This window comes from Glycine soja, chromosome 19, assembly GCF_004193775.1.
Source record: "Glycine soja cultivar W05 chromosome 19, ASM419377v2, whole genome shotgun sequence".
Classification (NCBI taxonomy): domain Eukaryota; kingdom Viridiplantae; phylum Streptophyta; class Magnoliopsida; order Fabales; family Fabaceae; genus Glycine; species Glycine soja.
In genome coordinates, this window is record NC_041020.1 from 30,123,369 (window position 1) to 30,267,547 (window position 144,179).

Below are 144,179 nucleotides of genomic sequence, written 5' to 3' on the forward strand. Positions count from 1 at the left end.
CTGCACTCCACATTGCCACAATAGGGAAAATTCACACTGATCTTGTTAAGCTCCTGATGACTGCTCCATCAATAAATGTGAATGTGAGTGATGCTAATGGCATGACCCCACTTGATTACCTTAAGCAAAATCCCAACCCAGCAGCATCAAATGTGCTAATTAGAAAATTGATTGCTGCTGGTGGAATGTTCCATCATCACAGTTCAAGAAAAGCCATAGCCTCACACATGAAAATGCATAGTATTGGAGGCAGTCCTGGAACATCATTCAGAATCTCAGACACTCAGATATTTTTGTACACAGGAGTTGAGAATGCATCAGATGCAAGCACTGATCAGGGAAGTGCAGGAATGAGTTCAACTTCATCAGAACACACTGCATATGACTCAGCAGCAGAGAACAGACCCTCAACAACAAGCAAAAGGCCTTCAGTGGCCGCCGGATTGAAACGAGTCCTTCAGTGGCCACTGGTGAAGGACAAGAAATCTGAGGGTATCAGGAAATCAATCGATGAGGGTTCATTGGACTCATGCAGGAAATGGGACATCAGTGATGAAATTCCAACCCCACTTAGACAAAAATTCTTTAGGCATTCAGCACTTCCTAACAACAAAAGGAACCTTTCTGTGAGGAGTTACCAGTCAAGTCCAAATGCTAAGAAGAGATTTGCTTCAGGACTGGTACATGTAAAGGTTTCAAGAAGATCAAGCTCTAGTTCCTTTTCCATATCCTCATTTTCATCACCTAGATCAATAGATAATAAGCAAAAGGGTTTTTGTGTTGACAATGATGTTGCTGGACCATCTTGCTCAAGTCATAAAAATGATAAATCAACAAATTCAGGGAAGAGAGCTTCTGTTAGCAAAAAGCTAAGGGGCCATTATTTCTGTTTCTCCAAAGCCTCAGTGGACAAGGAGCAAGAAAGCCACTGTTACAAGGATCATGATGTTTTTGTGAGTGGCTTAATTGGATGAATACTTTCTTATTTCTGAACAGGCAGGCTATTGTCAAATACAGAAGAGGAAAAGGTGCCGCATCAATGCAAAACTACACTGTAGGGATTTGAGGGCGTCTAGTGCATTCATTGTTTGCAAGTTTTTTTAGATAGTAAGTGATGAATTAAGATTTGTTCACCCTCAAATCTACTTGTTAATTGAAGATTCCCTTGTTAAAACGTGCTTCTTATCATCATATTGGCATCAAATCAGCGAAGTTTGATGTGTACAGTTAGAATTAGTATTGCACAAGTACTATGTATATTTTGTATGTTTTTGGGAATAAGGTGAACTGAAGGTTACGCACTATATAATCTTAGCCTATGATAGTGACTACTGATCACATCACGTGAATGAACGAGACACAAGGTGATTAAAAGGAAATTAGGCCTTATTTTAATAGTTAAGTATTCCCTTCATTTTCTTTTATAAAAACAATTTTTTTAAATATATGTAAATCTCAACAGCTTTTACTTTTATTTAAGAAAAAAAGTTTGTTTTATAATTAGAATTTACACAATTTAATAAAGTTTATTAATTTTCTTAATAAGCATAATATTATTTTTTTTATATTTATAAATGAGAATATACAGAGTAATATTTTAGCTTATATATTGTATAAGATAAATATTGAAATTTTAAAAAATGAATATTTGACTAAAATGAAATTTTCGTTGTCCTATTTTTTAAATATATGATTTTAGGTGACATTTGGTTTGAGTGTTCATTTTTGTTTTCATTTTCTAAAAATAAGTTTCATTTTTAAATTTTTAAGATTTAGAAAATATGTACTTTAAGGTACCACCACATTTTCAGTTCTTCTGAAAAGATTGAAAACATGGATTTGTTGTTTTCAGTTTTGTACCTATTTTTGATAATATTTTCTAAGAAAATATTTTCTAAATTTTAAACAAATGTAATTTTGCTCTTATTTTCTGTTTCTTTGAAAATAAAAATAAAAAATGCTCAAATCAAGCGCGGTTTATTTTTTGTTTTCATTTTCAAATTTTCAAGATTTATAAAACATGTATCAAGAAGAAAGTACTTTAAGATGCTACCGTGTTTTCACTTCTTCATAGAATGTTAGAAACATTGATGTGTTATTTTCAGTTTTCGACATGCTTTTGAAAATATTTCACTAGAAAATGTTTTCTAAATTTTGAGAAAACATTTTCATTCTTGTTTTCTATTTTCTTTAAAAATGAAAACAAAAAGCGCTCAAACCAAGTCCTACCTTAGTCTTCCATTTTTTAATTGAGACATTTTGTCCCTCACTTCTAAAAATTCAGGATTTTAGCTCCCTCTTTTTTTTTTATTGAGACATTTTGTCCTCCACTTTTAAAAAATTCATGATTTTAGTCCTCGTGCCTAATTTTAAACATTGACTATGTACTTTTTAAAATTCTTTTTATATAAATTAAGTTTATCAACAATTAAATAATTAAAAAAATTGTCATGTGGCTAATAAACAGACACATATCAATCAATGTTAATGGTGTAGACAATCAACATTTGAAATTAGTCACATGGACTAAAATTATGATTTTTTAAAAGTGAGAGACAAAATGTCTTAATTAAAAAATACAAGGACTAAAATTGTAGATTTAAGAAAACATGGAGACAAAAATTACATTTTAACCTAAATATTTTTAATTTTTTAATTATCATGTTATAGGTATAAAATATCTACTAATACAATTTTATTTTGATTGAGAAACTTATGAAGATCAATGAAAACTAAAAGTCATGAAAATTTGTAGTATTAAGATTGACAACAATTAAAATAGAATTATTATGAAAGTGAGTGGACAAAAGTAAAAGTACATAAAAATTTTCCTTTAAAAGGTAAATGATGACAAGTAATCTAAAATGTTGAAGGGGCAAAAATGTGTCATTAAATACTGTTTATATGACAATATTATAATTCATGCTTCATAGTTTATATATTAACTTGTCGACAATGGTTCCCGATAAGACATCGACCTCTAAGTGGTGAAAAATAATTTTCATGTTGACCACAACGAAGAACATGTATGCGCTAGTAATTAACAATGTTAAGTTTTCCTAATAAGAAACTAATGTGGTGGAAAAGGCATATTTCAAAAGTCACAGAAGGAGACACTAGGCAATCTTGTTTGTTCCACGAAGCTGGAAGTGTGTTATTTTCAAAGCCATAAACAAAACAATATGAAAATGTGCGTTACATAGGTTACAAAAGTAAGTGGAAGATTTGGTGACATCATGTGGACATGTACTTAAAATGAAATGAATTAACCATTAACCTCATCAACTATTGTCTTATTGGGACATAGACTCTCAAAATGCCTTCTCGTGCAAAATTATTTCCAATCCGAAAAATTATCTCTATGCCACTAGTGCTGCGTAGCGCAATCAATAATTATGACAAAACAAAGATTTGTTAATTCAATGTTAACAAACTTTTTCATCACTTTGGTGTAATAATAAAGCACCATTTTGTAACTACATAATGATATGTCATAATTTTTGGTTAATAAAATTTCCAGAAACATGGCTTTTAATTTGCTGGATAAAATATATGACTAATGCATGTACCTGCGTAACTAACCTTGTGTCTAACTTCGGGTTAAAAATATATGCACACACACGTGCTTTATCGATGGACAGTTTCATGTCAACAGTTGGCTTAAACACACATGGCATCCCCAACATTAATGAAACAATGGTTAGGCAATGTGCAATTGTTTGTACACGTATCCTTAAAATGATTGTTTGTTAATATTATTTTACAGAGGCATCATAAAATGTAAAGTTCACCAATGACTGACCTTTGGAAGTAATTCCGCATTTCCCCTGTTTGTAGTTGCATTTGGCCTTGGTTTTTCATGAACACCACTTGCCCTAATATTCCTCACTTCGTCAGGGTTGGCATTGATTTTAAATTTAGGCACACCAAACATATATGGTTGACAATCAATCTTCGGCTTCTTTAACGTCCTTCCAACTGACTACCAACATTGTAAGTCAGCTTCCGAGGTGGCAATGTTGTTTCAGAGGGTATTTTTCCTTGCATTTTCAAGTCACATTCATTTCATTAATAAATTAATTGTGGCCTATACATGACCGTTTCAACTTGGTGATAATGTCAAATATTGTGTATGTTACTAGCCTTGGACTGAATCCCCCTGTTGTAGTTGCTCATGAAAGATTTGTCCTTACAAAATTCATCAGAAGTTGTGTTATTGCCGGCTGCTTCCCAAAGGTTGTTTGGTGTTGGGGGTCTAATGACCCAAAGGTTATTGACTTGTGCCCTTATAGATTCAACTTTTCCAAGTTTGTGAGGCCTAGAAATTGTATAACAATGCAATTAATGTCTATTTTAGTAAAAAAAATGAGCAAAAAGAGGCAGATATATTAAACAAAAACAATTAAAATTATTTGGTGGCCATCATAGTAAACATCCCCAACTTCTGTCTACTTTTGGGAAATTTTGTGAAATGGTTCAATATTAGTGTTCAGATTTCAATTACATGTGGTGATTTACATAAAAATTAGTTTTTGTTCAAATAAAGTGTTTGCACCCATAAATAAAAAATAACCTTGAGTCGTCAGTTGCAATGTTGGAATCCATTGTCATCCGTGGTTGTAGTAAGGGATTTGGTTCAGAACCAGGAAAGCGTCTCCATTTTTGTTTGTGTGATGTTCAAATACATGGTGCGACTGCACATGCAATTACAGTAATTTTCATTAAAAAAGTGTCAATATTAAAAATGTATTATTGATCTCAATTTTGGAAAAAATTTGTGAGGCAAGACATGTTAATTACATGCATTAAGTCGTATCAATTTTAAATTATTTTCTTATGCTTATACTTGACTTTATAGTCGTAAGGCCGATTTTTGGTTATTAATTTTTTTTGGTTTTACAACTTTGAAATCGTGGTTTAAAAACGTTGTTATTTTTGTGTCCATATAATCCCAAAAATGTGAAAATAATTTTATCAGTTGTAACTTAAATAATGTTATTTTTTTTCAATTTTGTTATACTAATTTAAAAGTTTTCAATTTTGTTATGTAAACAAAGTGAATAAAGTGCAAAATATAAAAACAAAATGTTGGTCAAATATAAACAATAATTACCATGCGATACAAAGTACAAAAACCAAACACAAATTAAATATTGTAATATTGTTAAAATTAAGTTCACACATTTATACATAAGTGAATATAATTTACTATCAACAAAAAACGTTCAAAAAATTAAGTGTGGTTCTTGAAAAACTATATTTTTCTATTCTTTGTATATAATTATATAAAGTTTTTTTACCATTTTAAAAAACTGTAGGTTTCAGTGAAAATGAGACTTGTTTGCTGATTTGCGATGTAAGAATTTTTTTTTAATAATAATATATGATTGAGTACATTAATGCCCAAACAAGTAATTAATGAGATGTTTTCCAAAAAAAATTAAAAACACTTCCATATGAAAATGATATTGACGTGACACAGCAGGGTTGGACGAAAATAGTGTAGGAAGCAGGCTAGTGTAGGACGGCAATGACTTTTTTAAATTTCGACTTATCAGGCAAGGTGGACAACTCATAGTATCACATTTTCCACTGCAAATGAACATCACCATTTCAACATTATAATTTGCAATCAATGGAAAATAAAAAGTTAACCCTCAATAAATTCATCCTCCTTAATCTTTTTTTTGTTTGGGGATGATTCTAAAGCCCCGTGTTTTGCCAATAATATCGAAGGACATAAATAATTTACGCCTACTTTACAGGGCCATTGTACCAAAATTGAAATGAAAAGTACAAAAAATTTATAAACGACAATATGTGTGATCAACTGATACTTGCCACATGGATATTTTTAATGGATCATAACATGCATTATTTACGAAATTGATATTTTTAATTTATGAAAGGAAATTAAAAATATGTAGAATCAAATGATGAAAAATAAAATTCAAAACACATGTAGTTCATTCATCATTTCCGCACAATACCATTGAAAGAAGATGACAACAAGGACACTAAACGGAAGGTTCGCTGGTATACTTGGCCTTGTATGCATCCTTCACCACGTCCAACTGCATTTTTTGTTGTATGTTGGCATCAATCAAGGCATGCAGTTTAGTCTCTAAATTCTAAACATTCTAAAAGTTGAAGTCCCTTATTTGTTTTCATGTGCACTTACACAGTTGTTGGGCCAACAAGACAACAACATCTTCCCTGGTAGCATAGTCATGTCTTCCATAGTTACTAATGCCTAATGTCCCAATTTGTACAAACGCACAATATCTTCGAAACTACACACTATTTATGGTCTGCACTTCATGCAACATAAATTTTGACTATCCCACATTAAGGATGATACAAAGTTTGTTCAAAACTTTTTGCGTGCTCTCTTGCATAATGAATTCCACTGAACAAGTGTCCACAATCGTATTCTTAGGAACCTTGTATGTAAATAAAGTAAAACAATCACATACTTTAGCACGTCACGACTAACAATGAAATGATTATTAAACATAAAAAATGAAAAAGATGAAAATTGTTGTAACCATTCCCTTCTCTGTTATCGGAGACCCCAACATTTGTGTGTAGGTGGGATCCTACGATCCCAGGGTCCGATCCATGATGAATACAAAAATCGCATAAGCATGTTTTGCTTCATCATATGAACTATAAGACTTGTGACAACTTCTGCAAAAATGGTTGACCTACTCATAAGCTTCATTCCAGGTGAAATAGATTCCTGGTTTTTGACCTACAAAGATGACATGAACTTTTTTGTCTCCATTGCTTGACATACCTGCTAATGAGAACTGAATGGAAAACGTTGTTCGACTTATGGCATGAACACGCCAATGTTGAAGGACCCAACAGACTGCAATATGTGTTGAGGTTAGGCGGAACATTAGATGTTGTGTTCATTGGTAGGTACAGATGCAGGTAATATTGTACACTTTAGGGTTTTTATAAACCTTCCAATATTTTTTAACTTTTCACTATTCCCGCTCATTTTGAAAAATGTGGCATATTATATTTTAAAAATCTAGTCAACAGCGATGCATTAAAATATGGAATAACGTGGAATACTTATAGTGCATATGTGGAACAAATTGGACGCTAGTCGAATATGGATAATGTTTTGTAATAAATAGTATTTAAAAATTATCAACAAAAATATTATAATAAAATAAAATAAATTAAAATTAGTTCACTCCGAATTGGTTTGTCCTTAATGTATTCATTAATACAATTGGTCTGTATTTTTATATTAGGTTTAATAATTTAACATTATTTTACAAAATATGTGCATGTTCACAAAAAAGTTGAGCTTTTTATAGTATTTTGAATTATGTACAAAATAACGTTTTTTTAATGCGTAAAGAAAATGCAAGTCCAATAAGCAAACAAATGACAAGGTTAGGGTAGTTATTAATTATCCGGCATTATGCATGTTGTTCCATTGGGCCTTCCAATGTGCACACACATTATGTCAACGAACTTAAATAAAATATCATGTAGATTAAAATTCAACCATAATCCAAAAATTAAAATTACATGCAATAGTCAACATTAAAAAACATTCATAGACATCACATAATGCAACATGATAAACATTAACAAATATCATTGATAACAACCTTCAAATAATCTTCTCCATCGACTTTCATGAATGCAACATGATCATTTTGTCTTAATGGGAATTGTCGGACCAAACGATGCCATTCGTGGCCTAGTTGAAATTGGTTTGGTATAGTGTTGTCATTGCAGTATACAAACCAATCTTCTATCATCCCTTGAGATAACTTAACATGGATTTTGGTTCTACATTCTAATACCAATTAGGTCCACAATATGGCGTGACACAAACTGCAATGATCGATGTTTGTCAACAACCCTAAAAATTAAAAGGACATGATACAAATATTGAAATATGTATACATTTGGTAATTGCTTACCATATGTTCAACAACTATTATCATCTCATAACTGATTGTCGACCCCCATAGAATTTCATAGGTCCTTTCATTTGCATTGCTTGTGTCATCATCGTCCACATCTGTGGTTAGAATGAATGTGAAGCAACTATTTCCTGTATAAGTTAGATGCATGACAACCATTTCAAGTACATCACAGAATAGATAACAAATTCAGTAAACTTCAATCTGCATAATTGTATTTGTTTCATAATTATAAATAACATAACATATTAATAAATGTTGATGATGACAAATATTTTAATTATTCTATCATAACTATGGAAATTTCGTGGTTTCCATCCATCACTACAAAAAAAAAACACAATAAATCATTGGTCACAATTCCTTTCATAGGCTATTAGTAGTAAACAAGCATGAAAAATGTTCAAAAATATTAAATTAATGCAAATATGACACAGGGTATGAAAGTAATATAATACTAAATGAATTAAATGTTGAAATTTTATACCACACTATACCTACAAATGGAATGACTACCAACTTGGTTATAATCATAACAAAAAAATGTGATTGTCCCCTATGTCCAAATGAAGCCCCACATAATTTATAGGAACACAAACTATATAGGAAGACGTGAATCTGTCATCATCTTCTTACGGATGATTAGGCCTTCGGTTGTTTAACTTTTTCAGATAATTAGAAGGTATATGTAATTTCAATTGCAACAAACGTTATTTTTTTTAAGAAATTCAAATCCAAACCTTATCTTTATTTAATACACTAGTTAGTTGCCCATGCATACGCATAGGGCACTCTGCTATTTTTTTGTTGCTTAGATTAAAAAGTAAAATACTCCAAAAAGCATAAAATTCATTTGTATTTTTTTCAAACTAATTTTTGGTGAATAAAAGAAGTTGGATCCTCTCCATTTCTACTACAAAGGCTAAGATCATTATTATATTATTAATTCAATCCCAGCGCTCCTACAAATAATAATAAGAATAATAAATCAGAAAAAAAGATAGATAAAATAAAAAAAAATTTTTCCAAGCATTGCCTCTGTTTCCCATTTTTAATTGTGTTCTATTTTTTGTTGTGGTTAAGAAATATGTTTATTTTTTTTGAAACACAACGCCCACTTCGTCCCTCAAGCTGCACCCCAACCAAAGTTGTTATTTGAAATTAGAAATAACTTCTTTTAAGAATTCCTATAATAATGAAACAAAATAATCGAGAAATAAAACGCAAATAATAGAGTCCAGAAATTAACATTTGGATATTTAGCACAATTGAGCTAATGGGTTTGTATAGCAATAGTTTGTTTATCTTAGACCAAACCAAGAAACTTTAAACCATTATTATCTGAAATATAGTAATTACAAAACATACCGAAAATAAGGACAAAAGTCTATTTTTGATGGACTATAAGGTTGAGATGTTATACACAAATTCCAATAGCAAAAAAGAAACACGATGTAAAAAAAAAGAACCATATATTAATAATATTAATATAGGATGTACATTTTGAAGTTTTCGACAGTAAAATGTATATAAATAATAAATAATATTATAGTTTAATTGCTTTTTTTTTCAAATTATCGATCAATTTGTTTCAATTTAATGTATTTATCTAAATTACTTATGTTTAAAAACACAATTATCTATTTATTTTAAGCAATAAATTTTATCTTCTTATAAAAAGTGTTTTTTGTTAAAAAAAATAAAAATAAAAACACTCATAATGTATGTTACCATAATCTTAATATAGAAATTTTATTCCGGTGAATCTAAAGATATTAACAGAATGATTTTCAATAAAAAATATTATGATGCACTTAATTTTAATATTTTATCATAACATGTATGTTTTTTGTTTGAAATATTACAATGTATTGACTAATAAGGAAAACTGATTTGAACTGGACACGTGTGACATTATCATATGATGATTTTCCTTCTTTCCATGCAACTTCTTTTTTTGACACTTCTTTTTTTTTTATAATTTTTTTTCTTTTCCCGCAGTGGCCTTTCACGTGCTTGAAGTTGGTTGGTTTTTTTATTTAACTACGCCATAGCAAAAGTATAAAATCACCCTTCACGTGAGGGGAACACGAGACCTCTCTTGCACTCCATCTTCAGCAACCACTATTACAGTAGCAACTTTCTACATCGGTTAAATGGTGCCTTCTACATCGGTTTACGACCGTCGTCGTAGACCGCATTGTAAAAAGGGGTAGCTATTCTACGATGGTCTCGCAAATCGTCTTAGAATGTGTATATTTCTAAGACAGTCACGCCAGAAGGACTGATGTAGAAAGCATTTCATTCTACGGCGGTCGCGCGCGACGACTGATGTAGAATGCTTTTAGTTCTAAGGCGATCACTTGTCTAGGATCGATGTAGAAAACTTTTAATTCTACGATGGTTTTCCCAGAATCGATGTAGAATGTGTTTTTTTTTGTTATTTTTGTTGTTGGATATATTTTTTTTTTCTATTCACAAACTTCAAACGTCGAAATTGAAGGAATAAACACACATGACAATATGAAATTAAATAAACTTTATGCAATCAATATCAATTATTCAAATCTTTTACCCACAATATTTAAATCTAAAACTTTACTTAAAAGATTCAATTTTAGTTTCACTAAGCATATTTAACCTTTAATTATTATATTATCTCATAAGCAAGAACAGTCTACATTTATGATTCAAAGACGGTGAACGTTTATCTTTGAAATTAACGACGTTGTAGAGGCTGAAACTTTCGACGACGATTGTAAAAGGACCGTCTTAGAAACACGTCATAAAGCAAGTCGTTGCTTAGCAAACAACGACGTAGAAAACACTAGTTTCTACATTGGTCAAACACTAATCGTCATCGTAGAAACAAGTGATTTCTAAGTCGCGCTTACGCCAACAACGACGTAGAAAATAATGGTTTCTACATCGGTGCTTGTGTAAGCACTGACTTAGAAATCACTTGTTTCTTCGACAGCGGTTAGTCTACGACTGATGTAGAAACCAGTATTTTCTACGTCGTTGTTGGCGTAAGCAACGACTTAGAATGGGCGTACGCAAACATCGGTGCTAACGCCAGCATCGACGTAGAAATGTTAATATTAATTTATTTATATATAAATTTAATATTACAAATTTATAATTAAAAATAATTATTTATATTTATAAATAATTTTCAATAAGTATTTAAAATGTTGCTTAATTAGATTAATAATTAATAATAAACATAATAATATAATATTAAATTAACTAAAACCTATGTATAAGCTAAAAATTTAAAAATTATTATTGTCAAGTAATTATGATAAATAATGATAATTATCAATAAGTTATTAAAATGTAAGTTAATTACATTAACCATAATATAACCTGAAAAATATTAAATTAATAAAATTTTACCTGAAAATTCAAAAATTATTTGACTATATAATTTTTTACTAATTATCATAAGTACATATAATTTTTTTACTATATATCATGGTTTTAGTGAATTTAATATTATATAATTAACCAACATAATGATAAATAATGATTATCAATAAAGTAATTATTAATAAGTTTTTCATATGTAACTTAATTAGAAAATTAATTCAATATAAACATAATTATATAATATGAAATTAACTAAAACCTTAATCATAGCTGAAAAATTAAAAATTATTATTTTCAACTAATTATGATAAGTACATATAATTGTTTTTACTATATATTGTGGTTTTAGTTAATTTAATATTATATAATTAAGCATCATATAAATAAATTAATATTTTGAAAATAAGTACATATGAAGCAAGCAGAACTCACAATAGGAAAACAAGTCAAGATCTTGAACAATCACGAGTCCACCTACTCCCCCTGCATGACCAAGTCTATTATCTAGACCAACTTCAGGGAATAAAGCACCTTGAACAATGTCCTTCACCTTTTGTCTGTAACATGGAAGAAAATAAATCTTCTTATGATTAGTAAGGATACTATTGAAGATAATATGATAAAATTATTAATTTAATACAATGCTAACGGGACATACTCATGTAGGAAACTATGGAGAAAGGCAAAGCATATAAAGCAACAAACCAAACATGGAGGAAGAAATACACTTCTCATTTACAACAAGTGCATTAAGGACACAAAACATTGTTATGGAATAAAATCGTTATTCTTGGGTGATTATTGTTAGAAAATATGATACATATATTCTATATTTATGTAAATATCCTATTTTGATTATGTAATTAATCTTGTGCATATTCTGTCTAGATTCTTAGCTAATCAGTGCCCTACTTTCTAGGCTAATTATGCTATTGTATATTGTATATATTCTCACGTTACTAATGAGAAAAGGCACAGATTCAAACTCTTTCATGGTATCAGTTTAGTTTCGATCCTAAAATCCCTAACAACCACCTCTCTTCCCCCCTTTTTTATTCTCCTTCCACTGCAATTCTCAATGGCCGATCAACCCAAATTCCATCCTGCTTTGACTATCACCAATGTTAAGTCCCTCATTCCCATAAACGTTGGATGCGGAACATGGCATGTATCATTCTTGGGCGGCTTTATTCAAGGTCCTTGTTAGGGTTCATGATTTACATCACCACATCATCTCTCCTACGGAGGCACATGATGTAGCTGCCTATGCCGCATCCAAAGTCGCAGACCCTGCTCTATGGAAGCGTCTCGATGCCGCGGTGCTTCAATGGATATACGAGACTATATCCACCGATCTCCTTCACGCTATCTTGCTCAAGGACAACACAGCTCTAGGGGCATGGGCTCGTCTCGAATCTATGTTTCAGGACAACAAGGCTTCTCGGGCTACTCATCTTGAAGAGGAACTTGTGGACCTTAATTTCGAGAATTTTTCGTCGATTGATAGCTATTGTAATCACATCAAGTCGTTGGCTGATCAACTTGCTGATGTTGATGCCCCTCTCATCAACAGCAGATTGGTTCTCAAACTCACGACAGGACTACCTGAGGCCTTTGTCGGGACGGTAGATATCATCCAAAATCAAGAACCATTACCCTCATTTGCGAGTTGCCAATCTCGACTCCAGCTTGCGGAGTGGACCATTAAAAACTACTTGGCAAAGGAAGGCAACTTTGGCAACCGCTCTCAAGCCGCTCTCCTTATGAGCACCGACAACCACCACGACACAGACAACAACACCTCTGCATCCTCTACTTCATCCCATCAGAGTTCCAAAGGAAATAAGCAAAAGAAGTCCAACTCCAAGGTTTCTGGGAAAAGTTGTAATAGCAATGGGCAAGTGGCCCCACAACAATATGGACTCATGCCATTTAATTGGCAGCAACAGCCATGGGCCGCCTGGCCTCCTTGGTTGGCTCAATGGCCAAACCCGCCTCCATGCCCATATCCTGCTTCCTCCTGGGCACTGAAAAATGCTGCAGCTCCTACTGTTGGGCCACGCCAATCTGGGCCAGGGATCTTGGGTTCGCGTCCATAGGCATACAATGCCATAGCACCATCCACTAGCTACACACCTACGAACATTGAAGCAGCAATGTATGCTCTATCTTTTTCTCAGCCGGATGAGAATTTCTATATGGACACTGGCGCTACATCTCACATGTCTACGGACCAAGGTATTTTTTCTTCTTATTTCAATTTGAGCATTAAAAATAATAACATTCTTGTGGGTATTGGACATCTAGTTCCAATTGTTGGTCACGGTAGTACTACGTTGCCATCCCCTTACCCTCCCTTTTCACTTGAACAATGTCTTACATGCTCCTAAATTGATTAAAAATTTAATATCTATCTGTAAATTCACCACTGATAATTCGGTTTCCGTTGCATTTGATCCCCTTGGTTTTTCTGTGAATGACTTACAGACGAGAGCCAGACTAATGAGATGTGACAGTACCGGTGACCTTTATCCTCTCTTCTCAAACACTCAAGCCACTCCTCCAGTCAATAATTCAGTGTTTACCACTATTTCATCCGATCTTTGGCATACTCGCCTAGGCCATCTTGGTGATGCTATTCTTAGATCCCTTAATAGCAAAAATTTTATTAATTATGATAAGGCTTGTAAAACCTTTTTTTCCTCATGTCCTCTCGGGAAACATTCTAAGTTACCGTTTTCTGATTCTTTGTCGCACACCGCTTCTCCTTTTGATATAATTCATAGTGATCTTTGGACTTCGCCTGTCATGAGTTCTTCTGGCCATTTTTATTATGTTCTATTTCTTGATGATTACAGTAAATTTTTGTGGACTTATCCTATTGCAAAGAAATCCCAAGTTAAACACTTGTTCAAATCTTTTCGTAGTCTAATTCATACGCAATTTACCCGTGGTATTAAGACTTTTCGATGTGACAATGGCGCGGAATATATTAATGGCACTTTACAAGAGTTTTTTGATCAACATGGCATGCTTTTTCTTCTATCTTGCCCCCATACTTCCCCTCAAAATGGAAAAGTTGAACGCCACATAAAATCAATAAACAATATCATACGGACCTTACTTGCTCATGCTTCTTTGCCTCTTTCTTTTTGGCATCATGCATTAGAAATAACCACATATCTCCTAAACATTCTCCCAACCAAGGTCCTAGGATTTATGTCTCCCACTCAAATTCTATATCAATGTGATCCAATATACTCGAAATTACGTGTCTTCGGTTGCCTATGTTTTCCTTTCTTCCCGTCCACTTTTATTCACAAATTGTAAGAAAGGTCCACTCCTTGTGTCTATCTTGGTCCCGCCCCAAATCATAGAGGTTCAAAATGCTATGACATGTCAAGTAAAAAAATTATTATTTGTCATCATGTGAAATTTGTTGAAACTGAATTCCCTTTCTCTAAACTTCACTCCCCTCACAAAGATGACTATACTTTTCTGAATTTTAATCCCATTTTTCATCACTTGCAACACCAAAGAAATACTCCTCCAAGTTTGGCACACCAAGCTGACCCTACTTCCCATCCTAGGCTTGTGGCGTCAACAGACCCACCTCAGCCCACTCACTCCTCTACTTCCGGTACTGTCACATTGCACGCTCTTGACCAGCAACCTGGTTCGCCCCCTTCTTTCCCTATGCGAACTGAGCCAGTCCACCAGCAAGCCCATCATCCCTCCCTAGATCGGCCTACAACCATTCCCACACCGTTGCCAAGTCCTACCCCTCATCCCATGACAACTCGAGCTAAAAATGGGATCTACAAACCGAATTTGAAATATTTTTCTAATTTTTATGCCATGACTACCACTACTATATCTCCCTTACCCAAAGATCCAGCTAGTGCTATTCGTGACCCGAATTGGAAAAATGCAATGTTAGATGAATTTAATGCTCTTGTTGCTAATAAAACATGGGAATTTGTACCTAGGCCACTAGATGTGAATGTAATCAGGTCTATGTGGATTTTTCGCCATAAACGAAAATCTGATGGTTCTTTTGAGCGGCATAAAGCCCGTCTTGTAGGTGATGGGAAAACACAGTAGCCGGGTGTTGATTGTGATGAGACCTTTAGTCCGGTTGTCAAACTGGCTACTATTCATACTATCCTTAGCATTGTTGTTTCTAAATCTTGGCATATTCACCAGTTAGATGTCAAGAATGCTTTCTTACATGGCTATCTCAATGAGACACTTTATATGCATCAGCCCATGGGTTTCCGCGACAAAGGTCACCCGAATCATGTGTGTTTACTAAAGAAATCTCTCAATGGCCTTAAACAGGCTCCGCGGGCCTGGTATCAACGTTTTGCAGATTTTGTTGCAACCATTGGTTTTTTTCACAGTAAATCTGATCACTCATTATTTATTTACAGTCAGGGCTTGGATATGGCATATATTTTGATATATGTTGATGATATTATTCTTACAGCTTCATTAGATCAATTGAGAAAACATTGTATGGCTCTCTTGGGTGCCGAGTTTGCTATGAAGGATCTAGGTCCTCTAAGCTTCTTTTTGGGGATTGCTCTGTCTCGTGATGCTAATGGTATGTTCTTATCTCAGAAATAGTACGCCACAGAGATCATTGAGAGAACTGGTATGGCTATTTGCAGCTGTTGTCCCACTCCTGTTGACACCAAACCAAAACTTAGTGCATCGAAGGATTCACCTTATGAGGATCCTACGAAGTACCGCAGTTTAGCTGGTGCCTTACAATATCTTACCTTTACTAGACCTGACATCTCTTATGTAGTTCAACAAATCTGCCTTCACATGCATGATCCCAGGAACGAGCATATGAGTGCTCTTAAGCGTATTTTGCGCTATTTGTAGGGTACTTTGTCTTATGGTCTACACTTGTATAAATCTTCTTTCAACAAGCTCATTTCTTATATTGATGCTGACTGAGGAGGATGCCCGGAAACTAGACGTTCTACTTTTGGCTATTGTGTTTTTCTAGGTGACAACTTGATATCATGCTTGTCCAAAAGACAACCAACTTTGTCACGTTCCAGTGCTGAAGCTGAATATCGAGGAGTAGCTAATGTTGTTTCTGATTCTTGTTGGATCTGAAATTTATTACTTGAACTAGATTATCCTATTCCTAAAGCTACTCTGGTTTATTGTGACAATGTGAATGCCATTTATTTATCAGGAAATCTGGTACAACATCAACGTACCAAGCATATTGATATGGACATTCATTTTGTCAGGGAAAAGGTCGCTAAAGGCGATGTACGAGTTCTACATGTTCCTTCCTGTTATCAGATCGTCGACATTTTTACCAAGGGCCTACCTCGTATTTTGTTTAAAGATTTTCAAGCCAGTCTAAGCGTTCGTGAACCTCCCATTTCGACTGCGGGGGTGTGTTAGAATATATGATACATATATTCTATATTTATGTATATCTCTTATTTTGATTATGTAATTAATCTTGTGCATATTCTGTCCAGATTCTTAGCTAATCAATGTCCTACTTTCTAGGCTAATTATGCTTTTGTATATTGTATATATTCTCACGTTACTAATGAGAAAAGGCACGGATTCAAACTCTTTCAATTATGTAATGCATAAAAAAATTGAAACAGTATTCCAAAACATTCCATCTCTCCTATAAATGTGTATCAGTGTATGCATACTTAGATAACTCTAATATACAATGTCAGTGGATAATAAAGGCCAACAACAACAGGGAGAAAGAAGAAGTGCAAAAGGTGAGCACAAGATAGACACTGAAAATGCATCTAGCAACTACATCCATAGGATTCAAGATACCTTTTTGACCAAATATTAGTCCTTCAAAACACATGGACATATGAATAGTTTCCATGAAAAGCATGCTCAGACTAGTACTTGGCACATTGTCATGATTCATGAATGAAATAAATAATTATCTCTTTGGTAAGCATTCATGATCCAAACCTGTAAGCAGATTGAAGTAGTGAAGGCATGACAAAATATATATCAATGTTATCTTATGATCCAAACCTGTAAGCATTCATTTAATGAATCCAACATGGTTGCACAAATCTCTGTGTTAGGTTCGTGCAAGTAAATAGAAATGGGAAAATCTCAGCAAAAAAATGCCAAGGGCAAGTCGGGCAACATTCACCATAAATATCACCTAGAGTAATCTTCGTCCTCGATCAAACTCATGCCAGAACTGGGTATCCTAAACCAACAAAAAAGAACATGTTGCACTAACAAAGGGTTGCTTTGGTTTTTATAAATATTCAGAACACAAACTATTTTCAAGACAAGGGATTAAAGTTGAGACCTTTCATCATCAGAGTCCTCAATATCATTGTCTGAATCTACTGATGTAATGGTTACATCGGGCTTATGTGCAACACATTGAAGTAGGGGAGGCATGACAAACTCCATGTAAGGAAGAAAATCTTGTCTCAGACATTTGCAGAGTCTAGCCCATAACCTATTGTTGTTGGATCATCTGTCTCCATTTGAGATACTTGAAGGGACATAAGAACTTCCATAACCTATTGAAGAACCATCACACATAGAATATTAAAATTAGACGAGACATAACTGTTCGTGGCCGGCAAGTGTACCAGATTGCACAAGTAGTATAAAATGGTAAGAACCAAGTATCGAACTCTCGGGGAACTTGTGTTATCTGGCAAGCTATTTCGATAAATAGGCGTCTGGTATGAAAATATGATTGTGGTTATGAACAGGTATTTAAACTATCTAGGCAAAAAGAAAGAAAATCACGCAAGAGAAATACTGTGTAAAAACAAGTAGAGAAAGTGTTGGTCTTCCTCATAGGTTCCTGATGCTAAAAAGGATGTTCTCTATCTAACAATGTTCATGCGTTCCTATGTTGTCTCCTGGACTGCTAGACCCCGATTCCTCATGATAACCTAGCCTAGTCCTGATCAAGCCTCATCCGCAGATTCCTCTTGTAAGACTAAACTCAACCAAGACTGCATTAAGACACACATACACAACTAAGTTCTTGTACCTCGATCCCTCGTGATAGCACAACAACTTAGTCCCATACTATTAAGGACTTTAAAATCAAACCAATTCCCACTGTTGAATAACCCTAACAAAGCATGCATCTACGTGATCAAGGTAAAATCACATTGGAATGAAAAGCAGATAGCACAGAGAACACACAAAACATCATTACATAGATAAAAATATATTTACATCAGGTACCTACAGGGAAGATCCAACAGAGGATTTAGCTTTCCATAGTCTGGAAACCTCCTTTACAACAAAGAGAAGAACAAGATGAAAGACTACAAAAACACAAGTGGTGAAGATGTCTCCTTCACCTCTAGGATCTCACAATCACTCACAAACTCATCTCAAGCTCTCATAATGGCTTTCGCTTTGAACTCGCGTCTCTATAGATCTTCACACAAAAAAATCTCTCAGAACTCTTTGGAACTTGGATCTTTCTCTCTCTAGAACTTCCTAAACATGCAAAAGCTTCAAGCCAAGGCTAGACTCTCGTGCATGGAGAGGCTTCTTCAAGAAAAATGCCAAACTCCTTTTGCAAATCTGATTTCAGGCTTAAATAGGTGGTCTTGTTCGTGCTCATGCCCTTAGCGCATGTTAGTGATTTTTGGCTTAGCGCGCTTCTCTCGCTTAGCGTATGAGCTGAAGCGGTGCGCTTGATGACCTGGAGTGGTGCGCTCAACGAACCTGATAGCTCATCTTCTTCTGGATTCTTCCTCGCGCTTAGCCACTGAGTGTCGCGCTTAGCGAATGCTCGTTAAGCCGGCATATTGGCTTAGCGAGAAAGTGAAAATAACACTTTTGCCAATTTTCCTAATTAACCTGAAATTGAGAGAAATTGATTATTAAACACATAAAACAAAAGTATAAATTATATATTACCTATATTTAACATAAAGTACTTATAATATTATAAAACAACTATAAATTGGAGAAGTTTGATACAATATACACAAGTTTTATACACAAAAGTTAGTCATTTTCATCGACTAACAATAACTAACTAGAGAGAAAGAAAAAAGTGCTTAACAGAGATGCCAGGGTAGACAACTTCTTATCTTCCCGTTCTAGACCGACTATTTTTCCAAATGATGATTAAGTGGCATAAAAAGAGAATATATAAGACAGACATGCATTCTTGTTTGACAAAGTATAAAAATAAACAAGAAACACCTACCTGGTTAGCATTAGCCATAAACTTCTCCTTACCAACAGCCATTCCAACTAAACTTATACACTCCATGGAGGCAGCACGAAGCATATGGTTAGACTTGTCGATTGCATTAACCAATATAGCTTTCAAATATGGCATCATAACATCATATTATTTTTGGAAGTGTTCCTAAGAAAGAACATAATAGCATTATTCTTGAGAATAACACTTTATTAAATATAGCTGAAGAAGTACAAGTAGTTTGCTAACTATTCCATCCAAGTATGGCATTAAGATATGAGGTGTGCAGTTCTCACTAAAGTTGAGAACTACTGAAGCAGCATGTGCCTGTGTAGACAACATTTTGAAAATAATTACAATAGAAAGCTTATTTAATTTAAATAGCATGACTTCAATCATAAATCATAATGACTACAAAGAATAAAAGAAAAATGATATAGATCATAAATCATATTTTTATGAAGTCTGTATGACAATGCTTCGCATTTATATAATAAAGTAACATTGCAGTTACTGTTTGCGTTGTATTTTAAATAATTAATGTGTTTAATGACATACAAAACTCATTAAAAGAATCTCAAAAATTTCATTTCAAACTTCCATTTCAAATCATGAGCAAAAATCCATGTTCAAGAATTAAGAATATCACTTCAATAAAAGTGCAGCTAACCTGCACACGAGGGTTCTGAAAATCATCCATGGCACCAGCTAGTGCTGGCAACACTCCTTGATGATATTTAACTTGCAAATCAGGACCCAAATCAGTAGACAACTGCTCAATTGCATTAATATCTGCCCACCTTACACGGGGGTGTTGGTCAGGGAAGGAAGTCAGGACCATAGCCACCACTTGCTCCAAATTCTTTATCATGACCTGCACCAATTAAAAGTAGGTAAAAATCAAAATCACAAGTGGCATACAAAAGTTATTGCCGAACAAGAAATAATCAATCAAAATTAAACCAACTATAACTAACAAAAATATTCTAACTGTAATTTACTTATATAAAAAGCAAAACATGCCACAAGAAAAGTAGACATCTCCAATGAACACATTACCTTTAAGCAGCCCTCAGCTATTTGAGCAAGTGCAATAAGTGCAACATGGCGTTTCTGCCATTCGGGAGCAACCAAGTAAGCAGGCAACTGTTCAGACCCAACAGGAACAATGGTGTTTCCACCCAAAGATATAGAGAGCCTATCCAAGCACTTTTGTCCCACACTATAATTACTGGTTTCGCCAACATCCTCATCCTTAGTCTCAGCACTGTGCCACGCAGGATCATCCTCCATATCAAGCTAACAAAGATGGATGGAACTTTAGCATCTCATACTCCACAAGAGTTACCTCTACTAGGAAGCAGGCCAATGACTCAAGCTGTTCCATGTTGAGGAATAGAGGAAACAAAGTTAGTAATTATGACATTGTTGGTTTTCATTAAAAAAAAAAGACCGAAATATTTGGCAGAAAAATGAGTACTGACCTTTCTGTCTGCTTGAGCTGCCTTTAGGAACCTTTTCATAAAAACATATGCCGTTGGCACTGACATGTTAAACTGCAATGTGTTCAACATCAACTTCTCCTGCAGGGTTTACAATGAATTTAAGTTAGTTTAATGAGACAATTGTCATATTCAAAGCAAGGATGGGTTGTTCCATGTCAATAAATTCCATGGTGATGTCCTCCATGCCGGTGCCTATGGTTCTGCCCATGTGGCATTGTCTGGGTGACTACTTCAGGACCAGATGAGAATAATCCCTGAAAGTGTATATGACATTTCAGATGACACTCAGTCATAAAAAAAACCTTAAACAAACGATAAAACAAATATACCCATCAATGTCATTGTCCTCTATTGTTGCCTCCTGCTCCACACCGCATGGTTCCAAACACCTGCAAAGATGAGCCCCCGTTCCACAAAAAACACATATGCTACTGACACAAATACCGATTGCAAATACAACGCGTATTGTGAACTGTTTTGGTGCATACCAAAATGAAATGAACACATTTGTATTTCTTTTGGAAGATAATAATCATTACAGTAGCATAACTTTTTATAAAACTTAAAACAAACACATAAAAAAAAAGTTGATGTCTGCATCTCATTAAATTAAAGCTTTTTACATTGTATGACTTTAAGTTTTAAAAAATAGGCTGCCCATTTTTGACGTAATGCTGTCATCGTGTCGGTGTCTAGTGCCGTGCCATCACCGAACCACTACACATTGTGAAAAACAAACAATTAATCATTTCCATTATTGTGAAGAAATAACATATCACCATTTGCTTTCAATGTTTTCGGAATAGAAAATTTACCATACTCCAATCATTCTTCAACCCTGCGCCAATTATGTTTCACATCCAATGCATCACATAATACCCATACTCATATCCTCCGCGTTGAACGTGACTCTACATTCAATGGAAAAAAAAATCAATGTTTGTATTAACATGTTTAATAACATTTTAATTTGCAAACTTTGTTTGAAGTTGGACTAACCTTGACTTCAATCCACTGGGGTGTAGTTTGATGAACTTTTCCGTCAGTAGTGGTGTTTAATGTCTTAAATGCACTGCATTGGAAGATTAATATGATATAAATATAACGCTCACAGTTTATGCATCGATGTTTCAAAATATATTGAACGACTTAATATATTTTAGCCTCTAACTTGTTAATTGCAGTTTTTATATGAAAATCAGGCCTTTTACGCAACGAACAAAACCAGACCACCACATTGTGTGTAGGACACAAAACAATCAGCTGCCAATGGGCCCTGCAATTAACACAACAGGAAGTGTATCATTAACACAAACCTTCGTTACAACATAGGCTAAATATATTTTACTTACTGATTCAAATAAGCTCCTAAGTACACCTGTCGGTGCGATTCCTTAAGCCATTTTTCAATATATTCTTCACATTGCCTATGTCTGTCCTTTGCATTGTGTATTGATTGAGGCTCAAGGAATCCATACAACGATCGATGACCCAAGCTATCACTCCACTCATCCATATACCTAATTTGCACATTTGGTAAAAGAAGTTAACATGAGGTATATGGCAAAGCAATATGAATTTAATGGTCACAAATGAATTTTACTTACAAGTTCCACAACTGAAGTATGGCTATGTTCAAGCATTTGTCACCTGTTGTTATTTCATTGACATAAGCAAATGCTAAGAACAAGAATGAATCTACATGAGGAATCCCAAATTTACTAACATCCCACACAAACTGAACAGGCTTGTCATAAATGTCAACCAGGCTCTTAATCAACTCACACAAGGAGTTATCTACAGCAACATCATTCACCCCTTGAGCAACTTTAGGGACTTCATTTGGAGTAATGGCTAGATCCTATATGATGAAAACATAAATTAATTACAATCATGTTAAAAAGTAATTTATTTACATGTGAAAAGGTATTAATTTGGAAAACATAAAGGATACTACCTCATTTGATACCAGTTTGACAAGAGGTGTTGGCCATGCATTGAATGTGTGAAGGGCCTGCCTGAGATACTTAATTGCGGATGTCAGAAACGGGACATCAGCTTCACCGTTAATAACTTTTTCAACACTAACCCTTACGACATCATCTGCATACAAGACACAATGTATGGTAGAGGCTCCATCAAATATTTTTGCCAACGCCACCAACTGTGTAGAATGTTGACATTGGACATACAACCCCATAGTCGGTGTCACATGAGCAACATGTTCTTCCCCAGATCGATTGACACCAGTTTCAACATTGCTCTCCTTTGTGCTCACGCGTGCACCTAACACATTTATATCCGTGTGATTAGGTGTTGAGACCTTCGATCCCTTTTGCGACATCTCAATAATGATGGCGTCTTTCAACTCCTTTTTCCATGCCTCTAGACTTCGCTTCTTTTCTTCTTCAATCTCATTCCTGACTTCTTCCCTAATGCTTCCTATTATTTCAGCCATCTGTTCTTGGCTGATGGAGACGGAAGAGGTATTGGAGGCACGTGATGTCCTCCCATAGTATTGAGTAATTGTGACCCCAGACCCCGCTGCATGAACACGACCTCCATGATCTAATCACCCTATGGTCGTGTTAAGTATGTCGTCACGATCATGGGGGACAAACGAAGCCTGTGAAATTTTTTCTTCCTACGAGTCCTACATGGTTCACAAATAATCAATTAAGCCAAAATACTATATATTATTGTAATTAAAATAGAACTAGCAACTCACAATTTTATCATATATTTCTTTTGCAGCCTTAGATGTCATCTGCCTATATGGCTTAGTGTGTGCCATCTTCCACTTAACATGTCTTTGAATGGGAGATAGGGGGTCATCAATTAGTGGTGGATTCTTAGTCATCATTGCGTCATGTTGCCTTTTCATTGTTTTCTCGTCTAACAGCTTCTTCTCAAGCAAATCATATCGGCCATGTGAAAGTATATGGGGATAGTCATTGTATTTTTGGATTTCCTGCATCTTCTTCCTGATTCCCTGTCGTGTACCATGTAGAAGTGGAAGGAAACAAATTAAATTGCCATTATAATGAAAAATAGTCATTAAAATTCAAAAACATTAACATCTAACCTACCAGTTAGGGGTCTTGTGGGTTATCGCAAATTCTCCCATGTTTGTGGATCTAGCCCATAATTGACTGAAGGATCTTCTTTCTATTGCCCCTCAAAATTACTATAGACAAATTTTTTGGTGAGGGATGATTTAAACTACCTCTATCTACTGGCCACACTGGACATCACCTTTTTCTTTGCATTTAGGGCTTCTAGGATATCAAATTTCTCCTATAGAACAATTAATTTAGTAAAAAAATGCATAATTTGAAACATTTATATATTAAACACCATAAAAATAAAATACCAGTTGACCATGCTGACACTTATCAAAATGTCATCCTATACTAACTCCTTTAGCCAGTCTGGTACATCTTTCCAATTGTTATGTGCAATTGGTATTTTTTCTAGAGCTACCACCCCTAGATAGTTGTGAAATTTCTCTTTATGTGGGCCTGATCCTCGACCAGTTGTAGTATCAACGTTCACAGTTGGTCTAGGCTTATCCAACGTTCTTAAAGTCAACCTTCTTAGCCTTGCCGATCATCTAGTATTCCTAGACATCGCCTTTGATTGCACATTTGACTGCGGAGGGGATGTTGGTGGTGTTCCCATGACCCTATGAAAATAAAACAAATATGTTGACAACAATCACAAAATGAAGGCATATACTTAGGTAAATGGAAATATGAACATTCATAAATTTCAAAATGTAAGAGGAATGACCTTTTTACATTATTTTCATAGGGTTCAGTTAAGTCACATTGTTTTCCCATAGTCCTTCATCATGATCAATATGATTTGCGTGCACATCATCAACGTAGTGTGACTCATTGATAGAAGGCATTTTTGTCGAAAAAGGTGGTGTGTCACAAATGTCAAGTGTGCAATCATCATGTGACTCACTTAAACTACTTGGTCTTCCTTGAAGAACCACTGACTATCTTGAATTACAAGGATCTTGGACGTAAAACACATGCCTTGCTTGTTGGGCCATAATGAAAGGTTCGTCCATATAAGCCACCTTATTTAGGTCTACTAAGGTAAATCCGAATTCGTCTTGACGAACATCGGTATTGTCATTGACCTACTTACACTTAAACACAATAACTCTAAATTCACTGTAGTCAAGCTCTCAAATTTCTTGAATAACTCCAAAGTAAGGCATGGATGCTCGAATCAAACTGTTGTCTGATGCACTACAAAAGTGATTGAAGTCAGCATCAACAATCACACCATTGTTTTGCATTGAGTTTTTGTCATCTTGGCACTTGGTGTAGAAGGAATAGTTGTTGATATCATACCCTTTCCAAGTCACTACATTCAAGTTTGGCCCAACAACTAACAATCTTAATCTTTTTGAAGCACCGTCATTAGCAAATATTGTTTCTCTGAACCAATTAATGAAATATCTATTATGATCTTGCAAAACCCTCATCATGTTCTTTTTTGGGTTCATTTCAGTGAGTTTTTTTTTGTGATCATTTATGTATGGAATAACCTTTGTTGTATTGTTTAATACATATAGATGTGCTTGTGAAACCTCCTGCTGAGTCATTGTCACAACATTGAATCCTCGTGTACCCTTACCCACCGATGTCAAATCATGACGAGTTTCAGGAAGGCCCAAGGGTTTACCATCTTCAATGTACTGCGAGCAGAACTCGATACACTCTTCAACAACATACCTTTCGACAATTGAAGCTTCTGGTCGGTGTTGATTCTTCGTATGCCCCTTTAACACTTTCATGTAATGCGCAATTGGGTACATCCACCGTAAAAAAATAGGACCACACATTCGGATCTCCCGCACTAGATGAACAATTAAATGAACCATGATGTCGAAAAATGATGGTGGAAAATACATCTCTATTTGACAAAGGACAATCGCAGCCTCGTTCTCCAATTCATCTAATCTTGCTGGGTCAATGACTTTGCTACAGATAGCATTAAAAACAAAGCAGAGACATGTTATGGCAACTCAGACTTTCTCAGGCAAGATTCCCCGAATCGCTACAGGCAATAGTTGTTGCATTAATACATGACAATCATGACATTTCAAGCCAACCAATTTCAAATCATTGACGGACACAAAACTCTTGATATTTGAAGAGTATCCTTGTGGGACTTTTAGCATACGCAAACAATGACAAAAACTCCTCTTCTCGTTTGTTGACATTGTGTGACATGTTGGGGGTAGATACGTTCACGAACATTGTGAGATTGGATGCAATTGCTTTCATACAACCATTTCAACCAAGTCCTGACGACACTTCAAACCATCCTTTGTTTTGCCTTTAATGTTAAGAAGGGTGCCAATTAAACCATCACAAACATTTTTCTCCACGTGCATGACGTCTATACAATGTCTGACATGAAGATCAAACCAGTATGGAAGATCAAAGAATATGGACCTTTTCTTCCATATGTTTGTCTCAGTTGGAGATTTTTTTGTGTCTTTCCAAAGATAGTTACGATGTCGTTGACGCGATCATAAACTTCTTTGCCATCTAATGGTTTCAGAGCACTTTCATTTTCCTGACATCCATTAAATGCTTTCTTCAATTGTCGATATGGATGATACTGTTTCAGAAATCTTCGGTGCCTTGTGTACACTGTCTTCTTTCCATGTTTTAGTTGCAAGAAGCTAGTATTTTTCTCACATATAGGACATGCGTGATGACCTTTCACACTATAATCACTTAAATTTCCATATGCTGGACAATCATTAATGGTACAGAAAACCATTGCACGCAACCTAAACATCTGCTGCACATTACCATCCCACACATCAACCCCGTCTTCCCACAATGTTGTCAACTTTTTGATCAATGGAGTCAGATACACGCCAATATCATTCCCAGGCTGTCTTGGACTTGCTATCATCATGCAAAGCATTATGTATTTTCTCTTCATGCACAACCAAGGAAGCAGGTTGTAAATCATGAGCAAAACAGGCCATGAATTGTGACTGGTGCTTAAGTTACCAAATGGATTCATTCCATCCGAAGCAAGGCCAAGCCTTAGATTTCTTGGGTCATTCCCAAAATTAGGATACAAACAATCAAATTCCTTCCATTGTGGACTATCAGTCGGATGTCGAAGCAATCCATCACTTTTTCTCCCGTCTGCATGCCACGCCAAGTTTTTTGCATCGTGTCCATTACCAAAAAATCGCTTAAACCTTGGTATTATTGGAAGATACCAACATACCTTTGCTGGCCAACTCTTGTTTGCGGTTGCATCATCACTACATCCGTCATTATTGACCTTGTAGCGTGATGCACCACAAGTAGGGCAATTACGCAATTCTGCAAAGTCATTTCTATACAAAATGCAATCATTTGGACATGCATGGATTTTCTGGTACTCCATTCCCACTGGACATAAAATCTTCTTTGCCTCATATTGATTCTTCGGCAACGTGTTATCTTTAGGAAACAATTTTTTCAATAGAACAAGCAACTCAGTGAAGCTTTTGTCACTCCATCCAAATCGTGCCTTCAAGTTGACCAAAGCTAATACCGCTGACAACCTTGTGAAATCTATGCACCCAACATAGAAAGGCATCTTCAAATCATTTTCTATTTTCTCATACAAAGGTGCATGTGCTTGTTGGAATCTGTCTTGCCCCAGATCGCGAATCATGTCTTTTATACGATATCCCATGTCTACATTGATTTACTGAGTGTGAGAGACTGATGGCTAGTTTGAAAATTCCCCATGCCATATCCATTTTGTGTAAGTTGGAATGATCCCATGACATATAAGATGTGATCTCATTTCATTTATTGACTGGTGTCTCCCATTAATTCCCACATTTGACACATGGACAGAAAAATTTACCACGCAAAGATGGTGCATTCAGTTCAGTAAATTGGAGGAATTGTTCAACGCCGTTCTCATACTCATCACTGATGCATGATGCTTGCATCCAACTTCGATCCATGTTCTCCTTTTGCTGTAAGACTTTATCAAGTCATGTAACATGCATGTAAACTCACTTTTTTCATTAAAGGTGTGACCCTATCCCATTCAAGAAGACTTTTTTGTATAGTAGATTGAATACTACATGTTAATTGTCTTTTATAAATTTGTTAAAATTTTGGCAGTATTTCGTCTAAGTCCCCAAGTACACGAGATGAAAGCGGTGACATGTCTTCGTCCACCACATTCAAATATGCAGTCGGAGAACAAAGTGAAATGAAGTATACCGAAATTTTAACAAATTTAAGAAAAAACAATTAACATATACGTATTAATCTACTATACAAAATGAGTCTTCTCAAATTGTCAAAACGGATAATTCAAGATTCCATACAACGATTAATGCAAACTTTTCCGTATTAATTATTGTATAGAATCTCAAACGGAAAACTAAGGTTCACTCACAATGCACATAATTGGTTATATAACACAAAATTGATAGGTAAATAATCATGTAATTATCATTCGTGTGAGTCAAACAAATACATACCTGAGAAATACGGTCAACAACAACAGCTACAAGTGGGATCAGAGCAGTGGCAAACCAAAGACGACAGTGTACAGTCAACTCCGATGCTTGTGAAACAAGAAATTACTTCATAACTTGAAGTCTCAACCTACTACCTACAACCAAAGAAAACATTGTAATATATTCAAAGACATTCTTAGTAACTTAAATTAGCATTCTAGAGACTACTATCTAGAACAATGATTAAACAGTGTATAAGGGTTTTTTTACTTTTTATAGAGAATACTTAGAAAAAAGAAAATAAGAGTGGACTTGGCATTTGCTAGTGGTTATCACTTAACTAAAATTGAGGTAATATTTAGCAGTTAAGCCTCATCCTTCTTGTTCGCAAGTGAAAAAAAACACAAAATGGTTTTTTTAGATGAAATAAAAAATCATTCTATTCTACTGTAAACTCATTTCTTTTGTGACTCACGTCTAAAATCAGACTTGACACTTTGATACTTTGGATTTTGTTCAGATTTAGACAAAACAAAGTCTGAACTTATTCTCGTCCTCCAATTCAAATTTTCTTTATACATTACTTGCTGTACTCTTGATGTTCCAATACAACCTAAAGACTATTAAGTTTAACAAGTAGCATTTCTTTAGTAGTAGAAATAACAATTGTAGTTTCTACACAGTTGCATGCCCAGTAAAAGAATAGGAACCATGGCTGGTTAAAACTTTGTGATGAAAAACAAGTTTTATATTTTTTTTTTATGACCTAAAAATCATTTTAATTTTTTTATAACCTAAAATTCAATTTTATTAAAAAGATGCTTCGGGTGATCACAAGCTGTAACCACCCACAGCAACACAGAGGACGTACAGCACATGAAATACAAAAAAAAAAAAAAAAAAAAAAACAAGGATCAATGGATAAGCCTCCTATCCAAACTGTCCAAGTCCTCGACGATTCTACTGACCCTGCCATTAAGTTAAACAATTGTCCTGCCATTATGTTCCCTAAGGACAGGATTCTATGGACCCAAGTCCACTTCATAAGCATAGAAGTTCATCACAAAATACTGTCTCAAGCACAAACAGCTTGATACAGGATATTGACAGAATAAAAAATACAGGATGAACTTCTGCGATCTCAGTATCAGCTGGGAGCAATGATGGACAGTTTCAAGCACATGGGAATCAGCTTGTTGTCATAGTAGTGCTTACATTTGATCAAAATTAAAAAATAAAATCCCCAAATTTTATTTCATGCTTCCTACTCCTTTGAAAATAAAAAATGGCAACATTAATTCATGACTTTCACGCAATTGCCATATTTGACACATTAATTAAATGTCTTTTGTAGCACATGAATGATAAATTGTATCCTAGACTTAAAAATGGCAGCGATGGTTCCTTAAAAAAATAACAGTGATGTGTGAGGGGCTATAATTAATAATTAATGAATCAATGTGGGAGATGGACGGAACCCTCCCATGTCCCTGGACACTGAGAAAGCCACGACTGTAGCATTCAGACACAATCAACGTGACACGCTCTACCACCACTGATACATCTCCGTCGTAGCCCCACTTCCCCTTTCTCTTTTTCTCTCTATTTAATAACTTGCTATGCAAATTGAAGCCTTTGCTCCTATGCGAGCAAGCACCAAGCACAACGAGGCTCACATAAATAAATCAACTCAAACATGCACACACACACCCTACTACCACCATCACAGTTGTATATACTCAAATTAAGAGGTAGCAGTTTTTCAAAAACTGGCTAACTAGTTTAATTTGTTGCTTTGCCTGCATTGTAGTAACCATATACATAGAGTGGTGGATATATAGATATATATAGCGTAAAAATTGCACACCTCAGAGATATGGTAAGGGCTCGTTGTTGTGAGAAAGTGGGATTGAAAAAGGGAAGGTGGACAACGGAGGAGGAAGAAATTTTGACCAAGTACATTATGGCCAATGGAGAAGGTTCGTGGAGATCATTGCCGAAAAATACAGGTACTTACCAAAGTAATTAATATATACCATTATTATTATTATTATTATGTACACATTTTGCTTAGCTGGGTACTATTACTACTACCTTTTTGTTGACTGTGAATAAAATTTCTCGTACAAGGTCTAATTTTGTGCCATTGATTGGCTTTCTCTCTAGTTTACTGGCATTTTCAATTTTTGCTTCTGAAGGATTGTTGAGATGCGGGAACAGTTGCAGGCTAAGGTGGATTAACTATTTAAGAGCTGATCTCAAAAGAGGAACCTTTTCTGTTGAGGAGGAAAGTACGATTCTGAAGTTGCATGCTTCGTTTGGCAGCAGGTTGAGAAGAATTTGAAGCAGCTTCAGAAGCTGTGGAAAGAAATGAAGACAAGAAGGGTAGCACTGGATAAGGTGAGTTATACTACCATCATTGGTGCTTATAGTAAAGCAGGTTAGTTTGAAACCTGTGTCAAGCTTTTCAATGAGTATAGGATGAATGAGGGGCTTATTGATAGGGCCATGGCAGGTATAATGGTTGGTGTATTCTCTAAAGATGTCGGGTTGCAAATTTAGGCAAGGTGGATCAAAGAGAGATTTTTTGTGAGATAGTGTTGTTTCAATTTTGCAAACAGTGGCCAAATGTGAAGCTGAAATATTCGAAACCGGTGAGTTATTTGACGCTTGCTTCTTCAGGCACTTTGAGGTGTACAAAAAGATCTATCATATATATCATGTGTAGGTTTTGGTGATGAAAGGTTGTTGCTTGTACAATTTTTAGCTTTATACCCTTTCTATTGTATGCTTCCAAAATCAGATTGTACTCAAGAAACCTCTTTTTAATTATGACTTCCATAATCAAAGTAAAAGGCCATTAGTAGCAGCACAAGATGAAACTGTGCTACTTTTTTCTTTTTTCTCCACCTATAGAGGAGTAACCAAATAACACAAGTTATAGACCTTCACACCATCTTATTCATGATGCAGGTAAAACCACAGGCTAGGTGCAAATACTAAATACTACATAGCATGATATCCCATGAGTATAGGATTAAAATCAGACTATATATTTACATCAACTTAATAGTGAATTTGTTAGAGTAAGGGAACTACAGTGATAAAATGTACCTGTCCTGGAGATGGAGATACAGTCAGGAGGAACCTCCCCTATAGTTGTTCCAATACCCCAGATAGCCTCCAGTTGAACACAAGGCAAAATGCTGCAAAGTGGAACCTGTCATTTCAATAAAAAAATCACATATATTTAGAAACTGATAAAAATTTATTCAAAACTTGAAGAATGTAATCAAGAAAAATATCAACATTGAGTGACACGCATTAAAAAACCAAGTTTTGACTGCCTCTTAACATGTCTCAGTAATTTTAACTATTTTTTGGAACAAAGAGGGAATGTAATAGAAACTGGTAGTATATTAAAGGAAATAAGTCAACTTCTAGGAGATCAACTCCTTTAAAGCATATAAGTATCATTGAAGCCCAGAAAAAGAAAAAAAAGGAGAAAATAGGAATAACAATGCAAAAAAAGAAAATAACAACCACAGCTGCAACAAGCAAGCTCTGTCCCCTGGGCAAATGCTTGACCAAAAGGCTACCTTGCAGTCTATGTTGGAGACAAAATGAGGCGGTTTGTTATCCCCATATGATACTTGAAGCAACCTTCCTTTTCAAGATTTGTTGAATCAAGTGGAGGAAGAATTCGGGTAGGACCATCCAATGGGTGGTCTCACAATACCGTGCAGGGAGGATGAGTTCCTAACAGTTACCTCTCACTTGAATAACCTATAAATCGTGTTAATGGAGACACAGATAGATTACAATCAGAAATTAGTACATAAGGCATTTTCTTTTATTGTGAGAATTTTGTATTTTGTACAGAACTTGAAACCTGTTTCCTGAATGAGAATTAATGCAACACAGGACATTGTTTAATTACTTTTTGCCTTTGTCAAATCTCGATATGGTTTAACATATAACACACAATATCATTACCAAATTTAACTTACTATGGTATTGCCATGGAGTTATTACTACCATGGTATTGCCCCAAAATTCACAACAAAAATAGAAAGAGATTGCAAATTTTGGTGGACAAAAATTAAGAACTCCAATCCACTCAGTTTCAACGTATGCTTCTTGCATGGTATGGCCATTGTTTTAGTTTATCTAATAGACAAAAGTTATGGAAAATACATTGGTTCCTTCACTTCTTCCCATATAGGGTTTGTGATTACGAGTGATACTATTTTTGAATCGTAAAACAGAAAACTTTTGTCACAGGAGTAAGCCATGTCTATTCAAAGAAGAAAATAAACCTTCACATTAAGTCCAATTTTATTTTGCACCTGCTTTGGCAGGGAAGGTGCATCGTGTGTTTAGGTCCTTGCAGCTCAAATTTTTAATTTGATATGTATAATAATTATTAGAATACATTTTGTTTCTCCCAAATAATTTTATCTGTCCTTGGTCCAATGGAAAATACTTCTGCTATATTTACGTATACCTTCTTAGAAATCATTTGTGTTCTATTACTAATTTGAAATTTATCAGAAGAAATTCTCATCTTTTAACAGAATTTAACTTGGCCCATACAGAGAGGAGTGAAGGTTGAAAATAATTAATCAACATAAAGTATAGAGAAGCTCGATCCTTGTGTTGTTGAGAATTTTAAATTTTGAACTCTTTATGATGTGAATGATTTAAGAGAAGTCTTGAGAATTTTAAATTTTGAACTCTTTATGATGTGAATGATTTGTGTTGGTCCTTAATGCTTTCAGCCATGAATATATATAGGTGAAAGGATATGCTTGAAACCATTAATTGGGTACTTAAATTATTTTTGAATGTGGGACATCAGATAGGAGTCATGAGACCAAATGAGAGACATGGCATATGGGGTGTTGTCTTAGACAACTTTGTTAAGAATCAACGTAACAAGTTATTGTAGATAACACGAGTCCCACCTTCTGGATCTATGAAAAAGAAAGTGTAATATGATCTTGTTGACCTTGGATTATTTAGGGTGGTGGGGGTCATGCCAGAAACTTCATTTAATTTATACAAATTTCATGCGATCACTACTAAAAAAAGAACACATACATATATCTCCTAAATTGCACATAGACATTTTTTTTTTTTAAAAAAAGAACAAGTTACAGGTACAATTTTTTTGGCAAGAATCGAAGAAAGTGAGTGAGAGAAAAGAATCTTCATCTTTATGCATGTTGCGTAGAGAATGTTTAATCACATTGTAACATACCTTGAATATCATATTGGAATACAGAAATAATGAACAATAACTATATATATATATATATATATATATATAAACCTGATGGCAATCTCTCGTTGTTGGGAAACAAGTGTTGCTAGCTGATTGAAAATGTTGCTAAGCTAATGAATAGTGAACTCAACATGGTGATGTTGCTGTTGCAACAATCATTGACTCTCCCCATCCACTTGCTTCCTATAGATTTAAATACTTTAAGGTTTTGTAATGTAAGAATGAAATAGGGGAAATGAGACACTGACCTAGTTGCGAAAATGACCACGGTAAGTGAACAGCGGCCGAAGAAGCTCGATGAGGGGGCCACGCAGCGTAGAAGATAGCTAGCTACGATGGAGACACCGACCAAGTAGTGATTGAGCAAGGGGAAAGTAGCCGTGACTGAGCAAGATAGCTAGCTAGCTGGTTTCACGTGACTAAATTAATCACGATCAACGATTAAGACGATGCCTTCGAAAACCGTGGTGGAAAAAGGGGAAAGCAGCCTTCAAAAACGGTGTTTTCTACCACCGTCGTTGTTGAAGAACATGGTAATTACAAAAATGCCACCGATAAAGCAACAACGACGGATTCTCAACACCGATGTAGAAGGTGCGTCATAAATTAATGTTTTTGTAGTAGTGTAATAATCAATTACGTTGCTCTCTCAGTATCATATATTATAAATAGTTATCTTGAAATTAAAGGCTATAACTCAAACACACACATATAATACATTGTCAAGTGTTACACAATGCTACACAATTTAATTATTGATTTAAACCTCAGACAGTGTACTGTATGACATTACTAAATGATTTTTATAAGGAAAATTAATAGCTTGCATATATAGTTTTATACACACTCCTTGTCAAAAATAGAATTATAAGAACCCACAAATATAACAATAATTTTATTGAATATCCAGTGCTGAACCAAATGACCTATTTCTCCATGCCAATGCAGTGTATATGATGTATTCGCCCTCTCCACATACAACAACTAACCTTCCATTTGGATTGTGCTTTAAATTCTGCACAATAAATGAAATCAACAATCACTTCAAACTCACTTTTAACTAAATCAATATTATAAAATCAAGTATGTAAGCATGGATTGCTTATATATAATCACAAGTTTTTGAATGCGAAGAAAATAAAAACTTGAGCATGGTTCAAGAAAAAACAGAAAAATGTTGCATAATGAAGTCAATATGAATGTACCAGAATGTCTGATACTCTGATTTGGTAAATAATATACATATGCCACTTTCTAACTTTGTCAAGTTTTGCATGATGAGAGAAAAAATAATTAAAAATAAATAAGCTATGAAAAAGAATGCAACAAAATATTAAGAAGTATATTAACTCACTTGGGGGTAGAGATCACAGGTGCCCAACTCCTTAACAGCTAAAGGTAACCTTTCTCGGTCGGCAACCTAAGAAGCACAGTACTTACACATCTCACTAAAAATAAAGAGAACTTAACACTTGCTCACAAATTATACAGCCAAAAAAATGAATAATAGAGCCCATACCTCTACATATGCTCCTACACTTTTTATATTGACAGTCTGAATTTCATTATGCTTAAACCAAATAATTTTCCCACTGTTGTTCATGCTAGCCACAGGTACTTCTCGACCAAGTTTGACCATAATTGTTCCTTCATCATAGCCAATCACAACCCTGTTTGAATGCACTCGAAATTTTTGATTATGAAAAAAGAGTTAAAGATAATCGTTGTAAAACTTTAATGATTATGATTGATTGGGATTGGCTTGCAAATATATGATAGTACATCTTAACTAGTACAAAAAGTCTGATTGGGATTAGAACATATAACGTCATCATTCATCATTTGATAAAATAAAGTAAAATGGCTAATAGTTAAGTTTAAAAACCAAAATAGTTTTTTTTATAATTTCAAAAAATTAAATATCACCAAAGTTTACCAAAACTAAATAAAGTAAAATGGCTAATACTTTGCCTTGTCAGGTCTAACATCGTGTGTGAACTATGAACTGATCTAGAAACTTTCAGCCTTTACATTTATCCAAAGCTTACCAAAACTAGATAAAGAAAATATCACCAACAGTGTTGTTTCTGAACTTACCTAAACATGTCATCCACTAATTTGGCCACTTCCTGTTTTCCAACAGCATTCTTCTTGGTCCACAATTCGGAAACTGGGAAAAAGTAACAAGCTGTGCGTTTAGTTTAGAAGAAAAAAGATGGAGGAACATTAGAAAGGCAACTTCACATATTAAAATCACAAAAATAAATTATATGCATGATTAATAAAATAATCCAAAATTCATTAGCTGTTGGAAGCTCACGTTGCATTCACGTTACACGTTCTTTTATATTTTATTATTTTGGAAAATTTAGTTATTTCTGAATCTGGTTCATTTTTCATCCACATTTAACTCATATCTTTGTAAATATATTTGCAAACCACACCTTCAGTACGTACCCATCCTTTATCTCACGTACTGATAACTTCCTATCTCACGTTCTAATGACAAGTTGAGCTCTGTGATGGACAAACTCTATAAATAGGATGGGATGCTCTCAGTTTTGTATCACCAAACCCACTTCTTTATTCAGAAAAAAATATACCATCTATTCAGAGTGAGTAAGGGTCTGGAAGAACAAAACTATCTTTCAGGTTCGTGTGTGCGCCGCTTCGCGCTCAATTTGCAATGGCTAGAGGTACGCTCGTAATATTTTTAATTTCCGCTGTTTGATATGAATATGCCATTTAAATTGATTTGCATGTTTAGATCAGTATATGTATATTTTTACATTTGATATCAGAGCCTATTTGTACCTATGTCTTGCTTATTGGGTCGTTCCTATTATGCGGAGTTTATTTTCTGAGTATATGGGTGTTATGTTTTAAACCTCCTTAATTCAAAATAACATCAAAATTAGGAATGATATAAGTTTTCTAGTTTTTCTGATTTAAAATGTATTTTTGGGTGTCTAAAATGCATATAATGGTGTGGGTTTTTCGAAATCGAGGTAATAATTTTTTTTTTGTATGACCCCCTGCTGGAGGTTGAAGACAATGTTTTGTTTACTGTCTTGGAATTGCTAATCTACATTGTAAACTAACAATATTAAACAAAGCACGACTTGGTCCAGTGGTAGGTGTGATATATATTACTTCTTTGTTGTGGGTTCGAATCTCATTGAACCCTTGTCTTGAACCCTTGCCCTGCAAGCATGAAATGACTCCCATTACCGCTAAGCTAGCATAACTTAATTCCTTATTAGATGCAGTTCACGTATATTTATAACTTCTGAAGGATAAATCATTTATGCACAAACTGTTTAAAATTGCGTGTCTCTAAGTTATGCTGAACATGCAATATTATGTTAAATACTGATATGCATTGGATTTAATCCTTTAAATTTTATTACATGTTGAATGAATATACATGCAATGTTATTTTGAATTGGTATACATGTAATTTTTATGATTCAATATTAAGCATATTTGCATTATTAAGTATGTTTATGCAAAAAATTATTTTTGAATGTTAAGTGATTAATATAATTTTATTAAATTAGAGAATAACCACAACATCTTTAATTGAGTAAAATTAGATGCTAAATTTATAATCACATTAGAAATATTAATTGTGATTAATCATATGTAATGTGATGAAATCTACCCACAGGAATTTTGTTGTATTTGTATGATTAATTAGGAAAAAATATTAAATTATATTTCTTAATTTACCCACAAGAATAAAGGAAAAGAACATGATTTAATAGTTTTATCATAAAGTTGCATGATGAATCTAATTGAGTAGGACTTTAGCCCACAGGCAAGTTTTGTGTCACTATATTCATATATTGAGACATGATTTGCATTGGCAAAACTTGACATTTGTTTAGTCTCAGATTTTCTTAATGAGCATGTGTGTTTGTTTGCAGTTTCACAATCTATGAACATTTCTTGTGACCTTCCCATTTTGAAAGGTGATAATTATAAGGTTTGGAAGGAAAAAGTTCTCCTTCATTTGGGCTGGATGGATATTGACTATGCTATAAGGAAGGATGAGCCACTGGCTATTACTGAAACTAGCGAACCTGATGCTGTTGATCTTTATGAAAAGTGGGAGAGATCTAATCGTCTCTCCGTTATGTTCATAAAAACCAACATATTCGCTAGTATCTGGGGTTCAGTTGACCAGCATGATAAGGTTAGAGATCTGTTGAAAGCCATTGATGAACAGTTTACGACCTCTGAGAAGTCGCTTGCTAGCACACTCATTATGCAATTCTCTTCCATTAAGCTTACTGGAACGAGGGGTGTGCATGAACATATCATGCGCTTAAGGGACATAGTGGCTTAGTTGAAAACCCTGGAAGTTACCATGTCTGAATCCTTCCTGGTACATTTCATTTTGTGCACCCTACCTCAACAATATACACCCTTCAAAATCTCCTACAACACACATAAGGATAAATGGTCTATTAATGAATTGATGACCATGTGTGTTCAAGAAGAGGAGAGATTGATAATGGAAGAGGGTGAGAAGGTAAATTTGACTACTTCTACTTCTGGAAAGGATAGGAAGAAGTCTGTAGGCACCAATAAAGGAAGGATTCCGACTCAACCAACAATTAAAAAGGAGTCGAAGTGTTTCTTCTGTAAAAAGAAAGGACACATGAAGAAGGACTGCCCTAAATTTAAAAGTTGGTTTGAGAAGAAAGGTACACCATTGACTTTCGTTTGTTATGAATCTAATATGATTAATGTGAATCATAATACATGGTGGATTGAATCTGGTTCTACAATCCATTTTTCTAATACCTTGCAGGGTATGGAAAGCCTAAGGAAGCCAGTGGGAAGTGAGCAGTGCATCTACTCAAGGAGTAGGATGAGCTCGCATGTAGAGGCCATTGGAACGTGCGTCTTAGTTTTAAGTAGTGACTTTAAATTACATTTGGAGAAAGTTTTTTATGTTCCTAGTTTCTGTAAAAACTTAATTTCTGTTTCTAAACTTGCACCTTTGGGATTTTATTTTAATTTTACAGACTTTGGTTTTAATTTACTAAATAAATATGAAATTATTGGTTGTGGTCAATTGGTTGATGGTCTTTATTCGATTGAATTGAAAAACGACGCTACTTCTATGCACATTTCTGTTGGGTTAAAACGATGTATTGTGAATGAAGAATCCTATATGTTGTGGCACCGGAGATTAGGACATATCTCTATTGAGAGAATCAAGTGATTAGTAAATGAAGGAGTACTTAGTACTTTGGATTTCGCTGATTTTGAGACTTGTGTAGATTGCATTAAGGGTAAGCAAACTAACAAGTCTAAAAAGGGTGCAAAGAGGAGTTCTAATTTATTAGAAATCATACATACAGACATATGTTGTCTAGACATGGATGCAAATAGTTCGAAATACTTCATAACCTTTATAGATGATTATTCACGATATATGTATCTCTACTTACTTCATTCTAAGAATGAAGCTTTAGATGCCTTTAAAGTTTTTAAGGCTGAAGTTGAGAAACAATGTGGAAAACAAATTAAGATCGCGAGATCAGATAGAGGTGGGGAGTACTATGGTAGATACACAGAAGATGGACAAGCACCAGGTTCATTTGCGAAATTTCTTCAAGAACATGGGATTGTTGCCCAATACACTATGCCTGGTTCTCCGGATTAGAATGGTGTGGTAGAACGAAGAAATTAAACCTTATTAGACATGGTGAGAAGCATGAGGAGTAATGTAAAGCTTTCTCAATTTTTGTGGATTGATGCTCTTAAGATGGCTGCGTATATATTAAACCGAGTTCCAACCAAGGCTGTCTCAAAGACACCTTTTGAGTTATTCAAGGGTTGGAAACCAAGTTTGCGACATATACGCGTTTCACTGTGTATTACTGGGTCTAAAGGGTATAGGTTCTATTGTCCATCCCGCAACACTAGGATTGTGGAATCAAGGAATGCAAAGTTTCTTGAAAATGACTTGATCAGTGGGAGTGATCAATCTCAGAACATTTCTTCTGAAAGGGATCACTATGAAGATGAACCTTCTGGGACAAGTAATAGGTTGGTAGTCATTCCCACCCCTCAAGTTAAAATGGGTGTTAGACAACCAGTAATTGAAGTTCCACAAGCCGTTGAAAGTGATCATGTAGATCAAGTTGTTTGTGAGGAACAACATGATGATATTGAACAAACTGGTGAAGAGCCAGTTGAACAAGTTCCTCAGCAAGATGACCAAACAACATTAAGAAGATCTACTAGAATAAAAAAGACAACAATTCCTAGTGATTATGTAGTGTACCTACAAGAATCAGACTACAACATTGGAGCCGAAAATGATCCTGAGACGTTTTCACAAGCCATGAGTTCTAAGGAATCAAATTTATGGTATAATGCTATGAGGGATGAGATGGATTCTATGGCATCTAACCAAGTTTGGGATCTCGTTGAGTTGCCTGTTGATGTAGAAGCCATCGGATGTAGATGGGTCTTCAAAACAAAGAAAGACTCAGAAGGCAACATTGAGAGACATAAGGCAAGACTTGTTGCTAAAGGATTCACTCAAAGAGAAGGAATCGATTACAGAGAGACCTTTTCCCCTGTATCTAAGAAAGACTCTCTTCGAGTAATTTTGGCATTAGTAGCTCATTTTGATCTTGAGTTGCATCAAATGGATGTGAAAACGGCGTTCCTGAATGGTGATCTAGAAGAAGAGGTTTACATGAAACAACCTGAGGGATTTTTATCTAGTGTTGGTGAGCACTTAGTCTGCAAGCTTAATAAGTCCATCTATGGATTGAAACAAGCCTCCCGCCAGTGGTATTTAAAATTTCATGAGGTCATTTCTTCATTCAGCTTTGAAGAGAATGTCATGGATCACTGTATATACCAGAAGGTCAGTGGGAGTAAGACTTGTTTCCTTGTATTATACGTAGATGATATTCTACTTGCGACTAATGATAAGGTTATGCTATATGAGGTGAAAAAATTTCTCTCAAAGAACTTTCATATAAAGGATATGGGAGAGGCATCTTATGTCATAGGCATAAAGATCCATAGAGAAAGATCTCGAGACATTTTAGGCTTGTCTCAAGAAATCTATATCAACAAAGTTTTAGAGAGATTTAATATGAAAGATTGTTCACCAAGTGTAGCTTCCTTTGTGAAGGGTGACAAACTTGCTTTGACTCAATGCCCCAAAAATGATTTTGAGCGGGAACACATGAAAAATATTCCATATGCTTCAGCAATTGGAAGCCTTATGTATGCTCAGGTTTGTACTAGACCTGATATTGCATTCGCTGTTGGAGTCTTGGGAAGATATCAAAGTAATCCAGGTATTGACCACTGGAAAGCTGCAAAGAAAGTGATGAGATATCTTCAAGGAACAAAGGATTACATGCTCATGTACAGACAAACTGATTTTCTGGAAGTGATTGACTACTCCGACTCAGACTTTGTTGGTTGCGTTGATTCACGGAGATCAACATCTGGATATATTTTTAGGTTAGCCAGTGGAGTTGTATCTTAGAGAAGTGCCAAACAAACCTTGACTGCTACTTCCACTATGGAGGCTGAGTTCGTTTCTTATTTTGAGGCTACCTCGCATGGTGTATGGTTGAAGAGTTTCATATCTGGCCTTAGAGTTGTGGACTCTATTTCTAGGCCATTAAAGTTGTATTGTGACAACTTTGCCGCAGTTTTTATGGCTAAAAACAACAAAAGTCAAAGTCGAAGTAAGCACATCGACATCAAGTACTTAGCCATAAGAGAACGTGTTAAAGAAAAGAAAGTGGTCATTGAACACGTCAACACTGAGTTGATGATTGCTGATCCTTTAACTAAAGGCATGCCACCAAAGAATTTTAAGGATCATGTAGTACGAATGGGACTTGGTTCCATGATGTAATTTCATTGTACGTACATTTGTTATTTTCAATGAAACTCTTATTCAGTTAGATATTTTCTTATGTGGTTTTGTGCACATATTTATTTATTTCGAGAAAAATCATTCGGTTTAGATATAGAATAAGCATATGGTTTATCCATTAAGTTGAGAGCTAGTGTTGAGAGACTTGATATATTGTGGTACATGGAAGATACTACTCATCATCAGAGGACCTATCGCCATGACTCATATATTATGTTTCTTGTTATGGTTGATGTTGAGTTAAATGGACCAAGTGGGAGAATGTTGGAAGCCCACGTTGCATTCACGTTACACGTTCTTTTATATTTTATTATTTTGGAAAATTTAGTTATTTCTGAATCCGGTCCATTTTCCATCCACATTCAACCCATATCTTTGCAAATATATTTGCAACCACCTTCAGTAACAAATCACGTACCCATCCTTTATCTCACGTACTGATAACTTCCTATCTCACGTTCTGATGACAAGTTGAGGTCTGTGATGGACAGACTCTATAAATAGGATGGGGTGCTCTCAGTTTTGTATCACCAAACCCACTTCTTTATTCAGAAAAAATACACCATCTATTCAGAGTGAGTAAGGGTCTAGAAGAACAAAACTGTCTTTCAGGTTCGTGTGTGCGCCGCTTTGCATTTAATTTGCAATGGCTGGAGGTACGCTCGTAATATTTTTAATTTCTGCTGTTTGATCTGAATATGTCATTTAAATTGATTTGCATGTTTAGATCAGTATATGTATATTTTTACAGATACATTATATTTATGTCCCATTTGCCAAGTTAATTAATCTCCAATATTTTGAGGACTAAAAATCAAGTAGGCCTTTAAAATGATCAAGTGTGCACACCTACTTCAAGTACTACTGTTTTTGTGTCTCTTCAATAAATTTTCCTTGATTAGCAAATCAATTCTGCTTTCCATCTTATTCTGAGTTTGAAAGCTATTTAAATATGCAATGCCCACGGTTAGGATATAAGCCAAAGGGAAGCAAACAGGATTATATGTCTTTAGAAGCAAGTAAATGTAGTAGCTTTTGCATCATTTTGACGTGGTTTTACTGTCTGAATGAAGGTGTATCCAAACACATGTTCATTCAATTCCTTTCCTAATTCCCGTACTCCCACACAATCAGAAATGTCATCACATGAATACAATAAACTAGGGTACATGAAAATGAAAGACTTGGTCAACATTACGACCCACAATCACATGGCCATATATAATGGCCCTAATGCAGCAGGTGACGTTAGTAAAATGAAGCTAAAAATGAATATAGTAAAAGGTATAATTAAAGACTAAATAATGGATTTGGCATATATTATTTATTATATATCTTGCGCAATAAAAATTATACTGCTACATTTTATTCATTAAAGATACCCTTGAAGTTATAACTCCAAGACATGATAATAACTTGTACATGTTTCACATTAAATTCAAAACAATGGTCGTTAGTTATATCAATTGAATATAAATTATTTTTACATGAATGAACCTCATACCAACATTAAATTGAGAAGTTGGAATTCCTTTACAAAAAATTAGAATGATGCATGGCTATAAATATCAGAAACCATTTGATTAGAAAGATCTAATACAATTTTTTATTTATTTATATGCATATACAAAAATTGATGCATTTATATGCATTTGACCTGTTGTGTACTAGTGTCAAAGGTCTCAATTATAAGTGCAGAACTGTCTGAATCAAGATAATTATCCTCTTCAACCTTATTATCCCCATGTGCTTGCACAATTTTGATTCTTCTACACTTCCAATTACATTTCAATTTGTATTTTTTGTTTAAATTCTTAGAATATATTATAGAAGATCCAACACCATACATTATAATTTATGGAAAACAATTGTTACATTCAAAATCAAACATGGAGAAATAACAACCAATAATACATATATTAATCGCGCACAACAATTGGATCGTGTAATCTATACCAATATAAATTCAAAGACCAAATACTATTACCTTTGGGTCGTGTGAGAGCAATAAAAAGCCTCCAAATTGCTAATGATGCACCAAAACAACCAATAATACATATATTAATCGCGCACAACAATTGGGTCGTGTAATCTATACCAATATAAATTCAAAGACCAAATACTATTACCTTTGGGTCGTGTGAGAGCAATAGAAAGCCTCCAAATTGCTAATGATGCACCAAAACAGCCTCAAGATTCAAAACTAATAACCAAAACCCAAGTCGAAACTGATAACCAAAACCCAAATCAATCTAATGAAGACTGTCTTAAAACAAAAGGAACAAAAAGGTTGATTAAATTAAAGTTTTTACAAAGAAAATGAAATGAAGGATAAAAGATTTTGGAATAGTTGTCATAATAATTAGGTTTCAAATTAAGCAAAACCAAATTTCCAATTCAAATAATGTAACATAAAAGACCAAACAAACCAAAAAAATTATGATTTCTTTGATCATGTTGCAATAAAGCATTCCAAGGCTCTGCGATTAATTACTTTGTAGTGTGTTATTTGCTCTCCCATGTACTGGTCTAATGTTATGGATTAATTGCTCTACCATGAGTACCTGTGAACACATCAGAAGTATTGTCTACCCAAAATAGCAAATGAAACCCAAAAGCACCACATTAACATTTAAAATTAAACACAAATTAGAATATGCACAATAAATAACAACAACAACAACAAAGGAAGAAAAGAAAAGGGAAAAAAAGGGAAAAGTAGTCGTTATCGATGATGCTTCACAACCATGCACAGCGGAGCACCACTGCTCCCTCTTCGTTCTCTTATTCTTCTTCTTAAATGTTGCTTCTTCATATTCCTTCTTTGTGGCACTAACCCTCTCATTTCTCTTACTCTTCTTCTTCGTCAACACCACTTCTTCTTTTTCCTTCTCCGTGACGCCAACTCCGTCACGCCATTCCTCTCTCATTCTCGTTCACGATGTAAAAAAGAAAAGCAATTTACTGTAACATCTCCCAATGCCTAATTCCAAATAGGAATAAGCATACAAATTGAAAACCCTAAAAAAATAAAATTGAATGGGAAAGGGCAAATTACGAAACGAGACCAGCTTTCTCCTAAAGAAGACGAAACTCGATGCGCTCTCTCTCCTCCTGGATCTGTTTGCGGAGCTCTTCCAGCTTCTTCTGCTCCACTTTGTGCTTATGCTCCCTAAAGGAAGAAAAAGAAATAATTATAAGTGAAAAGCTTGGATTAAGAGAGAGAGAGAGAGAGAGAGAGGAAGGTGGTTACAGAGGGGTGATTCTGTTACGAATGGGGAGGGGGAGGGAGAGGGAGAGGGATTGAGCTACCTCCCTCTGGTGAACAGAGAAATGGCGCTGGCTGGTTCGCATTAGAACTTTAGGGTATTAATTTGTTAAGGAAGTGATTAAAATATGGCTAGAGCATGGTTCGCATTTCCTTTCGCATTCTACATCGGCTCTACAAGAATCGATGTCATAATGCATTTTCAAATATTTATAAAAATGCCACCGTTTTACTTACAACATCGATTTTTATACAACCGTTGTAAAACATGCATCGTAGAAAAGTGATTTTCTAGTAGTGAACAAAGTTTACTCCATCTTGTAATTCATATTTGCCCACCATGTCTGTCCACCTTTCTTCAAATTCAACGACTTCAATATCACTGAGCATAAAACTCTTTAAATATTTTAAGACACCTTTGTCCCTTACGTGGTTGGCTGCATTGCGCATCAGATGCCATGCACATAACCTGTGATCAACATTCGGGAACACTATCTTGATGGCATTCTTCATTGCAACATCTCCATTATTAATTACTGGCGAAGGAGCTTTACCATTCATAGCTTGAAGGAACTGCTCCAACAGCCACACATATATCTCCTCCATCTCATTCGTAACAACAACAACAACAAACACTATGGTATGGTTATAGTGGTTAACACCCAAAAAAATTACGAATGGACATAAGTACTTATTTTTTTTGTAGGTCACATCAAATGCGAGGACATCACCAAACACCTTGTAGTTCATCTGACTTTCAGCATCACACCAAAACAAATATTGCAGTCGTTCCCTTTCATCAAAGTAAGTTACAACCATAATTGGATCCTTTTGACATAATAGACTTAGGTACTTTAATGCACCACCCACATGTGTTGTTTTCCATTTCCTCATCCTAGCTTGTTGATTATGAATATCCTTCCTTATAAACCCTACCTTATGATAACCACCAACAAGGTTCACAAAAGAAGCATAAATCTAACATGATTAAATACCAACCTTTGTAAAATTACAAATCTGCATCATATCACACTGTCCAATTTTTCTATGTAGGGTTAACAACAATGACTGTAGTGTTTCCAAAAAAGAATGATTATGATCAAAATGCCATAGTGACATATACCATCTCGAAGTCTGGACATCCACATGCACACGACACATCGCCTCACAACCACACCGTGATACATTCTTCGATAGTCGTTTTCGCTTCTCCAACCTTGGCCCTCATTCAGTTCTAAAACCAACTCGTGAGCAAACATATGTCTGCTCCACAACTTCCCCACCAATGTTTCAGAATATGTGATCCTTTCGGACAGAAAACCCAACAATTCTACCGTACCAACAATATAATTGATATGCCATCTCCAAATCAGAAAACTCAATCTCACAACATCTTCATTGATTGCATTTGAAACATCGTAATATCAACCATGCTATTTATAATAATCGAATCCTCTTAATTAAAATCTAAAAATTATCAACACCCATGTTTTCATATTCCACCTCGTCATCATTTTCATATTCTGTATACTCTTCTTAAAAACCACAGTCATCAACATCTTCACTATATTCCCCATCTTCACCCTCCAATGTCATACTTTCATCAGCATCTGCATCATCTTCACTATATTCCTTTTGTTTTGGCCCATTCTAAGGCTTTTCTACCTTCATGGAAGGATTCAAGTTGGTTAGTGAAGTTGTTCCCGATTTCGAAGGTTTAATCGTCAAGGTGAAGGTTCTTAGAAAATGGGATGTTTTGGATCCAGACAATGCTAATTAGTTGCTTTCTATAAAGATGATTCTTCTTGACTACCAGGTTATTCATTCTTATAAACTAAACATATTTATTTTTAGATATGTTTCTTTGTAAAATTAATGTCTGTTATATTCTTCGTGACGTTTAATATTCTAGGTATTTGCACTTTTTAACATGAATATTTCATATATTAAACAGATTATTTTCGATCTATAGTTTTGATATTAAGTGGTCATATATCATTTTTCTTTTTTTCTTTTTTCCTAGGGACAAAGGATTCAAGGAACAATCCCTAAACACTTTCTCAACGTGTTCTCATCCTATATCAGTGCTTATGATGACTTTGTGCCTAATGTTGGACTGCTTTTCAAGAACTGTGTTGATATTGTTCGTAGTAGACAACACACTAATTATCTTATAGGTTTGGTTTGGATTATTACTTTTATATTTCTTATGTTTTTTTCTGGTTAAAGACTTTTCATTGGTTATTTCTTTGAGTTTTGATTTCTTTACTTTAAATGGTTTTCTTTAGATGTTGTTGGCGCCATAACAGCAGTTTCAAACGAGAGGGAGTATGCATTTGCCCATGAAGTCAGAAAATTTATAACGATTGAACTTATTGACATGAGGTTTACATTTATACCCACCATGATGTTTTCACTACTACAAAAGCGCGTTTTTACAACGCTATTTCTAAGACAGTTCTAAAGGGCCGTCTTAGAATAGGAAGCGGTGGCAATTTTGTAATTTGGGGGAGAAATATTGTTTTTTACGTCACACATTCTAAGGTGGTTACAAAGAACCGTCTTAGAATGTAACCTGGTGGCAATGTTGTAATTAGCAGAAATAAGATAAAAATGGTTATCGCGTAAGCCCGTCTTTGTATACCGGCCCTGTCCCGTACGCGAACTACTTTCGAACCAGCAGAAGCAAGCACCCTCTCCTTCAATGTACCTCTTGTGCCCTAGGACGTTAAACCCCTCTCTCCCTGAAGCACTACTATAGTTTAAACCCCTTTCTCCTTCAAACCTCGCTCTCTCTCCCTGAGTAGTGTCTCCCTCGCTCTCGCTCTCTCTCCCTAAGTAGTGTCTCCTTCGCTCTCGCTCTTTCTTCCTAAGTAGTGTCTCCCTCGCTCTCGCTCTCGCTCTCTCTCCCTGTAGCTTAAACCTTGCTCTCGCTCCCTCAACACTCTAGGTAGCCGTAAGTATTGTCTCCCTCATAGTGAGCTCACGTGCGCCGTGACCCAGTCTACCATATTGAAGAACTGTAGTTGTCGTGAACCAGTGTCTCGCTGAAACCTGTTTGCCCGTGGAAAGCGCGTCTTATGAAACCTGTTTTCTGGAGCTTATTAATACACGCTAGTGCACTTCACGGAGTGTGAATGCATATACTCACCGCACCCTAAGCCACCACACCACCACTATCACCAGCATCAACTTCTTCTTCTTCTTTCGCCTCACCTAACCAAACACTTCTTCTCTTATGTCATGTTTTCTTTCACTCTCTCCAATTAGGGTTTTCCCCATTCCCAATGCCTTCTAATGCTCTCTGCCTATTCGCAACCGTTCCAACTCCTTCGATCACTCTTCGAATTTGGTTTCTCGTTCACTCTCGCGCTTCAATTCAGAGCAAATTGGGTGCTATTGCTTGACACTGGTTTCGTGCCATGCCGCCTAGTCGTAGAAAGGGTAGAAAGAAAAGCAACAGCGATGCCGCCGCCTGCCAGCAGTTTAAGCTCGGCGATCTCGTGCTCGCTAAGGTTAAGGGATTCCCTGCTTGGCCTACGATGGTGAGTGCTGCTCGTTAATTTTTAAGTGAATGCTTGAATTTTTTGGATTGATTGTGTTTTGTTGTCTAGAATAACAGAACACTCTCTTGGATTGCATGTTGTACTGATTTTCCTCTGCTATAGTATGGTTTGGTGCTAAGTGTTTGCCTGGTGATAATCGATTAATTTTAGTGGTTGTTTTATTTTTGTTTTGTTTTTCTGGTGTGTATATTGGATTTTATTGAAAGATTTTGGTCTGACCTTGATTATCTGATTTGCCTTAGCTTAAGCTGTAGTTGTACTATCGAATTTAGATATTACACAGAGATTGGGTTAATCAAATGATTATATTGTGGAGATTTTTTATGAATGACTTGATCGGGGCCTAGAGGCTCCCAGAGGAGCCGTGGAGAAGGTCAAAGACTAGGGACCGTAAGTTAAACAATACAAAGCCATGTTTTGCACTTTCTATGGTCCTGTATAGCTTATATGTTTGTTTTGGACAGTTGGACACTTTTTTCCCCTGCTTTTTGATTGTATGTTTTGGACAGTTGGATACTCCGTGAACCGGTGGTGTCTCCAAAAAAGGCTTGATCCAATTCCCCCAAATCATAAGCTCCAGAATCTTTGCTTCTGATCACATAACATAAACACATGTATTAATATAATCATAAAGAAAATGAAAAAAATCAATTAAAATAAACAATATAATATAGTTGGTATAAAATTTCTTCTCTTGTAAATTTGGATGATATATACCCCTTAGCTAATTTGTAGAAAATGCATGCACTAATTTTTATCAGTGATTATTATTACTCAGAAGAAATTTGCTGGGATAGAAGCTAATGAGGAAGATTGCATCATCCCAAAATCAGAAAAATTAGTGCCTGTACAAAGTGCTCTTATGTGGAATCCCTAAATGAAGTTGTATAGCTTGCAAAACCAGAGAAATTACTTTTGTGAGATAAATGCCTGAAGGTATGTTGTCAACAGTCTCTCCATATGTGTGCTCTTGATAAATTTCATTGTTGGTACTGCTTATAAGTCACACTATTAGGCGTTAGCGTGTTAATAATATAGGAATTCTTGTTTGGCTATTCTTAAACACATGGGGTACAATTGTCATGAACCACACTAAGGGCGTGACCTGAACACAAGGTTCGATCATGACTTAGCTTGAGAAGACTAATAATAAAGATTGTACTGAAAAACATAATATCAATTTAACTATGGAGCAATAAAAAATATGGCATAATTTCTCCTAAAATTTGAGCAAAATCAACTTTCAAAGGCAAGAATTTATATGATATAACAGCAAGATACTGAATTTTACAAGGCAAGAATTTATATGATTTTCTTTCAAAGGATAACCATATACAATTTATATTGCCTTATAAAGAAGCCAATAACAAAGCCAGTTTTTAATTCTAAAATACAATTTTTAATGCACCTAATATTTGCATCAACCTGCACTATTCTATTTTGAGTCTTCGCTTTGCCATTCCAAATTAAATCCTTAAAGCCGTCTGGTGAAACTAATGTCATATTATTTTATATGACTGGTTACTTAGCAAGTTTAAGCAGTCCGATATATATATATATATATATATATATATATATATATATATAAGTAAGTAAAAAATTCTCACATACATTAAGTAGAAACTGTCAAATTTCTCCCTAGTATTTTCATGTAGAAGCTCTCAACGACTTTAATTCTATACAAGTATAATTTATATATTTAGTAGATATGATCAGTTTAAGATGCTTATAATATTGTATTTTAAATCTCTGTGTATCTAAAGTTAGAAAAAAAATACATTTATATTTTTAAAGATATATATGTCAGATGTTACATAATCCTTATCTGCTATAATTAATATATTACACTTATGTCTCTTTTTTTAACTGAAATTATTCTTTGGTATATTGGACTTTTCATACAATATCCTTTTCCTCTATACAAAAGAAAAAGTTCATGAACCACTTACTTCTCATGGAAGCAAAGATTTGGGGTCAGAATGTAAGAAGTGAAGGAAAAATTGATGAAAGAAAATTTAAATGCAAAGTTGGTATCTGGCCTCCATGTGGGCTTATTCCTGTAAAAATAAGCTTCCTCTTTTTCTTTCCTTTTTTTCAATACCTAGTTCACTAAGTGAAACAAGGCATTTCAATGGTCATACTCAATACATGCATACATCAAAATTAGCAAAAGTGTGATTCTTTTTTTTTTTATATTTTGATTTGTATTGATTTTCATACTGTATCAATTTAATGGATAATACACTTCTATGCTTTGAATCCCCCCCCCCCCCCCCCCTCCTCCCTCTTAATTTATTTTCTGAAATGTTTGGATTAAGATTTAAATCAAATTTGGAATATCCTAAAGTAGGTTGTATTTTTTAGCTAATTTTTTTTTCTACAACTATGCTTCTAGGCTATTATAGTTGTAGTGGGATTATTTTGTAGTCATTATTTCTTCCTCTCTCTCATTTCCCCTCTTTATCCTTGTAGTTTGGAATCAGATCTGTTGTTTTATATCCCGAGTTGCCTCAGAATTCTCGTCTCTATATTCTTGAGGTATGCAATGTTATCCAGTTCCTTCTTTCATTGCTAAATAAGACTTTTCTACTTAACCTGGTGCTACAGCATTTCTTGCCAACTAAGCATAAGAAATTCAAGTTTTCTTCAAAAAGTGAATCAAACGGGACATCCCTTTGTTATTGTTATAGATTATAGATATTAGCCAATTTTGTGTCATCAACTTATCATGTATTGCCCTCTTGTGGGGGAGTTATAGACTCAAGTTTGTTCTAAATGTACTTCCAGTCAAAAGCTTTTATTGGTTGATTTTATATATGAAATGATTACTTGCATAGTTGCATTCTGCTTCGAATAACTCTGGTGGGAATTTCTTTTTCCTTTTGCATTGCTTGGCCTTTTGTAGGTATTATATTTATTACAAGATTTCTCAGAGATTAATATCTTGTTGTTTTCTAATATTTTGGTTGAGTAAAAGGATTTGGTTGTTTTGTGTGTTCAAATCAAATTTTGGATTCAACGTGGTTCTTAGGATTTCAAGAAACTTACAAGACCTTTTACAATTTCTGTCATTCTAGCCTGTTTTTCTTAAGATGGCTTAGGTTCTGTTTGGATAAACTTTTGTAATAAGTACTTATTGGAGAAGAACAGAAGAAGATAACTTGAATTGAGATTCTCCTATAAGTTACGATCATTTGAAGTAGTTAAATTTTATAATAGCTCTCTCATCTAACTTCTCCAAAAGCTGAAGTGCATAAGTTGATTCTAACTTATATGAGAGGTTTAATTCATTTTACCCTTTTATTTTCTTCTCCTATAAATGATTATGGAGAAGTTCATCCAAACAACCTTTGCCTATCTTCATGCAAATTGACTTCATTTTAACTCATTTCATCCTTATTTGCTACAAACAGGATTTGTTCTATTCTCTTTCTGCCCCAGACTGGTTCTCTGCAGCCTATCCTTCTATATGATTTGCTTCTTTTACATGGATTGCCAAGCTTTCAAGAGTCATTTATTAATTTTTTATTTTCAAGATATTTTATTTAAATTTTACTTAAAGTAAAATATCATTAATGTAAAAAATATAAATTTATATAATTTCATTATGTTTATTTTACTAATGTTCTCTCATTTTATTTAATAAAACTTTAAATTTGCTAAAAGATCAAATAAATCTTAAAAACAGTGACGCGTTCTTAAATTTTTAACAAATAAACTATTATTGACCCATGCTTATTAATTTAAGATATTAAATGGACCGATTAACAAACTTAAAAGAGTAATTAGGAGCAATGGTTGACTACTTTGATTCATTAATTTGTCATATAATACAGTTCAATCTTTCAAAGTATTTGTGTTAAAGGGTATGGGTATGGTAATTTGATAGATTGATAGACTTAACTTAAATACATTAACTTGTTAACGAGCCTTTTAATTTCTCTAGGTAGTCGATGTAGGGGATCTAAAATTATTGTGTCTGGCATGCAAAGTATGAATTGCAGTTATTTCCAATATTAGTATTAGTATAGAAAGCAGTATATAATTTTAAATTTACTGACAGCTGATGACATGCTATTTTTAGTTGTGACTCTTCACCCATGTTTTTAGTTGTCAGTATGGAATTTTGTATATATAGATACGGATAAAGGTACTAAAATCATTGAATGTACCTATTAGATCATAACTATATGTGCCTTATTTGTCTCAATGGCAAATTGTTATTTAATTATAAGTTTTTTAAATTTACTATATTGCTAGCTACTAAAACATAAGCTAGCTAGGTAGCATCTTAATTTTAATGATTTACTTATTCATTAACTACTTTGATTGCTGAAATTTCACCAGGGTTTATAAATTAAGTCTGATATGACACACGTTTTGGTAGTACATCATATTTGCATATTGTTACTGGCTTAATTTCACGAACAAAAAAAAACCAAGCATTCTACATCGGTTGTTTGTGACAATAGATGTAGAATCCGCGATATACTACAACGGTAATCCGAAACAACCGATGTAGAATTATATCATTATAAGTCGGGTTCGAAGACCAACCCGTCTTAGAATGGACACTAATCTACATCGGTTGATTGAAAAATCGATGTAGATTCTGTTAAATACGATGACGATCATATGCAACAACTGATGTAGAATTTGACCATTATGGGCACTAATCTACATCGGTTGATTGAAAAACCGATGTAGATTCTACTAAATACAAGACTTGGAAATTGGAAGCAGGTTCAATTGGAAGCTTCAGACAATTAGCAATCCTTGGTTGCAAAAAATTATCTGAACTACCACTATCAAGTAATATTTGAACCACCATGCCATTAATTGTACCACTAAACTTCATAGTTCCTAGGCTAGAGGAACCTTTAAGGGCATTAAAAGATAGATGATGGTCTAAATTCAAATTTCCCATGGCTTCCTCAATTCTAGGAGGTGGTTCTGGTTGCACTTCAACATTTTCATCCTCATCCATTTGCAATAGTAGGTATTGCCGATTAGGACACCTATGAGAAGAAGTGAACTTCTCATCACATGTATAACATAGCCCTTTCTCCCTTCGAATCTACATTTCAGCTGGTGACATTCTGATGTAATCCTACCCTGCAAGGGCATTGGATAGAAGACTCTAAGTACATTGGGCTAAAGATGCAAGAGAAGGCCCTAGGATTCTCATGAGTCTTAGGGTAGATTTCGGGCCCATGGAATAAGTATGAGCCCACTTATCTTTGTACATATTAGATTAAGGTTTCATTAATTTTGGGTCTTGTATTTAGGGCTCCATAATGTAGGTAGGGTACCCTAGAAATATAGGATTTTTCAGCCCTTGTATTTTAAGGCACCTAGACTAGTTTTTGTATTAGGGGTAGTTTTGTAATTTCACATGCACTAAGTGAATATTTGATGGTGTGGTTGGAAATAAATTTAATTGAATTGGTAGAAGCCCAATCCAATTAAATTTTAGAGGGGGAGGTGAGCATTTTCTTACTACACCCCATTGCCACATCATATAGTCACACTTTGTACATGTCCTTCATGCTTTACATGCCTTATGACATCTAAGCACACTTAGTGGAGAATCTTGGAATTGGTATTGGATTAGTGGGCCGAACCATAACTAAAATTCACTAATCATAATTAGTGAAATTTTGGCTCCAAAGTTTTGCTCCACAAATTCAATTTCAAATTCAAGTAAAATTTGAATTGAAATTCAAATTTCCCTCCAATTTTGTGTGACACTTAGGCTATAAATAGATGTCATGTGTGTGCATTTTTTGGAACTTTGATCATTTGAATTTTAAACTTCAGATTTCAGAGCTCTTTTAGAGCATAAAATTTCGTGCTCTTCTCTCCCTCTCCCTTCATTCATCTTCTTCTTCCTCCAAGCTCTTATCAATGGCCTCCTATGGTGGTGAGCTTCTTCTAGACTCATCTTCTCCTTGAAGTGGCATCTCCTCTCTCTCTTCCTTCTCCATTCCACTGCCATTCATCTTCCAAGAAGCAAAGGAATCCATTGATGAAGAAAATCCTAGGCCTACAAGCTCCAATGGAGCTTACATCATGTGGTATCAAGAGCATCTTCATCTAGGTGATGTTCTTTTGCTTCCTCTATCTTTTTGTTCTGTGAATTCTCTTTAATTCCTTGTTCTTTATCTTATTCTCCATGTATATCCTCCATTGTATTGTGGTTTGGTGCTGTTTAGAGTAGATTCAAAAAAAATAAACCGATTAAATCTTAGATCTACACTTGTTCTTGCATTTCTATGGTTCAAATTTTGTAGATATACTCTTGAATCTTGTTTTTGTGTTGATTTTAGGTTCTATCAATTTTCATTCATAATATTCTTGTGCTGAACCTTTAGATCTAAATTTTCTTCCAAAATATAGGTTAGAAAAAAAAACACAAAAATCTAAGTGTAAATCACTTAATCCATGTTGTCTTAGAGTCATGTTTAATCATAATAATTTTCACATTATGCTCTAAGTTTGTGTTGAATTTTTATTTTGTTTATTGAATTCTAGATACATTTGTTCATGTATTCTTGTCATTCTTAGCCTATCTTTTGAATTTTGAGTCTAATTCATGCATGTTATTTAGTTCATAACATGTTCTAAATCAATTCCTAGAAGTAGTCTTGTTGTTGAACTCTTTTTTGTTTTTCTAAGATTCCTACATGATGATGCCTATGATGAAGTTGAGTTGTGGTGCTGAGTTGTGGCTGGATTTGTGAATCAAATAAGTCTTAAGCTCTCTTGAATTTTGTTATTCAAGATAATTGAGCATAAGCAAACACAAATTGTAACTATCCAAGCCTTAAGCAATATAAACACTACTCTTGATTTCTTGGTTGAAATCGCTATGCTGGCAGCTTGAACATACGAAATTGTATAAATTATTGGGAAATGGTCACTACGTTATTTGAGCTGAAATTTTTACTGAATTTTCTAGACATCAGGATAAAAATAATAAAAAAGAACCAAGCGATTTGGATTAAAGGAAAAAATAATAAAAATCACACAAGTTGGCAGAAAAATCAGTGTCCAGGAAAAAAAATGAAAGAGAAGTGTGCTTGTTGTTTTGGCTCAAAATTTGTTCTATAATTGGTGCCTATTTTATACCAATCCTAGTTCTGAAATTTCAATTGAAAATTATTGTGAAAACAAGTGCCAAAACTAGAGGTTTCTTGAGTCTTTTTTTTATAGTTTTTTTACTCTACTCTAGAGCCATTCTAGGTTACTCTTTGAGTCCTAGCTTGTTTTTTTGTGCTTTTCATTGCTTTAATTGTTGAATAATCCTTGAAAATTTGTCTTGTCAAAACTCTATTGGTTTAGCTTTCATTTTATTTTTTTTGTCTTTGGTTATTGCTTGTCTCTTTGTTTCCTTGCTTGTGAGTTGCCATATAGGGAATTGGAAAGGAGGATTGGTGCCATATCTTGAAGAATTTGAGTCAAGAAGCAAGGGGCCAACCACCTTAAGAGCTATTGGACTAAGAAGCACTCCAAATTAAGTGAAACACTAAAGAGAGAATAGTCACCACAATTGAGGAATTTTTTCTTTGTAATTTAATTGGTAATTTTCTTTGCTTTCAAATTTTGTAACAAAAAGGCCTTTCATTGTAAGTAAGTTGGGAGCCTTTGCTAGGTCACCCTACTTCCATTTGTGTGTAATAATTTTAGGCAATTTTCCTTTAGGATAGTGAGTGTTTTGTTGGGAACCTTAAATGAGGTCATCCAAATACTCTTAGGATCCGCTTAGTTTGCATTTCTTGCACTTTAATTTCTTGCTTACTTTCATACCTTATTTCCTTTACTCTCCATTGTCAAACCGCCTAGATAACTTGCCTTTTACCAATTAGTTTTGACCTTATCTTTCACACCTCTTTTAGAGTTTATTTTGGCTAGTTTCAACCATAGTTTCTTTTACCTTTTGTTTTCAAACCCCCAACAAGAAAGAACCATAACTTAGGAACCAACATGAGTCTTCATTCTTCATCTAGTGTTAATGGTGAGGGTTATACTCCTAAGGACCCCTTGTATAAGATATTAGATGAGTTGAGATCCCTTAAGTTGTGGAAAGAAAACCAAGAGAGAAAAGAGAAAGGAAAAAAAAGATTGGAAGAAATAAGTCAAGATGAAAGAGAGAAAATAAGAGAAGAAGAAAGAAGAAAAATAATGAAAGAAATGAAAAGAGAAAAACATGTCTCCTATAGTAGTCATAACTCTTGCAAGAGCCTAAGTGAAGAACTTTGTGACTATTATGAAGGAAGGCATAGGTCACATCTTAGACCTCACTCCCATAGAAGAGAAAATGAAAGAAAGCCTCAAGAGGCTAACATTAACCTCCCATACTTCCATGGGAAGGACAATGCACAGGCTTACTTAAATTGGGAAATAAGGGTAGAGCAAAAACTTAAAAGAAAGTCTACTTTAAAATCTTATGGCTCTCATTCTTATCGAAAGAAAGACCAAGGTCTAGGCATCTTAGGGGCAGCACCTTCTAAGCCCAATGATGATAAGGGGAAGACAATAGAAAAGCAACCCCCTAAGGCTAGTATGCAAGAAAAGACTAGCTCTATAAAGTGCTTTAAATGTCTTGGAAGAGGACACATTACTTCTCAATGCCCCACCAAGAAAACCATGATTATGAGGAGCCAAGACATTTATAGTAGCCAAGATGAGGCTACTACTTCACCTTCCTCTAGTGAAAGTGAAGAAGCAAAATGGGAAGAATCTAGTGAAGAAATCTACCCCCAAGAAGAAGGAAAACCTTTAATGGTTAAGGAGGAGTGTAAGGAGGTAAGTGTCTCCTCCAAGAGGTTAGCTAAGAAGGAAAGACATTTTGAAATAAAGACAAATATTAAAGAAATTTCCCTTCTTAGACAACCTCCACATTTTCTCCTTTGTAAAAAGACACTTGTTAGCATTGCCACACCTCTTGGGCTTGAGTTTATTCCTCTAGTAAAGGAGTTGTTGGATGAGGGTTTGGTTCGCAAGAGCTTAAATCCTTGTGCTTTGTTGGTGCCCAAAATAGGTATTATTAGGCACCAAATCCCTAAAATAGGTGGTATGGTGAATGTTTTGAGTGGTGCAACCCTCTTTTGTGAAATCACTCGTGCACCCAACAACTTCATGATTTGTGTACATAGGGACTCATTAGGATGGTTTGTTCTTATTTTTAGTTTCAATACAAACTTAGGTACTCATATAGGACACCTTAGGTTTGTCATACTTTTTGGTAGGAATAATCAACATGAAAATACAGAAAAAAGTATGTTTTATTGCATTACTTTTCTTAATTTTTTAAATAGTGATCAAGGGGTTCCCATGAACTCTAAGAGAATAAAGGTCATTCGTGAGAGGCCCACTCCACCAAGTATAAGGAAAATTTGGGACTTCCATGACTTAATAAACTTTTACAAAAGGTTTGTCCCATATTTTTCTATACTTGTATCACTACTCATTGAGTTGGTGAGGAACCATGTTCCTTCATGGGAAGATGCCTAGGAAATGGGTTTTCAGACCTTACCTTACTTCAACTTCCCAAACACCACTAATATGTATATTTTTGTTCTTTTTACGGGTGTTGAGAAAAAAAGCCCAGAGTTTCAAGAACCACGGGATTTGAGGTCAAATCCTTTTCAAGGGGAAGGGAATGATGCAATCCTACTCTACAAGGGCATTGGATAGAAGACTATAAGTAGATTGGGCCAAAGATTCAAGAGAAGGCCCTAGGGTTCTCATGAGCCTTAAGGTAGATTTCATGCCCATGGGATAAGTATGAGCCTACTTATCTTTGTACATATTAGATTAAGATTTCATTAATTTTGGATCTTGTATTTAGATTCCATAATGTAGGTAGGGTACCCTAGAAATATAGGATTTTTCAGCCCTTGTATTTTAAGGCACCTAGACTAGTTTTTGTATTAGGGGTAGTTTTGTAATTTCACATGCACTAAGTGAATATTTGATGTGTGTGGTTGGAAATAAATTTAATTGAATTGGTAGAAGCCCAATCCAATTAAATTTTAGAGGGGGAGGTGAGCATTTGCTTACTACACCTCATTGCCACATCGTATAGTCACACTTTGTACATGTCCTTCATGCTTTACATGCCTCATGACACCTAAGCACACTTAGTGGAGAATCTTGGAATTGATCTTGGATTAGTGGGCTGAACCATAACTAAAATTTAGTAATCATAATTAGTGAAATTTTGGCTCCAAAGTTTTGCTTCACAAATTCAATTTCAAATTCGAGTAAAATTTGAATTGAAATTCAAATTTCCCTCCAATTTTGTGTGACACTTAGGCTATAAATAGAGGTCATGTGTGTGCATTTTTTGGAACTTTGATCATTTGAATTTTAAACTTCAGATTTCAGAGCTCTTTTAGAGCATAAAATTTCGTGTTCTTCTCTCCCTCTCCCTTCATTCATCTTCTTCTTCCTCCAAGCTCTTATCCATGGCCTCCTATAGTGGTGAGCTTTTTCTAGACTCATCTTCTCCTTGAAGTGGTGTCTCCTCTCTCTCTTCCTTCTCCATTCCGCTGCCATTCATCTTCCAAGAAGCAAAGGAATCCATTGATGAAGAAGATCCTAGGCCTACAAGCTCCAATGAAGCTTACATCACATTCTTCTAACATTTCCTGGTTTTGGAAAATTGGAGTTGTAATTCCTTTTGGGGCTTGGAAGTAAGGGTGGTAGGCTTGTGGATTTGATTGACTAAGAAGAAGGTAGGCTCGTATTTATGTTTGTGTTTTGGTTACGGTTTTGGTAGGGACTTTGAAATGGCTTGTGCTTGGGTAAGTATTTCTCCTCAAATAGCTTGGCCAGAGATACACAACGTAGTAGTGTAGTTGGTGATTTGGCTATTACATCACGTTGAATATCAGGTTTAAGTCCTCCCACAAAGCAATCAATCAAAGCTTCACTAGTAACACCTTGTACGCAGTTTGCAAGAGCAGTGAACTGAGTGTAATAATCATGAACAGATCCTATTTATGACAATTTGAATAACTGAGATCTAGTACATTCATATGGAGATGGACCAAATTCCAGTTCTAAAGCACGAGTAAAATCAATCCATGACTGAAATGGAGTAGATTGATTAGTCATTTGAAACCAGGGGACTACCTCATTTTCCATGTGAATTGCAGCAATGGTAAGACATTGAGTATCCGAAGTGTTGTAGTAGTCAAAAAATTGCTCAGCCTAAAAAATCCACTGAAGAACTTCAGATCCGTCGAAACGAGGGAAGTCAAGTTTCATATTGCGTACCTGAAACAGTGGAGGAGACGACGAACCTCCAATGGAGTTGTTTCCCGCTACATTCATGTGCAGATTCACACCAGCGTTGTTCGATTTCAGCAATGTGTCCATTGCAGCCTCTAGAGTTTTGAATCGTGCTTTGTTCTATTGCCTATCGGCTTCTAACATCTCGAGCATCTTGGACATGTTCACAGAAAGCTCCTTAAGACGTGTATTATCTGCCATGTTCGAAGAATGAAAGCACTAATTATAACAGTGGTACTACAAGCAACAAGAAAAGGCAATGGAAAACAGAACTTGCATTGATTAAAATCCCCTTTTAGCAGTACAATTACATAAATCTTAGAAAGGAAGAACAGAGAGAAAGATAACTGACAAGGAAGGAGGAAATGATATCACTTCATAACTGCCCCCCTCTCTCACACGTTTTGCTTCTTAAACTACTTTGGGGACCACACAAAACCAGTCAGTCTGGAGTTAGTTATTCTGGCCCTCATGCTTCGTCTCTCTCCTTCCTCATTTGCCATGTGTCTTCTTGCTTTGGTCCCACCTTTTCCTTCTTCATTTACGGTCATACGCAACAACCGATGTAGAATTCGGCCATTATGGACAACATTCTACATCGGTCAACCAACCGTCGTTGTAGGGTGGTGGATTTTCAACGACTCTGGCTTCAACGACGGGTCATAATCAATGTTAAAAGGGTCAATTAATCGATGTAGAAAGCCTAATTTGTAGTAGTATTTATTATATACATGGAAATATTTTTTTCCTTCCTCATTATATTCATGACGTATAATAATATTTTTCTTAATTAAAAAATTAAATTTTCTTAACTCAAAACAAATGTAAACTAAAAAATCATGTAATAAATCACAAACTAAAAAATTTAAGTTCTTTTTATTTGTTTTGTTGTTCACTTGACTTTATTTTTTGTAGTTGAAAAATTGAGGTGGTTCTTTTTATGAGCACATCAACACCTTCAAAAATCTGGTTTCTAATTCTAGGAATTCCATTCCTATATTAGTTTTCCAATTTGTGAAGATTTTGTCAAGTAATTCTTATATGCTTTGTGAGCTTAAATATGCAATTCATACTCTATTTTTGTTAGATATTACTACTATTTCATTGTTTTTTTATTTTATTTTAAGTCAATATTGTTATTTCTAATTATTTTCTTATTTTGAGATGAATTTTTTTTAGGCGATGCTATTGTTGAAAGTTATATCACTGCCACAAAAGTTCAAGTCAATCCTCCTAATATTGAAGAGGTTACAAAGTTGAGCAAAAGGTAAGTTCAATTTTTTAAAACTATTTGTTACTTATACATTATATTTTAACTAAATTGTAATTTATTTTATTATATTTATTTCTTGCATTGCTGCTGGTAATTTACAATTCAAGCTTCTCATTCGAATGCTGTCTGACCCTACACATGATCTTTGTCTTAGAGATGATTTTATAGTTTTTACTTCTATGTTCAAGTTCTTGTGATATTGGTAACCTGGCTCATTCAATTAATCTATGTTTGTATTATTTTTTTTTTATTGTCAAGTACCATTTGCATCTCTTTAGTTAATGATAACAATCTTATTTTTATCATTTTGATGCAAAATGGATTTGAGATCCTATTAAACTATCTTTTACTGCTTTCATCTTTCATTTATATTTTGTTGAAAGTCTCTATTAAACTCAAGTTTATTATGTGTTCTACTTATGTTTAATCTTTTATTATTCTTCCATATTATAGTTTAACTTTTATTTTGTCTTGAATTTATATTAAAGATATAGATATTGATGATTTCTTATTGTGTCTTTTATCTATTTGTCCCGTTTGGTTTATATGAATAAATATACCCATATATTTAACATAGCCATAGACTGCATGCACGTGAATCGTTGTCATTTATAAAATTCAAGTTCTATTTATTTTCTAAAAATTTTGATTAAATTATTTTATAGAAGAATATCATGTCAACAATTGTTTAAATTTTTAGGATTGTCGTCATTCAAAAGATAATCTATAAAAAAATCATTTTGTCTACATAATCTCTTTGATTTAAGGTATAAAACATAATCAATATATAAAAACTCAAAACTAAAAAACTGGTTTCAATATACCTCTACTTTACAAATATGTCGATCCTATCAAGGTTTCTTCATCCATTATCAAAAAAATATTACTCTTCATTGCTTCTTTCATCTATGTTTTTATGTCTCTATTTTTTTTAAGCATTCAATGTGTAACAAACCTTACACACACATAAATATTACGTTTTTTTAAGCATTCAATGTGTAACAAACCTTAAATAGTATTTTGCGATTTTTAAAATAAATTTTCACACTTTTAATTGGAGGAAAAATTAATTTCCAAATTATTCGAATTGTTTAAAGCATGTCTTTGTTCAAGTTGTTTAATTTATGTTATTGTTATTTTATTTCCGAATTTGGTCATTTTAAAATTTTATTTTATCTTCCTTAATTATTTGTAACATATTAAATATGAGTTTTTTAAGCAAAAACAAAAGTCAAACTATAGCTATTTTATATTATTTTTAAATAATTATGTTGAATGCATCGTTTATTATTTTGAATTTTGTTTAGGGTATACCAATAGGCTTTTGTTCTAAGTTGTACTATATTCAATTTATTAATCAAAGTTTTGGTTTCCACTTTACAAGATTAAAGTTTTTCGATTTAACCGTAACCCTTTACAACACAATCGAAGTATATCTTTGTTTACGTATATTCTATTATTTTTCTCATTGACATACACAAATTTACTTTTTTATTTTCTATTTTTTGTCTAATTTATTTTATTTGAAGAATAATTAAAATTATTAGATATCTTTTTTTTATGTACCCCTTATCTAAATTTACTTGTAATATTCTTTTTCTGGTTGTAGTACAAGATTCCTTCCTTATTTCTATATTACTATTTAAACTTCCTTATCTCTATGTTACTATTTTTAATTCTAGAAGCTTTTCTACTGGTCCTTCGTTTTCTACTCCACTGAGATCCAACCATTTTTCTCTTTCGAAGTTTTTATGTTTCAATTTCCTTTGCTACAAATTTTGTTTGTTATTTTAACATTCATCGTATTGTATTCTCCTGTATAAAGGTAAAGTCTTATTCTTTCTTTATTTTATTTTCTTAAACATAAGAAAATCTATCACTTTCAAATACTACCTCACTATCTTGGAATTTATCTCTACATTCAAGATTTCATCTTTGATTAAGATTTAAGTATCATTTTTTCGTTTTTTAAGATTCATTTATCTTGCAGACATATCAATTAATAACAAGTGGAGATTTTAGATAGTTTAAAGTATGTGTATATACTTTTCTTTGTTATGGTTGTTTAGTTTTTAGTTTTTATTTCTTCTTTTTTTAACAATATTTTTTTTTTTCTTGAATCACCATTTTTCAGTGATGGCAAGCGGAAAAGAAAATTTTGCAACATGGAGTTCAAACCGGAACACGAGATATTCACATGCTCATTTCAGTTAAGTAACTTAAACTATCTTTTTATTTCAATTTGTGTACATAATTTTATCATTTAGTTTGTTTTTTTATCTCCCGAGTTAAGTTAATTATTCTTTTAATTAACTTTTTCATTTTTTTATGCAATTGGTGAAAATAATCAAGTTAATCATCATGAATCATTTTTATCGTGAATATCAAGGTGAAAATTGTTTTTATTTCTTTTTAATTCTTTAAAAATATGTGATTTATTGTAATTTTTTGATAATCTATTATACATACTCTTTGTTTGACATCAATTTTCTATTTATTCAATATATGACTTAATTTTTTTATAGGATACATTGACATTGGTGATATGTCTCTATATTGCAACTATTGTTGATCAAATTATCGGTTTGAGGTACGCTTTGAAAAGTCAACTAAAGCTACTGATGCTGATTTTTCCTTATGTTGCTTGAAAGGAAAATATTTTTTTCATATTTAAACCGATGTTGTTGATGAATTTATTTACTGGTCGTAGTATACATTTTTTGAATAGCATTAGAGCGTATAATTCTGTTTTCATTTACATCAATGGGAGGAAAGATACAAACTGAACATAATGATGGTGGAGGGCCTCCTCAATTTGTTGTTAATGGTCAAAATTATCATGGTATTGGTAATTTGCTACATATTCCAGGAGAAACTCCCAAGTCTGTCAACTCTATGTTTATGATACCCAAAATGAAGTTCAAAGCAGTCAGGTTTGTTATATTGCTCTTAAATTATGTCAAAGTTGTACATGTGATTCTTGCACCTATAATTTATCATCTCTAGATGAGGTGTTAGTTTCACTACTACAAAAAATACAAACAAAGACGGTGGAAAATAACATACAAAGACGGTGGAGCACTGTTTTTGAATCTAACGTCGTCGAAAGTTTACGACAGACCTATAAAACCCGTCTTAAAAAACGTTGCATTCTAAGACGGTCGTTAGCTAACGACCGTCTTAGAAAGATAACTTTCTAAGACGATGGTTAGCTAGGAAACGTCTTAGAAAGGTACTTTCTAAGACATTTTCTTAGCTAACCACCGTCTTAAAAAGTACCTTTCTAAGATGTTGCTTAGCTAACCACTGTCTTAGAAATGTAACTTTCTAAGACGGTCATTAATTAACCACCGTCTTAGAATGTTATTTTGACCCAAAAAAAATATTAAATTTAAAAAATAATAAAAGCATTATTTGCTATCAGTAGTTTCCATGTTTTGGGACTTAGTAACATAAGAATTTATTTTTTACAACTATTTCAAACAAACTCTAAATTTATTTCTTTTAGACCTTTAAGACAAATAACAATAAGAATGGTCCAAAAACATAATACTGAGAGCTATGATTAAATAAAGAGAGAGAACTCTCATGATCAAGGAAAATTACTAAAGTAGAATTACATTATTAAATTTACTATCTTACAGAGTAAAAAAGAGGGAAACTTACAATTTTGTTATCCCTCCTTGCTTCTTCCAAATATTGGTCCCACACTTCTTTGGTGGTAATAAGTTTCACATTCCCAGCAACAAAATCCACATTATCATCAAAATCATTATCCTTAGCATCACCTTGGACCTAGAATTATGGTGTAAGCACAAATAAGGATATTAATTGTGACATGAGGATATTAGCTGCATAACTACTTTCACAACTATTGAATAAGAAAGAAAACTGTTAAAAAGAGAGAAAGCAAGTTGCATGGTCAACTGTCCTATCAAACTATGTTAGAAGACATAAGAATAAGATAGAAATAGAAAAAGTACCTACTAGTACAAGTGAACCAATAACTCCAGAATATTGAGGGGAAATATTAATAAAGGAAGTAAGGATTGACACAACAGCAAGTGTGAAGAAGGAATTCCAATGTACACCATATTAACCCACATGTACCTATACGAAGGAAAAATGAGAAGAAGGGATTCCAATGTACACCATATTAACCCACATGTACATATACGTAGGAAAAATGATCACTTGCTTCTTTGAGAATGACGTTATAAATCCAAGGATTAAGTGCTAGCAATTGAAGGAAGATAACCTTTTATCTTTTAAGCATAAATTATTCGAAGGTAATTCGAAATTACAAGACAATGAGAAAAAAGTTAACTATTTTCTAAATAAAAGAAAAGAAAATATAACCACTTCAATTATTGGGAGGAGAAAACAAAAGATGGGGACATGTGCTTCATAAGTGAGTTTTAAAATGCCTATTTGTTACTACTTAACAATAAGAATTTATGAAAAACAAATAAGAAAAACTTAATTATAATTTTTAGTTTTTTAAGTATTATTTATCAATTAAAATTAGAGTTTTATCTTAATAATTAACGATAAGTTTGAATATCAGTTTTTATTATATGAATTATCAAAATAAAATTACAATTGCAATAAAGAATATCACTAAAAAAAACTAAAATTGAATTATTGAACAAATAAACAAAGGCCATTAATTTTATATCAGACAATGCAGTGCCTCTCTTTTCCTTGATTCTGAACATAGGCATTTATTGTGCACATATATATTTAAAACAGCTTTAATGCACTTTAAGTCTTTAAGCAATTAGGCAGGCATTGTAGTTTCGTTTAATTTAGAATAGAGTATTTGTTACTAATCAATTGGCCAAATATTGTGGGTTTAATGCACTTTAATTTCAGCTTTAATGCACTTTAATTTCAGGTTTCAGTTTTAAAACAGAAAATTTAGAATGACATGCAAAATTGTAATTGCAACTTCAATGCATTTAAGTCTTTAAGCAATTAGTCTCAAGCATTGTAGTTTTGTTTAATTTGATCATTTTGACTTTGTGAACTATCCCAACCATATCAAGTTACTGATCAATTGGCTCTTACCTTCCACAATAAGAAGATATATCTTTTGAATATGCCCAAGCTTCTTGCTTATCAATAAGAAGATGTATCGTTTGAATATCTAAAACAAACATAATAGTTTCAGAAACATTGATTATCAATAAACAAGAAGTATTAAACTGTAATCATATTTGTCCATAAAAAATATACTGCATTAAGAATTATAATAGAAAGGTTTAAGAATTTTGAAAAGGCACCACAATGCAGTGTCATTTTATATAATATGAAAAATGAGAAGACTCTCAAGACTTAGGAGGGAACTTTTTGTCATTTTCCCGGTTTCTCCCTCTTCTAAAAAATATTGAAAAATGAAAACACCCAAAAATTGAAACAACCACTGCTTCAAAATCATGAAACATGCGATTCAACTATGATCCAAATCACACAAAATCATTCACTATAATGTATTAAATTATTTAAAAGCCTACAAGGGTGAGATAAAAATTATTTAAAATCAATTAATCTCAAATACAAGGCACAAGGGTGAGATAAAAATCACTAGCATTTTTAAAACTCCGAAGCTCCTGCCCACTGTCTACTCAAATAAAAGGTTAGCATGGCAGGTTTAAGATCACAACTCATTTTTAAGTATCATATCCAAAAAGAAATAAAGAGAAAGACCCAAATCAATATCATATGAAGCAGAATACAGATTATACCAACTTTTTAAGTATTGATAGTGATAAAAATTGAAGACAGCACAAAGAGAAAAGCAAATATTACTAACAAAGATAAAACCAAACCAGTAAGTGGGCACTTTCGATTTCAAGGTCATCCAGAACAGCTTCCCACTCTTCTTTAAAAGTAGTCATCTCATCAGCAATGGCAGTTTCCAACTACGAACAAGATACACAAATCATACGTCAAAAAACAGGAACCAATTCCATGACCATTCCTTAACCTCCCAACACCCAAGATCACCAATATAAGCCTCCTTATTTTCAGCTATACTATACATTCACCTTGCGGAACCAATTCAACCTCCCCCCCTCCTTCTGATCATCCTCCACGGATAACTGACATTTTCTTAACCTCATTAAATAATAGCGATCTAGTGATCAAAGGGAATAAAATCAGAACATAGGTATTGCAACACATGTCAAACTCTACCTAACACATTAAAGATCTAGCATGTTTCAACAATTTAAACTATGGACAACATTTAAGAACCTGTTTCAAATAAATATATCACGAGAAGTATTATTTGTCTCAGAATTTGCTGCTTCTCTAGCTTTTTCTGCAGCTTCCTTTATTTGTTGCCATTCTAAACATGTATTGTGAATAACTCTGTCAAACTCAAGAATCAAATTAATCATAGCAAAACTTACACTCACCAACGAATCAAAATACATTTTATTTAAAGTTCTCATTTTTCAAATTCAATGTCATATCACTCAAGTCAAGAATATTTTTGTCAAAGCACTACATTGGATTAAAGTGAAACATAAAAAATTTCACTTTAGATAGCTGAAATATCCATTCCGTTTTGCTTGTCACAGGTTAATTTGATTAGCTTACTTCACATAAATGTGAATTTTATTAGTACCTGACAAAAGACAACAAACAGAATTAACATGGCAAAGCAATCACAAGATTCATATGTTATTGGGCAGAAGATTCATATTGATAATTAAAATCACAAATGGACTCAAGATACCCGAGATCAGTTGCTAGTTTTTGAGCCCCTTTTTGATTGATTTCGGTTGAATCACCAACAATATAGATGGATGTCCCTTGCAAAAGTTGTGGAGATCCTGCAGTAAGTGATTCCTAGGACTCCATGATGTCTTCGCGACACTATTAACCACTCCAGAGATATATTTATCCATCATTAGGTCCTAGTCAACTAATTACCCATTTTCCTAAAATTTCAATTTAATTATTTAGATATTTTGGTTTTGTTTGTGTTGGAAGAAATAGAAGGAAGACATTGATGATACCTCGTAGGTGGTGGTGGACACGGGGGCGGTGGAGGAACACTTGCAGGAACAGAGACAAAGATAATGTTTTTGAGAAAGAGAAGAATAAGGAGAAAGAGAGAATCAACACAATGACAACACATTTGCTTGTGTAGACGCTCTGCCTCTAGATTTCCACTAGCTGAGGCTTCAAATATCAAAACCCTTATCCATGTTTTCTTTGCACAACTTCTCCCTCCTCCTCCACCATGCGCACTGCCACCCCAAGCTCCTCCGACAGTAGAAACACGTTCATTTTCTGCTCCGCGTAAAGCGACCACGCCACCATGGGAACCCCATAAAAGAATTCCAAAATAGAATGACATGTTGGAGATCGAGCATCTCGCCGCGAAGCTTGTTGGCGTTGGTGTCGACAGGGACGAGGTCTTCGGTGAGGTCCCGAGTGAGGATGGTATGCACGATAGCCATTCCCACGATGCCGACACCCATCATGCAGATCTTGTTGTGGCGCCTGGTCGAAGAGGGAGGAGTCACGCTGCTTACTCATTTAGGGTTTCACTATGAATAGAGAAAGGGAGAATGAGAGAGAGAGGAAGGGTCGCGCACACTGCTCGATAAGAGAGAGGAAAAAGGGAATTTGAAAAGCCAACCATTCAAAGACGGTTTTTTAAATGATCGTCCTTAAATATATCATTTTAAGGCATTTTTTAAAACCCATCTTCGTTGTTAATGAATTGTATCGTTGCACTATTTTCAAAAATGGTTTTTGTGGACCGTCTTTATTAGCGCGTCGTAATAAATTGTTTTTGCAGTAGTGTTTTGATAGTTGGTGATTTTGATACCTCTGATTGTGGAAGAGACATTGTTTCTCGTCACAATGGTTAATTTCAAAGAATTCATGAAACTCATTGTTTTTATTCCCCTACAATATTTGTTGTTGTTTCCTTATGAAGAAGATGATTATCAATAAGATATATTATTTTATCCCAATTATGATCGAAGAATTGGTAGACTAAAAAGAATCTCAAGAAGAGAGTTTATATCATATAGAATTCAAGACAAGCTTAATGACTCTCCTATATTGTGTAGTTGTCAGAGATTGTTCCAACAATTTGTTGTTGGGGCATACTCAATGATTGAATCTCAAAGATTATCATTTATCAGACAACATCAAAAAGACATTTGAAAATATTTTTTAATTGGAATACAAGAAGTTGTTGATAATGGTGATGTTGATGCTATTACTATTGGTGCTAGGGTTGTATTGCCTTCATCCTTTGTTGATGGATTTCGTTATATGTTTAATAATTGTCATGATGCAATGACCATATGTAACCGTTTTGGTTATCCAGATTTATTTTTAACAATTACATGCAATCCTAAATGGCCTAAAATTGAAAGATATGTTGACTCAAAAGGATTGAATACGTTTGATCATCCTAATATCTTATATAGATTGTTTCACATAAAGTTGCAGAAGATCATAAGGACTTTAAAAAGGGGAAATTTTTTGGAACTCTTATTGCTGGTAATGTTAACTTATTTATTTGTTTATAGTTCGAAACTTTAGTCATTGTTTACAAGTTTACTTTGTGTTTTAATGTTGCCTCTGTTTTTTAGGTATGTATTCTATGCAATTTCTGAAAAGAAGATTGTCTCATGCTCATATCTTATTATGGTTAGATTCAAGCCACTAGATTGATTCAATTGACAAGATTGATGCAGTTATATTTGTCAAGTTCCATGATCCTGATAAATGTTCCAAATTATTTGAAGTTGTTTCAACTTTCATGGTTCATCGCCCTTGTTATATTAATTGAAGAAATTATCCTTGTATAAAGGATGGTAAATGTTCAAAATATTTTCCAAAAAGATTTGTTGATACTATGTCAATTGACAGTGACAATTTTGCTATATATAGAAGATGAGATAAAGGTTTTCATATTGTGCATAAGGGTGTTGTGTTGGAAATAGGTTTGTTCCATAGAATCCATTGTTCTTAATGAAGTATCAAATTCATATAAATATTAAGTATTGCAACAAAAGTAACTCAATCAAATATCTATTCAAGTATATAAATAAAGGTGTTTATAGAGTTACAATTTCATTGTCCAACCATGAATCTTCAAGCAACGAGCAAGAGTCAATTGAGGAAATTAACTAGTATTATGATTGCATGTATTTTTCTATTTCATAAATTGTTTGATAATGACTCATTGTTTATATATTTATTGTTATATTTACAATGATTATGGTTTATAGGTATTTGTCTCCATATGAATCAATGTGGCGTATCTTTGCCTTTAACATACATGTCAGATGGCTAGCTATTAAAAAATCAAGCTTTCATTTACCTAATCAAAAAGTTGCCATGTTTAGTGATAGAGAAAAAATTGATTATGTTCTTGCACGAAATTATGAAAAAAGAACCTTGCTTCTTGCTTGGGTGGATGTTAATGTTAAATACCCAGAAGTGTGTAAGCTTACTTATTCATAATTTCCTGAGTACTTTGTGTTCAATGTTGACTTACAACAATGACGACCAAGAAAAAATGGTTTTTCAATTGGAAGGTCAAGTTACTATTCAGTTGGATCTCGTGAGTTATATTATCTTCGGTGGTTGCATAAGGTTCAGGTTGGTTGCATTTCATTTCAAGACTTGAAGACCATTAACGAGAAGATTTATGAATCTTTCTATGATACATGCATTGCTCTTGGACTTTTATCTGATGATAAGGTATTTATTGACGACATCAATGAGCTTTTAATTTTTCATCTGGACATTATCTTCGAAGATTATTTGTTAGCTTGCTTTTATCAACTTCTTTGTCTAAGTCTTCTGTTATATGGGAAGAAACTTGAACTTTCTTAGTGGATGAAAATTTATATGATAGAATAAAAAATTGAATTTACTAGGTAATGAATCTTGCGTTTTAAATTATTTTTATAATATTAACTATTTTTTAGAGTAATTGTTATTCTTTTATGGATCTTATCATTTAGGAAGATTCACTTCAAAAACTTTGGTTGCTGGAGATTGAAAAGTTAATGATCTTTAATGGGAGATCTTTGAAGGAATTTGAAACAATGTTAGTTCCTACTAGTGAAGATATTAATCACTATGGTAATGCACTTTTGTTCAATGAGTTAAATTATGATGTCAATGATATGTAATCTTTGTTGGATGAACATATTAATATGCTTAATGAAGATCAAAAGATTGTATATGATAGTGTAATCCATTCATGTAATTCCCAACAAGGTGGATTCTTTTTTGTATATGGATATGGAGGTATTGGAAAGACCTTTTTACAAAAGACATTGTCATTCAAGTTGCATTCTAAGAAAAATATAGTGTTAAATGTTGCTTCAAGTGACATCTCTTCTTTTTTGCTTCCTAGTGGGAAAATAGTTCATTATTGGTTTACAATACCATTGACCTTGAATGAGGATTCACATTGTAATATAAATCAAGGAAGTTTAAGACCAAAATTGTTGCAAAATGTTACTTTGATTATTTGGGATGAAGCCCCCATGATTAATCAATTTTCTTTCGAAGCTCTTGATAGAACATTAAGAGATATACGTTTCCATGTGAAGAATAGTGTGCATAAACCTTTTTGGGGGTAAGGTTGTTGTTCTTGGCAACTATTAACTCATCTCGATTATGGAATTTTACAAAATTATGAAGTTGTCTCATAATATGCGGTTGTAGTGTAATAACAATGATAATGATTAGAAAGATACAACGAAATTTTCAAATTGGATTCTTGCTATGGGTGATGGTAAAGTTGGTGATTACATTAATGTTGAATTTGTTGTTGAAATCCCTCATTCTTTAATCGTTAATAACTCTAAGGAACTTATGAAGGATATTATTCAATCTTTTTATTCTAATGTCTTACAAATGTTGGAAATGTTGAATACTTTAAAGATAGATCAATATTGACACCTACTTTGGAGGTTGTTTTACAGTTAATGAATGTGTGATGATATTATTTCCTCGAGATGAAAAAATTTATCTTAGTTTTGATTCAATTTTAAAATTTTATGAAGGGATTGGTGTTCAAATTGATTGGATTACTACTGGATTTTTAAATGATATAAGGTTATTTGGTCTTCCTGCTCATCGTTTAGTTTTGAAGAAAGGTATACTTGTGATGGTAATGAGAAATTGGGCCATGTCTTTTGGTTTATGTAATGGTACAAGGCTCATTATTCAAGAATTAGAGATAAATACAATTGGAGCTATTATTGTTACAGGAACTAACATTGGAAGTAAGGTGTATATACCAAGATCAAACTTGATTTCGTCTATTCGAACGACTCATTCCAAATTTCAGAGACATCAGTTTCCTCTTATGGTTTGGTTCACAATGACTATTAATAAAGTCAACGAAAAAGTTTGAGTGAAGTTGGTGTATTTCTTCTAAGGGCCGTGTTTACTCATGGACAAATATATGTTGTGTTTTCTAGAGTCAAAAGAAAGTCAGGTTTAAAGGTTACTTGTAATGGTGAAAATAATAGATTTTTCTCTACGGAAAATATTTTATATAAAGAGGGTATATATATATATATATATATATATATATATATATATATATATATATATATATATATATATATATATATATAGATTGGCTTTGCTTTAACTACCTTTATAGATTATATTATATTAATTTTAATTTTTATTCAATGACTTGAATACCTAGGCAATGTCGGGTTGGGACACTAGTTTAACATAAGCATGCTAACCACACATGAAACATAGTCTTTTACTTCTTGCACACATCAAAATAATGAATGGACAAAATTGTCCTTCAGAGCCAAAGACTCAACACCTCCAACCCTAACACTCCCAACCCACTCACTTCCATCCTTTGCATCGCTACAAGACACCCATTGTTGCCTCTCTTTTCTTATGCCGCACCCACCTTGTTTTGTTAGCCTTCTTTGCATCCTAACCTCAACACCCTCACACTGATCCATTTGCTTCCCAACACCCTGACCCATTCACCCATGCCCTAACATTCCTCCAATAGTTAAGGTGAAGGTGTAGGTGAAGCTTCAAGAGTGACAACAAAGTAAAGTAGTGAAGGAAAAAGTCCAAGAACAGGTATGATAAAGAAGGTAAAACATCTTTTTTTTCCATTTCGATTTCATTCATTTTCCCTTTCATGAGTTTGCTACCCTTTCCTTTCCTCAACTATGAAATGGACCAAGTTTAAGGGTGGTTCAGGTTCAATGGGTTGCATATGTATCTAGAATTTGTACCCTTGAATTCCAAACTGGGTACTCCGAAAGGCCCTAAACATTCTGGAATAGAGATCCCATAACAAGTTTGTTGCAGTTATGAAACACCTATTTCGAAATGTTCAGGACTTTCCAGAGTACCTAATTTAGAATTTAAAGGTACGAATTATGGATTACATGTTCTAGAAAGGTTGGGAATTCCAGATTACCTATTCTAGAAGTGAAGGGACTTCCGAAATGCACTTTCCAAATTGATATTCTTCTATGTTTTTGGTTGTATTATTTGAATGATTTTGCTTCAATTGTGATAAAGTGATACATGTTTTTTTTCTTCCAATAATTTTGTAATCATATCAATATACATGGAGGAACTATCATGAACAGAATGTAATGCATCCACATACTCAAAGAAAAAAAGGATGATGCTTAGTTGACCTTTCAAATTTATTTGCACGACCCTTTTGTGAACCTTTAGTTTTGACCTTGTCAACAGGTGAACACATATAAGCCATATTAGGGTATGCAATTTCATGAATTTTACTTTTGATCGTAATCATGCCAACTACGTCAAGCTCTTTGAAATGTTGAGCAATAACATCAAATTCCTGCTAGTAAGACAACTCTTCATGTTGGTCATTAGACCCCATGTCATTGAAACTTAGTGTGGTCCAACACATATGAATTGATTGAAGTGGTATGCAATATAAAGCATATCTATCTAGTTCATAGGCATAGGGCAAACCATGGGTAGTTTTTAAAATGCATCCATAATGAAGAGTGTCTAAACCAATAAACATTGATCTACCGAGCTCATCTGCAATATGATTCAATGCATAGCTTGAAACAACTCCATGTAGTCTTTTATACAATTTCACATTAAAAGTGTGACCAACAATGTGAATACTCTTTTCAAATGAGGATTTAATTTCATTATACTGGAGGATAATCATGTTGTTTATTGTATCCCAACACTTACATAAGTCTCGCATGCTAGTTTGGAGCAACCTCTTTAAGGTCCAATGCACAGACTTAACCCTACAAACAAATTAAGTTCATATTAGTTTCAATACAATGAATTTTTATACAAAGAATACTTTATTAGATTATAGATTAAAGGTTTAATACATGTTGGTTGTTGTGTTCCCCAAGTACATGAATTTATCTGTCCATGTCTTTACAAACTTTGCCTTGTGAGAGATCAACCAAGTATCTTTCACGTACTTAATAAACTCACACCATGATTCACAAACAACGTCAAACTTTGTTACATAGTCTTCATAGTCAGACTCTATAGGACTATTCATAACACTACCCCATGCATCCATCACTTGGTCCCATGCCTCTTTAGGAGTTACATATGTTTTGAACTTTGCTTTGACATTCTTATCAATGTGAAATTGACACAACAAATTATGTGACTTAACAAAGACAATTTTTGTTACATCATCAAGGCTAAATCTCTATCCATGACAAACACTTTTGCAATTCATCTAGTATGAGAAAAAGCCCTTTATACCTTTCAAGTGCCCTTACAAAGTTCTTTTCTCATTCAACTTCCAAATATACCAAAGCTATAGAAAAATTCAACCCAATAGATGTGACACCAACAATATCAAGCAATGACAATGTATGTCTATTGGTTTTGTAAGTACTATCCATCAAGAACACTATGTCAAATGCATTCAACAATTTTACCGCATCAGGATATGTCTAAAAAATTTCACGAACAACTTCATAATCATTCATTCTAAGCCAATGAATATACTTTTCATGCTCTAACAAATTCATTAAATGTTCCATTTTTTGTTTTGGGACCTCTTTTAGATCAATGATATGTAGTTCTTGCATTATATACCTGTTTGATGTTTGTCCCATTTTTTCATTGTACTCTTTCAAAGTGAGTAGTACATTTTTAGGTTTTACCATACTCTATGCCATATCAACAAGAATTGTCTTCTCATTAGTAGTTAGTCTGCCAATATATGGATGACCAACAAACGTCTTAGCAACATCATGGTTATGAAACCCACACAGTACCTTCACTACCCATCTATAACCATTCTTCAATGGTCTTTCTCTCAACTTAAAGGGATACTTACATTTTCTAGTCCTAGTGGTTTTGTCAATATCCATTTTGTATCGCCTATATTTGTCACCCATCTCACAACCCAACACAACAAATGTCTTCCTTCCAGGTTACCCATTTGTTGTGTCTAATCTCAAAATGACAATTACAAAACCCAACGCAAATGCAACTGTCAAGCCCATTTCAATAACTTATTTTGGTTATAAAATATCTACATAAACAACATACAACATAAGTTTGTCAAAGTTCATCTTTTTAAATAGTACATAAATCAACAATTGCATAACTAATACACAAAATAATGACCTCTGTAGTTGTAAAAAATTCTCTACAATCATCATTTTTTATGTCTCCATCAGACTACATCATTATATCTTCATCCATATTGACTTCATTCAACATGTTTTTGAAGTAAGCTTCCTCTATAACTACTACAATTTTAAACTAACAACATTCACTGCAAATAAAATTCTAAAAATTTAAGGATTACACCACAACAATCCTGAATGTAAATTAAAATGACAAATTCTGGATTCTGAAAAAATTATGGATTCCCCTTTTATGAAATATGAAGATCATATATTAATTCATTGTCTAAATAATCAAAGATATACCTTCATGAATTGGATGCTTCACATTACCAATTTCAGTAATTGCGTGCAAGCCTCTAGCTACATGCTTAGAAAATGTAGTTTGACTTGGTATCAAACTAGATATTTAGTTGACTAGTCCCAAAATGGAATCAACTTAACTATAATTCAAACTGTGCATTGAAAAAACATAAGATGCGACTAGGCTAGAAATGAGTCAAGCTGAGTCAAATTCGGTTTAGCTCAATTAGGCTTGTTAATATTTAGCTTATCTTGAAATTCAACTTAAGCTCAACATGAACCTTTTTTTCGACTCAAGCTCAACATGAAGCTTTTTTTCGACTCGAACTCGACTTGATTCAAGCTTGCAAACAACTCGTTAGCTCCAATCACATGGACTAAGAGTCAATTTTTTAAAATTCTATACATTTCAAATTTTTAATTTTTTAGTAGATTTTAGATAAAAAGATTATTTAAAAAAAAAAAAGACAATTGAACTTATTCTATTAACTTTGTTGGGCCACAAGATATGACAAAAAATATAATTATAAACAAAGTTTGCATAAATAAAAACTACCCCACCTTGTATATATAAAATACTAAAAAACCAAATAAAAAAAGCCGAGCTATACATAACTCAAGTCTGACTAATTTATTTAACGAGCTCAATTTTTAGCTCAAGTTTAGCTCATTTGATTAATGAACTAAATTCAACGAATTAATTATCAAATCAAGTTTTGAACTATTTTTGAGTTGGTTTGATTCATTACCACTATGAAATGTGACTATAGAGTCCAAGACCAGATCTACCCATTTGCATGTAATCCTGCAAATCATCAAGTTCTATTTTACTTATTCTTAAGTGTTACATCATTCTTCTTCTTCTTCTTCTTCTTCTTCTTCTTCTTCTTCTTCTTCTTCTTCTTCTTGCAAGGGGAGGGGATGTTTGCCATAAATTATGCACTAATGGAATAAGATTTCTCTAAATAAAGGGTTTTTTTTTTTAAGTAAGCATTTCTTCTAGTAGCTGCACTCATCTTAGGTGTTCATTAAAATTTAAAGGCTAAAAAAGTCTTATCCAATTCAAAAATAAACTTTTTCAGTTTTTCTTGAATATTTTAATTGTGAAAATATAAATACATTGTCAACACCTTGGATGTGCTTCGTTGAATATTTTTTCTTCCTTGGTCCAACACTCACAAGATTTTGAAGACAGGGCCTCATTGAAAGAAAAAAAACTTTGAAATTAAAAAAAATGATGCTTACTAGGAGGTGCTTACAAGAATTAATATTACCCTGTCGAACTCATTTAAAAGGATTCAAATTGCCAAAAGATAACCTATTGATAATTTCCTTTTCAAGAAGCAATTTTTTCATCAAGAACTTCAAATGACAAATGTTTTGCTTTTAATAACTAAACATCATTATTGTGTGAGTACTATAGCTGCACTCTTATTTTATAAAAAAAAATTAACTTATCAATATTAGCACAAAATTTCTCCTGGAACTGCACTGAGGTTGTTGACTAATTTAAATTACTGATGGAGATATATAATAGAAGAATTCACCCACAGGGTCACTAAATATCGACAATGAGTGGAAAATTAAGTAATGAACTGGATACTAAGAGGATTAAGCTTGGACAATGAAAGCAAGCCAACTAATGTTCTTTTATATTTTTGAAAAAAAATCATTAAGTCCCTAATCTTTGTTAAATTATAAAAATTTATTCAAAAATGCATATGTAGCATGAGAAGTCGCTTCCTTACTATTCATCCATCCTCATCTCTAACTTGTCAGTGCAAGAACACTATCTCACACACACACTCTCAACATAAAGTTAAAAGAAGAAGAACAAAGAAGAAGGAAAATAGATTGATATTGCACACACACTATCACTATCACTATCACTATCACTATCACTACAAGTATACACATACTACCTTTTATACAGTTGGTCCTAGTCCAACTAACACTAATTGTCACACTTAGTAACAGTTGGGCTGTAACAAACCTATAAGCCCATTAACTAACTTAACCATAAACTAACAATAGCAAAATTGAATTACTTATAACACACCCCTTAATTCAGAGTTGCTTAAAGACAAAACATCAAATTTGTCTCTTAAGTTGTGAAATCTATTAGCCTTTAACGACTTAGTGAATATATATGCGATATGATCTTCAATGTTGTAGTATTCTAGCTTTAAGTTTCCCTTGTTTACTTGATCTCTTAAGAAGTGAAATCAAGTCTCAATATGCTTACTTCTTCCATGAGAAACTGGATGGATTGCCAAATCAATTGCAGATTTGTTGTCAATTTGCATCTTTGAAGGCATAACTACTTTTCAAATTCATCTCTTTCAATAGAGTTTCTAACTATGCAGCTTGACATGTTCCAAATGATGCAACTATGTATTAAGTCTGAAAGGAGGATAAAACAACTACATCTTGCTTCTTTGAACTCCATGAGATTGATCTATTTCCTCACATGAACACTTATCCATCTGTACTCTATTGATCATCTTTATCTCCACACCAATTAGAGTCTGTATATGATAATTGTTATGCATATGTAATTTGTATATTTAAATTGCATAGAAATTATCTAATTTGCTCTCTTTTAATGCTTCTTTTGAGCTAAAAAGTTAGGAATTTAGCTTCTTTTGAGTTTTTATGCAGAGGATGCTAAAGTTAGTAAATTTACATTGTTTTGAGTCTATTTTTTTTTTGTAGAAATTGACACAATAGGAGGTTTGGAAGATGTTGAAGAATTGGAGCAACATGCTCAGCACAATAGCACTCTCTTAGCGCAAGGAGCTAATCTAGAGGCCAATTGTATATGCAGGTATGCTAAGCGCCCATATTGCGGCTTAGCGCATGATCACTTAAGTTAGCTAGACTTTCTATGTCTGCTTAGCGCACACATGCAGACTTAGTGCACATTCATTGTCAAAAAAATATGATTGTGCAGCATTTTGAAGATAAAAAGAGGGGGAGCAATGTGCCATTCATATTCATACACAGAGTTAGGGCACGAGAGAATAGAGAATTTCACTCACTTGGAGCTCTCATTCTTCTATTTTCTTCCATTCCTTTTTGCTCTTTTTTGTATTTGTGAGCCTCTAATTGTCATGAGAGGCTAAATCACCTATTGTTGGGGGCTTGACAACCAAACACTCTTGATGTATTGATTCTTTCTATCCATTTTTTGTTATTTCTATATTATTTCCTCTTTTATGAGTTTATTGTCATGTTTATGGTTTGATCACCCATGCACATGTATGTTATATGGTTTTACTCATTGGGAAATGGTTTTCACCCTAAGAACTTGAAAAAAAAACTTCTAGGTAGTCCATGTCTAGGGATTGAATGGTGTTATCTAGCCTTAATTATGCATCTTTATTCTTAAAACAAATTATTTAATGTAGCTCTTGAGGGATTAGGAGTGAAATTTTTCACATGAGGAATCATGGTCAGAGTAGTTTAGGGATGAAGGTAATAGTTGGAATAATGTTAAATGGTGAAAAATCTCTAACATTGCATTAAGAGTAGTTTAGATAGGCCAAAAACCCAACACGTCCATGAAATCCGGCATCATACGACAATTTTCCTTTCCTAGTGTTTGTTTTCTGTCTCTTGCATTTGGTTTGCTTAATTATCTTTATTTATGGTCTAATTTTACATTTTTGCATCATTACTAGAAAAATATTGAATTTAGTCAATTATTTGCTTAAAATTAGAAATATACAAACTCAAAGTACAATCAAAGTCCTTGTGGACTCGACACTTGAACTTTTCATTTTAAATACTACTTGGACGAATTGTTACACTTGCCAAGGAGTTAACAGTATAGCCCACAATCTCCGATCCTTTACATTGCAAGTCACTTGGAAACAACAAGCCAAAATTAAGTGTTCCTTTGATATATCTTAATATCCTTTTTCTAGCTACTCTGTGACACCCTCTACCCCTCACATATATACTAATAAGGAAATAAAAAAAATTCAGATATTAATTAAAAGTATTTTTAAAACATTTTTTTTAAACAAGTCTTTCAAAGGGGAAAAAGGCTCACATTCATTTTCTTTTACATCATATTCAAACTTGTCCAAATAAATAATAAAGTATTCTCGACTCAACAAGGTCGTCTAAGCTTCATACAATTAATATAGAACCTATACCCTAATGTCACATCCTATCAGAGCGTTGTGTTCCCGTGTCCTCTAGCATGAGGTTCTTCATAGTCATTCACCTATTCATCTGCTCCCCCGAACACAAGTTCAAGATCATCACAGGATCCAAACACAACAACACACAGGGAGTGAGTTATCACATTCCTAGCTAATAGAGAAACAAGACAATTAAATATACATATTATATAAATGAGATACCACTTGCTTAAACATAGCTCACGTAACTTCACCACTTCATCATTCAAAATTCACTTTTCAATTATCAATCACATTACACAAGAATTCCACACTTCGATCAAGATATAATAACACATCAATTAGCAAGCATATGCAATAGTTATGCTAAGACTCAATCCTATATGCAATGTGGTACCATGTCAGTGAAAAACCACCCTGGGGCGCTTAGGAGTACATAACAAGACACACCACACCATGGGTTTGTCAGGTCACTCTCACTAAGTAAGATCATAGGGAGACCAGTCAGGGTCACGATGTTTTGCGAGAATGCTCCAACCATATGAGATCAACATAGGCTTAAAGGAGCACTCAAACCCGGTGACCCCCAAGGCTTACACTCCGAAGAGTCCGTCAGGGCCTCTCCCTCCTGATTCAGGTCCAACCCCTAAAATAATTTTTTTTTTTGCATGCAGACACTGCTCATGAATTATACAACACCCACGACCTTACACTCGTGTTTTAAACACGTTCAACACAATTGCGCTACGATTTAACACTGGTTCCTAAATAGGAAACCTACATTTTCTCTTTAACACTGCGCATCAACGCTTTTCTCAAGATAACACTGGTCGGGTTATTGTACAATTCATAGCTTACAACACAAGTAATTTTACATCAAGTGTTAACTACACACTTATCCACAACTAGAACCCATTCACAATTTCACATCTCATAGTGTGACAATCCACCATCACATGTTTACACGTATCTCACAAATTAACATATGTTCAACTTTACACTTATACTCAACCTCAATAACAATATTATAATCTCAAAGCAACTTGTTATTCTACAATTCATCACATACTCACAATTTGAATCATCATTTCATATCCTCAATATCACAATTTATATAAAAGACCATCACAACATGAGGACTAAAACCCCTCAAACAATATTACACAATTATATCAAAATCATAGGTCGAAACATACAAATATCAAGAGCACAATTTATCAAGCAATCTTCATTAGGACATCAATATTTTATTTATAATCATAAAGGAAAAAAAATTGTAATTTAACAAACATCCCAAAATAAAACTTCAATTTAATCCTCTAAGGATCCCTACACATGTTCTCACTAATCCTCAATTGTGAATAACTCATCCCTTACCTCTGAGCGGACTCACGTGTCTTCAGCCAGCGATAGCAACATCTCTAGCGGTTCCCTAAAATTCTTTCAATTATTCCTCTGACTGCTCCGATAGAATTCCCAAACGTCAGAGAGACGGAGAAGAGATTAAAACCTCCACTTGTACTGTCTTCATGCGATTCCTTTTTCTTCCTCCACAAATATTGTCTCGCAAATCCCAACGGTGGAAGCGTGCGGAATTGAATTTCGAACAACATATCCAAATTTCATGAAAATCCAACGGTTAACGAAACCAGGATCGTAGTTTTACCAAGACAGTTTTGGGTTTCTGCGGGAAATTAAAATGCTACAACGCGAAGGGCTTTTCTCTAAGCTCAGATATGATTTTGAAATTCCCAACGGTGAGAATGTTCGGAGTTGGGTTTCAAACATGATACTCAAATTTCACGACGATCCAACGGTGAACGAGTTCGAGATTGTTGTTTTACTGAGACAGGTTTGGTGGGCTGCGGGAAGAAGAAAGGGTTTTGAGAGGAGAAGAGGAAAAACGAAAATGAGGCCAAAAGGAGGCAGCTGACTTAACATAGCTATTTATACCTAGGGTACTCAGCCTATTATTTGCTCTATATTTATTTATTTATTTATTTTTACTAAAAAGCTTTTTAAATTTATTTACGAAAAATTGGGATGTTACATACTCGATGGGATGCTTTTGGCTTCTCATAAACCTACTTATCAGGCCAACTCCATAAGCCAAATTAGGTAGAGTATTACATAGATATCTTACCAATCCAACTAGTTGTCTATATCGTGTTGAATTCATAGGATCTTCATCGCCTTCTTTGGTCTACCTTGTACCAGTTTCAATAGAAGTTGATGTCAAATTACAATCGAACATCTTAAATATTTAATATTTGTTGCATACCTTTTCTGGTGCATGCACATTCCTTTATTTGTTGGAATAATTTCATTTCCCAGTAAGTAGGTAAGCTCCCTAAATCAGACATTTCAAATTCAGCCATCATACATCCTTTGAATTCATTGATCTTTCCTTCATTGCTTCCTATTATTAAAAGTTCATAACCATTCAAGCACCCAATTAATAGATCAATAGATTGTGATGCTCAAGTATAGACTCCATATTCACTTGTCACTTTAGAAAATTTTGTTGCATTAGAAAGAGATTATTCCATGCTTTAGGAGCTAACTTAAGGCTATACTAGGCTTTCTTAAGCTTATAAACCTTTTCATCTTTTCCATTTACTTCAAATCCAGGTGGCTACATAGACCTCTTCATGTAATGGCCAATTCAAAAATGTTGATTTGACATCTAATTGGTTGAAAGACCACCCTTTGAAATATCAATTGATGTCACTAACCAAATTTTCTCTAACTTGGCCACTTGTGCAAACATTTCCTCATGGTCCATTCTTTCCTTTTGTAGAAACCCTTTTGCTACTAACCTTGCCTTGTACTTAGCAATAGTTCCATTTAGCATCTTCTTAATCTTGTAAACTCATTTTACATTAATGGGTTTTTATGTTGAGGCAATGGAACTAGTTGTCAGAAGTGATTCTTCTTAATTGAATTTAACTCATCTTTAATAACAATCGCTTATTTCCCATCTTTAATTTCCTCCTCAAGGGTCACAGGTTCTGCATCTATGAACAAGGTTAAGTGGACCAAATCACCTTCTTCTATCACAAGATTGTTAGGAAACATCTCACAATCATTCAACCTTTAATGTTGTTGCCTATTTTTTTGAGATCTTCCTGATTGAACAACTCTTATTGATTCAGGTTCAGTCATCTAGTCCTTAATTAATCTCATCTCCACACTTGCTTAAACTCATCTCGATTCCACCATTTGGTCACATCAATAATCACATATCTACTCATTATTGTTTTCTTACCTTTTGGATCATACAACTTATAAGCTTATGTTGGATGATATCCAAGGAAGATCATTGAATCAGTCCTACCATCTAACTTCTTGTTCACTTGTTCTAGAACATGCTCATAACATAAGAAGCCAGAGATCTTGAGATGAGACAAATCAGGTTTTCTTCTAGACCAAGCTTCTTTTGGAGTTATCTCTTCAAAACCTCTTATAGGACTTTTATTTAGAATAAATCAAGTTTTTGACACAAGTTATCTATTGCTTTTCAACATGCTTCTAACCATGTTCATGATAGTTTTGTTCCTTTTTTTAGCCACCCTATTATGTTGAGGTATGTGTAAGGAGCAGTTACTTCATGAAGCATCCCTTCTTCATCATAATCATTAAGAGATTCGTGCGAAGTATATTCACCTTAACCATCAGTTCTTATCACTGTAATTGCCTTCCCACTTTGCTTTTCACACATCAATTTAAACTTCTTAAAAACATGCAACACGTCACTCTTCCTTTTTAGCAAATACATCCATATCATCCTTGCATGTTCATCAATGAAAGATACAAACTAATTGTTACATCTAAGAGATTGGATCTCAAACAGTCGACACACATATGAATATATCACTTCTAACTTATCCCTTCATTTGAGAGGAGCTTTGGATTTAAATGCATTTTTGGTTTTCTTGCTCACATAGCAATCTTCACTTATCCGTCATCGTTCCATTATCTGTGGGAAACCTTGCATCATTTTCTTACTTCACAATAAGTTTAGACTTCTAAAATTCAGGTGTCAAAACCTGTAATGCCATAACTAGTGCACTTCATTCAAGGTGGCAGCAAAACACTCCTTCTTAAGTGCTTGGATTTCAATCTTGAAAGTTCTATTCTTTGACAAAGGAACATTCAAAATCAGTTTTCTATTAACATCATATTCCTTCATTTAGTTCTATCGTAGACTAAAAAAAATATCCTTTTTCTACCAATTGCTCAAGACATAATAGATTGTTCTTCAGTTTTGGGACATAAAGAACATCTGTAATGCAAGCCTTCACACCATTATTACTCTTAATCATCACTTTACAAACACCTTCAGCAATAACTACTGAGTTGCCACCAAACTTCACCTTGCTTTTAATGAACCATTCCTTTCTCCCTGACATATGATTTGAACAACCTGTGTCCAAATAACAAAGATCAAAAAAGTCACCTTTAGATTTTGTAGTTACCATTAACAAGACATGTTCTAAATCAAAATTTTCATCATGTGCAAGTTGTGTGCCTCATTTTTTTTTATCTTGCAGTCGTTTGCTTCTACACTCATCACCAAAATGTCCCCACTTCTGACAATTATAACATTGAATTCCCTTTTTGTTGAAATTCTTCATGCTATACCTGTCATGACATCCATTCCTGTTGATTTTACTCTCATTGTGATTTTGATCCATTGCACTACCTACTCTAGTATTTGTCCATTTGTTGTTCCTCTATTTTCCTTTCCCCTTCTTGTTTTTGTTGCTACCTCCATCATTCTTTTTGGAAGCTTGTGCTTGTAAGGCTTGCTCAGTATTGAATCTTTCAATGTTTCTTTCATCCATTCTTATTTCTTGTGCTTCAAGAGCACCTTGTAGCTCCTGCACTTGCATTTCTTCAAGATCCTTGGCCTGCTCTATTGCCACCAGGATATCATCAAACCTTGGGGTCAAGGTTCTCATGGCCTTGATCTCAACAATCATCAGAGTTGTCAGTTGTTCACCATTAGTTTTCATATAGTTTGTGACGGTCAACAACCTAGTGAAGTAGTCGGCAACACTTTTGCCCTCATTCATTTTTAATAGCCCATACTACATCCCCAATGTCTGTAACTTCACCTTCAATTTATTAGCACAACCATGTGCTTTCTCAAGGATGTCCTATGCCTCCTTTTCTGTATTGGCTAAGACAATCTTTTCAAAATTATTTGCATCTACATATTGATGAATGATGAACAATGCTTTGTCATCTTTCTTCTCTACTTCGTGATGGGTTGTTCTTTGTGCATGAAATGGTTTTTTCTCCAATTCTTGGAGCCAATCTCTCACTATTTCAATGACTTCTTGATATCAAAAGACAACTCTCATTTGGGCACACCACCTATCATAGTTCTTGTTGGGCAACATAGGTAGGGAGGATGAAAGATTTCCACTTGCAGAAGCCATTTTTCCTCAGATCTCTCACTCCAAGAATTCAAAAAAAGCTCACAATACCATAGTTAGTGAAAGGGCACTCTATCTCACACACACTTACAACAAAAAGTGTAAAGAAGAAGAACAGAGAAGAAGGAAAACAGATCGATATTGCACACACATTATCACCATAAGTATACACATACGATCTTATACACAGCTGGTCACACTAATTGTCGCACTTACTAATAGTTGGATACTAACAAACCTATAGGCCCATTAACTAACATAACATAAATTGATCGACTTAACCACTAACTAACAATAGCAAAACTAAATTACTTACAACATAATTGTCACACATTTGGGTTATACTTGGCAAAATTAACTGAAAGCTAAAAAGCTAGTCGATAACTGAAAGTTTGCAAATGGTAGTTGAAAGTTATTAAGTGAGTTTATTAAATTGTAAGTGTCTAAATAAATTATTTATAGAAGTGGATAAAAGAATATAAAATGACATGAGTGGACATATTTATGTGACATTTTTATATATATTTCAATTTTATTTTATTGATGGAAATATATTTTGCAGTATTTATAATTTGTTTTTAATTAAGTTTAAACACTTATAATTTTTTATTTATAGATAAACTATTTTAATTGTATTTTTATTTTCAATTATAATGTTTTTTTACATATTATGTTTTTTACTTTTCATCTTATACTATATCCTAAATATTTTCAATCATATTTACAATAAAAAACATATTTTTAAGTAGACATCTGACATTAAAAATATAAGTTAATTAATGTAATGGTTAAAATATCTTGAATTATAATATTAAAAATAATATAAATGGAATGTGAATAAAGTAATTGTTAGAATAAATAATTTATAATTAAAAATAATAATAATAAGCTATTATCTAATTGAAATATGTGAAAGCTAATTTTTAGTGGCTATGCTTGGATAAACTATTCTATAAATATTTCTAAGAGAAACAAATATATTTTTCTATGAACTAAAATTAACTTATATTTTTTTCTATAAAAATATTAAATTTTTTTCTCATATTACTTAAAAAATATATTTTTAACTCGTGCCTAAACTAATTTTAATTTGTAAAACAAGCTCATTTTATTTTATTATCCAAGTTTATGCAGACATTTATCAAAAAACATGCATCTAATTTTTTAACTTTTCGGGAAGCTGTTACTAAATAATCAGTTTTCTTTTATTTACTAAATAATAAGTTTCAAATTTAGAAGCGCTTTTCACAATATTTATTAAGTTTGGACGTCAGAGTTTGGAAAAACAGCATGCAAAAGCGGGCATAACCACCACCCAGTAGCTGAATTCTGGTCAATTAGAGTTGGCAGTATATGTAATTATGTATGATTTAGCTTAAAGTTTCCACAAAGTTTACAATCAGAAAGTTGCAGCATGCAATACAATTTCTCAATTTTGACTGTTTTTTTACTAGGATATTTCCTTTTTTTATGTAAGAAATGACTTGCATCACTTTATTCGTAATAAACTATTCAATATACATTGGGATGAAATCATAGTCATTGTGACTAGCATCAAATCTAGACGTTCTTGCAAGAATATGAGTGACTCAATTAGCTTATTTCCTAATAAAACAAATCATAACATTTTGAGATTATTTAAGCAGTTCCTTGCATATAGGGGTGAAAATAGAACTAGGCATGAATCTGGCCTTAGTAATTAACAGTGCATGAGTTTGACCTATTTATATTTCAAAAACTTTTTTAAAAAGATTTGGCCTAACCTACGTGAAAGTTTGGCCGACAAATCTATTTAAGGGTTTATTTTGTAATAATTTAATATCAAAATAGAGGTTAAAAATTGTAATTTAGGCTTTATGAGTTATTTATACTATATAAACATATTTTTAAGATTTAATAAAACATGATAACTTATTAAAAATATATTTTGTGATAAGACCTTCACATAAGACATAAATTTATTTTTCAATAAAGTTAATTATAAGCTTTACCTTGACTTTTTATGTAGATCAATATGTTTAACATTTAAAAAGACAAAATAAATGTAAAATGTAATGTAATATAACAAATTTAGTATCATATTATTATTATTATTGAATATTTGTTTATGTTTGACTTAACTATGATTTTGATCCTTGATAAATATTTATTTTTTACGTTTGGTTCCTAATTTTTTAATGGCCACGTAAGCAGATAACGGATCCCAACTAAAGATAGGGATCTCCGGCAAAATTTTTCAAATATCAGGGGCTCGATCCAAAGGAAAAATTTATTTGGAACCAAACGCAAAAAATGAGTATTTATCAAACACCAAAAACATGCCTTTATGTTTTTTTAAATAGTTCAATCGGTTAGGCCTAAAAAACCTTGCAAATGGCTTAGGGTCTAACCTTTTTAACTATATAGACTTTATTAAAAGACTTGGTCTGGTTGATTTTCTCGAAAAGTCTAGCTTCACTTGGGCCTGATATAAGCTATGCCATAGGCCTCGGTCTAGTGACCTGACCTATTTTCACCCTTACTTGCATATAAGCAAAATGGATCCAAGTTCAATGTGATTCAGATTGTCATTGGCCAAACACTCAACAATGTGCTTGCAATCAAATTTGATAATAACATGTTGATTAATTTCTTTGATCCAAGTGATGCCATCCAATAAAGTTGTTGTTTCTGCCTTGAACACTAGTGAGGAACCATGTTTCCAAGATGATTTAGCCAAAACAAAATCTCCATTTCTGTTTCATATGCATAGCCAACACCAAAATTTTGTTGTTCTCTGAAAATTGCAACATCAATGTTGCATTTAAGAAATTAATACTTTGATAGAATCAACTTAGATATCATTGACTATGAGAAAATTGAAGATTAATTTGTGGGAGCTTTGAAGATTGTTCCTACTAAAGAAGATTTTAGATTTTCAAAGGTTGACTACTTGACTAAGGCTTGCTCAAATTGATTAAGAATAACATGTAAAGACTCACTTCCTTTTGGTTTTCCCTACAAAAAAGAAAACAATCATCAACAAATAATGAAGTTTGTGAGGATGAGAGCTCCTCTACACACCATAATACCATGAATATCACCCCTAGCTTCTACTTTTTTTTCCAGTAAACAAGAAAGGTCTTCCATACAAATAATAAAAAGGTAAGGTGATGATAAACCTCATTTTAATTATGGTTATTGATGGGGTTTCTCTCACCATTTAGCTATCTTTGGCACTTCAAATTAAATGACTATTTGTCATCTAAAAAGTGTTACTTTGATACAAGATTGAGATGACTCTTTAAAAAGAAAAGAAAACGAAGCCTAAAAAAGAGTCAGAATCTATCCTAGAACATGTGACACGGTTGTGCATAACTACGCACGATTGTGCCTCCATATCACACCCCGCTTTGGAAAAGGAGCACGAATATGCTTCACTAAGCATGGTTATGCAAAGGAAACAAGACCCTGATTCATAAATGAAGTACAACTATGATGTTGAAGCACGATATGTATGAAGTCTAGTTTATAAGGAAGAAGAGTGCTCAATTTAATCGTCAAAGTAGGGCTGTGCATAATTATGCATGGTTGTGCATAACCCTACATTGATGATACCTATAAATAGGAAGAGAAAAAAATTTGGAAATTTTTTCATCTTTTGTTTTATTTTGAAATTTATTTTCTCTAAGTGAGCCAGTGATAGTATTTAAGAGAGTTGTGAATTAGGGAAAAGCATGAAGACTACTGTGGGATCAAAACTTGTAAAGATTTTTCTCCCTTTTTATTCTTTGTTCTTTATGTTACCTTATGTGATTTTAAGCTCTCGAATGTCTATGATTAGCAAAATCCCTAAGGTAGGGTTGTGGTGTAGGGAGATATATGGGAATCCTAATTTGCTCTATTTTAATTGAATCCAGTTTATTTGGTCAACTGAATTACTGTGTTACATTTCACTTTATTTGAAATTGGTGACTCCAAACCCTAATTAATTAATTGTTAATTAATCCGCATGGTAATTGAGTTCTTGGAACATGAGCAAATTTGTCACCTGAATTTCTAATCTAATTAATGCAAGTCAATTAAACTCTTCATGCTTAATCTCTTGTCTAATTTACACCCTTAGTGAATAACTAGGGAATAAAATTGTCAACAATTTAATCTTCAACAAGTAGCTCATAATTAACTATATGTCAGTAGCACGTATATGTCACATAGACATTTTCCTGAGTTGGTGAAATCAAATTGACAAAATAATATTAGAATTAAGATTTTAAGTTAGAGAACTAAATTCAACAAAAGAAAGCACTAAATTGAAATTTAAAATTACACTAAACTAAATTTCAACTGAAACATGTGAACTCATTTTAAATAAAACAGCATTTCATCTTCCTAAAAAGTTTCTGCTAAAAAATAAATAATTTTCCCCCTATTTAACAAGTTATTTCTTGTGATGATGGATACCAGATTCGCAATACCTTCTTGCCCTAATGATAGTAAGTTTAAAGAAAAAGAAATAAAAAATAAAGGCAGATCGGGACGAAGAAACTTCCAAATAGAAAACAGAACTCTAATACGTAGGCTTCTGTCTCTATAGAATATATATATAAGAATCTCTCCATCTTCGGTTCAAGAACTCTCTCTCTCAACATGTAACACATTGACTTTTGTATGTAGCGGTGATAATTTTATACACTAGCAAGGTGAAGAAGTTCCATTCTACATTTTCTAACAAAGCTGAAAGCTCAGAAAGCGCGTTCTGTATTCTTCGTTAGTCACTGATTTTCCGGTTATCATGGGAACTCAGTCTCAGACACCAGTCGATAACAATTATCTCAAAATCGCTGTAAGTCTCTTTCTCTGTCTCTCTCTTTCTATAATTTTATCATTGTTTTGCTTATTTGCCTTTGGGTTTCACACAAAGTTATGGTATCTGCTAACATAAAATTAAAACCAAAGATGAAGATCTTGAAAAACGGTTCATAAACGTTAAGAAATTTTCTGTCCCCACGATCACATGGCAAATGTAATTGGGCAGCATATGTGATATCAAGAATCACAGGGAAATTTAAATTGTGACTGCTATTTTAAATCCTTCGACAGAGGTACCTTGATTTATTCTACAATTTTACACTTCCAATTCTGATTATTTTTTTTATTGATAAATATTAATTATTAATTTATTAATTTATGTTGTTGAAAAAATTCGAAATTAATTTGTTTTTTCTGCTCTTTTTTATTTTTTACTATCAAATCAATTTTATATCTTAATTTTGATGATATTTTAATATATATTTTTTTATTAAGTATATACAAACAAGGTTTTAAATTGCTATCACAATATCGTTCTATCCTTGATTTTGTGAGAAATTTCTGGTAAAAGCAACCGATGGGATAAACCCACAAATCTCGATTTTCTAAAACGTAGCATTGACCATTAATTTTTTATTACCTACTGAGATCGCTCACTTTAAAGTGAATAGTCGTTATGGAATTTATATTTTATAGGGCTAAAAGTCGTTTTGGAATATTGAGTCTAGAATTCTCTTCCTTGATCTCCCTTTCTTGGCTGAGAAATTGGTCCATTTCATGTGAGGTATCATTAATAGCCAAAACCCGTTTTCCTATGCTCGCTTCATGATACGTGTGAATATAGGGGCTAGTGGCATGTTGGAAGCCTATTGAGGAGTCTATACTCTTTTGGGGTGTGTTTGAAAGGAAGGAAATAATAATATGATAAATAATCATTTTTGTCCCTGAATGTGTAGGACGCTAACAAATTCGTCCTCGAAAGATAGAAATTCAAATTTTAATCTTCGAAAGTTAAAAAATACTACAACAAATCAATTCATTTGTTAGCTTTCATTCATTACTGTCAATGAAAGAGATTACGTGACACAGAGAGACAAAAAATCATAAAAATGATTGTCAACATGACTACTGAATAGATTGGACCAAAATGTCAATATTAGAACAAAATGTTAGTACATTTCCATTGGACCAAAATGTCAGTAAGTTACCATTGAATCAAAATGCTAGTAACTTTTCATTAGACTAAACTGAGAGTACGTTTCTATTCAACTAATTTGTCGGACCCCAAATTTCGTTTCATTTAAGGGTAAAATATGATTTAATTTTTAATTTCCTCCCTTTTTATTGTTGCAAACATAACATTACAATAAATACTTAAAATAATAGGGAAGCAAACATAAGTTAGAACAAACATAATAATAAGCATAATATTGATTAATAAATATAATTTGTCTGTTGCTATAAAATTTATAATGTGATAGTATTTTACCCAAAATATGATACTCTAACAAAAATACACAACCATAAAGTTAATCCTTACAAAAAAAATTAGATCCAACTTGATTTTGTCACTACCTAATATTGTCATAATAGAAAAATTCCAAAATAAACATTCTACCAATGCACAAAAATAAACATTGTAATAGTGTACTAATAATTACAAATTTATCCAAATTATAATAATTAGTCAAAATCTGCTATAAACAAAAGACAAGCATATCCCATATTTCACTTCTTCGAATCTTGGCGGCGGGACAACCCTGGTGTGAGTATGAAGCTCATGTTATTCGATTGGTTTCCTATGAGATGATGGTACATCTGAGAATATAATTCGAATTGATGCTGAAGGCCTAACTGGAGGTGGTCTAAACACAATTGACAATGGTGAAGGTATGAAGCTTATTTCCTACAACGATTATAAATAGTGATTAGTTATGTATAACATAATTTAACAATAACTAATTAGTAATAGGTAAAAGTCACTCACAACACTAGGAGTTTGAACACTTTGAGTGGTAGTTGGAGTTGGAACACTTTCAGCATTATGAGTTAGAGTACTTTCAAAATTAGCTAGGGGTTGTTTAACTTGTGGAGCAGATTGATCGAGAGTAGTTAATATCATCCTACAAATATGTAACATCTAACATAAATAGCTTGTAAGCAACAATAAAATTAATTAATCAAATTTTAAAAAATGTTACTGGTGTTGTTGTAGTTGCAAGAGTTAGAATGTTTGTTAAAGTAATTATGTTTATTAATCAATATTATGTTTATTATTATGTTTGTTCTAACTTAAGTTTATTTTCCTATTTTTTCAAGTGTTTATTGTAATATTATGCTTGCAACGATAAAAAAAGGAAGGGAGGGAAGATGAATATCAAATTATATTTTGGCCTGAAATGAAACAAGATTTGGGGTCCAATAAATTAGTTTAATGAAAACGTATTGACATTTTAGTCCAACGAAAAATTACAGACATTTTGGTCCAATGAAAACTTACTGACATTTTGGTTCAATGAAAACTTACTGACATTTTGGTCTCCTGGAAATTAATAACATTTTGATCCAATGATAACTTACTGACATTGTCGTTCAATGATAACTTACTAACATTTTGGTCTAATCTCTTCAATAACCATGTTGGTAATCATTTTTGTAACATGTCTGTCCCTATGTGACATGTACACTCTTTCATTGACAGTAACATATGAAAGTTAATGGATAAATTAATTTGTCGCACTTTTTTCACCTTTTAGGACTAAAATTTGAATTTTTATTTTTTTTGGACTAACTTATCACCTCTCAACACATTTAAAAACAAAAATGATTATTTACCCAAAATAATATTAGAGAAAAATATTTTACTTTTTTCTGGGACTCATACTTTTTATCCTCTATTTTATTTTAATTTTTTTTTATTTTCATTCTCTAAACTAAACATAGTCATGTTTTACCATAACATTCAGTCAGCTTGTCCAGATTCCAACGTTCTCTTAACAAGTTGAAAAAAATATAATTTTTCATTGGCATTTAGTTCTGCCTGTTGTTATGGCTGCACGTGGTTTGATACATAAATATTAATGAATAAATTACACAAATCACTGAAGTTATATAAAATTACGCCAATATCTCTTTTTGTTTAATATTAACATTAACCTTTATGAAAGGAGGTTAATAACTTAATATAATGTATTTCAAGTAATTAAGGGATTAGTGTAATGTATGAGAGATTAATTTATTACTAGTATAATTTACTCCATCCATTAGTAAACACTATTATGGGAAACCATGAGTTACCTTATTGTACGGAGTATATATTAAGCACACACAAATCTCTTCGGAGATGTCATTGTAGCGTGTCATTTCTTTTATTTCATATTTTATACAGGAAGATGTTTCAATACTTCTTTAGTCTTTGTAAACAGAATTTGAATTTTCCAGACAAAACAGAATATAGTACTGTATATTTTAACATCTGAAGTTTTAATGAAACGATTATTACTTCGTAAATTCCTCCTCTTCCATCAGTTACGGGAAAACTGGGAAGTCGAAACGCGTTTAGAAATAAATGGTTTTGAAATCTGAATAGATAAATTTAAGTATCGCAAAAATATTTTTCTTTAATTATTTAATTCGAATTGAATTAATTGGGTCCCAAAAATGCATAATTGACTAATAATTTAACAAAAACTAATAACATAGAATTTATTAAATTTCATGTTATTTCTTATTTCTTGTTAGAGGATAATCTTTTCCAACCAGCAAACATATTTCATAAATTTAATTTAAAATTGTTAAAATCGGTTATATATAGTCTCTCAACCCAATTAGTCAAAATAACGGGCTTCGAGTTGATAGGAACTAACTGACTAGACCTGCGTATTGATTTTGAGTTGGATTGAGACTGGTTTTTTGATTTACTTTTTTAAGGTTGAAAGTGTGATACCTGTTGGAGAGACTTTTCATACTAACCAATCACGGAGTCTTGCGGGTCAACCCATTTAATATAATCACCTAATGGGTTTGAATCAGATTAGATATTCTAGATTGGCTCATTTTGAGCTTATCTCAATGTAGACTAACTTCAATTGATCCTTTTTGATAGTTCTTCCTTTCTATTATCACTTTCTTAAAATCTTTCAAACACACCAATTTAGCAAAAAATATTCAAGAAAAATGGATATATTATGTGTAGTGTACTATATAACAACTGACAAGGTTGCATCATTTATTTTTATGATATTTTCTGGCATATTTAAAATGTCTACTATAATAATAATAAAAATTGCGGGTTAAAAATATTGGTGTAAAATTAGAACTACTGCTTGTTCATTATGAATATTTTTCACGTGTTTTTTCTATACTATTTTTCTTAACGTTTCATTTTCTTCTGAAAAAAGTACTTATTATTGTTATTGTTGATGAAAAAAAATAAGTTTAATTTTGATTTGTGTTATTGTAAGTTTTTAAGTGATTATTTGGTGCAGCTTTATATATCAGTATTAATTACTTTTTACCAACAATTACGTTTTACATATTATTATTATTATTATTATTATTATTATTATTATTATTATTATTATTATTATTATTATTATTGCCAAAGTTCTTTAAAATTTAACTTAACAGTTTACAACACATGTCAAATAAATCAGTTTAGATTAAAAATATTTTAAATTACATAATTATGTGTTTTTTAATTCGAAAAATATAATGGTTAACAGTCAAAGTCACATGATGCACAAAAGTAAGTACTATAAGTTAAAGACAAACACTATAGAATGTTACATTGACAACCTTTAAGCTGCATTTTCCAAGAAGTTCGGGACAACGTGTTCCACAGTGGTTGGACCACAATTCATTTGCCACGTCTTTTACCCGTAAACCTAGCCTTGGCCCTTGAGTCGCCCCTCAAATCAAAAGAGACCCCTCATGCATACGAAGATGTATTCCAAACTAAGCCTTGTGTCATTTTTTCTTTTTCTTTCTCTTGATTCTTTGTAAAATGTTTATTCTTGTTCTTTTGTTAGACTTACTAATACTATTAGATATTGAGGGACTTAATTGGATTCAACAAAATTCATAAATTATTATAAATCTTTTAGTATATATCTTTTATTTTTATAAATAAAAAAAGCTCATGATTATATTTGTCATTGTTGATTAAACAGACTGAAGAAGAATTACTGAGACAGAAGGCAATTAATGATTGGCTTCCAATTACTTCTTCAAGGAATGGAAAATGGTGGTACTCTGCCGTCCACAATGTCACTAGCATGGTTGGGGCTGGTGTCCTTAGTCTCCCATATGCCATGTCTGAGCTAGGATGGTATATCCTCAAACACAAGTTGCATTTAACCTTTTTATTATAAAAGATTATTTAAGCATCTTTTTAATGCACAAAAGGGAAAAATGTTTATTGCGAAATATTATGAATTTTTCTAGTAAATTAATTTTCTAATTATAATGTTAGAGGTTCAAATTGAATGACTTGGATATAACACTCCAAATATTTATTGGGTTTTGTCAACTTGGTTAAGAAATCAATTATAGAACATTTTTGTTGAAAGTTATGTTGAAAATAATTGAAAATCACGGAAAGATACTGATTAGCATTTGCAATAGTAGTCCTAACTCCTAGAGGTTGTCATTTATAATTTGTCTAGGCCACTTGTTATGATCTCAAAGAAGTAAAATAGATAAACAACATTATAGTATATATACTATGCGTTTTTGTTATGGAAAGAAAAATGTACTATGCGTTTTTTAATTTGAGAATCACTATGCTTTCTTCAGGGGTCCCGGTGTAACTGTGCTAGTCCTGTCATGGATCATTACCTTGTACACCCTATGGCAAATGGTAGAGATGCATGAAATGGTTCCTGGAAAACGTTTTGATAGGTACCATGAACTTGGGCAGTATGCCTTTGGGGAGAAGCTAGGACTTTATATTGTGGTGCCTCAACAACTTGTGGTGGAAATTGGGGTCAACATTGTCTATATGGTCACTGGGGGAAAATCCTTGCAAAAGTTCCATGACACCGTGTGTGACAGCTGCAAAAAGATCAAGTTGACCTTCTTCATTATGATCTTTGCCTCTGTTCACTTTGTACTATCTCACCTGCCCAGCTTTAACTCCATTTCTGGTTTATCTCTGGCAGCAGCAGTTATGTCCTTGAGGTAAAAGTCATAATCTTTTTTATTATCTAGGATTAATTGAATATTTGGTCCTGATATTATTGTCATTTGGCAAATTTGGTTTCTTTTCATTTTTCCTCCTGCATATTGGTCTTCTACTGTTTTAATTATGCAATCTTGATCGATCTATCGCGACACTCACTGTCACGTAAGAACATCCATATGGGTGTGTGACACTATTACATTGTGATATTAGTATTTCTATTTTGTCAAGTTAACAAATGAACTCAAATTGCACGATTAAAATAGTGGGAGATAAAATTTAAGATAAAAAAAAAATAGGAGAACCAAATTTATTAATTATCGATAATTAGGGAATTAAAAATGCAATTAAGTTTATTATCTATATCCATTTTTTATTATCCTTGTCTGATGCCAACCATCTTAGAGTTTGCTGATTGAATTGCAATACAAACGGAAGCATGCTTTGAACATGCTAACTTTAACTTGATGTTTAAATTGTCCTACAGTTACTCTACAATTGCCTGGGCAGCTTCTGCCCATAAGGGTGTTCAAGAGAATGTACAATATGGTTACAAAGCTAAGAGTACATCAGGAACAGTCTTCAACTTCTTTAGTGCCCTTGGGGATGTTGCTTTTGCCTATGCTGGACACAATGTGGTGATGGAAATCCAAGCAACAATTCCATCTACACCGGAGAAACCATCCAAGGGTCCTATGTGGAGAGGAGTGGTTGTTGCTTACATAGTTGTGGGTTTATGCTACTTCCCAGTTGCCCTTATTGGTTACTGGATGTTTGGCAATTCTGTTGAAGATAACATTCTCATCAGTTTAGAGAAACCAAAATGGCTTATTGCAATGGCTAACATGTTTGTTGTGATCCATGTTATTGGTAGTTATCAGGTGAAATTCAGTTTCTCTTACTCTTATCTAAAACCTTCTAATTTTAACATTGGTTCAAAAAACTAAAGTGCTCTAGAGTAACTCTTTTTTTTGTTGATGTAGATTTATGCAATGCCAGTGTTTGACATGATTGAAACTGTGATGGTGAAGAAGTTGAACTTCAAACCTAGTAGTACACTTCGTTTCATTGTACGCAACGTGTATGTGGGTAAGTAAACACTTTCTAATTATTAAAGTATATGCTTGGTCATAAGCAGATATTTCAGTTCATGGATATTTCATTTTGGTTTGTGACTCAGTGCAATTAACATATCATTCTCTTTGTTTTCAGCATTCACAATGTTCGTTGGTATTACCTTCCCATTCTTTAGTGGTCTCCTAGGATTTTTTGGGGGATTTGCTTTTGCACCAACAACATACTTTGTAAGTCAAATAAATTAGTAAATTTAATCACACAGTAATCTTGCTTAAATTCCTTAACGGTTCATTTTCTTCCTTAAATTTTCAGCTCCCCTGCATCATGTGGCTTGCAATCTACAAACCAAGGAGATTCAGCTTGTCTTGGTGGGCCAACTGGGTATGTATTATTTTGATTTTTGTTTCAATTATTCTCCTTTAGTTGAGTCCATTTTTAAAGCTAGGATTGATCTTGCTCCATTAATTACAGATCTGCATTGTGTTTGGCATATTGTTGATGATTTTATCACCAATTGGAGGTTTGAGGTCAATCATAATTAGTGCCAAGGACTACAAGTTCTACTCATAAATTCATTCCTCACTAAATCAATGATGGGAATCTGAAGCATGCAATTGCAAATACAAGAAATGAATGAAAGCTGAATAAGGTTATTTGTGTTATAGAATCTAGTTTATGTTAGGTCGTTGGGTGCTTTAATTCAAGAATGCATTGGTTGAGGAGGATCATCCACACCTTGCTTGTTAGTGGAAAAGAAAATCATGAAAAGGGAATTTTATATATACTTTGTCAATTTTTACCTTATGAATGTAAATCGCTTTTCTCTTGGCTCTGTTTAAAGTGTTTGCTATCATATCACTATTAGAAAATATACTTTTTACATCGGTTATTTATGACTTTCTACATCGGTTTTTAATCGATGTTGAAAGTATTATCGTTAAAATCGATATTAACGTAAAATTGACAACATCGGTTATTTAAATAGCCGATGTTATTTAATAAGAATTACACAAAAAAATGTATGAATGTTGACAGTTCACATCGGTTTTTGTACAAAACCGATGTTAACTTATACATTAACATCGGTTTTCAACTTCTAAACGTTAACATCAGTTTAACTCAAAAACTAATGTTAACTTATACGTTAACATCGGTTTTTATTAAAAATCGATGTTAACATAAAAAAATGTTAACAAAAACCGATGTTTAACATATAAGTTAACATTGGTTTTTTACAGAAATCGATGTTAACGTTTTTGGATATTAACATCAGTTTTTTTAAAAAAAAAATCGATGTTATTATTAGGATTTTTTTAAAATATACTTTCTTTTTTTACAAAATACCCAAAATTTAACCTGTAAATTTCAAATCAGACCACACAACACAACATATATCATTTGCATTCTGCTTTCAAACAGTTTTTAGCAGAAAGCTAGCTAGTAAACTATCAATTGTAAAAAATCAATTGATAATTATGAATAAATAATTTATTAATAACTATCAATAAAAAATATTCAATGTTAAAATGAAACTGTAATTGTAAAAATTGTAAAGCAAGCTAGTAAACTAATTAAGTAACCTAAAATTACATAGTTCCCTAACATCCTAAGTTTGATTTCTAACTTTGAGATAATACTGTGCCCACTAGATGTGAAGCGCCTTCAATATCTCTGTTTCCAATGGTCTAACATCATTAAAATACTGCATGATAAAATAAAACATAAGTTAATAATGTAATACCAAAGATAAGAAAATCAAATTTGTTTGAAATAAATAATTACCGTTTCCCAATTATTCTTGAAACTTCCTAAGATTATAGTGGACATCCAGTGCATCACGTAATAGCCACACTCAGTGCTTCCTTTTTGTCTATTACACTAAATACATAATGAAATTTAGATATCAAACGTTAACTACAATTAGTGTACAAACACATAAAATATATATAAGTAGAAATTTTCTTTAAATCACTTACTTTAACAACAATCCACCTAGCACTAGCCTTGGATTTAGGTTGTGGAGTATCATCAAGTCCTTTCAAAACACTGTTGAATACAAGGAACATTAAAATATTGATGTTGAGTAATGATAATGCAAATGTATTGAAAAACAACACTGGCCTGTTAATTATTCCTTTAAGGTAGTTGTCTAGTTTGTTATGCAAGGAAGAAAACTAGACAAAAAAATTTTCCTTAGGCAAAATGACGACCATTTTCCAGTTTACGCTGCAGTGGAGATCAATATGGGTTATTGTAGTATTAAACATTATTTAAATTCAGTTGTTCAGTTTTACTTACCCATTCAGGTAGGCTCCTAAGTAGACATTGTGTTTTGAATTTTGTATCCAGTTCTTCATGTAACTTTCTAATTCAAATTGTGATTGCCCAGATCTCTTGATGGACTGTGGCTCAAGGAATCCATACACATCGGAATTCCCCGCTCGCATACTTGTCTCATTCAAATGCCTATTGTTGTTAACACAAAGTTAATTATATATGAATTTAAAACAATAACTTAAGTAATTAACAATAATGTAAATTGACTTACAGAATCCACAACTGTATAACAGAGATGTTAAGACATTGACCATCGTGTGCTATTTCAAACAGATCTTCGTGCTTTATGTACAAGGGGAAGTCTTGATTAAACATTCCGAACATGGTAGCATCCCACATAACCTACAACGAATTCAAAAAAAGTTGTGGGATGGTCAATGTCATCAAATATAGGGGATCATCCACCTCATGATTCAGCCTATATGCAGGTTTTGCGGGTCCCACAGCCCCCTGTTTATCCAACAGAGTTAATTAACATTAGGCAAATATAGTGAACAATTGAATTGAAAAAAGAAGCATTTAATGAAAGCAAAATACATGTTCTGATAAACGTTTCACGAGATATGTTGACCAAGCAAGGAAGATGTTAAGTGTCTGTCCCACTAAGTTAACCTCGTCATTGGGTATAGGAACGAGAGCATCTGCATCTTTAACCTCCTCAACACCAACCTTCACTTGGCCATGCAACAAAGGGATGTTGTGAACGGCTGTGGATCCCTCATAAACTCTTCCTAGGGCAAGCAGGCGGGAAGAATTTTCTTCGATGTACAACCCGTATTTGTCTGAGTCACCTGTGTTTGGATCGGTCACTAAGGGATCAACACAACTCCCCTTTGTGCTGACACGAGCAGCTGAGGGACCAACCTCAGGCTCCGGAGGCAGTGCAAGTACATGTGATTGCATCTGTGATTGAAACTGAGACTGCATCTGGCTAAAGGATAACATCAGCTACCGAGTCACTTTTTTTGTGATCGACTCTTCCAGCTGGTCCCTGATTTGTTGAGTCAGCTACTCTAGTTCTTTGGGGGCCATGGAGGAAGAAGTGCGGGAGATTCGTGGAGCCAATCCAAAGTATTGATTTATGGTCACACCGGCTCCAACAGCACACACACGGCCAAGGTGTTCTAGTCACCCAAAGGCAGCAGTCAAGAGATCCTGACGTCCATAGGGGACAAAGGAACCCTGTGACGCCTGCTCCTCCAAAGAATCATGTACAGAACACATATATTTGTTTAGTCATTCACAAAAAAAACAAAGATAATTACAATTCTTAATTGCAAATGACTTACAATCTTCTCAGCAATTTCCTTTGCTGTCTCAGACGTCATCTGCACAGTTTTCATGGTGCGGGCCATCTTCCACTTCACGTGTCGTCTAATGGGAGATGGAGGGCCAACCACGACCTCAGTGCTTTTGTATTGAGCAGCTTACTAAAGTTTTTTCTTTGACTTCTCAGCCATCAGCTTCTGTTCTAAATATTCATAACCCCCATGAGACAACACGTGGGGGCGGTGTTTTGCTTCTAGATGGCCTGTGCCTTTTTTTGCACATCCTGCAAAAATCAAACATTAATGAAACTCATTATTACAATGTATTATAATAACTGAATTTTTAGTGGAAAACAATTAAAATGACAAAGTACATACCTCCCACGAGGGGTCTCTACGGGTCTAACAAAACTGGGCCCATTTCTCCTTGCTAATGCCGTATTTTTCACAAACAGTGTCATCCACACCGTCCTTGTCGGCTGCAAGTGCCTATTTTGACGTCAAATTAGATTTAAACTGTCTCCACCGCTCCCCCACAGTCTGAAGTATTTTCTTCTTTGTCTTACCATCGGATGCTTCAAGGATATCAAATTCAACTTGACAAACAATAAAATAGGTTTTATTGTTAGTAAATTATAAATTTTGGCTAATAAAGAAAATGAAATATGACAACTAAAATACCTGAATATCCTTCCATATCAAATCCTTCTGAGCAGCAAGAACTTGCTTCCAAGTCTTGTATGTCACGTCGACCTTATCACGAGCAACAATCCCTAAATATGTTCTTAATTTCTTCTTGTGGGGACCATCGGCCTTCCTGGTCGCAGGATCGACGTGGACCACCGGTCTATCTGCCCCAGGTGCTCTAGTCGCCAAGTATCATAGCCGTGTGACTTTTCGTGTCCGCTTCAAGGTAAATGGCGACTGTGATGCTACTACAGGAGGAGGAGGAGGAGGAGGAGGAGGAGGAGAAGGTGAGCCAGGGGGAGTAACCATGGGTCTGTAAAGAAAAAAACTTGACTTAGTTAACATTATCAAAAAATTGAATCAGTTATGTAAATGAATGTACCAAAATGAAATACATAATTATAAAATTACATTAGACAATGTTAATTAATTCTCCTTCATCATGATCATTACGATTAGCATGAACGTCGTCAACTTCTTCTTCTCCGACGACGTTAGGAGTCATTTGTGTGGATAGAGGACTAACATAAGTATCAATGTATGAATCATCATTTTCTAGATTAACATCTATTGTTTTCCCGTGTAGAACCACGGACCACCTTTCATCACAAGGGTCTTGAACATAAAATACTTGTTTAGCTTGTCCTACCATGATGAAAGGGTCATTGTGGTAAGCTAGTTTCTTTAGGTCTACCAACGTAAATCCTACATCATCGGTCCGCACACCGGTGTTGTTGTCAACCCATTTACATTTAAAAACACAAACAATAAATTTGACATAGTTAAGCTCCCAAATTTCATCAATGAACCCAAAGTAAGGGATGAAAGCTACACAGGGATTGTCATCATGTACACTGGCGAAGTATTGAGATTCAGCCTTTAGGGTGACCCCACTGTTTTGCATTATACTTTTCTCGTCTTGTGCTTTCGTATAAAAGGAATACTTGTTTATGTCGTATCCTTGCCAAGTTATAACATTTCTTTTAGGCCCATCAGCTAGCTTTCTTAATGTTTCAGAAGCATTTTCATCAACAAAGATTGTATCTTTAAACCAATCAAAGAAAGTCTTGTTATGCTTTTTCAAGACCCAGTTCTTTGACATTTTTGGATTACTTTGTTTGACTAAACCTTCATGCTGAAGCATGTATGGCAAAACTTCATTATTGTTATTCAAGACATACAAGTGAGCTTGTAACAAATCTTCTACACTTGGAGTGATAACATGCAGTCCTCTTGAACCCTTATCGCCTACTCTATCGTCATGCCGAGACTCGAGAAGCCCAACATGTTTAGCCTTTTCAATGTACTCTGAATAAAATTCAATGGCTTCTTCTACAATGTACCTTTCAACAATAGATGCTTCGAGATGATGTAGATTCTTTGACCAGGACCACAACATTTGATTTCTCTGACCAGATGAACAATTAAGTGAACCATGATGTCAAAGAAAGCAGAAGGAAAATATATCTCTAACTGGCACAATATATTTGCAGCCTCGTTTTCCAGGTCATCAAACTTGACAGGATCAAGGACTTTGCTACATATGGCATTGAAGAAAAAACGCAGGCGAGTTATGGCTAACTTGACTTTGTTAGGAAAAATGTCTCGTATGGCCACAACTAACAATTGTTGCATTAACACGTGACAATCTTGAAACTTTAACCCTACCAGCTAAAGCTCCTTCAACTGCACAAGGCTCTTAATATTTGAAGAGTATCCTTGTGGGACTTTGACCCACCGCAGACACTAACAAAAATTGGTATTATCCTTTTTCGACGAAGTATGACAAGCTTAAGGCAACTATATTTTTTTCCCATCAGACCTTGGATGCAATTGCAATCATATGCCCAACTCAGCTAGATCTTGATGGGTATTCAAACCATCTTTCATCTTGCCTTGAATGTTAAGAAGCGTCCCAATGACATTATCACATACATTTTTCTCCACAGGCATAACATCAATACAATGCCTAATGTCAAGGTTAGACCAGTATGCAAGATCAAAGAAAATCGACCTCTTCTTCCATATGCAACTCTTACTTTTTTCCTTCTTTTGGGTCTTTCCAAATATAGTATTCAAGTGTTGAACTCGCTGTAAGACTTGCTCACCAGTCAACGGTATCGGTGCAGTTTCATGCTCTTGAGATCCATTAAATGCTTTTTTTTCAATTGCTTGTAAGGGTGATGAGGTTTTAGAAAATGCCGATGCCTAGTGTAGACTGTTTTTCTACCATGTTTCAGTTGTATGTAGCTTGTGTCTTCTTCACAAATAGGGCATGCATGATGACCCTTAACACTATAACCACTCAAATTCCCCTATGCTGGAAAGTCATTAATGGTACAAAAAAGCATTGCACGCATTTGAAAAGTCTCATTCTGAAACCCATCAAACACTAAAATCCCCTCGTCCCACAACTTTGTCAGGTCTTCAATCAACGGACTTAGATAAACATCAATGTCATTTCCTGACTGTCTTGGGCCCAATATCATCATAGACAACATCATGTATTTTTGCTTCATGCACAACCAAGGAGGCAAATTGTAAATTACTAGTAGAATTGGCCATGAACTGTGCTGAGTGCTTAAATTGCCATATGGATTCATTCCATCACTGGCTAGTCCAAGCCTAAGATTTCTTGCCTCTTTTCCGAAATCTGGAAACAAACGATCTATCTTCTTCCATTGGGAGCAATCAGTCGGATGATGGACCATTCCATCGCAGTTTCTCTCATTTGCATGCCATGTAAGATCTTTAGCGTCGTCTCCATTAGCAAAAAGACGCTTAAACCTTGGAACGATCGACAGATACCACAACACCTTTGCTAGGGGGGCCCTTCTTTGAGTTTTCATCACTACTACACTCCTCATCATCCTTGACTTTGTACCGTGATATCCCACACCTAAGGCATTTCGACATTTCTTCAAATTCATGTCTGTACAATATGCAATCATTCGGGCAAGCATGAATCTTCTGATACTCCATACCCATTGGACATAGTATCTTCTTCGTTTGATAGTAACTTTTAGGCAACCTGTTTTCCTCTGGAAGCATATCGTGCACTACTTGAAGCAGTGAACTAAAGCTTTTGTCACTTCAGCCAATTTGGACCTTCACATTAACCATACTTAACACCATCGACAACAGCGTCAATGAATTCTTACACCCTAAATACAAAGGCTTCTTTGAATCACTTTGCAATGTATCATACATAGGGGCATGTGCTTGCTGAAAAGACTCTTGTCCAAGGTCACAAATCATATCCTCCAAGCGATCTCTCATTTCTACATCAAACGGTTCAAATTAGGACCCACTGTGCATGTCTGTCAATTCACCATGCCATATCCACGTCGTATAATTCCTCTTAATTCCGTCACACAACAAATGCTTTTGTATGTCATCGACTTTTTGTCGTCTCCCGTTCAAACAATTTATGCACAGACAAAAAAAACTTGTCGTTTTCATCTGGTCGACTTCTTTCTGAAGTAAATTGTAGGAACTGTTCGACGCCTTCCTCATACGCAGGACTCAATCGACTTTCATTCATCCAACTTCGATCCATCTAAATAATAACTCATTCATACTCCGAAACTCATTCAATGCATGATATCTCACTTTTTCATTTAATGTGTGGCCCTATCCCATTTAGGAAGACACATTTTTATGGTAGATTCAGGCGTCAAGATTAATCTTATTTTGTTAAATTTGAAGAAATTTCGGCAGCATTTAGCATTGGTCTCCAAGTACACGACATGAAATCGGTGACATTAATTCCCCGATAATCAAGTATGCACTCAGAGAACAACTAGAAATGCATTGTACCATAATTACATCAAATTAAACAAAATAATGTTAACCTTACAAATGAATCTACCATAAAAATGTTTCTCTCCCCAAACTGTCCAAACGGACAATTCAAGATTCAATACTATGATTAATGCAAACGAGAATCTAAGGTTCACTCATTATGAACAAAAGTTGAATCTAAAGAAAAGCACATTAATGACATACAATTTAAATACAATGACATATAACACAACACACCAAATCGGGAAGAACCCTAACCAAACAAGAAAGCACTGGCTGCGGAGTTAGGGCAATAGACGGTGGAGCTATCCACTCTAGTCACACGTGCCGCTCACGATAAGTCGTTCGATATGTTAGCCCCGCTAACGAATTGGAGGAGCTATCATGAGTGACGCCTGTGACAAGAGTGGATAGCTCCACTATCTGTTGCCCTAACTCCACAACCATTGCTTTCTTGTTTGGTTAGGGTTCTTTCCCATCTGCTGTGTTGTGTCAGAGCAGCAACATCGAAACTAGCTAACTGATGGAAACCAACCATTGATTTAATTGAAGGTTTTTACAAAACTGCCCGGAATGCAATTTCATAGAACATTTTTCCAATAAATAGATGGATGTGATGTTCACACTGGGAATTTATTACCTAGCTAGCTACCTAATAAACTGTTCTAATTGCAGATTTGACCATTTTACCATAGAAGATTTTCCCGTTAAGCAATGAGGAAGAGAGAATGATAGAAATGGAATTTCACCTAACAGCATATTAGCTAGTGGCTAACCTCGTCAATATGTTAGGCTTGTACCTGGAATTTAATTACTAATAGGATATTGGAAGGTTTTAAGCTCTACCAATAAGCTAATAGAAATTAATGTTTTTGTAATATTTGAATTACACTTTTCGAATTTTGATGTAAGGGTTGTGCCTCACTAATAAGATAGGTGAAGGTTTTAAGATCTTGCAGCTAATTAAGTCTAGAGGGGTTGTGCCCCACAATCAATTTCTTAGCTTTCCACTCAGAATACTTTCAAATTGGTGTAGACTTCAATCAATTGTTTTTAAATCTAACACCAGTATATGTGTATATAAATGCTAGGACAAATGTCAAAACAATAGTCTATCATAATACATATAAAGATAGTAGACCGTACATACCTACCTAGAGTTGCTATAATCAAAGAGCTTCCACAGCAACGCCAATTAGCAGTAGTAAATGATAACCCTTAAAAAAAGCATACAAAAATTAGCCACGATGTATTAAATCCTTTTATCAATAGTATGACTCTCACTTCATGGTCATACATTGACTCTCACTTCATAGTGTGTTGTGGGCATGCAGTGGAGTTGTTTCATACTAAGTTCTGCCACGTAATTTTGAGAATTGAAAGGAGGAAACCTAACCTACCAGCTTGCACGGCATGCAAAATCTTATGCACTAATGGATAGACATACCATATATATAACCATGCTTAATTATAAGCTTCGGACCAAATATTTATTTTGCTGAATGAGTGAAAATAACAATGATGACCAATTAGTTTTGTTTCAAATGAAACTTATAATCACATATTTAACTTATATATAATAACAAAATTAACTTAGAAATTTCTAAGTATACTTGTCACTTGTTTAACTTATAAATACCTAATTATACGTGAATTTCTTTGTTTCCTAGCTAGATAGATTGCTTTTTGGTGGTTGGAATAATTACAGATCAATTCAAAATGGAAGAGGTGTCAATAAAAATGATAGCTCAAGTCTCGGTTCATATTTATGGCTTCTGCACAGTATGTCTTGAACTTAACCTTAAAAGAGTTCAATAAGAGTTCAATGCCTTACTTTATTAGCCACCTAAAGAGTTCAATAAGCAGTGTTTATTGAAACTTTTGGGTTTTGTCTTTAATCAGGGTGAGGAATTGCGTAAACTGGTAGGAGCTACATATTATATAGAGTGCTGCTCAAAGACTCAACAAGTATGTTTATTGTGCCATTTTATTCTTACAACACTTGATGCTCAAGTAATCTGTTAACAAATTTTTCACATTTCTGTTCTAAAGAAAAATATATCTATTGTCCACTTCAGAAGCATTGTAGCACATTGTCACCAATGTATTACTGAGCAGAAAATACTTCAGACATAGTACTAATTGCACTGGGAAATACAAGCCTAAGGGAACATTTATTTTAAAAATTATGCTTTGGAGAAAAAAATAGATCAAATATAATATAATCCAATTCAAATGAATGGACAAAAATCCAAGATAAATTTAATACTAATAATAATAATGGTGTTATTATTGGTTAATGGTATTACTAAAAATTTTATTATTGGTAAAGACCATTGATGTCAATTGATCAAGCCGAGTACACCTGTTGAGACAAGCTTAGTTGTTGTGAATATGTGTGGTGTATGGCAGTTAGAAAAAAAGTTAAATCAGTATGGGTATAATACCACTAGAGGCTTAACTAGTAGTTCTACTGTTGTTGCAGTATATGGTTTCCCTCCCTCATAGTATAAGTTGTCTCACTCGCAACACTAGTAGACTTAGTAGCTAAGATGTTGGGTGAGGGATACATATTAGGCACTCAAGTATATCAACTACAACATATCATGGGCACAACAAACTATGACAAACAGTATTGATACTAATAGGAAGGAAGTCTAACTGAATACAGTCTTGGCTTCTAATCATACCAATGTCCTAGGAAAGACTAATTGAATGCATGATCCTTTGGAAATCTAAATCAGTAGAAGAGGTCACTTGGGAAGAGGAGACCAACATCAGAGGTCAACTCCCCATACTTTTGCCCTGAGGATAAGACATGTTTTGAATTGATGATCCAAAAGCTAAGGCCATATAATTTTATTTTGTAGGTGAAAACCAAATTACAAAGAGTTCTGAAATTGTGAGTGTGTGGTGAATTTGATAGTTAGTTTAGAGGAAAAAGGAAGGTTAGGAGGTTTCTCCATAGGTGGAAGCTTTTGCTATTATTTTTGTTATTTGCTTTTCCTGTTTCTTGATGAATATACTAGTCTGCCTTTCAAAGATAGGATTTGTTCCTATAACAATTGCTAGAATAAAATACAATGAAGAATAAAATAGAGCCCACACAAGTCTTGCTATAATACCATAGATTGTAATCACCAACAGACAAAATACAGAAAATGTGACTTCAACGCCAGTACAAAGCATGGCTACTGCTACATTTGTGCTATGCATTTGTGCTCTAGTAAAAATATAGGAGATATGGAACCAACTCAGAAAAATATGTGCAAATTGGAAGGCATGCTTGCATCTAATATGCCTGCGGAGCCTTCAACGCCAGTACAAAGCATGACTACTGCTACTATTTCTACGACTAAGGGCACAATATAAATATGAGGTATGTATGGTATATATATTTTCATGTAGTTGCTTCAACTTGGATTTATCATTTTGTTTCTAATTTAGACAAGAGGTGTCTTGAATTGGTTTATGGAATTAAAGTGTGTATATGTTGGGTCACTTTACCAGATTCACATGACATTTTTAAAAGCCAAAAACAATTATTTGATGAATCTTCATAGCATAAGCACAAAACAACCAAGGAAAGACAAAAACTTTGCTTCCCATATATAGTTAAGTCAGCTTCTCATCACGCCCCACACCATACATATCCTTACCCCATTCATTTTTAGCTATAAATGTGCATCAAGCAAAGGTTAGGCTTGGACACATGCATTAGAACCCTATCAAGTAAAGAGGGTTACAGAAATAAAAAGAGAAAGCCGACAACACATCATATTGGTGTCTTATATTCAGGAACATGGTCCTGGAAATTGGAGGGCAGTTCTTGCCAAAACAGGTTAATTAATTAGCCCTACACTCAATTTGATTATTATTTTGCATAATATTGGTTCTTGTTCTTTGTTGTGTTTATTAGATCATTATTTAAAAATGTTTCTGATTGAAATATTGGCCATTTGGGTTTCATTGTTTTATCTTTGGATCTGAATTGATTTTTCCATTTTGGGGTTATTTTCAGGGTTTTCAAGATGCAGCAAGAGTTGCAGACTTAGATCAACTAATTACCTGAGGCCAGGAATCAAACAAGGCAACTTCTCAGAACAAGAGGAGAAGATGATAATCCATCTTCAAGATCTTTTAGGAAACAGGTACAAATCAATCTTCCAAGCACCTACTTAGTTTGAGTTTTGAAGATTTATTTATTTTTAACTGTTTTGAGTATTTTGATTTGGGAAGTTCTATGTTACCAATTTAACGTTAACATCAGTTTGTGAAAAACCGATGTTAACGTAAGCTCATTAACATCAATTTTCTCAAAAATCAATGTTAACCACTGCACATTAATTTCAATTATGTCACCGTGTTAACCTTAATATCGATTTTTCTCAAAATGGATGTTAAAGTGACAATGTTAAATCTATTTTTTCTAGTAATATATTTATTTGGTTCCAATGAATTCTCATCAGAACCCCTCCAGTGAACTTGTGGCATAGTTATTGTAACTTCTAGCCTTTAAGTCAGGTACTCTCCTTGAACTAAGGGTGTTCATAAGATGACTTAGAATGAAACTTACCTTTATTCTTGTCTGTTGTGAAATTTTAATAGGTTCATGTATTTAATTTCGAACCTAAACCCGGTCTATATGTTGGACATAACTGAGTTAACATGATTTTTTTTAATTGAAATAACTTTACTGAATAATTGTGTATTAAATAAGAGTGTTTCTTTTAACAAGAATTTAAATCTTGATTAATCACGTGGCGGTATGAGCTAGACTCAACTATATAAGCTAGGTAATTGCTACAGCGCGTATTCCAATATAATTCAACCAATAAAAGGAAAATGAAATAAAAATAAAGGTCCGAATCCTTTTACAAAAATACTTTTTCCTTAAATATACTTTTGTACCTAATTTTCAAAGAATGCACGTAATTGATCGAGGAAGTAGACGAACGACCTCCCCAATGTGGAGGCATAGGAATTACCATCTCCTCTTAGCAATCAGAGGGATCTGAGATATCATGACGAAACTGACACAGTAGCTCAATTGAAAACAAGTTATCTCGGGTTCGTCCAGCTGCACAAGCAACACTATATTACTACTTTTACAATGTTCGCTACTTCAATTCCAAGGCAAGGTGGGACATGTAGAAGTCGGTACATACTATATAGGTTGAATAAAATTAACCACGCAAAATAACTCCTGAATCCTGATCCTTTATTATCCAAAAGGCCAAGTTAGAATGTTGAAATGGACATGCTGCGTTGCTCACAGTAACAAGTGGAGATATCTCCATGACTTGTTTAAAAATGGACAAAAATTTAAGCGTATATCGTTGTTTGATGAAAATTACATAGATGTAGCAACAAATCATCAAGTTCTTTTTTTTTTTTTTTCTGAAAGCACAAATCAAAGTTATGAAGTTAATATTTCAAACTTTTACTTGTTATATGTGATGCAAGTGATGTCAATCATGCAAATAAGATATGTATTTGCTACGATTATTCAAAATATATAAAATGTATATTGGAAAAAATTTATAAAATATAGTAATATACAATTGTAATTTTGTAAATTCAAATTAAGAACATACTTTCTGGTGATATTGAAAAAATTATAAATCATTTTAATCAGTCATAAATTACTTTTATTATATATTTACAAAGAGAAATAACTTTATCGTCTCTTTATTAAAATTATTCATGAGAACAATTTTTATTTTGGTTAATCGACGGACAACCCTTCTATATTTGTATATTATGTTGAAATTTTATAATTCTTAATTAATCAATGTGGGCTACATATTATATTATAATATTTATATTAGTTATTTATATTTTTTTATGGGTTTAATATAAATAATCTAATTTGGGGACCTTAGTAGACTATTATCATAAAATTAATATGGGCTTAATAAGCAAAAATCAGTTTGATCCGTCAGGGAATAATAAGAATTCTAATAGGTTAAAAACCTAAAACACGGTTGTGGTACTCAATACACCAAATCAAGAAATTGTATTCTCCTCTTCCCATCTAATGAGAACAACAAAGGTTCCAACAAAGGAAAATGGTGATTTAGTTGAGGAAGATGACCAAACCAATTGTTCCTTATAATTGTTAATTTCGTTGCATACTATGAATCCCGGTATTCTTAATAACCCATTTTGATAATGTAACCTAATGTATTCCGGGTAGTTATTGGTATTTTGTAGGGATTTCCTAAAATTCCAACAAGTGGTATTAGAACCACCATTACTGTTAGATTATCGGAAATTAAAGTTGTTTGGTTTGTGTTATACCTATGTTGCTTTGTTACATGAATCCTAATTTTATTTTGGGATTTTTTTACTACCGAATTGATTAAAAATTGTGATTGTGAGTTTGGACACTCTTTTTTTCAATCATGGAAAAATGGTCATTGTCACCCATTAACATTTTTGCATTGCAATTGCATGAGATTTTTTCACTCCAGTAATTGTTGGCTGCCGTTGTTATTCGTGTTATATTGTTTGTTATTTGTGAAACAAAACACATGCTATGTCATGACATGATATACATGACTTTACATGCATGCTTTTTGACTTTATTACATTAGAGATATGAAAGTTTTTTTCATTGGTGTGAGCATGTTAGCCATCACATGGCATAATTCACATGATATACACGCCTTTATGTTACATATCATACATGGTCATTGTTATGCCTGAAGTTGGAAAAATTAGAGTGTTTGCTTTCATCCGAGAGAATAAAATCTTAATTTTTGTTTATTTTCTTTATGAATTATTATATGATTTACGTTTTTGCATATACAAATCCAGTGTTATATTTGGGTACAAATTTAGCCATTATAAACCTTCTCTTTTTGTGTGTCTAGTGATTTTGATTAAATTAATTGAAACAAAAAATATGTTGCTAAAACAATCTATATTGTGTAAATTTAGAATTGCATAGATATTAGTATGAAATGATTTATGCAAATTGTGTTCAGTCCAAAGGAAGATGTAATTTGGCCAAATAATATTGTACATGTGATGATAAATGTGTGACAATTATAAGGTGTTTTTATGTGAATAATAGTCTATTATTGTTACTATTTGTCAATATTTTACTATTGCGTGTATCAATTACAAATTAATCTATATATGTCCAAAGACTATGTATTAATGTTGTGTTGGATATCTTGTGACGGGTATATTATGTGAACTATTTTGCACATGTCAAGTTATATATATTTTATATAACTTGTTGGCTTATTTGTGAGCATGTAATTATTTTATTTATCATGTTTATTATTATTCAATTTATGTTGCTAGTGCTACAAATGTACTTGCTCAAGTGAATTGTCTCACAATGAATGAGATAAAATTTTAAGGTTTGGAAGGAAGCTGTAGAATTGTTCTCGATGATATGGATTTGGATTTTGCACTGATAATGGAACGATTCACTTTCACTTTGGAAACCTCTAACCTCTAATGAGGCAAAAATTGAGAAATGGGGTCGTTCCAATCGAATGTGCATTATGATCATGAGGCACTCTATAAAAGCATTTCGGGGCTCTATTTCTAAGGGTGAAAATGCAAAGAAATTTCTTGAGGAACTTGAACAATATTTTGCCAAAAACAAGAAGGTGGAGCCAAGTAACCTTTTGGCTAAACTCATCTCCATGAAGTATAAGGGCAAAAGTAATAAATGTCTAACTTGTCATCAAAATTGAAAGCACTTAAGCTAGAGTTTGGTGAAGACCTGCTTGTGTATTTAGTTTTGATCCCATTTCCCGCACACTTTGGGCAATTCAAAGTGAGCTATAACACTGATAAGGACAAATGGTCCCTTAATGATCTTATATCTCATTGTGTGTAAGAGGAAGAGAGGCTGTAAATAGACAAATCTAAAAGCTCTTGTTTGTTTTGAAGTTAATTTAGCTTTTGTACATAAAGATACTTGGTAGGATTCTGATGCTACTACTCATATAAGTGTAACCATACAGAGGATGCCTGTGGAGCCTATTGTGCCAAGTGATGATGACAGATTCATATTTGTGGGCGACGACAAAAGGGTTGCGGAGGAGGCTATAGGAACTTTTAGATTAAAGTTGAAAACTGGATTTTATTTGGATTTATTTGAGACTTTTGTTGTACTATCTTTTAGACGGAACCTTTAGATTTATCAAACTTTGAAGTATGTGTTGAATGCATAAAGGGAAAACGAACAAACATGAGGAAATTATTTGTTAAAAGAGCTAAAGAGGTCTTAGAACTAATACATACGGACATCTGTGGTCCTTTTCCAACACCTTCTTGGAATGGGCAATAATGTTTTATCTCGCTCTTAGATGACTACTCTAGATACAGTTACCTATATTTGATACATAGGAAGTCCCAATCCCTAGACGTTTTTAAGAGTTTCAAGGCTGAAGTTGAACTTCAATTTGGAAAGAAAATTAAGGCTGTCAAATCTGATCGTGGTAGTGAGTACTATGGCAGATATGATGGATCATGAGAGCAACATCGAGGACCTTTTGCGTTTTTTCTCAAAGAGTGTGGAATTGTTCCGCAATACACTATGTCAGGAAAACCTAGCATGAATGGTGTAGCAAAATGATGAAACCGAACTCTTAAGGATATGGTGAGAAGTATGATTAGTCATTCTTTTTTGCCAAAGTCGCTTTGGGGAGAAGCCTTAAAGACCACAGCTTACATCCTTAATAGAGTGCCAAGTAAAGCAGTTAACAAAACCCCTTTATGAACTTTGGACTAGCAAAAGGCCAAGCATTAAACACTTGCATATTTGGGGTTGTCCGACTGAGGCACGACCTTATAGACCGCATGAAAGAAAGTTGGATTCCAGAACAATTAGTTGTTATTTTGTTGGCTATGTTGAACGCTCTCGGGTTATAAGTTTTATGATCCCCCTTTAAGATCCTTTTTTGAAATGGGAAATGCAGGATTTCTTGAGAAAGTTGAGCTTGAGAAGGAAGAAAACATAAGGAATGTTGTCTTTGAGGAAGAACCTATTACTGATAGTGCTCAAGTCCTCATACCTATTACTTTTCAAGAAACAACTCTAATAATAGAAAACAATGTTCCAATTATTGTTGATGACATTGTTCAAGAACAAGACAACAATGAAGTTCTCCCTCAAATACCTATACAACAACTTCAAGAAGTGTCATTAAGAAGATCTATTAGAGAGAGGAGAAGTTCAATCCCAGATGATTATATTATCTTTCTCCAAGCACATAAGGATGACATTGGTTTAATAGAGGATGATCCAATCAACTTTTGTCAAGTTATGCATAGTGCTAACTCTCAAAAATGGGTCGATGCCATGAAGGATGCGATGAAATCTATGCAAGAAAATGACGTTTGGAATCCTGTCGAATTGCCTAAAGGTGTGAAACCTATTAGTTGCAAATGGATATTTAAAACCAAAAGGGATTCAAAGGGCAATGTCGAGAGATATAAGGTTTGTCTAGTTGCTAAAGGTTTTACTCAAAAGGAAGACATTGACTATAAAAAAAACTTTTTCTCTAGTATTTTCAAAGGATTCTTTTAGAACAATAATGGCACTAGTAGCTCATTACGAGTTAGAGCTACATTAGATGAATGTTAAGACTGCATTTCTAAATGGTAACATTGAAGAAACAATTTATATAGTGCAACCAAAAAACTTTGTATCAGGCGACTCAAAGTCTATGGTTTGCAAACTAAATAAATTCTTCTATGGTCTAAAACAGGCTTCCCATCAATGGTATTACAAGTTCCATCAAGTCATTACCTTATATGGTTTTAAGGAAAATGCAATTGGTGATTGTGTATATCACAAGTATATTGGAGTAAATACTTATTCTTGGTATTATATGTCAATAATATACTGCTTGCTAACAACAATATAGGCTTCTTACAAGAGACTAAAAAATTTCAGACAAAAAATTTTCAAATGAAAAATCTTAGCGAAGCCTCTTTTGTGTTAGGTATTAAGATACTAAGAGATCACTCTCAAGGTATCCTAAGGTTGTCACAAGAAACTTATATATATAAGGTCTTAGATAAATTTGGCATGAAAGATAGTAAACCAGGAAATACCCCGAGAGCCAAAGGAGACAAATTTAGTCTCAAGTAATGCCCCATTAATGACCTTGAAAGAACAAAGATGCAAAAGATTCCTTATACGTCAGCAGTAGGAAGTCTAATGTATGCTCAAGTTTGCACTCATCCCAATATAACATTTGTAGTAAGAGTTGTGGGCAAATATTTGAGTAATGCTGGAATATAGCATTGGAAAGTAGCAAAATGTGTGATGCGTTACCTGAAGAGAACAAAAGGATACATGCTCACTTATCAGAAGTCTGAGAATTTGGAGATCATTGGGTACTAAAACTCTGATTTTACTGGATGTCAATACAACAAATGCTCCACATCTGGATACATATTTATGTTGGCTGGAGGTGCTATCTATCTCTTGGAAGTCTGCTAAATAGACTCTCATAGCTTCTTCGACCATGGCCACGAAGTTCATTGCTTGTTTTGAAGCATCCAACCATGGGATATGGCTCATAATATGTCATTGGTTTGTGTGTGGTCGATGACATTGAAAGACCATTGAAAATTTATTGTGACAATAAATCGACAATTCTTTACTCCAAAACAATAGGAGTACAACCAAATCAAAGTTTATTAACATCAAGTTTTTGGTTGTTAAGGAAAGAGTTTAGAATAAATAGATTTCCATAGAACATTTAAGGACTAACAATATGCTAGCTAATCCACTTACAAAAGGTTTGGTACCTAATGTTTTTCATGAGCATATTGCTTATATGGGTGTGGTTCCTTATAATATCTTAGTTTAGTGGGAGTCCCATTTATGTTCTATGTTTTATGTTTTTTAGATATTTGTATAGATTAAATTTTCTATAAAATAAAGTTGAAGTTTATCATTTCATTCTAAGCTTGTTTTGTTTACAATATTTATGTTGTATTTAGATTGATATCTATAAATAATATAGTTTGGACTAGTTAGAAATTAACATGAATAAGATCACATTACATGTTATTTTCATGCCGCTTATCCATATTTGATTTATGTCATCAAGTATATGTGAAATTTGTGATCATTGTGGCTCGATCATGTTGGATTGTGATGAAAACTACAATGGTTTCGTGTTACTATATAAGATGGACCAGATTGTTTAAGGAAAGTCTAAAAGTAAATAACATACAGTAGCACACCTAAAGACTTTTGTAGTATAAATGACTAAAGTTAATATGAAGCTCAAGTGGAAGATTGTTAAGAATTTTATAATTCCTAATTAATCAATTAATGTAGGCTACTTATTTATTATAACATTTATATTAGTTATTTACATTTTTTATGGGCTCAATATAAGTGATCTAATTTGGTGAGCTTATTAGACTATCATCAGAAAATTAATATGGACTTAATAAGTGGAAACCAGTTTGGCCCGTTGGAGAATAATGAGAACTCTAACAGGTTAAAAACCTAAAACACGATTGTGGTCCCCAATACACCAAATCAAGAATACATATTCTCTTCTTCCCATCTGACAAAAAAACAAAGGTCCCAACTAAGGAAAATGATAATTTGGTTGAAGAAGATCACCAAACTAATTGCTCCTTATAATTGTTAATTTCACTGCGTACTATGGATCCAAATATTTTTCATAACCCCTCCTGATAATCTGACATAATGTGTTTCTAGTGGTTATTGATATTTGTGAATGTATATCACATAGGTTTTGATGATGTCAAAAGTTTACTTGATGAACACTGATTGAATCAAGTCAAAGAACAAGATCAAGAAAATCTAAGATAATAACTTAGTAAATTTGTTAAAAGAATCTCAATTTGATTGCTATAGTTTGGCCTCAAAATCTTTATTGTCAAAATTCTTTTATTAAAGTTAAATTAGTTCAAAAATCTCTTCTTGAACTGGTAATCAATTATCAGGTTCATGTAATCGATTACCATAGAGTTTGTGAAAATGACATATTGAAAATTTTGAACTGATGAACCAACGACACAAAATTATTTGAATTTTGATATGTGTAATCGATTACAAGTGTCATGTAATCGATTACCAGCGAAGAGATTTCAGAAAAACTATTGAAAAGTCACAACCCTTCAAAGATATGACCATGTAATCGATTACCATAGTCAAGTAATTGATTACCAGTGAAAAAATTTCAGAAAATCTTTTTGAAAGACACATCTCTTCAAATTGTTTTGAACATGCATAATGAGCCTATATATATGTGTGTCCTTACTTCGAAAATAAGAGAATTCTCAGAGAACTTAACTTTCAAAACCTCTCTAAACATTTTTGGTCAAACTCTTGCAAATTATTGAGAATTCTTCTAGGAACTTCAAGTTGTATCATCTGCTCTAAAAGAGAGAAATCATTCTGTTCATCTTATAAAACTCAGTTGTAATCAAAAGATTGTTTGTCTCTTGGTGTGTGAGAAACTCGAACACAAAGGTGAAGGATCCCAAGGTATGTTCAAAGATTGTAAAGGATTTACAAGGATAGTGGAAAATCTCAAGTGGGTTACTTGAGGACTAGATGTAGGCACGGGAAGTGACCAAATCAGTATAAATCGAGTTTGCAATTCTCTCTTCCTTTATATCATTTATTTTATTGTAATTTACTTTGTCTTACACATTTAAAGAACATTGTTAAATTGATTGTTGTTTATTCTTCTACATTCTAAATCTATTGAATATCATTTAAAAGGGGATTAAAACTTGTTAGTCGGAAAATTTTTTAAGACTTAATTCACCTTCCCTCCCTTAAGTTATTGAGGTCACTTGTTCAACAAGTATTTTATTAAAATCCTCTAAAATTCCAACATATAATACATCTTTCTATATCTCATATATAGCTTAGTTGGATTCATAACATTTTTTGAAAGTGTTTAATACTTTATTAATATGCATGGGTGAAAGAATATCGGTATTAGATACAAATATGTAAATTAAATTAAAGTATGGGTATTTGACTGCTTGTGATTCAGAATTACTCCTCCACATCCAGCTTGAAACTGCTCATAGACCATTTGAAGTAGGTCTATCTATGGAATTCCATAAACAAGTATATTATTATTATTATTATCATTATTAATAAGTCAAACAAATTGCCAATCTGGGTTATGTTCATTCTGTCAACACTAGGACGGACTACTCGTGAGAGTCTTTTTCAGAAGCAGTAAGGTAATGCTTTATTTCCCTTTCATTGAAGAACTTCATAGCCTCCTCTTAATTACTTGTTATTCCTAATAACCATAGACACAAAAGTGCATATACTTCACAACCATGGGAACTGAGACTCGAACGAGTGAAAATCCTATTGCTTCAGGGAACCAAAAGGTTGCTTTCCCAGCAGCAGAGGTAAAAGATACAAAACATGATCTACGTATTATTTGTATAAGCTATTTAGGAGTTTTATTTGTATAATTTTGTAACAATATGTTTGTGGGACAAAGGCTAGCTAGTTTTGGTTGTGGAATTTGTTCAAGATATGTATGTGTGTATGTGATGTTATTGGGTTAACACTTAACAGATTGATAAAAGAACAGCGGAGCAGAAGGCAATTGATGATTGGCTTCCCATAACTTCTTCAAGGAACGCAAAATGGTGGTACTCAGCTTTTCACAACGTCACTGCCATGGTTGGAGCTGGTGTTCTAAGCCTTCCTTCTGCCATGGCAAGCCTTGGATGGTATTATACTGCTTCCCATACACCAATTGAAAGAACTTTGTTTTGTTTTGTAATTTTCTCATTTTACAAATGATCAGATGGGAAATGAAACAAAAGGGGTGGAAAAAAGTGGATCTTTTTTGTCCTATGTTTATGCACTACAAGAAATAACTATTCCTACAACAAAAATAAGACATATGGCAGCATATAGATATGCACCGGACTTGAACTCAGTCCCTTGTGGCCATTACCACAAGACAATTGCCATAGCATATAATTACGATTACTAAAGTTTTCTCTCTTTAAGCATAAATAAACAGTTGAGGCAGCATACATTTAGTATGATCGACAGATAATCATATTTCTTAAGCATATGTTCAAGGGATTCAACCCTCATGTTTGTGTATATTAAAGAATATTTGTTGAAAGATATTAGTCTCTCGAACAGATTTTCATATTGTGAGAAATTAATCTCTTAAACCAATAAAACACATCTGAATTTCGAAAGTTATTTAAAAATAAATAATTATTCCTTTAAAACAACTAATTTTCTTCTTTTTTCCAAATTATTTTTTGTGGTCCTTTTTATAAGAAAAAGTTATATTCGTATGTTAATTTTGTGATCTCCTGTGTTACAGGGGTCCTGGTGTGGTGATTCTTGTGTTGTCATGGATAATCACACTCTACACACTGTGGCAAATGGTGGAGATGCATGAGATGATCCCTGGGAAAAGGTTTGACAGGTACCATGAGTTGGGGCAGCATGCCTTTGGGGAGAAGCTGGGTCTCTGGATTGTGGTGCCACAGCAACTGATATGTGAAGTTGGTCTGGACATTGTGTACATGGTCACTGGAGGAAAATCACTGCAGAAAATCCATGACCTTGTGTGCCAACACAAAAAACATTGCAAAAACATCAAGACCACTTCATCATGATCTTTGGTTCTGTTCATTTTGTGCTGTCTCACCTTCCCAACTTCAATACCATCTCTGGCATATCCTTGGCTGCAGCAATCATGTCTCTCAGGTAATTAATCAACAACTCAAGTCAACAAGTCAACTAAACCAACCCTCCTATTAATTTATACGTCTTTTTCATTTCTTCTCTAATCTCTGCTAATCCTTCCACACGCCTCGTTGTCCACGTCTACACCATGTTTTATACTTTCTTTTTATGAAAAAATAAATAAAAAATAATTTATTTAATATTTAATATATTAACAAGTGTAAAAAAAATTATATTGTAATTTAATTATTTGATTATAAATTATCATATATGGTAAAAATATTAATTTTTGGAATAATTATTTTTAAAATGAGTATGAAATGTCTTTTCGTTAATTAATAAAAATCTTTTTGGTCGCCGGCCGGTGACCATACATGAAAATCAAATTATAAATAAATAAATCTTTCTCTAGTTTACGTAAAAAGCAATGTAGAACAAAATGATACATAAAATATATAAGATATTAACATTGTTGACTGTTGTATTTAAATACTTTTATATTTAAATTTTTTAAGGCTTAAATACAGTCCTTATAATTTAGTATTTTTTTATTTTTGTCCTTATAAAATTATTTTTTATTTTTAGTCCTTAAAACCTTTTAGATAACATTTTGAAGGGTAAAAAAAAAATACTATCTAAAGCATTTTAAGAATAAAAAACAAAGCACAAGAATAAAAAATAAAAAAGTGTTAAATTGAAATGAATAAAAAAGTATTTAAACCATTTTATAAATTGTACTTAGTCTGACTTTTAAAACAAGAGAAATAAAAACTTTAATACAAAAATCATTTAATATCTTTGGAATTTTCTTTTTATTATATAAAAATTATTTAATAATGTGTTCTTATTCGTATTCATTAAATAAAAAAAAATCAATATTATTAATTTAGTTGACTCTACGGAGAAATTAAAAGACCTAAATAGTATATAAAAATGATCATGTTAATCAATGTCCTTAGAACATTGGTTAAGACACTAGGTAAGAAATTAAGTAGAGAAGTTTTTATTGAAAATCATAGATAAGCGTATTTTTGTGCATCACAATAATTTTTTTTATTTTCTTAATTAGTGTCCTAATAGTAGTTAGTGGTTACCATTTGAAGAAAAAAAAAACCAATTATGTAGATATTCTGTTCCACTTGATTTATCTTGGTATCGGTAATCAACTTGATAACATGTGAGATTGGAATCATGTATATATGCAGCTACTCAACCATTGCATGGGTGGCTTCCGTGGACAAGCGAGTTCATAATCACATAGATGTGGCGGTTGAGTATGGGTACAAAGCCAGTACTTCAGCAGGAACGGTTTTCAATTTTCTCAATGCCTTAGGAGATGTTGCTTTTGCCTACGCTGGACACAATGTGGTGTTGGAGATTCAAGCAACCATCCCTTCCTCCCCAGAGAAGCCATCAAAGGGTCCTATGTGGAGGGGGGTGCTAATAGCATATTTAGTTGTGGGCTTGTGCTACTTCCCTGTTGCTCTTGTTGGCTATTGGGTGTTTGGCAATTCTGTTGATGACAACATCCTCATCACCCTAAACAAACCCACTTGGCTTATAGTAACTGCCAACATGTTTGTTGTCATCCATGTCATAGGAAGCTACCAGGTGTGTAACAACAATTAATAATTTGCATAATTCATCAATATTAAAGTTTGAACAAAATTTGCATGGAGTTATACAGATGTTGTTTGTGTTGTTCTCCAATTAAAATTGGAGTTTCATCTAAATAATATACATAATCCTTTATTGCAAATTTTTATTTCTTGTATTATTAAGGTGAAACTTCAATTCTAATTAAAAATAATAATACAAACAATCCTTATAGAACTACAAGTAAATTTAGTCCTTAGAGTAGGTAACAACTCAATTTGATTTCTTAACTCTGTTTTAGTAGATCCTTATTGTAACATAAGATTTAACAACATTCATTAATTTTCATTCTAATGATAGAACTCAAGTTGAGTTCTTAACTTTAACAAGTCTCATTTTATCTTTTATACTCACAAAAACTCTCATTTAACCTTAAAAAATTATTTTTTAATGGTTAAACAACCTTTATTGTAGTTGCTTACATGAACAACTTCTATAACAACTTATTTTCTCTAATAATATTCTCAAGTTATTTAACTTTATGAACAAATTTAAACAAGTGCATTATCTTAGAATCACATGTAACAATGACTTTTGTTTCTTTTGCTTTCAATTGGTGTTTATATATGCAGCTATATGCAATGCCTGTTTTTGACATGATTGAGACCGTGATGGTTAAAAAATTGCATTTCGAGCCAAGTTGGCTGCTACGATTTGTCGTGCGCAATGTTTATGTTGGTGAGCAGAATCACCCTCTTTTCTCTTCTATCTTTTTTCTCCTACTTGACTTTTTAAAACCCACTATATTCGTCTCTCATTATTGTAACAACTTTGATTCAGCATTTACAATGTTTGTGGGCATTACGTTCCCTTTCTTTGGTGCCCTCCTCGGATTTTTTGGAGGATTTGCATTTGCTCCAACAACATACTTTGTAAGTCCCTCAAAAATCCTCTTTTTAATTATGTATATCTTGTATGCTTACGACTCAGCTGATTACTCAGCAATCCAAATTCTTTTATTTTTTATGTTAGTAATGTAGAGTGATCAAATAGAAACATTTTCTTCTCACGACATTTTTTTGTCATCACATGGAAATTCGAATTAATTTGTGTTTATCTACTTTTATCTATGTGGGTGAAAAAGAAAATTCGTATCTACAGAGTTTATTTTATACATGTGGGAAGTTCTGTTTTTTATCACTTGGAATTTTGGGTATGAGTTTATATAGCTCTAATGAACCACCATTAATTTTTTAATCATTAACTAATCAATCATATCTCATTGCGTTGGAAATAATATTTTATATAAATTTTTTTTATTGCTTTTGGAGTCAAATCACCAATTGTGTGTAAGAAATGTATCTAGTGAGACAATTATTTTTATATGAGAATCATAAAGATTAAATTTGAACGTATAACTATACAAAAATGGATTAGGATTAAAGAGGCGTGATCGCTTGAAAAAATCATCTAACTTGTATATTCTAATGATCTTAATTGTTTATAATAATATCTAATGATTAATATTTATGTCCATGAGACTCCATTTTTTTTTTGTGTGTGAAAATGGGTCTCTAACCTAATGCATGTATTATGTATATATTAACTACTTTTACATGTATGGTTATATAAATAAGATTAATTCCTTCAATTTATACTTTATAGGTGTATGTGTCTGGTTTTATAATTTATATGACTGACTGCATTTTTCAACATAATATAATTTTGTAGCTCCCCTGTATTATGTGGCTTGCTATTTACAAACCTAGGAAGTTCAGCTTATCTTGGATCACCAATTGGGTATGTACAACTGCACTATCCTTGTTGCTATATTTTATTTTCATGTTTCACAGCCTTTGATATTTAAACTTAAGGTTCCCTGTGTTTCAGATCTGCATTGTACTTGGTCTCCTACTCATGATTTTATCACCAATTGGTGGATTAAGGAGTATCATACTCAATGCCAAAACCTACGGGTTTTACCAATGAGGAAGAGTGTATTAAAGACTGGGTTGTTAGCACTCTTAAAATTAATTGAACTCGTTCTCCACAAGAACCATCGTGAAGTTACATTTTATAAATACTATATATAAACAAGCATGAATATAAATGTGAGACTATGTATTTGCCATTTCCTGCTTTATTTTTTGGCAGAACAAGTTTGATGCATAAAAATCATCTAACATGTCTTATATTCGTTCCTACGCCTTTATTAATTACTTTTCGATTCGATTTGCATTTACAACTGCGACATGCTGTTATCTCTGACTAGCTAGTGAGTTTTCAAGCATAATTTCGACATTTGGAAATGGTTGACCATATTATATATTGCTATTTGCTAATAGCATGATTGTGTAAGAAATATATGTCTAGCTTAATGTCACCTCGTTGCTTGGTATGATCTGATGCATTCATTTTAACATATATTAAAGTTCATAAGTGAAATCCCCGTCGTTAAATAAATCTTTTATTATTTAACAAAATAAATATTTTATTAAGACCAATGAAGGACTAAATTGAAACATTGTTCTTTTATAAAAGGATAGTTATACCATTTCATTCATAATAATAATAGAAATATAATCTAAAACATGAGAGCAAGCATACAATCTTGACTCTTTTACCAATGAATAAGCGACACAACTTGCTGACCTTATTACAAAAATCACCACTGAGTTATAAAATCCTGATAATAACTGTTTATATTTGGAAATGAGAAAATGCAAATTTGATTAACGTTTAATTAAGTTTTTCACACCTAGAAAATAGACCGTTTTTATATTACTATCTAACATTTATTTCTTTTCAACTAAATATTTGACAAAAAAGAAATTGTTTTAATTTACTATCTACTATCTTTCTGTTAAGTGATGACGTGACAAACAAAATGTCATGTTGTCACCCCTTATCACTAATACCTTATTGTCATGTCATTATTTTTAATGATGTGACAATGTTGTGTCAATGATTAGACTTGATGACGTGATACTTCATCTGTCATGTCATCACTTAATGAAAGGAGATTAACAACAGGTAGTAAATTAAAATAAATTTTTTTTGGGTAATTATTTGACAAAAAATGAATTTTTAGGTAGTAATATAAAAACAACATATTTTTTTGGTATGAAAAACTTATTTAAGACAATTTGAAAATTAGTTTTTTAGTTAACAAATGATAAGGAGGAGTTTTATCAAAATAAATAATTTAATTTCAAATAAAAGGATAAATGATAAATTTTATTATTTTATTGAAAATAAAAATGATAATCGTAAATTTAAGTTATGTTTAAAAGCAAATCTTATAAGTGAATAAGAAAAAATTGTTTCTTAAACACTTTCATTTGATCAAATAAATTTGTGAACTTGTCAAAACACTAAAAATTAATTAAAATAACTTGATAAACATATATGTAAATTACTTTTATATAGATTTAAGAAACTTTATCCTATTTAATTTTTTAAGATAATTCTTCTTTCAAAATAAGAAATACATTAAATTAATAAGATATGTTTTTTTATTGGTTGGAATAAACAAAACACGATTTGAAATTTAAAATAATTCACTTATCAATTTATCTTGTTTAACCTACTTAAATAGATTAATTAGACAATATTAAAGGTGAAATTAAAGAATTAAGATTCGTATATTTAATAGTTCGACAAAGCTAAAAGATAACACAAAAAGATCAATTGGTGGGGATATATATATATATATATATATATATATATATATATATATATATATATATATATATATATATATATATATGAGTAAATTATACTTGCACCCATTGTGTTTTTTCCAAATTGCACCCGACACTCCTTCTTTTTTTACCCTACAAAAAATCCCTAAATTTTTAGCTCACATTACACCTAGATCCCTTCCTTCCTAAACACTATTTAATAATTTAACAGAAAGTAGGCACATGTTGGTCACATGACTTTTAATGAAAATTTATGTCTAAAATATCATCATCTTCTTCCTTTTAACTTCATAAAAGACATGATTCCATTTTCAACCTGAAAAATATTTTAACACACTTCTTTCTTTTTCTTTTTTCTCTAATTGGACGTGAATCCAATTTTTTGTTGGACATGAACCCACCTTGTTAGTATGCATGTATTAACACCCTTCCTTCTTCTTAGTTCAATTTTTTTGTGCGTGTTGGGTTGTTTAGTTGCTGTGTTTTTGTTGGACGTGTTCCCAACAATGCCTATTGATTGAATATGATCATTTCCTTCAAATTTTAGTGTTTTGCTCATGCATTTGCGTTTTTAACTCCTTTCTTTGAAATATTTATTTTTGATGGCTAGGTGTTTGATATAATGTCTCAATCAAGAGTTGCATCTTTTTCAAGTACTAACAACAATGAAGTAAGAGTCAAATATTAAAGAAAAAATTATTATTACCTTAAGAAAAGTCCATTCACAGGGTCAATTGTTAATTTGTTATTGGGTATTTAATAAAGATGTTAGGACAATTTCATCTGTTCACATATTTCAATTGACATTAGTTAACGACATTAACAAAAGGGGATAAAAGTAATGTAAAAAAAGGGAGGGATATTAGGTGCAATTTGAGAAAAACACAGGGGGTGCGAGTGTAACAAAGATGTTAGGATAATTTTGTCTACTCACATATTTCAATTGACGTTAGTTAACGACATTAATAAAAGGGTGGAGGGGGGGTAAAAGTAATGTAAAAAAAAGGAGGGGTATCAGGTGCAATTTGAGAAAAACACATAGGATGCAAGTGTAATTTACTCTATATATTTTGGGTTCAGAGAACAGTGAAGGAAGAGTGCGAGAAGACATAACATGTTACATGCATACATTGATCATAGACTGCAAAACACCAATTATATATGGTTTAAATATATTTTTCATATTTGAAAATAAGTCATTTTCAGATGATTACCTAAAAATTCATTTTTTTTTTGTCAAATAACTACCTAAAAAAATTTATATTTCAATTTACTACCTGCTATTAGTCCCCTTCCGTTAAGTGATGATGTGACAGACAAAATGTCATGTCGTCAAACGTAATCATTGACACATCATTGTCACGTCACTGAAGGTGATGATGTGGCAATGAGGTGTAAGTCATAAGGTATGATGACATGATACTTTGTCTGTCACGTCATCACTTAACGGAAGAGGACTAACGACAGGTGGTAAATTGAAGCAATTTTTTTTTCAGGTACTTAGTTGAAAAAAATAAATGTTAAGTAGTAATTTGAAAATGACATATTTTTTAGGTATGAAAAACTTAATTAAGCCTTTGAATAACCATGAGAGCTTTCCTAGAAAATATCCACAACCATTTTACAATTTGTCTCAAATATTATGTTGTGAATACTGAGCTCCCTCATCCAAGACATTGCAAGTAGTAGTCCCTAAGCTTCAGCTTCAGTGAGTTCCAGAACTTCATAATGCCATGACATATTTGCATTACCTTTTAAATTAACCATGGTTGATTCCAAATATTCACTAAATGACCATTGTCGATTCTCCACCTAGTGCCTTTCCCTTATCACAACCCATGAAACATAGATACTACGTCATACAAAGCTTGGGTTATGCCCTGGCATCGAAGAAGTCTACATTGGAAAAGTATATAGCTTTGAAATCTTTTGTTACAATAGGATCTTGGTTTGAAATGAACTTCCAATCCTGTTTCCCTACCATAGACAAGTTAAAAACATGAAGATTTATGAATCCTAGACCCTAAAATTAAACTCCTTTTTAACAATCAATTTGTCCAAACTCAACCAATTTATACCACCCAAAGGAATTCATCATTTTTTGTAAATCATCTTCCAAAGTAGAAGGGAGAAGGAAACCACTCATGCAATATGTTGGAATAGCTTGAGCACAAGATTTTATGAAAATTTCTTTACTCTTTGGAGAGATTTTTTTTATCACATCTATCTTTGATGAAGGCAAAAATTGTCTTTTTCCTCGTTCCAATCAAAGATAGTAAGCCCAAGTATTAGCAAGTTCCTATACATTCTGAAGCACCAAGAGAACAAGAGATTTGGACTCTAATAGCAGGCGTAGTGTTTGTATTGAAGAGAATCTCTGACCTTTGATAATTGACTAATTGTCTAGATGTCTTCTCATAAGTGTCAAGAATCGATTATAAGATGGAAGTCTCCTTTTCATTAGCCCTACAAAACATAAAACAATCGTCCACAAAATAAAAGGTGTGAGAGGGTTAGAGTTCCATTACGCGCCTTGATACCATGAATGTCACCTCAACTCTATCTTTTTTTTTAAGAATAGAAGAAAGAAAGACTCTCAATACATATTATGAAGAGGTAAGACGGCAATGGATCACCTTGCCTAATCCCTATCCCTGAAGAAATTGGCCCTATAGGATTCTCATTAGCCAAGACTGAGTATTGGATAGTTTCAAGAAAAGATTTTATCCACCCAAGCCACTTTTGATGAAAACCCATATTAGACATGACACTCAAGAGGCAAAGTTTTAAAAATGATGTTTACAACCTCTGAAGCTTTCAAGAGAAGATGTGCAAGTTGGCTCAGGTGGTAAGCAGATTCAAGATTCATATTTATCAGAAATGAGAAGTCTTCCTCCGTAACTTCAAGGGTATGTTTCGGCATGTTTGTTCCCCTGTTGTTTACCTAAGCAGAACGTAATTAATGTAAGCATAAGGACAAATAAGAATATTATTATATTCCTAAAAGTTGGATTCCAAATTATTTCTAATTCTTAACTTGTTATAGTTAGCCCAACGCTTACTGAGGAAAGGTTGGAAAAATAACTTGAATTTCAAGGCATTCAAATTAATTATTACTCATATGGTGAATAATTTCGAAAGCAAAAATGAACATTATCAATAATGGAGTGTCCTTCCACAAAAGTTGCTTGCTCATTTAAGATACATTTAGAAAGTAAAGGCTTGATTTTGTTTGCAAGAATTTTGAGATGATCTTGTGCAGAACATTACAAGGAGCAATAGGCCTGAAAGCCTTCATAGAAGATAGATTATTACATTTTGGAATGAGGACAGTGGTGGTAGAATTGACCTCTAGAGGAAGAACACCATGTTCAAGCCAATTTGTTGCAGCATATATAGTATATTTTAGGACCATAGAGATGCCAATTTTTCTTTAAAAAAGCTGGATTAAGTCCACCTGGACTAGGTGATTTGTCTGAGTTCATTTGGAAGAAAGCAGTCTTAAAATCATTCACAGTAAAAGGAACAAGCAAGATATTGCTATCCTCTTCAAGGATAAAATGCCTTATATAATCGAAATTTCCAACAACCTCATTTGCTCATCCTTTAAACAAGCCATCAAAATAACTTTTTGCAATACAACATAAATCTTGATGCTTGTATGAAATGGTATCGTCATCACATCAAAGAAGATATAGAATTGATCTTCTTATGAGCATTGGCTGAAGAATGGAAAGTTTTTGAATTAATATCCCCATCCTCAAGCCAGAAGACTTTGGCTCTTTGGTTCCAATAAGCTTCTTCTTGTGCAATTAGATTTGAAAGACTTTCCCTGATTTCATTGTATTTGGCAATAGAGGAGTCATCTGATTGTTGCCTTAATGCTTACCCCAAATATTCATATCTTCAGAACAAGATTTAATCTTAGAGAGAAAATCATTGGGGGAGGAATTTGTCCAGTTATTCTCCACAATATCATTTAGCACGAGTTCCAGGAGCCAAAAGTTTTTGAATTTGAAATGCTTTCAAAATCTCTTAGCAACATCATCATGGAAGCCCAAAATAAGGGGCAAGTGATTAGATTTTGATGCAACGACATTTACAAGTTAGAAATTCAGGAAAAGATCAAACCACTCCATTGTTGCAAGGGCTCTATCAAGTTTTTCCTCTATGGCATTTGGTTTACACCTACGCACCCAAGTGTATTTATAACCCTCCATTGGATGGTCATGAAGATTACAGTCAGATATTGCTTCTCGAAAGCCATGAATGAGCCAATTTGGATGATCAATGTTTCCAATCTTTTCATCATTGGAGAGAAAATCATTTAAATCTCCAAAGATACACCAAGTATCAATAGATGAAAATGAAACATTGTTAATTAAGCCAAATATCGGAAAGATAACTTAATGATCATCAATGAAGTTAAAAAGATAATCTTATTGCACACTTAAAAGTTAGAAAATTAAAATAAAAAATGTAGTCAAACTAAAACAAAATATGAAAGTACAAGACAACAATATTGCAACACTGGAGCTAGCTTATACAAAGTATCTTTATCATGTGAATTTTTTTAGTAAAAGATTTGTTAGGGTGTCACTGTAGAATGCTATTTTGATATTTGATTTTGGAGTAGACATGGGCCCAGTGTACTAAACCCATCAAAAGCATCATTGTATAGTTCAGTTTATTTACTTTATTTAATTTTAGCTCATGGATATTTTTTAATACTTTTAAAATTTATTCATTTAAGGTAATAAAAAGGTTTAATGGAGTTGTGGAATGTTGTTACTAGTTAACTTTGTCTTTTAAAAATCTATTGAGCTGCGATAGCTTGTTAAATTTTTCTTTCAACTTCCTAACAAAAAACTATTTTTTACCACTTATTCTAAGTATTTATTTTTTACTATGCTTGTAAAAAAATATTAGTAATATATACAGTTGTAAATTTATTTTTTAGGAGTCAGTTGAGTAATGACAACTTGTTCTCAACCCCATTTTTCTTTTTTCCTTATTTTTTATAAATTATTGGAAAGGTAAATATCACAAGAAAAATAATTGAATTGTGATTTTAATAATTTTTAAAACTTTTTTCTCAAACACAAAGCTATCCTCTGAAATAACTTTTGAAAATAGATAACAAATTTTTCACAAGATACTAAGCCAAACAATGAAATTAGACATTGAAAACAAAAACATATTTTCAAAAATCAAAATCAAATTTGAACCTTAGGTCAATTGAAGCATAGAAAAAGCAAGAGAATTATAAGACACATGAAATTATACTAGTTCATCTCAATCACCAAGATTGCATCCAGTTCTTTGTAAAACACCAAGTCCCACTAACTTCTCAAAGTTACAAGTATTAATCATTGTCACTTCTGCCTCTACAAACCAAGCTTGAACAACCCAATATTCTTTGTCTTACCAAGTAATTGTTGGCTCTAAGCAAATCAAAATATTTGATGATCGTTTGCTCACAGAATAAATATTAACAATCTCTCAGACGAATATGAACCCTAAGCTCTTAGTCTTTTCTATCAAGATATTCAAAGTGTTTCGAGAGCTTTTGAATTTTGCAAGAATATATAGAAAGCTTTTTATAGAAAGAATTCAAATATTAGTGCATAGGTTCGTATCCCATTTCTTCAAAGCTTCTAGTATTTATAGGTCTTCTTCTTCTTTAAGTGTTTGTTTCCTTTAAACGAATAGAAAATTCACTTGAGCTTGCATGTGAAGATTGTGATTGTTGAAGCATTAAATGCTTGCATTGAATGCACACTTCCTTCATGTTGGAAAACCTCTCTATTTAGGTTTCGTGTAGAACACTTCAGCATAAATTCACTTCTTTTTTGTTAGAGCAGGTCTATCATAGCAGAGCCCGTCTTTGGATATTATTTTGGCAACTACAAAGCTTTTGAACTTCATTTATTCTTCATGGTATTCGACAGATCTCAGGAGAATGTCTTATAAGATAATTCCTGCAAAACGAATCTCAAACACATGCATTCTTAAATGTTGTATCAGATCATGATATACATCCGCTTTCATCTGGAACTTTAGACACAAATTCAAACAACATGGTTTCATATAGCTTAAGATGTGATGAGAATCCTGAAATTGGCCAAATACAGGCTAAAGGCCCAAGTGGAGAAAGACGAAGGCTCAAGTGGAGAAGAACAAAGCCCCCGAGTGGAGAAGGATGAAGGCCCAAGTGGAGAAGGATGAAGGCCTAAAGGCAGAGACACTATCAAGACTATTAATTGTTGCTGAAGGCCCAAACTAATTTGAAGGCTCAAGTTAAATAAGTTTTTAGTTATAATTTATTGTTATTGTAATTTTGGCCCAAACTGTTTAGAAGGCCCATGTCTATTTTTATCTTTTTGTTCAGCTACACTATAAGTATTGGTTTTTGTTTTGAATAAAAAAGACTTTTGGCATTTTGATAAATTTGGTGAGAGTTTCTCTCCGGGTTCCTTGTTGAACCAATTATCAGACTTATCAAGGTAATCCTTGTGGCGTATACCCTGACTTATCTTCCTTCACTGGAAGTGGCGTCATCCAAAACTCTGTAACCTGTATCAAGCGATCCGCTCCTACTCAGGTTCACATCATCTGGTATCACAGATGATGTGAACCTGAGTAGGAGCGGATCGCTTGATACAGGTTATAGAGTTTGGATGACGCCACTTCCGATGAAGGAAGATAAGTCAGGGTAGACGCCACTTCCGGTGAAGGAAGATAAGTCACGATAGACGCCACTTCTAGTGAAGGAAGATAAGTCAGGGTAGACGCCACTTCTAGTGAAGGAAGATAAGTCAGGGTAGACGCCACAAGGATTACCTTGATAAGTCTGATAATTGGTTCAACAAGGAACCCGGAGAGAAACTCTCACCAAATTTATCAAAATGCCAAAAGTCTTTTTTATTCAAAACAAAAACCAATACTTATAGTGTAGCTGAACAAAAAGATAAAAATAGACATGGGCCTTCTAAACAGTTTGGGCCAAAATTACAATAACAATAAATTATAACTAAAAACTTATTTAACTTGAGCCTTCAAATTAGTTTGGGCCTTCAGCAACAATTAATAGTCTTGATAGTGTCTCTGCCTCTAGGCCTTCATCCTTCTCCACTTGGGCCTTCATCCTTCTCCACTCGGGGGCTTTGTCCTTCTCCACTTGAGCCTTCGTCTCTCTCCACTTGGGCCTTTAGCCTGTATTTGGCCAATTTCAGGATTCTCATCATTCCCTCCTTCTTGGAAAACATTTGCCCTCAAATGTCCAGTATCATCACCAGGTTCAAGTACCATTTCCTTCCTTTTCTTGTTGGCTTGCTTAGTATAACTTTCATTCTTCTTTGCAATTTGCACCTTCACTTGGTCATACAATCTTTTCACATACTCAACTTTGACCTGTGCATCCTTATGCTGAGTCTCTTGGGGCTTGCTGTTGTAAGTTGGCTTGTTAGGCAATGAAGCTTCTAGAAGGAGATCAACTTGATGTTCTATGCTTCTTGAAGGTGGCAGTCCATGAGGAATCTCCTTGGGAAAGACATCTTTAAATTCCTGCAATAAGGGTTGAACACTAGGAGAAACATAAATAGTTAACTGATTAGAATTATCACTCTCTCTCTCTTGTGTATCACTCTTTTCCTCGGGTGTATCACTCTTCTTTTTCATATTCCTTTGTGGTGCCTCACTATTTTCTTTCTCTTGTTCTCTCTTTTCTCTCCTTCTGATTTGGTCATCACACACTTCTCTAGGGGATAGAGGTTTAAGAGTAAACGAGGAAGATTTGGCTATTCGTCTGTAGGGCTCTTCTTTGTTACGGTTCAACAAATGTTGCATTTGTGTAGTCCACGCGTCCAGAAATAAGCGCTGAAATTCGTCCAGTTGATGATATACACCACCATTGTCACCAGCTCTTGCCATGATTAAGGAACAAAGAATTTTGCTGAGTAGGAGCGGATCGTTTGATACAGGCTACGGAGAATTGGATAACAAATATGATAACAAATAAGATAACAGATAGGATAACAGATAAGATAACAGATAAGATAACAGATATGATAACAGATATGACAAGTAAACTTCAAATGCTCATAACTTTTGCTACGGTTGTCCGTTTGAGGCCCACTATATATCAAAACGCTCAGAATTCAGAGGAGAATCTAGATAAGGGGATTTGTTCCACGATTTTCTTTCCAGAAAAACAACTCTAAATGCCTCAATTTCGTGTTCAAAGATCAAACACCCATTTTTTTTTCAAAATTTATGCAACCTTTTTTTTACTTGAAACAGAACTCAAACAATTTTTTTTTGACACAAAGTCTGAAAGACACTAAAAACAAGAACAACAACAAGAACACAAATGTGACAAGAACAAGAACGAAACAAAGACACAAACAAGAATGCAACAAGATGCAAACAAGAAAACAAATAACAGAACACGGACAAAACACGAACCTAGACAAATTACAAAGAAAAAATAATAGGATAGGATAGAACCTGTATCAAGAGCCGAAGCTCTGATACCAGATGATGTGAACCTGAGTAGGAGCGGATCGCTTGATACAGGTTATAGAGTTTGGATGATGCCACTTCCGATGAAGGAAGATAAGTCAGGGTAGACGCCACTTCCGGTGAAGGAAGATAAGTCACGGTAGACGCCACTTCCAGTGAAGGAAGATAAGTCAGGGTAGACGCCACAAGGATTACCTTGATAAGTCTGATAATTGGTTCAACAAGGAACCCTGAGAGAAACTCTCACCAAATTTTATCAAAATGCCAAAAGTTCTTTTTTTATTGAAAACAAAAACAAATACTTATAGTGTATCTGAACAAAAAGATAATAATAGACATGAGCCTTCTAAACAGTTTGGGCCAAAATTACAATAAAAATAAATTATAACTAAAAACTTATTTAACTTGAGCCTTCAAATTAGTTTGGGCCTTCAGCAACAATTAATAGTCTTGATAATGTTTCTGCCTCTGGGCCTTCATCCTTCTCCACTCGGGGGCTTTGTCCTTCTCCACTTAGGCCTTCGTCCTTCTCCACTTGGGCCTTTAGCCTGTATTTGGCCAGTTTCATGATTCTCATCAAGATGCAACTTTTAACCTTTGTATGTATTTGCATTTAATCAAAATAATTAAGGACCTTGATTCGCCTTAAGACATAAATGTCTTTTGACTTAACTATTCCTATACTAAAAACTATTTGATCCAACTATAAATACCAAATTTAAAGTTGTTGTTGAGATATGATATCTTACTCTTTACCATTCTTGAAGGTTATTTGAGTTACAACAAGTTATTGCATACTCTTATTTTTGTGAATTCCTATGGAAAAAAAAATCTTTTAAATATTTTTTGAAAATAATTTCAATTTCAATTTATGAACATTTCTTTTATTTTTTTCTTACAAATATTTTTTAAAAAGAAGAATAATTTTATTTCTAAAAAAATATTTAAAGGGGAAAATAAACATTTTACAAATTCATAATTAACCAAGATAAGTATTTCAACATAGATGTATAAAAAAATAGTAAGTCTAAGTTTCCATATTTCTTGATATATTTGTACACTTAAATCTAATTTTATTTTCTAGAACAATGGTTAAGGAATATCAAATACAATTCATTTAATATTTCTAATTAGCCAAGAAAGAAAATATTAACTAATGTTCAATTATTCTTACTTTTTTGGCTAGTTGTGTCATATCCTTCATTTGTTGGTTTACTAATTTCTTACGAATTGAAAATTCTAGGCCTACAACCTTCATTGTAACCAATTCATGTTCAGGAATTTAAGTACGACTCCTAGATTTTATTTGTCAAAATCTATTCAGGTCTATCGATTTTAGGGGTGAGTAAGCGGGTCATCCCGTCCCGCGTAAGGCCCGCCCGCATAAGCCCGCATTGGCAGCGGACCGGGTCAATCCGCCCCGCTTCTTACACGGACCAAATAAATTGGTCCGCCCCCGTCCCGCGGACCCCGTGGGTTAAACAGGCTGGTCCGCGGGCCTAGTTTTAAAAAAATTTCAATTTTAATAAAAAATACAATACAATCAAATTAAGTTCAATACAAATGTAAATAAAATCTCAATAATTAGTCAATTATATCAATAAAATAAATAATGTCTTAACAAAAGAAAATCCAAGCAATAAATCTAAAATATGAAATTTAAACCTCTCCAACAACAAATGATTCCATATTTGAAGTAGCTTGAGCCTTCTCCATCTCCACATTTAAGAGTACAACAACAATGAATCAACCCCAACAAAAATAGGATAAAAACAAATTCTAGAGAGAGAAGAGATGTACTTTGCGTGGTGGCGTGGTGGTGGGCTGAGGCTATGCCGCTGTGGTATATCGCGTGACTGTGTGAGTGTGAGTCGTGTTTCGTTTTCCTTGTAAGGGAAAGAGTCATAAGACTTGCGCGCGTGCGTGACTGTGTGGTGGAGAAAAACTGTGAGGAGAAAAAGTGTTCTTAGCCTGCTACAATGATCATTGCTAAATATGATGTGAGTTGTTTTTTATAATAAAAATATATTGAAATATCTTTAAAAATATTTATTTAAAAATTATTTTTGGCTTAAATGATAAGAATTGATATTATTATTATTTATGACTTGCAGATATGAAAAGGATAGATTAAAAGAAAAAAGATCGAGAAAATATCAAAAAGGAAGATTTTTAGCATGTTATCACTTATCTTTTCTTATCTTAATCTTTTATTTTTCTTATCTTATCATTTTTTATCTTTATCATCTTTTAATTTAAATCTTTTATTTTTATCTTTAAATCTTTATCTTGTCTAATATATATTTATTTATCTGTTATTTTAAATGAAAATTTTAAAGTGAAAAAGAGAAAATCAAACCTAATATAATTGGGTCAGGGTCACACAAATCAAATCTAATGCGGGCTGTGGGCAACCCGCAGACCTCGCGGGCCAAACCTGCATAGTCCGCGGGTTAAGCGGGGCGGGCCCAAAAATATGATATAATCATGGACCGTTTAAAAAAATTGGTCCATAACCCGCACGGACCGTGGGCCCCGCGGGCTAGTCCATGGACCTGGGCCCGTTTACCCACCCCTAATCAATTTACTATTGGATCTTTTCATAGTAGTCAAGTCGATAAGACTAACTCGAGTTTTCCCTCTAAAGAAATATTCATGAGACACTCTTTCGAGTTGGGCCTAAGTATATATCAAATTTGGTGGTAAAGTTGTGAACCAAGTAAAGACATTTTTTGTCAAGGTACTAGGAAAGTATTTCATTTTGAGAAACTCATCTATAGCTAAATTGTCACACTCAATCAATTTGGTAATGAGTTACATGCTCTGTAGTTGATTCTCCTGCAAATTTGGAGAATTTTGGGATCTAATATCCCCTTGGTAACTCTGCTTGTAGACCAATTGTCACCCTCAATCTGGTAATGAGTTACATGATCTATAGTTGATTCTCTTACAAATATGGAGGATTTTGGTGTAACACCCTTAAATATAGACTTTCAAAATAACCCATTGGTTCCCTTGAATAAAACATAGTCTCAAGTCCTTTATTGTTACTTCAAAAGATTAGAAAAGATAGAGGAAATTTTTGCCAAAAATACAAACTTTCCATTTCAATTTCTCAAAACCTTTTTTCTTTTAAACATGCATAATAATCATAGTAATCATTTATCATATTAAAACTACAAGTCGGTGAGTAAAAAAAACATTCCCGAAGTAAATAAGCCATGCATGCCCAAGTAATAAGTAGTGATAAATAGGTGAACCTCCATGGCCACCAAATATAGATAAATAAGTTTCATGTGTCATAATGAGTAGCAAAACATAAGCACCTCAGTGAAACCAATAAGTAGCATATATAGCCCTAAGTGACAAGTAAAGTAATATAAAGTAAGTAATGATTGAATAAATACAAAAGGTCTGAGCCTAGGTCTACCCATCCCAAAATACATATAAAGGGAAAACCTAAGACTCAGAGCAGTCACCTATACCCAAGTCTAAGTTAGCTATACCCAAAAAAGTATAGTGAGAAGAAAAAGAGGCCTCCTAGCAAGACTCGTCAGAAGAATCTTGCAAAAGGGTTCTCCTCCTGTGGCTCTGACTCTGACAAGGTCCTCCTCATTCATAGATGGATCCTCCTAAATAGATGTTTCTCCTCCAAATCCTCTTCTTCGTCCTTAGGCACAAGATCCACCAAATCTACCATGGATGGTACACAAGACTCGGGTAATACCGATCGTGGAGAAATCAGAGCAAGGTGAGTAGCCTTAGTGTCATTGGATAAAGAATCAAATCTGGCAGAGGACATCGCATGATCCAGATGCAATGAATGGGACTCAGATAGAATGACGACCTCTGGCACATGCATGGAAAAACTGTAGTAAGATGGCATGGGCTGGGTCCACTAAACATAAAAATCAACTATGCAAGGCCTATACTTTGGTGCATCCACCAACGTACTACAATAGCGGAGGAAACTGTAGAAGCAAATCCACATGAAGTGCTTCATCATGCTCTCACCACATCTCAATAGCATCAATAAAGAATAGGGGAGTTAGTGTCGCGCTCGGCATCAGGTCCTGAATATGGTAACAAAGGAGTGAGTACTCTATTCCTTTAGAAGCCACAAACATGGACGTGAAGTCCCACACATGACCTAAACAACCACCACGTGTGGTTTTCTAGCATACATTACTCACGACATCCTATTCCAAAGAACTAGTTCTCACACAGTTCTTGTCTTGGGCCTAACACTGCCACTAAGCCTCTTAAGCCTTCATGGTCTTACGCAATATATGGATGACAATTGGGATGACACTTCACATGTTGGTATAGGACATGATGCTCTTTTTCTAGCATATATTACTCACGACATCCTATTCCAAAGAACTAGTTCTCACACAGTTCTTGTCTTGGGCCTAACACTGCCACTAAGCCTCTTAAGCCTTCATGGTCTTACGCAATATATGGATGACAATTGGGATGACACTTCACATGTTGGTACAAGACATGATGCTCTTACAAACCATGGATACAACTCTGCTCTAGTCAAGAATGTCAAGTAAGATTCGCAAGTCCCCCGAACTAACCAGAAATGTCCTTAGTCAGGTTATCACCACTCAACATCCCCCTAGGTTCCTTTGAACTATTCGAACCATCTCCTAGTGTACCTATTGTATCTCATCCACCCTCTCTTAATGAATCATTTCTTATCCTTCATGATGAGAAGCCTCAATTCCTGAACAACAGTCGCGCAGTACATGTGAATAAATGCTAGAAAGTATTCCCCTCTGAGTATAGGGTTATTCCCCCAACTCCCGACACAACCATCCCTCTAACTCTGACACAATCTCATTATCATGTTCGTTTGTTCCTTCCTCGCATTACATGTTAATCCTCATGAAACTCACGACCATAAGTATCCTCCATCGTGCACACATACAAAAACATATCAAGAGAGGAAGGAAATTAATCCCTTCTCCTTTTTAAAGTCACCATTAATATGGTCTTTCAAGTGGAATGGTCCACTTCATAACCTACATATCAGTACATATCAAATCATTAAGTCATTACATGATATCCAAAGTAAATTTTGTCAAGGTTCAAACACCCTCGAACCCAATTCCAAAACACGACAGTTCATAATCAAGCATTATCATAAGATCACATTCATATCATGCAACATGCTTTGCCAAGTGGTCACACTCACTTGGTTTTACAACATATAACATATCAATTCCCACAATTTCACATCATAATGCCTCAATCAAAGTAAACAACACATTCTCCAATCATTCATTCCATACATTTCATACACATTCATTCTCTATTCTCATTTGGAGTTGTACATCATTGCTCACTTGGAAAAGTAACTTCCTGTTGACACAGAAATCCATTTAGGGTGAACCATGCATTCATCTGAAGGTTTTCAAATGCAAGGAACTTAGTTTTTGAATCAAAATTTCCTAAATCCAATCCCATTTGGCCCTAATATCCGAACTTCCTACACTTGTCATTAAAGTTCACAACTTGTTTTCTAATTTCCAAGAGTTGTAGAAATCCATTTTACTCAAACTTTGTATCAAACTCTATGTTTTCAAATATGAGGAACTCATTTCCTAAATCTAAATTTTATTTCCAAATGCTATACAACTCCAAATGAGACATATCACATATGTTTTTCTAGTTTTTTGGGGTTAAGAAATTATTTTTTTGCCCTAAATTCACAAATAGTGTGCGCATCTTTCACAGGGTGACAACACAAAGTTACGGATTTCATATGAACACATACAAAAGCACAAAATAAATGATGTTTAACTTCTCATAATCTAGCATAGCTTCCAAGAGACCAAGTACTCCTCGCTTACCTCTTGGTTGGCACAAAGAAGCAAAGGAATTAGTAGGAGGTGAATTGAATCCTTGAGCACTACCTAGGGCATAAACATGAAAATGCAAGAGAGGAACATGAGGGTTCTAGTGATTAGAGAAGAGAAAAAGGAAGAAAAACATGGGAAAGAGCTTATAAAATCACCTAGAGCTCTATCATTCACTTCACAACACCCACACTCCTAACTAGCACAATAGAGAAGAAGACTCTCTTTCTCTCTTCTTCAAAAACGGCGACCAACAACAATGAGGAGGAGGGGAGTGCTTCCTTCTATTTTATAGGGTCCCTAGGCTTATGAAGAAGGCCCACATGTAGGTCATTATAGGGTTTTGACACCTAACTACCCTTAATGACTCTAATCTTTCTACTTAGTTCTTAATTAAGTCCTAACTTCTAAGTTGATCCTAGAGTATTTAATTCATTTATTAATTCTCTTAATTAGATGTAACTAAAAAAAATAATTAGTGTGTGAAAATTTAATTCTCCTCATTCTTATTAATTAAACTAATTATTCCTCACATCTAAGCACATTAGTGCTCTAAACTTTCATTAGTTAGTATAAATCTCTTATATTTAGCCTAAAGAGTTTCTATTTACAAAACTATCATAATGAGGGATTCCCCTTACTTTGACATTTCTAGATTATTGTTGACTTTTGTTGCTTGATGGTTTAACCACAGGTTTTCTATATCTAAACCACTTTTTCCTAGACTCAATACTTAAAATCTAGGTTACTTGACTATTCAATGATGGTCCTATCTCTTTTGTTGACTATTTCACTAAAGATAATGCTACTACATTGCATACACAAACTATTTTTACTCTGAACCTCCCTATCTAGAAAATTAGGAAGTTCATTAGATGCCCTTGTCTAGATCATACTATGGTATATTCTATCTTCAATTGAGACACCCATATTCCTCAATTGGTTGCCCCTATAGGCATGACTAGAACCTTCATTTTTCATTTTTTTTTGTTTGTTTTCCAACTTCAAAGAGGTGAAGGCATGTTTGGCTGAGGTATTTCCATGTTTATGGGTTGTATGCCTAAGTAGGCATTCCCCATGGTCTTAAAGTTCTGAACAGTGGTATATTGGTGTTTGTGAAGTGACAAAAATACCACAAGAAAAGGGTTGAATTGGGGTTTTAAAATTTTTTTATGTTTCCTTTGAAAACAAAAGGTTTCCGCTGATAGTTCAAAATGAATCATTTCAAAATCAAGAATTATGCTAAACTGAAAATAGAAATTTATGTTGCTCTAAAGGAAAATGCAAACAATTCTAGAGATATATTTTGTTACAATTCAAAGCTTTTGTTTCAAAGATAGTTATTTACTTAAAACCTTTTTTATGAAAACAAATTCAGTTTAGGAGTTGGTTAGAAAAGGGTTATCTGGTTTAGTGATTGAACAAAAACATAAATAAGATTTATGCAAAGCAAAGTAAAGAGAGAAGAAAGAAGAGTGCACATAGATTTTTATACTGGTTCGCCCCAACCTTGCGCTACGTCTAGTCCTTACCCTTCAAGATGAGATTTCACTAACATAACCAGTGACAACTGGACCAACAATCGTTGGATTTTAACAACCTACCAGTTCTCCAACTAGACTTTAACCCTAGCCTCAACTAGACCAAAAATACCATTGGATTTTAGCTTTGCCTGCCACTACTGGACTTACTACAGAAAAGAGAATTTGTGTTTTACTGCACAAAATACAGATCTTCATCTCAAAAGAGCGATTCAAGAATTAAATCTCTCACTTCTATCTAAAGAATATTACAGATTTGTAAGCACATAACAAAAGTGGGTCACTTTCACAAAGAGGATTAAAGCATAAATGTATATTTCTCACTCAACGATCTTGCTCTAGATGTTACTATTTTGGATTGCTTCAACTTGTTCATCATGCCATTTGAAAATGCCTCACAAATCTCCCAATAAGACCATTGAGGTGAGATCTACTCAACTAACAAGCTTCTGGAACAACCAGGTACACCTTACAACTTTCATAAAGTGACATCATGTAGAGCCATTTTGAGGAACCTTTATGATGGACATTCTGAATAACCATAAGAATAATCATTCTAATGTATGCTAAGAGTTAATCCATACTTGATGAATTTAGTTGATGAAGTTTAGACTAATATCCCATTCTAAAGTAGCACAACTTCATCATTCTAAACACTTCTTTTTAGCTTCAAGCATTCTGAAGTTGATTACTTTAGAAAGACTAAGTAGAAGTTCAATTGCTAGTGTGTTAGCGTTTTGTTCAAGGTTAGACTGAGTGGCATTCTTTAAAATTTTCATTTTGATGTTTCTCATCAGTGACTCTCATGGACTACTTCAACTTTCAACAGACATACGTCTTCCTTATGCAGTTAGCTCTCACTTTTTGATGTGCCCTCAATGTATGCCTGAATATATGGAAAGTGAAGTGCTCTATCAACTTCAGTCTTTTGATGTGCCCTCTGTATGTGTGGCATCATATGGAAGAATTGATGTTGTCCCTATGATGGTTTCTGATTCATTCTGAATCATTATGATAGCTTGACTTTGACTTTTGATGCTCTTCATGTAGCCTTTGATATGTCTTCTATGTAAGGTCTTTGTTGTTTTGTATCAAGCTAAGAACCAAGTACTCATAAGGAAACAAACTTCATCATTCTAGTAGGATTCAAGAAATCTTCTGAGCACTTCATAATGAATGAACATGTCTACTTCTTAAAGTAATAAACACTGAAACACTTAAGTAGAATGTTAGTCATCATTGGAACCCATCATCCTTTTAATTTTCATTGCTAATGGTTTGTCATAATTAAAACCAAGGATATGGATTCAACAATCTCTCCTTTTTTTATGATGACAAACTCGTAGGAGAAAATTCAAAGGGTGATAGTTCCTTTTTGAGATTTTCAGTTTTTTAACTCCTCTTAGGAATATGCATTAGTTCTGTTCCATTTTAATTAAAGGGAAACTCCCACTCAATTCATGCATTGAAAGTTATAATTATCATATCACAACATAATGCAAAAAAGAAACAGATAGACTCAAAAGGATATAGATATTCAATCCATATCAGTTTCATTAATCAATAGGATAATACAAAATACATAAAAAAGATATCAATAAAAACATAACATGATACTACAAAAGCTAAACCCCCTTCCTAATTAATTTCTCTTGAACTTCTTCCCTTATGTCATCAAGCAAAAAACAAAAGGGGGGAACAAAGACATCAAATCATTCATGCTTGTTAGGAGATGAGTTTTTTTATGATGAAGATGATGTGGTAGCTCTTGAAGGTGGTGGAGGCTCATGTTGCATAGGTGTAACTTCAGGAATCAACATAAGTCTTGCCTTGTCTGAGGTTCATTTCTTAAATCTAAGAAATCTCTCAAAGAACTCATCATGGTCCTTTGAAGTTGATCAATTTTAGAGAACAACAGCTTTTGGTCAGAACAAATTTTCCTAACCTGTTGATACTCCAAAGTGTCTAAAAATCACAATCATCAGCATCCCATAAGGAACATTGAAAGTGAACATGATAGGCTTGGTAGCCTTGATCATATGGTTGATGATTAGATTCGTTAGATTCAAAGGGATTTTTCTCCATAGACAATAAATGACCATAAGATCATGGTCATTTACCTCTTGGAAGGTATCATCCCTTGGCAACACAAAATGCATGTTGATCCAATGGACAATGCTTTCAAAAGATGTCAAAGACTGGGACTTGAAGTCTTCATCTTTATCCTCCAAGAGCTTTTTTTTTTATTCTTCTTCTTTCTGAGGCCCATGATTTCAAACCAATCATCATAGAGTCTTGATCTATCAACAGGAACTCCTATCAA

General features: G+C 33.6%; 4 protein-coding genes and 1 pseudogene across 4 annotated transcripts in view; 4 read left to right on the top strand and 1 right to left on the bottom strand.

The window, feature by feature from the left end:
• LOC114398195 overlaps nucleotides 1-1,338 on the top strand; it is a 4,027-nt gene extending 2,689 nt beyond the window's left edge. Inside the window, exon 3 of the mRNA XM_028360362.1 lies at nucleotides 1-1,338. This exon is cut by the window's left edge and continues 307 nt beyond it. Within this exon, the coding sequence (XP_028216163.1) occupies nucleotides 1-974 (974 nt within the window). The 3' untranslated portion in view covers nucleotides 975-1,338.
• Nucleotides 1,339-25,257: 23,919 nt separating this feature from the next.
• Nucleotides 25,258-27,791, bottom strand: LOC114398713. The gene is made up of 2 exons (XM_028360879.1): nucleotides 26,497-27,791; nucleotides 25,258-26,059 (listed from the first exon to the last, which is right to left on the bottom strand). Exons 1-2 carry the CDS (start codon nucleotides 27,789-27,791, stop codon nucleotides 25,258-25,260), a joined length of 2,097 nt encoding a protein of 698 aa, XP_028216680.1.
• A 2,517-nt stretch (nucleotides 27,792-30,308) lies between these two features.
• On the top strand, nucleotides 30,309-110,085 carry LOC114398714 (transcription factor MYB30-like). Its single transcript, XM_028360880.1, has 3 exons — nucleotides 30,309-30,518; nucleotides 109,676-109,744; nucleotides 109,925-110,085. Exons 1-3 carry the CDS (start codon nucleotides 30,455-30,457, stop codon nucleotides 110,083-110,085), a joined length of 294 nt encoding a protein of 97 aa, XP_028216681.1. The 5' UTR covers nucleotides 30,309-30,454.
• Nucleotides 90,352-98,647, top strand: LOC114398414 (lysine histidine transporter 1-like). The gene is made up of 8 exons (XM_028360601.1): nucleotides 90,352-90,583; nucleotides 95,721-95,878; nucleotides 96,346-96,729; nucleotides 97,218-97,611; nucleotides 97,714-97,819; nucleotides 97,943-98,034; nucleotides 98,120-98,188; nucleotides 98,279-98,647. Exons 1-8 carry the CDS (start codon nucleotides 90,533-90,535, stop codon nucleotides 98,375-98,377), a joined length of 1,353 nt encoding a protein of 450 aa, XP_028216402.1. The 5' UTR covers nucleotides 90,352-90,532; the 3' UTR covers nucleotides 98,378-98,647.
• A 9,091-nt stretch (nucleotides 110,086-119,176) lies between the features above and the next one.
• Nucleotides 119,177-124,418, top strand: LOC114399648 (annotated as a pseudogene).
• Nucleotides 124,419-144,179: the final 19,761 nt, after the last annotated feature.

What these genes read in the sequence shown, in the direction of transcription:
- LOC114398713 (XM_028360879.1), bottom strand. Translation starts at nt 27,791, where the DNA reads ATGGGATATCGTATAAAAGACATGATTCGCGATCTGGGGCAAGACAGA. An exon ending in CATACTGGTTTGATCTTCAT is followed by an intron (nt 26,060 to 26,496) that starts GTCAGACATTGT and finishes TGCTATCTGTAG; the next exon opens with CAAAGTCATTGACCCAGCAA.
- LOC114398714 (XM_028360880.1), top strand. Translation starts at nt 30,455, where the DNA reads ATGGTAAGGGCTCGTTGTTGTGAGAAAGTGGGATTGAAAAAGGGAAGG. An exon ending in AAGGTGGACAACGGAGGAGG is followed by an intron (nt 30,519 to 109,675) that starts AAGAAATTTTGA and finishes AAAGCCGACAAC; the next exon opens with ACATCATATTGGTGTCTTAT. An exon ending in GGCAGTTCTTGCCAAAACAG is followed by an intron (nt 109,745 to 109,924) that starts GTTAATTAATTA and finishes GGTTATTTTCAG; the next exon opens with GGTTTTCAAGATGCAGCAAG.
- LOC114398414 (XM_028360601.1), top strand. Translation starts at nt 90,533, where the DNA reads ATGGGAACTCAGTCTCAGACACCAGTCGATAACAATTATCTCAAAATC. An exon ending in GCAGCAGTTATGTCCTTGAG is followed by an intron (nt 96,730 to 97,217) that starts GTAAAAGTCATA and finishes ATTGTCCTACAG; the next exon opens with TTACTCTACAATTGCCTGGG. An exon ending in TGTACGCAACGTGTATGTGG is followed by an intron (nt 97,820 to 97,942) that starts GTAAGTAAACAC and finishes CTTTGTTTTCAG; the next exon opens with CATTCACAATGTTCGTTGGT.